Source organism: Puma concolor, chromosome E3 (assembly GCF_028749965.1).
Source record: "Puma concolor isolate L17-30 chromosome E3, mPumCon1.1.hap2, whole genome shotgun sequence".
NCBI lineage: Eukaryota > Metazoa > Chordata > Mammalia > Carnivora > Felidae > Puma > Puma concolor.
In genome coordinates this window covers 19,202,038-19,306,340 of record NC_141682.1, presented here as the reverse complement: position 1 = coordinate 19,306,340, position 104,303 = coordinate 19,202,038, and the positions used below count along the sequence as shown (strand labels likewise).

Below are 104,303 nucleotides of genomic sequence, written 5' to 3'. Positions count from 1 at the left end.
TGGAGAGCATATAACCTCACCTCATCCCTCACCCAGAAGACGTGCAAGCATTTATTCACTCGGCAAACTCACTGGCCAGAACTATTCAGACAACCCTACTCAACCAGAAGTTCTGGGTCCACAGGAAAGGAGATCTAGAATTGTTTTGTCAAACTCGCCAATGACTCCCTAAGTATTTCCCCCGGCTCTGTCATTTCTGTCATTTCACGTCCCTTAAGGAGTAAAAGGAAAAACCAGGAACAAATAAACAGAACAGCTACAACCTAGAAAATGCCGTTGTAGCTTACCCTCTCTGGCATGCACTACAGCCTGGAAAATGCTACAGTAACCTAACCTCTCCCCAGGCCACACGACAGGGAATCAAAGCTCTAGTGTTCTAAGCCAGGGATCTGAAACCCCAATGACCACTTAAGGTCTCCTGGCAACCATGAGTGGAACCAGCCTTAGGACAAGGACATGTAATGGAAGAAACCTGGATCCTTAAGGCCGAGCCACTGTGGGCCTGCACCCCGCTCTACCTCTCCACAGACATTTTGAGAGTTTCCAAATGTCTTTATCGCTTAAACCAAACGGAGTCAGGCTTCTGTTACCTGCTACACCCTGAAGCATCCTAAGTGATATCCTGAGTGTATGAGCTCATTTCCCTGTTTCTTGATGAACAAGCGGAGAGGGGAAGGGGTGAGTGACTGTTACCCAGCTAGAGTCTGAGCTCCCAGAGGCAGATATGATATCTTCTCTTTACGTCCACTGACAAGGCTTACCGCTGCCTTGACTGTGGTCGGTGCTAATCCTGTACAAACCTATCCCCCCCAGTCTCTCTCGTGTCCACGTTCACACATCTGCATACACACACACACACACACATAAGGAAGCACATACTTTTGGTTTCTCGAGGCAGCAAGTCAGCACGGAAATGCACAAAGCACTCATTAAGGGACACGATTTGCTACGGGCCCAGACTGTCCAAGTTTTCCAAGGGTGAACAGGCTCAGCTGTCTAAAACGGTGCTTTTCAAACGATGAATTATGGCCCACCCGTATAATAAAATCAGTGTAGTAGTCTGCAAGTCTCCATCTGTGAAAATGCAGTCGAATAGAGTGAAATAGAAAATATCAGTATGCATTCCACACTGTAAGAGTTAAGACGGTTTTGTGAAGCTTTTGTTGAGGTGGGTGTTTGGGGTAAAATGCAATGAAAAGTCTGTTCTCCAAACAAACAAAATAGACTCTTAAACACAGAGAACAAGGTGGTGGTTGCCAGAGGGGGCGGGGGGATGGACAAAATAGGCAAAGAGGGCTTAAGAGGTACAAACTTCCAGTCATATAAGTAACGCACAAAGATGAAAAGTGGAATATAGGGAATCCAGTCAATACTACTCTTATAACAGTACGGTGACAGATGTGAGGACACGTAACTGTGGTGAGTGCTGAGTAATATGTAGATTTGTCAAATCACTATGTTGCACGCCTGAAATTAATGTGACATTGTATGTCGACTATACTTCAATAAGTAAAAAAAGAGAGAAGATGGTGTTCTCACTGTTGGCGGGTTTGAGGGGCACCGGCCTCAAAGGAATCACCTAGTGCCATCTAGTGGTAAAGGCCGTATCTGCAGTCCAAGAACCACAGACTAGTGATGCGAACATCAAACATGGACCTAAGGGTTGGAGGCGGCCTTGGAACTGACCTGGTCAACCCTGACATCCGATGCCAGAATCCTTCAACAACACCAAGCCACTGCCTGACTATGCACCACAAAGAAGGCACTCACTCCAATGCCCAGCAGCCCTACCTGCTGAAAAGCTGATCGAGTTGCCCCCCTCCACAAGCTCCGCGTTGGACTTACTACCGCCCTCCTCTGGATGACAAGGAGCAGTTTCCCCTCCTCTCAACCGTATTCTCCGTCTAGTTAATACTATTGATTCCATCAAGCCATCTTTGGTGAGGGTCTGCTAAGTGCCAGCCATTGGGGATACAGTAGTGAACCAGACACGAAGATAAGGAAGGGCTTGTGACAGATGAAGGACAACAGCACGGAGGACAGATGGACCTACGTTAGAGAACGTGAGAGGGAAAGCCTCTCTGAAAAGGGAATGGGCTGAGTTGGGTCCTTACACAACTGGAGAAAGCTGTGCAAAAGGGGTTCTAGACAGGAGGAAGAGCAGACAGAAATGCTCTGGACAGGAACCGCCTTGGAATGTTCCAGTAACAGAAAGTCGGTAGGGAGGCTGGAGAACAGCGGAGAATCAGGAGAAACTAGAGAGGCGGGTGGTGGGAGCCAGGGAGAGACCTCTGCAGCCACGTGCAGCGGCCCCAAACCACGGCGAGGTGCACAAACGTAACAGGTGGGGACAGAACACAAACGTATCTGGTCACAAGTCCTTATGACTCCCACTTTCTAATGTTTCCAACATGCGTCTCCTTCTGGTCTCCAGATCTAGAAGACTGCCAGTGGTTTGTGGGAGGAAAAGGGGGGATGTCACTGATCTGCCCTTCAGAGCGGCTAACATGAGAAGATTTACAGAGCACTGCTAAGAAGAGTAAGGGTCAAAGAACTAGCGGGCACTGCTGATGGGGAGTGCCAAAGGGAGATGGGCAACCTGCTTCAGAGCTTAGAATTCTGTCACCCCTGGGAGCCCAGCTGAACATGGTGGATCCACACAAGGAAACACTAACCGGTCATCTCAGACATGAACGAGAAGGATCAGACATGCCAAGATGTTCAAGACACCGTGAAGGGAAAAATGGTAGGCCGAGAACCTATGTAGCCAACGTGCCCGTGAACACGTGTATGTGCGTATCTACAGACAAGGACTAGGGAACTGGCGATTTCTGGTGTGTGTGTCTGTGTGTGTGTGTGTGTGTGTGTGTGTGTGTTTTAATTTATCTCTATGTTTTAAACTTTTTCTCCATGAACTATATGCCATATTTCATCTAAGACATTATCAATTATAAGACTGAAAAAAGAAAGAAGAAACCCTGCCAGCTAGTTAGCTTAATGTTTTTCTTATTGCTTACAATTTTAATTTTGTGCTTGTTGGAAAAAGCCCGTTTACTTGTTTGTTTAATTAGTTTTAAAGTAGGCTCTGTGTGCAACGTGGGGCTTGAACTCACAACCACATCCAGAGTTGCATGCTCTGCTGACTGAGCCGCCAGACGCTCCTGCAAAAGCCCTTTTGTGCTTATTTAAACGGATTGAAAGGGAATGGATGAATGCAGTAAGAGGGCTAAGTCTTCCCTTTTGGGGTATCTGTGAGTTTCCACACGATATTGACCTTCGGGCCGCCAAGGGCATTGGCAAGGCTGCATCCCCAAGAGATCACCATCATCCTCTGCAAGATCTCCTTCCACGCTACCGACCCTCCGGTGCAGGTTTTGTTACTGAGCCTTTCTCGATCTCATCAGGAGGTATCAATGGATGGTTCTCCAACAGCATCAGGATTTGTGCTCCTTCTGCAAATGGCCCTTAAAAGGCACGTGGACAGAAGCACCCAAGAGCTGACGGTGTAGTCCTCCGGCCATGCCGCAAGCAACAATGACCACATCCACTTGCACAGGTAATGACAACTCTAACACGACTTGGCAGTGACCGCGGGACACATCGAGAATAAATCACAGCTGATGGCAAAGACGTGAGAACGTGTGTCACAGCATGGATCAAATACAGTATTGCCTTCACCACATGAGCAACAGTAAGCTTCGATATCATAAGCAAACATAAGAGGCAAATATTAAGCGATGAAAAGTACCTGTGACATCACATAATAACATCCTTAAAACATAAAGAACTTATAAATCAGTAAGGAAAAAATTCCTAATATCCCAAAAGAAAGGCCAAAAATGGGCAGTTCACCAAAGAGCCAAGTGATCACTGAATATGCAAAATAAAGAAACCAAAAAATGCAAAATGAAAGCAGAAACAGCAAGCAGTATATCTGCTATCAAATCAGCAACAAAACCGTTTAATAGAACCCGGCTTTGGTGAGGATGAGAAAGAGGGCACCTGAGCCGCCAGAACTGTAAACTGTCCCTGCCATGCCACGAGGCACTTCGGCTGCTGGTACTCAAAGCTGAAGAGTTATATTTACGCGATGACCAAGCAATTCCACTTCTAGGATTTTACCCTAAGGAAATACTCAAGAATGAACACAAAAAGGTTTCGGTAAGAACACTGAACCTGGGGTTACGCTATCAGGTGAACAAAGCAAGCTACAAAATTCTATGTACAGAATGTTCCCAATTCTGTTAGATGAATGCGTACATTCACGTACACGTGAATATACATACATGTACAGTATACATATCGAGACTTCCCAGAGTAGGCACCAAAAGGTGAACAGTGGTCGCCTCTACACTGAGGCTGTGCACCTAGTGCTGCTGTCTGTCTGTCTGTCTGTCCCCACCACAGTCCTCTGTTGCCCCAACCCAGAAAATAGCCCCTCTCTTTGTGTATCCTGACTTTGTTTAAGACCCAAAGCATCAAAAATCTCAGATTTGGGAAGACCTATTTCGCAGTCTTCGGTCAATCCCTATTGCTTTTGAAATTTTCATGACATTCACATACCACCTGTTCAGTGTAACATTTCTTTAAATCAACTCGCTTTTTTTTAGTACTTGGGTCTGACGTGCTACCTGGGATTTTCTTCTAACACGCTATAATAAATACCTAACTATTAAAATTTCAAACATCTGTGTGCCACCTAGTCATTTCACATTCCTTCCGTGGGAAACACTGATCTGGGCCAACCGCCTACTCACTCGAGAGCATTTACTGACTCTGCCATATAGGCATGAGTACCACCTGCAACAGGAAGGGGGTGACACGCTCTCCGCCAGGGATTTCTTCACCTGAAGGAAAGGGCAGGGGCCCTCCACGCTCTCCCAGCCAGTGAGGCTCAAGGCCAGGTTCATTTTACTTCTGTCAACACTCCTGAGAGCTGACTACAATGCCAGGCATCATTCCAAATGCTTGACCAATAGGAACGGAACGCCTACAACCCTCATAGTGACCCCCCGTGGGAGGCACTGCTTTACAGACTGAGGTGAAGGTCGGTCCCTCAAGCTGCAGAACCCTATAGAAAATTTCATTCTAGGGGTGCCTGGGTGGCTCAGTCGGTTAAGCGGCCGACTTCCGCTCAGGTCATGATCTCACGGTCTGTGAGTTCGAGCCCCACGTCGGGCTCTGTGCTGACAGCTCAGAGCCTGAAGTCTGTTTCAGATTCTGTGTCGCCCTCTCTCTCCTACCCTCCCCTGTTCGTGCTCTGTCTGTCTCTGTCTCAAAAATAAATAAACATTAAAAAAATTAAAAAAAAAAAAGAAAATTTCATTCTATTGCTTTTCAAACCTATTTACCCACCTGGATTTGGATCCCTCCCCCGACACTTCAGTGGCTTAAATGATATCAGTGTGTGTGTGTATGTGTGTGTGTTTACGTGTGCATGTGTGTGTGTATATGTACACACACATTTATACGTACATTAAACACATATGTAACGTATGCACACATACACATACATACAACGTACTTAAATGCAATTGCAAAAATCAATCCGATACTCTTAGCGTCAATTTTTAAGTTTGAAATTTGAACTACATACTGCATACTAGCCTAAGATACTGCTCTACCTCTTATTGTTAATTTTATTGTTCTTTCTTTTAGTCTCTTTTTTTCTTTTTGTTTCTACTTCTTGGTAGTTTTATTCTTGGTTATAAATGGAAGGCAGGAAGCAAAGTCTTAAGGGCAACAGACTTTGTACCTAAACAGACTTTCAGTTTGTTTCCTTTCTTGTGAGCTCTGTTGCTTTCTTAAGTAGATCCATAGGCCTCTGTGCCCCCACCTATAAAATGAAGTCTCTTCCAGGGCAGGCCACACAAACCTTCTCTGTAACTCTTGGTAGAGCCCTAGAAATACTGCTACTATTCATCGGCCATTGCTGGGGGCTCCTGCCCTCTGCCAGTTTTCAAGGCGCACAGATGAAAAAGTACCCAGAGTTTTAGGACACTGGCCAACATAACAGACCTCCCCCGCTCCTCAACATCACCCCGGTGTCAGAGGTGGATGGAGGATTCCACACCCCCCTGCAGGTTACCCAGCCCTTGGTAGCCTCACAGCATGTGGTACCACAGCACGGTCTCCCCAACACCTGGAACGTTGGTGCTTTCTGGCCCACTGGAGAAAGTCCAGTGACCCCGTTAGCCCAGGGCTTGATGTGGCCACAACTGCTCCTGGAGAGACCATGAGGCCTTCAGGAATGGAGCTGTGGACAGGAGCTGGGATAGAGTTAAGGGAAAATAAAGCCATCTGAGCCATCAGATTGGGGTACGTGGTGCCCCTAGTGTCAATCTTAAACACAGGTGCCAGGGTTGGTAAGGCCTGGCACAGATGAGGTCCCCAGGACCCAGGTGGGTAGCAGGTAACCCAGATGGGACCAGGGCCCTTCAGGAGTGAAGGATTGCGGTTTTCAAGCCTCCCGTCACTCTGTTCCCCTGTGTTTTCAGGGCCAATTTCTTGGCCCCTAAGTAACCTCCATCCTTCCTCGTACCTGCCTCTTTCCTATCAGAGGGAGAATGGGCTGGTAAAGCTAGAAGTCCTGGTGGTGACGGTTAACCCTTCTGGGTTTCTATAATCCTTTCCCGAACTTTTCCAGATCCCTCGGGCCAGGAGGGGCACTAGTGACTCAGAGTACTCAAGCTACTTTGCCAGCAGGGCGCATCATCCCCATTGTGCAGGAGAGGCTCAGGGAAGGAACGTCACTTTCAGGGGCCCAGGTTCCAGATTTTCTGATTCTCTCTTTATCACACCCCTGATTGGATCCACCCATTACGTTCACAGAGCTGCCTTGCCAACAACCCTCCCCACTTTAGAGAGCAGCTGAGGCCTGGAGGGAAGTGACTTGCCCAGGGTCACATGGCTTGCAAAGAGATTGAGACCCAAATGGATGGACAGGGATGTCTTATCAGCTGCCTGTCTAACTAGGTAGCTGAAGAAGGGGCGGGGACTGTGGATGAGGCGCTGGGTCCTTGCTGGGCTCCCTGTGTGGTATGAAGAAATCTCTGCTGTGGCCAGGACAGCCATCCCTAATAACCGTGCCCTAGCTTGAGGTCGCCCACTAAGGTGGGCATCAGAAACCCACGTGTAAGCCCCCACTTGATAGGGCCTAACGGGTCTCTTCTGTCCGGGGAGGATCTGCTGGGAACTGGAGAAAGGGGTTGAGAGGCAGCAGCACCGCAGGGAAGGCTGGGGACCAGAAGGAGAGACAGCTCATGCCTCCAGATCTGCCTTCAGCAAGCCCCTCTCTCCTGCTCTGTGCCTCAGTTTCCTCACCTGTAAAACAGGGTTGAGTTCTAAGCTTTTTCCTCACAAAAGATCCCCTGATTTTGCTCGCTCGAGCTTGCAGTTTGAAAGATGTCATGTCAGTGCTGTGTAAGTGTCACGTCAGTTTCAGTTCCCCACCAGCCATACTGATACTGACAGTAAGGTGGCGTGTTGTTGTGGTTGACTAGAAAAGACAAATCCTGAGTAACCGTGGCAAGGGCCTTGAGCGGCTCAGACCTTGCCAGCTCTGCGAAGGAGCTGGAAAAGAGTAGGCTCGCAGCCCACATCAGCATGGGGGCTCCCACCCACCAAGGCCTGTTCCTGTGGTCTAGGGTATTTGGAGGCATTCCCCGGCTCCTGCTATGGGCCAATCTCACAAGGTAACTGAGGGGGAAGCTCAAGGGCAGGTCATTTCAGCAGACCCAGCATTCAGGTGGCCATCAGAGTCTGAGAGGTACCAGAAAATAAAGCCATTTTATTTTTTATCTGCCATCGTGGCCTGGGGAGAAGGGTACGACTGGAAGGGAGGGAGGTGATGCTGTGGCCCCAGCTGAGGCCCTCGGGTCCTCTACTTGGCCTGGACTGTCTCCTCCAGACTCTCCAAGCGCTTCTGTAGCTCCTGCACTGTGGCCTGGAGCTTCTTCATTTCCTCCTCCAGCCGGTGTATGGCGTCCTGGGGGACCCATCGTTGCGTGAGTCCCAGCTCCATCCCGGGCTCCCCTGACCCTGGCAGCCCCCCACCCCCCTACCAAGAGCCCCAGGGCCTGGCCCTTCTGTCTCTCAGCTGGTTGCTGCCCAGACAGCTGCAGGCCAATAAGCTTGAAAACTGTTTTCTGAGGCCTCAGGATCACCCAGTCCCGGCCCCCAAAGGATCCCCAACGTTGTGAGTGTGAGGGGACCCAAACACCAGCCACCTTCCACGGGGACAATGACTCCATCTATCAGTAGCAGCCCCTGCCCTATAGGTCTTCTCGTCCTGCCTCCCAGGTTCCCGTCCACTTCTCACCAAGCTGGGGGTACCACCGGCCTCTGGTGCTGCCTTTCTGCGCCCGGTGTCCAGGCCCCGGTTGACCCTCAGCTCCCGGCTCTTTGGGGGCACATAGCCATCCTTGAGGGAAATGAGGAGGGGCCCGGCATCCTGGCCCTTCAGCCACTCCTCAGCCGTGAGGGCAGCGTCAGGCCCCGCGGTGGGTGGGTAAAGGTCCTCCTGGAACAGGTCCGACTGTGGGCAAGGCCAAGGCTGGGTAAGCGAGTGCTTGGGCCACACCACCACCACCCAGCAAGTGTGTGAGGTCAGTGCCTGGCCCGCAGCCCAGGAAGGGGCATGGGAGCATCACCTTTCTAGGCACTGTCATGGCAATGGGCTCACACCTCCGCTCGTGCAGCTTGTAGAATCTGTGGAAACGAGAAGGTGAGCAGCGCCTGCGGCATGGGGGCGGCTGGAATCCAAGGTCGGCACGGGGTCAGCACAGCCCAGGGAGCACGCTCGGGGCAGGGGCAGGGGTCAGTCACCTGGCAATCTCACACTTGTTCACCTCCAGGCCGCGTTTGGGCATGTAGCCCATGCCCCGCTGGGACTCCTTGGAACTGAACATGGAGAGATAGTGCAGATATGGGGCCTCGGAAGTGATCTCGAAGTACCGGATGGAGCTGTCACCCTGCAGGTGGCACGTGCAAACCCCGAGATCAGCACCGACAGATCCCTCTTGCCTGGTCCTCTCCAAGATCCACCCCCACCCCCACCCCAGACCCCCCTCCTCCCTCCACAAGCCGCTGCCCGACTGGGACACCTTGCCACAGAGGTAGACTATGTTGGTGTCGGGGTCAAAGAAGGGCAGCAGGACGCCACTGCTCGTGTCCAGTTCCTGCAGGGACAGTGGCTCCTCCAGGTGCTTCTGTAGAGATGGGTGAGACAGGGAACAATGAGCTGGTCCAAGTCAGGCCTGTGAAGCCCACCGGGCAGGGACTCGGGGAAGGCCCTCACAGAACAACCAGCGGAAACCTCCATCCCACAGAGGGTAAACTGAGGCCCATGGCTGTGTGGGATCATGCAAGTGGCAGGGCGGGGACTAAGCCTCCAGTCCTGCCTGATCGCCGCTCCCCACCCGGCACTCACCGTGTCCCACAGCGCCACCTGCCGCTCACTCATGCGGCTGAAGCCTGTGGTCAGGATCTTCCCATCAGATACAAACACGGCCCGCACAGGCCGGGTCCCCTCATGGGGACGGTCCTTCTCCTGGAAGGAAAGGGAGGTGGTCAGTCAGTACCCGCACACTCATCCTAATGACCAGACTCCAGGTGAGAGCAAGGGAGGGCAGCATCTAGGGACCCGGCTGGTGGTGTGTGCAAGGGTAAATGTCCTAGGGTCAAGGGGCACGATACATGGCAACTCACAGCTACAACAGTGCCTTTGCGGGGCTCAATGATGCGCACGCGCTTGTCGCGGCAGGAGGTGCAAATGAGCGCGCCATCTCGGCTCCAGTCCACACTGTAGATTGTGTCCGGGTGCACGTCCGAGCCGAGTGTCAGCACAGCCGCCCCGGTGCCCACGTCCCACACCAGGATCACGTTGTCGCAACCTGGGTGATATCCCCACTGTCAGAAGCCACGAGCCTCGCTGTCACGTGACCAGCCCGCCCCTCCTCTTCCCCCAGGCACCTGCACTGAGCAGCACATTCTGGGCTGTGGGGTGCCAGGCCACGATGCCCACGCGCTTGGTGTGGCCCTCCAGGGTGACGACAGGCTCCCTCAGGGGCAGCGTCAGGCCCCCATCAGGGATCTCCCACACCTGCAGAGAGGGGGCAAGTGAGACTTGGGGGCTCCAAATATCAGATCTGGTGCTGGAGCTCTCCCAGCCCCCGTGTCCCCCCCCACCACTCACCATGACTGTGCAATCCTCAGAGCCACTGGCAATGACATTATCATTGTGCGGGCACCAGGCGATGTCCAGCACCGGGGCTGTGTGGCCGCAGACCATGGGCGCGTTCTTGTCCACACGTCCAGTCTAGAGAGCACAGCAGGATTCTGAGGGAGGTGTTTTTGCTCTCCAAACCTGATCCAACCTCCCCAGACCCTTTCAGAGAGGCACAGAGGAAGGCAGTGGGGTCCCCGTCCGGGCAGCTCAGAAGGGCTGGCCACAAGTAGTGCAGGAAGGGGATGCCACACCGGGCCCTGGTCCTGCCTTAGTGTTAGACCCTGGCCAAGGTCCTGACATCTCACCTATACCCTGGGGCTGGCCCCCGCCCCCTTCCCTGAGTGAAGCTTCCAGGGGATGACAGGCCAAGGCTCTAGGGAGGGGAGGTTGCATTAAGATTAGGGTTCCCCAAGGAAGTATGGGGATGGGGATGGAGATGGGTCCTTCCAAAAGGACAGGGACCAGGAAAGGCCGTCATAATTGGCCCCAGGCAGGAGCAGAGGTTTGGAAATGGCCGCTTCCGGGGACGGCTGCTGCCTCGGCAGGGCTTCCTGTGTGAAGAGCGCACCCAGCTCTCACCCCACAACCACTTCCTCTTCTCTCTGCTTCCATCGGCCCTTTTAAGGTAACATCTTAGGGCCGATCTCCCCTTCCTGTCTCACCCCCCAAGAGCACAGGAGTGTGCTGGGGGTGGGGGTCAGCAGAGCGGATGGGGGTGGCTGTGACCAGGACCAGAGGAAAGGCAGGTTTGGGGGAGGAGAGAGGGCCTCTTACACCCTCCCTGCCTGCAGCAGGGGGGGCCAGGGCTCAGGCAGGCCCAGGCCCAGAGCCACCCCTACCCTGAGAGCACCGCTGGGTCTCCCCTCTCCCCACAGAGCCCTCTCTGTGCTCCACAGGGGCATCAGGCTTGGGAGACCAGGCCCTGGGTCTGCAGGACTCGCCGTGTGACCTTTCTGGTGTCATCTGAGCTCCAGTTTCCATGCGACCACTACATGTAGGAGCTGGAGAGGCGTAAGGCTCATGTGGCCCAGCTCAGTTTTACAGATGACAACGCTGCAGCCCGGGGAGGCTTAGCGACAGCCATCAGGACCCCCAAGGGGCCACTAGATGGCCAGAGGCCCCCTCAAGTGGAATACTGCTGCTCCAGGGGCTCACCTTGCCCAGGGACAGCACCAGGAAGGCCCCTCCCCCGCTGGCCTCACAGATCAGGGCAACGAACTTGGGGTTGACAGCACAAAAGCCACTGTCCCAGGTGGTCTGTGAGACGCGCACGTCCTCATAGCACTGGTCGGCCTTGGCTGGCTGTCCAAACACGTGGCGGAACTTGCTGGAGCGGACCACCTGCCGGCTCATCCTGGGGGGCGGGGAACGTGGGGTTTGAGGGCTTTGAAGGGAGCTTCAGGTCAACTCTGACCTTAGAGTGTCCTCTGTGCCCCCCAGAACACCCCTCCGCCTGGCCTTTAAGGTCTCAGCTAATTCATCTCCCTGGGTTCCCTGCCCCCTCCACCATAACTGCCATCCTGTTGCCCTCATACTCGCCTTCCTCACCCCTTCTCACCCCACCCCCCACCCCACCCCCCCCCCCCCGGCTAACCTGCAAGGCCAACCTTCTCTACCCACCCCAGGCCTCACGTCTGTACCCTCAGCCTGTAGGGCAGAGCCCGGTGTGGGGTAGCACCAAGGGTCGATTTGTCGACCGCTGATGGACACAGCCCTTCCTCTCTGAAGCCTCACTCCCACACTCTGGGGGCTTCAGTGTAGACAGCCTGGAGGGTGGGTTCGCTCAGTCACAGCAGCCAGGCCTCACATCCTTCACACCTACATGGGGAGCTTCCTGAAGGCAGGGACAGGGCTGGCCCCCCCATCGCCTGCTGGCACCGGGCTCCGCAGACACAGGGAAGCAGCGTGCGGGCCTGCCTGGGAGGCAGGTCCTTGGGGTCAAGACAGCTTCCCCAACAGGTCTCTGGACACCAGAAACAGGCAGATGGCTTGGGTCCTACTATCTCCTTCCCACACCTCTGCTTCTAGAGTCTGCCTAAGCAGGTGCCCTTAAATACTGTCTCCACCTGCACTGAAACTATCCACAGGGAGAGGCGGCGCTGACTTCTCTGAGGTCCAGTGAAGACGGTTCCCCCACCATGGCTGGGCGGAGAGCGATTAAAGCCAAGGGGACTGCCTCTGGCTCCCCAGGTTCCAGACCCCATCCTGACGCCCACCTGCATCACCTTCCTGCTGAGCCGCAGGGCCACGCTGCCGGCTCAGAGGGTGCCCTGCCAGGCCTCCACTCCACCCGCCCAGCTTCACCCCTTCTCACCCAGGCACCCCTCCCCCCCCCACCCTGGCCTGGCCTGGGAGGTTCCAGGAGGCTCCAGGGCCACCTGCCCAGAGAGCAGGTGAGGAGCATTGTGAGAAGGAGCAGTCTGGAAACAGGGGGATCAGTCCCAGGTGAGAGACCTGGGCCTGGGGAGAGGGGAGCCCCAAAACCGAGGTTGGGGGACAGGAAGCCGGCGCCCCACCCTGCCTCCTCCCCCACCGCAGGTACCAGGCCCAGAAACCGCGGAAAGGGGAACTTGGTCTTTTCTTGTTTTGCTCTCAACCCCTTCCTGTCTCCAGGCTCAGGGCAGCTGCTCGGCGCACCCCACCCTGTCCCCACCCCCACCCCCGATGCCCGTTCCGGGGAGCGTCAGGCCCCCGGCTCCCCCACCTCCATCTTGGCTGCGGTGGTCCCTCACCCTGGCCTGCTCACAGCGCCCTGGGACACGCGGATGGGCCCTCCCACGCACGCCCACCCCCGGGGCCAGTCCCCTCCACGGCGGCGCGGACGGTGGGCTCTCTCCCACCCCCGGGCGGCGCGCGACAGCCCGGCCGCCCCCACAGCCGGCTTCCGCCAAGCTGACGCCGGCCCCACAGGTGGCCCGGGGCAGGGATGCCTAGTCCCTTGCCCGGGGACCCAGGCTTACCTGCCGCTGAGAGATGAGTGACCCACCCCCAAATGGAGGAGGGAGAGGAGGAGGAGGAGGAGGAGGAGGAAGGAGCCAGCGGAGCCAGAGACTGCCCGCTGAGGATGCTCTTGTCAAGACAATGAATGAGAAGCGGCGGCTGCCCGCCTCCTTCGGGGTGGCAGCGCCCCTTTGGGCGGAGCTCTTAAAGGGGATAGCCCTTCTCCGGGCGGAGGCACCGCCCCCCGCCCGCGGCCTCCCTCCCTCCGCCCAGCTCGGCCTCGCCTGCCAATTCCGAACCCAAACAGATGCTGCCGGCCAGTCGCTGACAATCTCATGGGCGCTTCTGTAATGTCAAAATGCAAAAATACCCCGTTCCTTCTTCCCTCCCTCAGTCCGCTCCCAGCCCACTCACCATCCTGTCCCTGGCGTTCGTAGAAGCGCCCATCAGCCCCCCCCACCGCCCACCCCCAGCTAAGGCTGAGCTGCCTTCCGCAACCCCCCCCCACCCCACCCCCGCCCCCGCCAGACAAGGAATGGAGGGGGAGGGGCTCGTCCAAGCTCCTGCACTTACAAACGGTGGCCTCGGGAGGGTCACCACCTCTCACATCTCGTGTCTTCATCCGGGAGCGCCTCCGCCCCGCCTGCCTCGCGGAGAACGAATGAGATACTCTGGCATCACGGAGGCTTCTTCGTGCCCGGGGTTGCAGAGGTGAATGAGTCAGGGAGGGTCAGGTTCCTGCCCCGCAGAGAGCTCTCAGCCTGTTGGAGGGAGGGGAGCGAACGAACGACGGCTCCAAGGATGCTAAGCAGAGGAAGAAGCCCGACTTTCTGCTCAAGAGGAAGGGGGAGTCCACTGTCATCCTTGGACTCAGAGAAGGGATCATGGAGGCTGCAGAGGGTACGAGAGGCCTTCCCCAGAGTCAGACTGCTCTCTGAGTTGGGCTCCTGGCTGCCCCTGCTGAGTGATCCCGGGCAGGCTTATTTCACTTCCTTCAGCCCCAGTTTCTCCCCTCTGTAAGACTCATACCCAGCTCAAGAGGTTATGGGGAAAGCAAAGCCTTATGCACTTCGTCCGGAGAGATACAAGTGCTTAAGAAGTGTGGGCTCTTATCATTTTTACTATTTTCAGGGCACCGGGCTGGGCCTGAGAAGGTGGGAGGGGGGCCAAGAGGCATGACTGGAGGAGGCCTTGTGGGCTGAGGGGCAGCCGAGCAAAGGCCCAGTGATGTGATTCCTCAAGGGACGGGGTCAAATCCCACCTCCACCACGGACTGGCGGCACGATCTCGGGCATGAGGTCTGACCTCTGACAACCTCAGTTTCTCCGTCTGCAAATGGGGGACAAAGACCGTGTGACCTGCCCTCTTCACAAAGGTGTAAGGCTCCAATGAGACAAAACTCGTAAAAGTGTTCTACACATTATTAAATTGTAGAAACCTATGGGTGGTGTTGTACCTGAGAGCCTGCCACTGGACCGGCCTGGACCGGACTGGACGGGGATGCTCGGGGACTGCAACGGGTCGTCTCCACCCGAAGTGATGAGAATAACAGCCAGCATTTACTGTGCGCCTACTGTGTGCCGGGCGCTGTCTCAACACTATAAATATGTTACATCCTTAGCATAGGAAACCCATCCATCCATCCTGAGGAAATCGTTTCATCCCTATAACACAGATACCACCTCCCTTTTACGGAGGACCCAGGCACCCTTTGCCTTCGGCCCTGGAGTGCCCCGCTTCCCGGCAGGAGACAAGTGGACTGGCCAGAGGCCTGAAAACCATGCCCCCCGGAAGCGAGAGCCTGACAGGCCTACAGAGGGACAGGCTGGGAACCGCAGATGCCGCTTGCACATCCCAGCAGGTGTGCGGCGTGTGGTGGGACGGACAGGTATGGGGCTGCTGCAGATGACAGATGTGAGGCCAGTGGCACCGGCTACGGGGAAGCAGGTGTCCGGGGAACGCAAGTCCGAGAGGCAGTCCAGTGGTGGGTGGTGAAGGCCCTGCCGCGAGGCTCCTCGTGTACCTAAGGAGGGGCAGACGGCTCCCTGAGAGGGGCGTTGGGACAGTGTGACTGTGGCGTGCTTCTGGCCCAGCCTCTTAGCGTCCTTTTCCTTCGGGGAACCAACCTTTCCACACTGGCAGTCTCTAAACTTCAAGAGGGGGTCCGAGGTGGGCACAGGGCCACAGCTCCCCAGTCAAACCAATCTTTTCTGATTGGTTCAGGGAGGGCCGCTGGATTCAAGGCCATGTGATCAGAAGCAGACGCGTTGGAGCTGCTGGCAAAAAGAGCCCACTTTCCACTGGGGGTCAGTAAGCCCATAGGCTATAAGCCCGGCACTAGTAGTGACCATCTTGTCACCGTATAGGAAAAGCTGGCCCGAATCAGCCCACACAGACACCTCCAGAAGCAAGATATGAAGACTAACATGTTCTTGGCGTCATTGGAGTACCTGGATCGAGCTGTGCCTGAACCCCTTAACCTTTCTGTCACGTAAGGCATAGGTTCCTTTCTCCACATAAGCCAATAAGTCTGAGTCGGATTTCTGACACTTACAACGGAAAGAGGTCCTGACGGGTACATCCACTCTGAGAGAGACAGGACAGCCCTAAAGAGACTGTAGAGCATGATGGAGTCGGACAGACCTGGAGAACTGTAGCTTTGCATGTCCTGCTGCCCAGGCAGAGTGATAGTTCCTAACCGCTAAAAGGTACACAGCACTGCTCACTTTCTAGAACACGTACCCATCACCCAGCTTTAACAATTATTAACAGGTACCCAGTATTGATTCATTTCTTCTTCCACATTATTGTCTTGTCTATTAAACAAATAGACATATTTGTCTATTAAAACAAATCCAAGACGTCATAGCATTTCAATATTTAAATAAAAACTTAAGTATTTCAGGGGTGCCCGGGTGGCTCAGTCGGTTGAGCGTCCGATTTCGGCTCAGGTCATGATCTTGTGGTTCGTGGGTTCAAGCCCCGCGTCGGGCTCTGTGCTGACAGCTCGGAGCCTGGAGTCTGCTTCGGATTCTGTGTCTCCCTCTCTCTCTCTGCCATAGGTATATAATAGTTTATATTATATAGTATATTATAAGTATAGGTATATTATAGGTGTATTATAGTTTTGTAGCCATTTTGAATGGATTCTTCTTATCCTAGAATGCTTTCTTTCCTTCTAAAATCGCTTTTATTTACAATAAAACACGTCTTTCTTTCCATACAATGAAACACATTCCTTTTAAAAGGCATGATTCAATTAGTTTTGACAAATGTATATACCCAAGTAATAGGCACCATAATCAAGATGTGAAATACTTCCATCTCCCCTAAAAGTTCGCTCATGTCCTTCTACAATTAATCCTCACCCTCAGCCCCAAGGAACCACTGATCTGCTCTTTATCAGTCTGGAGTAGTTTTGCCTGTCCTAGAATGTTCCACGCAAATGCAATCATACAGTATGGGTCTGACTTTTTTCATTGAGCATAATGTGTTGCAATCCATCCACGTTACTGTATGCCAGATAAGGATTTTTACTCTACCTAAGCACAATACCATTATGTAATACATAATTACACCTTTAAAAAGCTAGCAATAATTTCTTAACGCAATCTAATACCCAAGTTATGTTCACGTTTACATGATTACATTAAAAAAAGGACTTCAGCAGTCAATCTTAACCTCACTATTGAATCTACTCGATTCCCTAGATCTAACTGTTAGTTTGTATGAAATACTGGGCGGGGGGGGGGGGGGGGGGATAGAAAACCAGGGTAAATGACACCATGGGGGGTGCAATTACATAAATCTGCATGTGAAAATGTGTGAATCTAGAAATGTGTGAAAACCCTATGGGACAAATAAACCAGGTTATTTGTCATTCAACAAATGAGTGGCATTCAAAGAAAGGGAGGGGAAACGGTATAAGAGACTTTTGAAAACATCAATCAACTGTAATATCTGGGCTGTCCGTGGATCCTGATAGAAACAAATCAACCGCAGAAGGAGATTTTTTATATTCGGTTCTGTCACTTACAACCCAGAGTCCCGACTGCTCCAAGCAGTACTAGGTCCCCCGTGCAGCACTAACATTCTGTCCCTGAGGAGTCTCGGGAACCCTGTCAGGTGTTTTGCTGTCCCTCTTTTCCAAATGATGAAATCGAGGCTCAGAGGAGATAAGTGACCCACCGAAGAGCACACAAAGTGGCATTCAAATCCAACCCCTCAGGGCAGGTGGGTTGACAAACTGGAGTGGAGCTCTTGGCCATGGCTGGAGCCTTGGGGGCTTGGGGTCAAGGGGAAGGTGGTGAAGCTGGGAAGATCCGCAAGAAGCAGATCCGGAGGGTCCTCAACTCATGTCTTCTCGAGGAGTTTGCTCCCAAGACAAAGAGAAGCAGGGCGCCTGGGTGGCTCCGTGGGTTAAGCATCTGACGCTTGATTTCGGCTCAGGTCATGATCTCATGGTTTGTGAGATCGAGCCCCACGTGGGGCTCTGCACCGTCAGCGTGGGGGTCTCTCCCTCTCTCTCTGCCCCTCCCTCTCGCTCTCAAAAGTAAATGAATAAACATTAAAAAAAAAAAAAATGACCAGGGGAAGCGCACACAAGTCTCTAAGCAAAGAAGTGGTGGGGCCTCATTTGCAGGGCGTTACTCCAGTAGCCTGGCCCCTGCCTCTGTGGCCCCCCAGGCCTTCTCTCGGCTGTGGTCCTCCAACTGCCTCCAGGCTCAGCTCTAACCCACATCCGAGAACCAACCCTGACCTTAAGCAGGAGGCTCTAAGGGCGCCGTGGCCACAGGCTCTGGCCTAAGTTAACCTCGCCAGTCGCTTCTTGCCGACCATCTGCCCAGGTGGCCTTCCTCACATTTACGAGATGATCGCGCTCCTATTGTATGGGGAAAAGAGGTGAGAACTCTTCTGAACCCTCCGCTCCCACCAGCGACAGCACCTCCACTTCCTCTGACCAGCCAGACACTGTAATCACACAGACGTCCCACTTGGGCCCAAGGCTGAGTCCTCCTCCTTGGGACGCATTCCTTCCCTTTGCCCTAGTGACCTCACTCTGTCCCTCAACCCCTTTCTCTCGCACAGCCGAGTCCTACTCTCCACCAACCCTCTCTCTTCGCCGTGTACCAACGGGCTTAAGTCCCCCGTGCCTCTGGGGGGAAGCTCTCTCAACTTGGCAACCTCTAAACCACTTCCCTATCTCATTCTTACCCTTCACCATCAAGTTTCTTGACAGAGCTGTTTACACTCACGGCCTCCACTTCCTCATCTCCTACTCTGGCACCTACGTGAGACTGGCTGCTGTTCCCACCACCAGACATCACCTTGCCCTCGCCAAGGCCACCGATGCCCTCCTGATCGTGAAATCAGACGTTTTGGTGGCGAGGCCGCCAAGCTGATGCCACTGACTACTCCCTCCCTCTGGACTCTTGCCTTGGGCTCCCCCTCCTGCTTCTCTGCTTTGTTCTGCAGGTTTCTCTCTCGACCCCCTGCAGAGCGGCTCCCTTTGCTCAACTTGCAAGGTGCTCCCAGGACTTGGCTGCTTCTCCTCGCTCCCAAACTCCCCACCCCATCGCATCCATGTCTGCGGCTTCAACTACAAATGTTGACGCCCCCCCCCTCGCCCCCATCTGTCTTTGTGGCCCAAACTTGCCGCCTGTGCTCCCTGGTTCTGACTGATGACTCCCCGGCTCGACCTGTTAGCACCTCAAGGGACGGCCTCCCAGAGGAGGAAGTCTTGACCTTGAATCTCTCCCTTTCCCTCCGTGCCCAGCACTGTGGCCTGAGTTGTGTTTCTTGGGCCATCGCCCTAGCTCCCTGTCTAGTGACTGTCTGCTCTCTTATGCCATTGCTAGAGTCACCTTCCTGGTCATAATATGCCTACCTTACAAAACGCTACCGTCTCCTCAAGCAAAAAAAGTTGAAACTCTCCCAGCACGATGTACAAAGCCCTTCCTGATCTTCCCCTTCCGGCCTTGCTGTTCATGATGACATGCTGCCTCCCTCCTCCGGTCCGGAGGCTGGACCCTCGGATGTCTACAAGGGGAGGAGAGCAGGTGGCTGGTCCAGTTACCTGTTGCAGGGTAAACTAGTCCCAAACTACAACCACTTCTTTATCTCTCTTTATTCTAAGGTTTTGAGAGGGAGTGTGCCAAGAAAGAGCCCTCCAAGATGGTAAGCCCATGATTGACACGGGGTCCTTCTACTACATTCTACTGGGTGAGCAGTCACACGACCAGTCCAGATTCCAGGGGAGAGGAAATTAATTCCTCCTTTTGGTTCTTTTTTTTTAAATTTTAATCTTTTTTTAATGTTTATTTATTTTTGAGAGACAGAGCGTGAGCAGGGGAGGGGCAGAGAGAGAGGGAGACACAGAATCTGAAGCAGGCTCCAGGCTCCAAGCTATCAGCACAGAGCCCAACGCAGGGCTCAAACTCATGAACTGTGAGATACGACCTGAGCTGAAGTCAGATCCTCAACTGACTGAGCCACCCAGGCATCCCTAACTCATTTTGATGCGGAGAGTGACAAAGAGCTTGCAGTCATCCTTAATCGGATGCAGAGGACTGGGCAGGTAAGATGAATAGTTGATAAGGGCCAGGTGAATTACGATAGGGAATGGAGGGGGTGTGGCTGCACTTGACCTTTCTACCACAAGGGAATTCAGACGCTGAGCTAAACTTCTGGTCTTCCTTCCTTCCTTCCTTATTTATTTATTTATGTATTTATTTATTTAGAGTAAGAAAGATAGAGCGCAAGTGGGGGAGGTGCGGAGAGAGGGAGACACAGAATCTGAAGCAGGCTCTGAGCTGTCATCATAGACCCTGATGCAGGACTCGAACCCATGAGCTGTGAGATCATGACCTGAGCTGAACTTGGATGCTTAACTGAGCTGAACTTGGATGCTGAAGTTAACTGCTTAACTTAACTGGGCACCACCCAGGTGCCCCAAATGTTTATTTTTGAGAGGGGGAGAGGGGCAGAGAGAGAGGGAGACACAGAATCTGAGCCGTCAGCACAGAGCCAGATGCTGGGCTCGAACCCATGAACCGTGAGATCACGACCTGAGCTGAAGTCGGATGCTTACCCGACTGAGCCACCCAAGTGCCCATAAACCTTCTGGTTTTTCAAGACAAGTTAGATTTATGTATTTTTATAGGAAAGCTCCAGATCTTTCAATGTTGGCAACTAATTCAAAAATTTCTAAAAATATTATATGAACAAAACTAAATGTGTCTTTAGTTTGAATGTGGTTTTTCTGGGCAACAATTTTTTTGGACTCTCTTCTTTGCCCTTGGCATAGGCCTGAAATCTCTTATTCCATGTTTCCTACCAAACTCTTATGTGCCTTACTTATCCTTTAAGACTCAGGTTAGGGGAACCTGGGTGGCTCAGTCGGTTAAGCCTCTGACTGCAGCCCAGGTCACGATCTCACAGTTCATGAGTTTGAGCCCCGTGTCGGGCCCTGTGCTGAAAGCTGGGAGCCTGGAGCCTGCTTCGGATTCTGCGTCTCCCTCTCTCTCTGCCCCGCCCTGACTCGCGATCTGTCTCCCCTCTCTCTCTCTCAAAAATAAACATTAAAAAAATTGTTTTTAGGGGCGCCTGGGTGGCGCAGTCGGTTAAGTGTCCGACTTCAGCCAGGTCACGATCTCGCGGTCCGTGGGTTCGAGCCCCACGTCGGGCTCTGGGCTGATGGCTCAGAGCCTGGAGCCTGTTTCCGATTCTGTGTCTCCCTCTCTCTCTGCCCCTCCCCCATTCATGCTCTGTCTCTCTCTGTCCCAAAAATAAATAAACGTTGAAAAAAAAAATTTTTTAATTGTTTTTAAATAAAAAATAAAAGAGACTCAGGTCAAAATTCCCTTGTCTGTGAAGCCTTCCCTAACAACACACAGCCCCTCCCAGAGTGATTTCTTCCCCCACCCCATGCTATTGACCCCTGGTGCATTCCTCTATCATGGCAATTTGTATATTGCATAATAATTGTTTACAGGTCTGACTCTTCCACCAGATTGTTTTATTTCCCCAGCACAGGGCCCAACATGCAGCTGGCATTCAATAAAATCCTCCTTCCTTTCCCAATACTGCTAATCAACCACCAACTCACGCACACTCTACCTTCACCCATTTGATTTCCTGCTCGGTCCATCCTCCATCCGATTGCCATTACCCCAGTTCAACCCCTCCTCGCTTCTGCCCAGAATGATTCCAAGAGCCTGCTAGCAAATCTCAATTCCAGTCTCCTCCATTGCCCCCGATCCCTGTCCCTTAACCAGGCTCCTAATGCACAGATCTGACATGTCAACCCCATTTCAAGATTCCTCCTTTATTCTTCAGAATAGAATCCACTCCATGGGGTGGGTTGGTGGATCTTAGGTTTTGTGCCTGTCCATTATGGCTGGTCCAGTAGACCCAATCAATGTCAGCCTTGGGTCTTTTTCTGGAGCCATTTCTGTCACTATGAGTGGAAAGCCTTCCTGAGAATGAGGCCAACAAAGGAAAACCAAGTGGGAGTGAAGGGTGAGGAAAGAAAAAGATACAGGTTGATTCAATGACCGTGTTGAGCCCCTCAATCTAATTGTGCCTGAAGCTGGGTACATTCCAGGCTCTTCTGTTCTCAGAGTCAAGTGAGATAGACAGCCTGCTAGCTAGGCTCAGGGGCCTGGTTTGACTGATCTGAAAAGCAGAAGTGATATGTACATAAAACAAAGGACATTCAGCAAAGAAGACTCCTGCTTGGTTTATTTCCACCTTGCTGCATTTTCCAAGAACCAGACCCACCACGAATCAACTTCCATTTTGGAATTGACAAACCAAATTCACCGCACATGAGCTCTAGAGAAGGATTTTATCCCAAAGCTTTGTCAGCCCCAGGGAGGATCTCTCCAAGTGATACAGATTCCTCCTGTAGCCTCCCTTAGGGGCTCTGCGATGGAATCTTGGGACACCAACACCGGAAGGGATCTTTGCCCAGCTCCCTCTTTTTATGGGTGACGAAACCAAGACCCAGAGACCAGTTGGACAGAGTCTGAACAAAATTTTTCCCAAAGTAAAATCAGAGCGGAAGAAAGAATAGTCCTTGGCAGGCAAAAACACAGACTAAACTGCATGATTTAGGTGGCTATTGTCAATGAATCATCTACGTTTCTGATGCTATAGGAGTCTCATGGTACATAAATATTAGGGTAAAGAGATTTTGAGTGGTATTTACAAAAGTTGCTCTTATGTTGTTATCAGAGTTGCAGAAAAGCATGTGTGCCTTTTTTTCATTGCTAGAAGGCTATATTGCTATATATATATATATATATATATATATATATATATATATGTATGTATAGCTATGTATATGCTATGTGGAGATATATATATATATATATATATATATATATATATATATATATATTCAGTAGCAGGGCTATTTAAAAGCTAGAAAGAATAATTCCATTTGAAGAAACAGGCCTAAAGAGTGAAGTAATCTGTAAAATCACCCAATAAGTTAGGAGCAGAGTCCAGTATATAAGTTTTTCTCACCACATCCCAGCTGTTTCTGATGGTGCTGTAGACATCTGTTTTTTTGCCTGGTCATCATCCATTCTATACTCCAGTAATAGAAACCAGAATTCCCTTTGGAAGTCTATAGTGGTGCTATGATGGTTGCCTACCTAAACCTCCATTCCACTCCAAACAATGAGTCTAATTCAATCATGGAAATTCTATTCTTCATGCTGAACCTCATTGGTTCAGAAATGATCGTTAGTCTCAAACTGGCCAATGAGACCAGAAGAAGTCATTAGGGGTGGCTTCATGTAAAGACTTCCTTGCTCACAAAAAAGATAGACTGGTGATCCCTACCTTCCAAAACTTGTTATTTTTTTCTTATTTTATTTTATTTTATTTTATTTTATTTTATTTTATTTTTTTGTTTGAGAGAGAGAGAGAGAGAGAGAGCACTTGCATGAGCAAGGGAGGGGAAGAGAGAGAAAAAGAAAGAGAGAATCCCAAGCAGGCTTTGCACTGTCAGCGCAGAGCCCAATGCAGGGCTTGATCCCATGAACCACATGTGATCATGACCTAAGCCAAAATCAAGAGTCAGATGCCAACTGACTGAGCCACCCAGGTGCCCCTAAAACATATTATTATTCAACTTTTTTATTATAACCACCTTAGTAAGTATGAATGGAATCTTATTGTGCTTTTTATGTGCATTTCCCTAATGACTAATGATGTTGAGCACCTTTTCATGTGTTATTGGCCACTTGTAGATTTTCTTTGTAGTAGTGTCTGTTCAGATCTTTTGTCCATTTTCAATTGGGTTGTCTTTTAAATACTGAATTGTAAGTTTTTTATATGTTTTGGATATAAGTCCTATATAAGATGTATGATTGGAAACGTTTTCTATTCTGTGAGTTGTTTTTTCACTTTCTTGATGGTGTCCTTTGAAGAACAAAAATTTTTAATTTTGATGAAGTCCAATTTATTATTTTTTTTATTTTGTTGCTTATGCTTTTGGTGACATATCTAAGAAACCACTGCCAAATTCAAGGCCATGAAGACTTATCCCTATATTTTCCTCCAAGAGTTTTATAGTTTTAGCTTTTACATTTAGGCTTTTGATTGATTTATAGTTAGTTTTTGTATATGGTGTGAGGTAGGGAGCTCAAATTCATTCTTTTGCATGTGTGTCTACAGTTATGCTAGAACCATTTGTTCAATGACAGTATTTTTCCCATTGTATTGTCTTGGCAGCCTTGTGAAAAGTCAATTGACCATAGATATATGGGTTCATTTCTGGACTCTATATTCTATTCCATTGATCCATGTGCCTATCTTTATGCCAGTACTACACTGTCTTGCTTATTGTAACTTGGTAGTGAGTCTTGAAATTGGTAAGTGTGAGTCCTCAAAATTTGTTTTTTTTCAAGATTATTTTGGCTATTCTAGGACTGCTAAGCTCCCATATGAATTTTGGAATGCACCTGCCAATTTCTATTTTAAAAACCCACTGGGGTGGGTGTTAAACACATAGGGATTGTGTTTAATCTGTAAATCGATTTAACAATGTTACGTCTTCTTATCCGTGAGCATGAAGTGTCTTTCCCTTTATTTAGATCTTCTTCAATATCTTTCAACAATTATTTGAAGTTTTGAGAGTATATGTTTTGTATTTCTTCTGTTAAATTTTTTTTCAATTACATTATTCTTTTTTTCCTTTTTTTTTAAATTTCAATTTTAGTTAGTTAACATACAGTGCAATATTGGTTTCAGGAGTAGAATTCAGTGATTCATCACTTACATACAACACCCAGTGCTCATCATAGCAAGTGCCCTCCTTAATACCCATCACTTATCTAGGCCATCTCCCACCCGCCTCCATCCATCAACCCTCAGTTTTTTTTCTCTATCATTAAGAGTCTCCTGTGGTTTGTTTCCCTCTCTCTTTTCCCCCTTCCCATATGTTCATCTGTTTTTTTTCTTCTCGAATTCCACATATGAGTGAAATCATATGGCATTTGTCTTTCTCTGACTTATTTCACTTAGTATTTATACTCTAGCTCCATCCATGTCCTTACAAATGACAAGATTTCATTATTTTTGATGGCTGAGTAATGGTGCTATTATAAATTGATTGTTTCCTTAATTTCCTTTTGGATCATTCATTGCAAGTGACCATATTATAATTGATTTTTACATATTGACCTTGTATCCTACAACTTTGGACCCATTAATTAGTTTTTTAATTTTTATTAATTTTTAACTAAATTTTAATGTTTATTTACTTATTTTGAGAGACAGAAAGAGAGCGCATGTGCACATGTAAGTGGGAGGGGGCAGAAAAGAACGAGAGAGAATCCCAAGCAGGCTCCACACTCAGCACAGAGCCCGACACAGGGCTTGATCCCACAACCACAAGATCATGACCTGAGCTGGTACCAGGAGTCAGGCACTTAACTGACTGAACCACCCAGGCAACCCCCAATTTTTTACAGTAGTGAAAAACATATAACATGAGACCTACTGTCAACAATTTTTAAGTGTATAGTACAGTATTGTTAACTATAAACACAGGGTTGTACCACAAATCTCTTTTTATCTTGCATCACTGAAATTTAATACCCATCTAATAAGAACTCCCTATTTCCTCCTCTCCTCAGCCCTTTTGTTTCTATGAATTTGACTACTTTAGACAGCTCATCTAGTAGAATCATGCAGTATTTGTCTTTTTATGACTGGTTTCACTTTATGTAATGCCCTCAAGGTTCCCCCATGTTGTAGCATATGACAGGATTTTCTTTTTCATGGCTGAATAATATTCCACTGTGTGTATATACCACATTTCCCGCCCCCCCCCCCACCCCGTTTCATCCATCAGTGGACACTCAGGTTGTTTCCAGATCTTGGCTATTGTGAATAATGCTGCAGTGGAGTTGGGTGTGCAAATATCTCTTCAAGTTCCTGATTTAAATTCTTTTTGGATAAATACCCAGAAGTCAGATTGCTAGATCATATAGTCATTCTATTTTTTTCGAGGAACTTTCATACTGTTTTCATAGTGGCTGCACCATTTTACATTCCCCCCAAGAGTGCACAAGGGTTCTAATCTTTCCACACCCTCATCAACACTTGTTATTTCCAGTTTTATTTTATTTTTTTTTTATAATGACCATCCTAACAGGTGTGCAGTGATGCCTCACTGTGGTTTTTATTTGCATTTTCCTGATGATTAGTGGTGTAGTTCTAATTTTTAGTGGATACCTTAGCATTTTCTACATACAAGATAATGTCATCTGCAGATAGAGGTAGTTTTATTACTTCCTTTCCAATCTGTATGCCTTTAATTCATTTTCTTGCCTAATTTCCCTGGCTAGAATATCCAGTACAATATCAAACAGAAGTGGCAAGAGTAGACATCCCCGTCTTGTTCCTGAACGTTCACCATTGAGTATGGTGTTGGTTGTAGGATTTTTGTAGATGTCGTTTATCAGGTAGAGGAAGTTCCCTTTTATCTTTAGTTTGTTGCCTGTTTTTATCATGAGAAGGTATTGGATTTTGGCAAAGGCTTTTTCTGCATACATTAAGATGATTATGTAGGTTTTTTCCTTCATTCTAATAATGTGGTCTATGACATCAATTTATTTTCAGATGTTAAACCAACCTTGCATTGCTGAGATACACCTCACGTGGTCATGGTCTATTATCCTTTTTATACTTGCTGGATTCCGTTTGCTAGTGTTTGTTGGGATTTTCACCTCTAAATTCATAAGCAATATTGATGTACAGTTTTTGGTGTGTTTTTTTGTTTGACGTCTTTGTCTAATTTCAGTAACAGGGTAATACTGGCCTCATAGAAAAAGTTGGCAAGTATTCCCTCATCTTCTATTTTTGGGAAGAGTTTATGAAGAAATGGTATTCATTCCTCTTTAAATGTCTGTTGAAATTCACCAGTGAAGCCATTTGGACCTGAGTTTCTATTTGTATGTGGGAAGTTTTTTGGTTACCAATTCAATTTCTTTACTTGTTATAGATCTATTCAGATTTTCTATTTCTTTTTGAAATTTGCCAGTTTTTGTCTTTTGAGGACTTTATCCATTCCGTCTAAGATATCTAATGTATTGGCATACAGGTGTTCATAATATTCCTGCATAATTCTTTTTATTTCTATAAGATTGGTAGTAGTGACGTCCCCTAGGTGTCTAATAACAAATTGGCTTTAATCAGATAGAAACTGAAATAGATCAGTTGAACCTAAAATAACTTTTTGGGGGTCAGGTACTATGTTTTAAATCCCTTTCATTTTGCTGATAAGAAAAGCCATCTGTAAAAATAGACTCCAGAAATTACTAATCAGGTTTAAAAAACTTCACTTGTGTCTTGTCTGGAATAGGCAAATCTTTAGAGACAAAAATTAGATTCATGGTTTCCAGAGATGCGGGGTGTAAGAAGGAGTCGGGGAATGACTGCGAACGAGTGTGGGGTTTCTCTTGGAGTGACAAAAATCTGGAATTAGGTAGTGGTGATTGATACACAACTTTGTGAATGTAGTGAAGAACAAAACCACTGAACTTTTTAAAGTTTATTTATTTTAAGAGAGAGAGAGAGAGAGAGAGCACATGAGCAGTGGAGGGGCAGAGAGAGAGGGAGAGAGTGAATCTGAAGCAGGCTCCGAGCTCTCAGCACAGGGCCTCGCGCGGGGCTTGATCCACCAACTGTAAGGTCATGACCTTAGCTGAAATCAAGAGTCAGATGCTTAACTGACTGAGTCACCTAGGCGCCTGAACTTTATACTTTTAAATAGTATATAAAGGTAAACTTTATATACTATGTATTGTATTTCAATAAAACTGTTTTTTTTTTTTAAGACTACATGTGGTCTTACTCTGTTCCCCATTTTAAGGAACTAAATGCTGTGTTTTCCTGTCATTCAATAAAAGAGATAAGAGGGGCGCCTGGGTGGCGCAGTCGGTTAAGCGTCCGACTTCAGCCAGGTCACGATCTCGCGGTCCGTGAGTTCGAGCCCCGCGTCGGGCTCTGGGCTGATGGCTCAGAGCCTGGAGCCTGTTTCCGATTCTGTGTCTCCCTCTCTCTCTGCCCCTCCCCTGTTCATGCTCTGTCTCTCTCTGTCCCAAAAATAAATAAAACGTTGAAGAAAAAAAAAAATTAAAAGAGATAAGAGCTCTCTCGCTGTCAATTTATTTTGTTACCACTTAAGTTTTTTTTAACGTTTACTTACTATTGAGAGAGAGACACAGAGCATGAGCAGGGGAGGGGCAGAGAAGGGGGGAGACACAGAATCTGAAGCAGGCTCCAGGCTCCGAGCTGTCAACACAGAGCCCAACGTGGGGCTCGAACCCACAAACCGCGAGATCATGACCTGAGCTGAAGTCGGTTGCTCAACCAACTGAGCCACCCAGGGGCCCCAGAACTTTTCATCTTAAAAGCAATACATGCTCATTGTATATTAAATCCTGAAAAATAAATACAGAAAAAGTTAAGGGTGGCTGGGCAGCTCAGTCAGTTAGGTGTCTGAATCTTGATTTCCACTCAGGTCATGATCTCACGGTTTGTGAGTTCGGGCCCCACATCAGGCACTGCGCTGACAGCACAGAGCTTGCTTGGGATTCTCTCTCTCCCTCTGTCTCTGCTCCTCCCTCACTTGCGTTCTCTCTCAAAATAAATAAATAAACTTAAAAAAAAAACAGAAAAAGTTAATCCTTCCATTGCCAACCCTGCATTCTCATTACCCCGAGGTAACAAATGTCAACAATTTTTTTTGTCTAAAAAAGAGAAAAAAATTATTTCTTTTTATTTTTTAAATTTACATCCAAGGTAGTTAGCATATAGTGCAATAATGACTTCAGGAATAGATTCCAGTGATTCATCATCCCCCATAGATAACACCCACTACTCATCCCAACAAGTGTCTTCCTTAGTGCCCCTTACCCATTTAGCCCATCCCCCCACCCACAACCCCTCCAGCAACCCTCAGTTTGTTCTTAAGAGTCTCTTATGTTTTGTCCCCCTTCCTGTTTTTATATTATTTTTGCTTCCCTTCCCTTGTGTTCATCTGTTTTGTATCTTAAATTCCACATATGAGTGAAGTCATATGATATTTGTCTTTCTCTGACTAATTTTGCTTAGCATAGTACACTCTAGTTCCATCCACATAGTTGCAAATGGCAAGATTTTATTCTTTTTCATTGCCGAGTGATACTCCATTGTATATACATACCACATCTTCTTTATCCATTCATCCATCAATGGACATTTGGGCTCTTTCCATACTTTGGCTATTGTCGATCGTGCTGCTATAAACATGGGGGTGCATGTGTCCCTTCGAAACAGCACACCTGTATCCCTTGGATAAATGCCTAGTAGTTCAATTGCTGGGTGGTAGGGTAGTTCTATTTTTAATTTTTTGAGGAACCTCCATACTGTTTTCCAGAGTGGCTGCACCAGTTTGCATTCCTACCAGCAATGCAAAAGGGTTCCTTTTTCTCCGCATCCTCGCCAACATCTGTTGTTGCCTGAGTTGTTAACGCTAGCCATTCTGACAGGTGTGAGGTGGTATCTCATTGTGGTTTGGATTTGTATTTCTCTGATGATGAGTGATGTTGAACATTTTTTCATGTGTCTGTTCGCCTTCTGGATGTCTTCTTTAGAAAACTGTCTGTTCATGTCTTTTGCCCATTTCTTTACTGGATTATTTGTGTTTTGGATGTTGAGTTTGCTAAGTTCTTTATAGATTTTGGAAAAATTTTTGTTTTTATACTTGACATACAATGTTAGCTTCAAGTGCAATGTCAGCAGCTTAATGTGTATTCCTGCCCACCTGGTAAAGAATATCCTAAGTGTAGGTATTTCCCAGACAGCCAAAAAAGTCCTGGCCAACATAAGCATTCAAGGGAAGATGCGCCTAAGCAAGAGAATAAAAAGAGAAAGCTGATGGACTGGAAAAGGTATGGGAAATCTTTTTGAGGAGATGAAAATGTTCTAAAAGCAGATTGTCATAATGGTCACATGACTCCCATGAATTTGCTAAAAGTCATTAAATTGAACACATAAAATGGGTGGACATAAATTATACCTCAATGAAGCTGATTTTTTGTTTTTGCTTTTTATTTTTTTTAATGTTTTTATTTATTTTTGAGAGAGAGAGAGAGACAGACAGAGCGTGAGTGGGGGAGGGGCAGAGAGAAAGGGAGACACAGAATCTGAAACAAGCTCCAGGCTCTGAGCTGTCAGCACAGAGCCCGACGCGGGGCTTGAATTCCTGACCCTCGAAATCATGACCTGAGCCCAAGTGAGACGCTGAACTGACTGAGCCACCCGGGCACCCCTGTTTTGGTTTTTTAAAGCAGCCAGGGAGATAGGAGGAAAACCAGGTGCTGGGGCACAACATGGGTGTGAGAGAAACTCTGCCCTATAGAAGCCACAGAATAATGCCCCTTCAGGGATGTCCACGTGGACAATGCCCCTTCAGGGAGGTCCACACCTAACCACTGGAACCTGTGAATATGTTATCTTACATAGGTAAAAGGACTTGGCAGATGTAACCAAGTCTGCAGACCTTAAAATAGGGAGATTATCTTGGATTATTCAGGAGAGCCCAATCTAATCATATGAACCCGTAAAAGCAGAGAACTTTCCCAGCTGGCGGCCAGAGAGATGAGGCACAAGGGGAAGTCAGAGGTTCCACATGGTGCTGCAGGCTCTGGGCTGGAGCGCCGTGTGCGAGCGCAGGAGTGAGGTCTCTGGGAGCGGAGGGTGGCCCACAGCAGACAGCAGCCAGGAAACGGGAGCCACGGCCGTACTACAACCACAACGAACCAGATGCCGTCGACTGCCTGAATGAGCAGACTCTTCGCAGAGCCTCCCGAGTCCGGCCGGCCAGTACCTTGATTTCAGCCTGGTGAATCCCAGAGCGGAGAAACCAGTGGAGCCAACCTTGACTGCTGAACGACAGAATTTGCGTGGCAATAAATTCGTGTTAAGTCTCTGAGTTTGTGGTAACTGGTTAGGGCAGCAATAGAAAACGAATACGATACCTAAACAATAAATCTGAAGGCGGACCCCATTTCAAACCTTAATGACCTTTACTGCCTAAAACCAAATAGAGTCTAAACTCCTTAGTGGAGCACCGATGGCCCTCCGCAACCTAACCCCTGAGTCTAAACTCCTTAGTGGAGCACCGATGGCCCTCCGCAACCTAACCCCTGAGTCTAAACTCCTTAGTGGAGCACCGATGGCCCTCCGCAACCTAACCCCTGAGTCACTCAGCCAGAGGTTATATATCCACCTGAAAGCCCTCTGCTACCTCTCACCTCCCTTTTCCCTGGTTTGCCTTTCTCATTCTGTGGGTCTACACTCAAGCATCACCCGTTCCAGGAAGACTCTCCTGTCTGTGTTCCATGGCACCCTCTGGATATTTCCAGCATGATAATACAGTATAATTAATAATAATAATAATATAGTGTATAACTACACTTATAAAGTATTACAATGAACCATTTACATGCATGTATTCCCCACTTAGGGTGTAACTTCCTTTGGGACAGGATCAAGTCTTACCTTTGCTTCCCCAGGTGCCCTGTACACAATGGAGTCTCAATAAATATTATTTACATGTCCCATTTGGAAGAAGAAGTTTTGGTAACTAAGAAGCTCATTAGTCTAGAGGGGCATCTGGGGGGTTCAGTCAGTTAAGCATCCAACTTGCGCTCAGGTCATGATCTCACAGTTCATGAGTTCAAGCCCCACATCCGGCTCTGTGCTGACAGCTCTGTGCCTGAAGCCTGCTTCAGATTCTGTGTCTCCCTCTCTCTCTGTTCCTCCCCTGCTCACTCTCTGTCTCTCTCTCAAAAATAAACATTAAAAAAAAATTTTTTTTTAAAGAAGCTCATTAAACTAGAAATAGGCTAGATCCTGAAGTGCTATTCACATGTCCCTTTATTCGTAAGGAGGTAAGCGGGGGTTGGGCTTGTGTTGCCTAGATACATTTTCATGAAACAGAACTATGCGCTAGTCCTCAAACTCTAAAACAAGCTCCTCTTATCCTCCTTCCAGATGTTTTTTTTTTTTTATGTTTATTTATTTTGAGAAAGAGAAAGCGTGCACTCGTGGGGGAGGGGCAGAGAGAGAATCCCAAGCAGGCTCTGCACACCGTCAGCAAGAAGCCCAACACAGGACTCGATCCCATGAACAGTGAGATCATGACCTCAGTAGAAATCAAGAGCCAGACGTTTCACCACCTGAGCCACCCAGCTGTCCCCTCCTTGCAGATATTTTCTAGAACACTGCTGTTGACATCCGCGGCAGAAGAAAACCTCCTCCCCCTTTATCTCAGTGTCAGAGTGACCTCCTCGCAGCTACACACATCCACTCTTGCCACCTGGATTTGGATTTGGATGCTGTCCGTGTCAGAAGGACCTGGCCTTGGTGGCGTTCGGCCATCACCTTTCCTCTTTTCTTGACGATTAACGTCAATGACACATTTCTGTGGGTTGCATAATGGGATCTTTGTTTTTCGGGACGGACTTCTATTGGGGAGAAATTCATCTCACGTACGCATGACCCCTCACCATTTTCTTACGACTTACAATTATTTGTTGCTACCTGCACACTTTCTACTTCGTCCTTTTAACACTGGTGAGGGATGGCAGGGTTCACAACGTTTGTAAAACGCCTCGAAACCAAGCCCGAACCCAGGAAACACACGAAAGATTAAGGGACAATGCTGACGCTGAGTCATGCTAAAAGGACCCACACAACCATTAATTCCATCTGTTGGTTCAAGCAGAGTTGGCACATGCTTTTTCTCGGGTACAGCTTGCTTTTTCCTGTAAAGATCTGTCCGCTGAGCAAGGGAAGAAAACCTTGTGCTTTGACTTGAAATTAAAATTGTGTTATAATATGACAGCATGCACATTTACAGGCAAATGTTCAAAAGGTTCACCATCAGCCTCCGCTGATTGTTGAGGATGATAAATCCTTTTGTTTTCTACACTTGGTCCCATCTCCTCTTTTCAATAAACGAGCGCCAGATAAGTTCCACCTCGAATCCGTCATGGAACCTAAAGGTGACCGCACGTCTTGGCAAAGGAGTTTCACATTTGCGTCTCCAGCACCGCGGAGCCCTTGGTAACCTTTTCCTCTTCCTTCAAACCCACTTCCAATGCTCCAACATCAGGTATGATCCTGACATCCTGAACCTCTACTTTTTCACCCACACTATACCGCGTGCAATCATATGACATCAGTAACACCAACCGGGGAGCTTATCAGGAAACAGTACAAATGGTCACATTTTGCCTATTTTTGTAAATGCCCTCATCAACATTCAAATGTGTGAATGTTTTCCTGCAACACCCTGAAGCTGAGTAACATGACAGAATACTCTCTCCTGGCAGAAAATCCAATCTTGTTATCCAAGCCTTCGGGATTTCTTCATAATTTGCTCTGTCGATTCTTCAACACACAGCTCTAATTCTTGATCCCTTCACTTCAGGCAAATACACTGTCTTCTGCATTTGGTTTTCTCATCACTTCCTCCTACCTATTCAAACCCCACCCGCATCCCCGAAATCCCGGTTTTTCCATGAAGCTATTTCTCTTCTGAACTCCTAAATAATTTCTTAAGAATCAGACAACTTCCCGCAAACAAACCGGATGTCTATCTTACACTTAAGAAAAGATTTCCTGTTAAAAACTGGAACACTTCAGATTAAAAATGGTGTGTTCGGGGCGCCTGGGTGGCTCGGTCGGTTAGGCGTCCGACTTCGGCTCAGGTCATGATCTCGTGGTCCGTGAGTTCGAGCCCCGCGTCGGGCTCTGGGCTGATGGCTCAGAGCCTGGAGCCTGTTTCCGATTCTGTGTCTCCCTTTCTCTCTGCCCCTCCCCCGTTCATGCTCTATCTCTCTCTGTCTCAAAAATAAATAAAACGTTGAAAAAAAAGAAAAAAAAAGAAAAAAAGAAAAATGGTGTGTTCAACACAGGTATTTACCTCTGCTCTGGCCCGATAATGAACATGGCATAAGAAGATGTTTTCCATGCCAGAAATCTACAGCCACCATGGGATTGGGAGGGAAGGCTGTAGGGACACGATTTTCAAGGCCAGTTAATAGATGGACGTGTGGTAATTGGTTTACTAGAACCCAGAAAGCAGAATCTGGAGCTGGCAGTGGAAAAAAGAAGTCAACGGATTTTCTTTGCAGAAGCCACAAAGGACACACCTTCAGGCAGGAGGACATTGGAAGAGCTTTCGGGAGAGGATCTGGCCAGCTGGGTCCCTGCGATGAAGGCCACGGGAGAAGCCTGCCCACGTGTGTAGAGCTTTCAACTGGCCTTGTAACTGTCCCATGATTAAGAATGAACAGACCCCCAGGATTCACCAGACATTTGAGAAAAGCATCCAATACACAAAGAACAGAGACCAACTGCTTGAGTGGGTAAACAAAATATGATACACACACACACACACACACACACACATAATTATTCTGCCTTATGAAGGAAGGAAATTCCGACACATCCTACAACAATGATGAGCCTCGAGGACCTTATGCTAAGGGAAATAAGCCAGTCACAAAAAGGCAAACACTATGTGACTCACTTATATGAGCAGTCAAATTCAGAGACAGGGAGTTGAATGGTGGCTGCTAGGGGCTGGGGGGGGGACAAGGGAAGGGACAGTTGTTTAATGGGTACAGTTTTGGTTGGGGAAGATGAAAGGAGTTCTGGAGATGGGCTGCCCAACAATGTGAATGTACGTAACACCACTGACCTCTACACTTGGAGATGGCTGAGGTGGTCAATTTTATGTTACGTGTAGTTCATTCTTATAAAGTCCCAAGCAGGTGGAACTAAACTGATTGCTTAGAGATCTATCCATGGGAGGAAAACCTACCAAGAGAAGCAAGAAGATGGTCATCAAAACAGTCATGATGGTCACTAGACCCGCAGGGGAGGGACCCATCTGGGTTTTGAGACTGGGCTTCTGGGGATGCTGGCAATCTTTCATGTCTTGATCTAGGTGATAGGCTTTCTTTCTTACTTTCTTTCTTTCTTTCTTCTTTCTTTTAATGTTTATTTATTTTTAAGAGAGCGAGAGAGAGACAGAGCATGAGCGGGGGAGAGGTAGAGAGAGAGGGAGACACAGAATCCAAAGCAGGCTCCAGGCTCTGTGCAGTCAGCACAGAGCCCGATGCGGGGCTGGAACCCACAGACCTTGAGGTCATGACCTGAGCTGAAATTGGACGCTTAACCGACTGAGCCACCCAGGTGCCCCTAAGTGATAGGCTTTCTTAGTACACATTTCTACTATTAAAAAAAAAAGGAAAAAATATGTAGGAAATGAATTTCCAGACTGGTGGGACCCAACACAGTGAAGGGAAACAGATCCAGACCAAGAAATTTGTTTGTTTGTTTGTTTGTTGTTCGTTCATTTTTTGTTGAGTAATCTTTACACCCATGGTGGGTCTCAAACTCAAGTCCCCGAGATTAAGAGTTGCATGCTTACTGATTGAGCCAGCCAGGTGCCCTGAGACCAGGAAATTTTGAACACTGGCGCTGGAGAAGACCCCCACATGCTTCCAGAGAGACAAAACCATTTTCTAAAAGTCATGAACCAGAATGAAACTGGATTTCTCAAAGCTGACAACAGAAGACATAGCTGGACAGGGGTGCCTGGGTGGCTCAGTCAGTTAAGCATCCAATTTTGGCTCAGGTCATGATCTCGTGGTTTGTGGGTTCAAGCCCGTCAGTCTCTGTGCTGACTGCTCAGAGCCTGGAGCCTGCTTCGGATTCTGTGTCTCCCTCTCTCTCTCTGCTCCTCCCCAACTCACGCGCATGCTCTCTCTCTCTCTTTCTCAAAAATAAATAAGCACTAAAAAAAATTGTTTTTAATGCTAAGGACAAATGATTTCCAATCTTGAATTCTCTACCCAAGCTATTAAGTATGAAAGTAAAATAAAGACATTTTTAGACAACCAAGTCTCCAAAATGCACTCTTACTTATTAAAGTATTAGAGAATGTAGTCACCAAAACAAGGGATGAGGCAAGAAAGGGGAAGATATGGAATCCAGAAAAGCAGGGATCCAACTCAAGAAAACCATGAATGAAGTCCCAGCAGGGGTGATTAGAGTTCTCAAGGACCCGGCTATGCAGCAAGCCTGGAGAATAACCACCCCAGCTGGAAGCAGGTCAGAAGGCTGCGTAGAGGTATTTTTTAGAAAATAAAACCAATAGAAATCTAATGTGCTTGAACGTCATGAGATATTTACACCTCAAAGCAGAATTTAAGATTGAATTAGTGTTGTTGGTACAATGCAAACAAATGATAAGAACAGGACGTAATTATTAACTTAGTGGCAGGGAAAGTTGGGGGGGGCAGACAAGAAGTGCAGGAAAAGAAAAGTAACTACATGGTTCAGTGCTGTGGATAGCATTTACATAGTTACAGTGTTGCAAACTGGGAATATCTATGTAGCCAAAACCGTGTGGGATAGAGTAACATGGGGGGTGGGGGGGATGCTGAAGACAGGAAGTTTAGAAAAGATGAAAGAGTTAAAGTCTCAACTTTCAAAATGATCACCGATAATGCCCAAAACCAAAAAAATCAAGAAGCAGCAAATGAGCACACTACTTAGATATATAAAGAATACAAAGGAATCCGCTAAAGGGGTTGAATGTGGTGCTTCTGGGGAACAGGAAATGAGGGATAGAGGACCCTGGTTTTTATAATAAGCCACACAGCATTCCTAAACAGGTGCATATGTAACTTTGGAAAAAAAAGAAAGAAAGAAACCAAATTGAGATGGAGAATTTTCTCACTTTCCACACGTCTGAGTTTTTATAAGAAGCATACATTTATTTTTTTATGCAAAGATGGCTTCATTGATCAAAAGGATAAATGTTTAAAGTAAATATTTCTGGGGCACCTGGGTGGTGCAGTCGCTTAAGAGTCCAACTCTGGATCTCGGCCCAGGTCATGATCTCACAGTTTGTGAGTTCAAACCTCATTTCAGGCTCTGCTCTGATGGTGTAGACCCTGCTTGGGATTTTGTCCCTCCTTCTCTCTGCCCCTCCCCCGTTTGTGTGCTCTCTCTTTTTCTCTCTCTCAAAATAAATAAATATAAAAAAATTCTTTAAAAAATAATAAAATAAAATAAAATAAAATAAAATAAAATAAAATAAAATAAATATTTCTGGTCACTGGTTTGGCCACCATCCAGCCAGGGACATATACCTGACCTTTATAAATAAGTATTTGTAAAGTTGAAGCATGTTTAAAACTGGGCTATAATTTTTTTTTTTAGTGGCTTAAAGCAATATTGTTTTATTTGGCTTACAATTCTGTGGGTTGGCTGAGCAGTTCTTCTGAGCCATAAATCCTTTGACACTCCTGACACAGGTGTGGCCAAGGTCCTTCCCCTTCCTCTGGGCAGACCGTGACTGCTGCAATAAACAGAGTGTGGTGGAAGAAATGTTATGAGACTTCCAAGGAGACTTTAAAGGCCATGCAGTTTTCACCTTGCTCACTGAAATGCTCGTTCCTGGAGTCCGGAACTCCCGGGGAAGAAGTCCAGCTCCCCTGCCATAACCAGGCTAGTAAGGACAGCCATTGGCACTACAGTTGACAGTCCCTGTCCAGGTGGCAGACAAGTCAAGAAGCCATCTTGGAAGGGGGTCCTCCAGCCGTCGCTCTCCAAACCCTGGCTGTTAGAGTCGCCCCCTGCTGTTCAGGTCAAGGAGCTGAGGCTGGACATTGCGGAACAGAGTCAAGCTTTTCCTGATAAATGCCTTTTCCAAATTCCTGACCCACAGAATCAGTGAGTATTTAAAAAAAGAAGTCATTTTTATGCCACTAAATCCTGTGATGATTTGTTACGCCGTAATAAAGAAACAAAAGCCAAGGGAAAAAGTTGCATGGCTAGTTTATGCATAAGTGCATGAATGAGGCGTCGATGGCTATATTAATGAACAATTACTACATGTACTAAATCTTTTTCTTTATATTCCAATACTAAATTAATATGTGTGGTTTTAATGATCATTTTAAGAATATTCATCTCCCCCAAAGAAAAATAGTCACCCCTTCATCCCTTTTAGATCTTGATGAGGAAGCAGTGAGGGAGCATTTAAAGGGACAAGGGTGGCTGCATAGGAGACTCTATGAGAAAGGACAGAAGAACCATCTACATGGTTCAGCTGTGGATAGCATTTACATAGTTACAGTGATGCCAACTGGGAATATCTATGTAGCCAAAACTGTGTGAGATTCAGTATAACACGGGGGGGGGGGGGGGGGGGAATGAACCGTGTGAATAAACACAGAAGGCTGGTATAAACCTGTAAGACTAGTGTCCGGATGGCCATAACGCAGAATCAGCTGAGGTTGTGAAACATGCTATAGACAACAAAAAAGGGTTTTTATAGCTATATTTGGAGCAAGAAGAAGGAAGAAATGGGCCCATGGCTTAGGGTAGATGGTGTAATATTAACAGATGACCAAGAGAAAGCAGAACTTTTCAACTTTCATTTGGCTTGTCTTTATAAGGAGAGTGATGCTCAATATTAACATTGTCCAAAGTTGTAGTGAGGAGGAAAATGAAGCCCCAAAGAAGCGAAGAATGATAAGAGAACATTAACTCAATTGAAATGTTCAAGACTCAGATTTGGATGCAGTACATCCCCCACGATGCGGAAAGAAAGGTACGGTTTTGGAAACATTGCAGACAAACTCTGAGACCTTTTGGAAAATAGGAAGAGGACTGGGGACAGGCAAATATTCTGACTTTCAAGACATTTTCAAAAGTAATTGATAAGATGGTTCACTGATTATGTTGGTATTAATCACCCTGACAAGGTTCTGGATGCTACATTCTTTCCGATAATTTGTGAACACCAAGTGGCAGGAGCAGTGAGGAGTACTCACTTCCCTTTTTCACAGTGTTACAATAAGGTTACAACATTGTGAGACAGAGGAACCTTTAGGACTTCACTTGCCTTTTTTTTTTTTTTTAATTAACTTTTATTTAAATTCAAGTTAGTTAATATACAACACAGTTTTGTCTTCAGGAGTAAAACCCAGTGATTCGTCTCTTATATATGATACCCAGTGCTCATCCCAACAAGTGCCTTCCTTAATGCCCGTCACCCATGTAACCCCTCCCCCCACCTCCCTCCCCTCCAGCAACCCTCACTTTGTTCTTCATACTTAAGAGTCTCTCAATAGATGCAGAGAAAGCATTTGACAAAATACAGCATCCTTTCTTGATAAAAACCCTCAAGAAAGTAGTGATAGAAGGATCATACCTCAAGATCATAAAAGCCATACATGAAAGACCCATCGCTAATATCATCCTCAGTGGGGAAAAACTGAGAGCTTTCCCCCTAAGGTCAGGAACAAGACAGGGATGTCCACTCTCGCCACGGTTATTCAACATAGTATTGGAAGTCTTAGCCGCAGAAAGCAGACAACACAAAGAAAAGGCATCCAAATCAGCCAGGAGGAGGTCAAACTTTCACTCTTCGCATTTGACATGATACTCTGTATGGAAAACACAAAAGATTCTAGCAAAAAACTGCTAGACCTGATCCTTAAATTCAGCAAAGTTGCAGGATATAAAGCCAATGCACAGTGATCGGTTGCATTCCTATACACCAACAATGAAGCAACAGAAAGAGAAATCAAGGAATCGATCCCATTTACAATTGCACCAAAACCCATAAAATACCTAGGAATAAATCTAACCAAAGAGGTGAAAAATCTATACACTGAAAACTATAGAAAGCTTGTGAAAGAAATTGAAGAAGACACCAAAAAATGGAAAAAAATTCCATGCTCCTGGATAGGAAGGACAAATATTGTTAAAATGTCAATACTACCCAAGGCAATCTACATATCCAATGCAATCCCTATCAAAATAACACCAGTATCTTCACAGAGCTAGAACAAATAATCCTAAAATTTGTATGGAACCAGAAAAGACCCCAAATAGCCAAAGCAATCTTGAAAAGAAAACCAAAGCTGGAGGCATCACAATCCTGGACTTTAAGCTATACTACAAAGCTGTAATCATCAGGACAGTATGGTACTGGCATAAAAACAGATACTCAGATCAATGGAACAGAATTGGACCCAGAAATGGACCCACAAACATATGGCCAACTAATCTTTGACAAAGCAGGAAAGAATAGCCAATGGAATAAAGACAGTCTCTTCAGCAAGTGGTGCCGGGAAAACTGAACAGCGACATGCAGAAGAATGAACCTGGACCACTTTCTTACACCAGACACAAAAATAAACTCAAAATGGATGACAGACCTAAATGTAAGACAGGAAGCCATCAAAATCCTCGAGGAGAAAGCAGGCAAAAACCTCTTTGATCTTGGCCACAGCAACTTCTTACTCACCACGTCTCTGGAGGCAAAGGAAACAAAAGCAAAAATGAATTACTGGGACCTCATCAAAATAAAAAGCTTCTGCACAGCCAAGGAAACAATCAGCAAAACTAAAAGGCAACCGACAGAATGGGAGAAGATATTTGCAAATGACATATCAGTTAAAGGGTTAGTATCCGAAATCTATAAAGAACTTATCAAACTCAACACCCAAAAACCAAATAATCCAGTGAAGAAATGGGCAAAAGACAAGAATAGGCACTTCTCCAAAGAGGACTTCCAGATGGCCAACTGACACATGAAAAAATGCTCAACATCGCTCATCATCAGGGAAATACAAATCAAAACCACAATGAGATACCACTTCACACCTGTCAGAATGGCTAACATTAACAACTCAGGCAACAACAGATGTTGGTGTGGATGCAGAGAACGAGGATCTCTTTTGCATTGTTGGTGGGAATGCAAACTGGTGCAGCCACTCTGGAAAACAGTATGGAGGTTCCTCAAAAAATTAAAAATAGAACTACCTTACCACCCAGCAATTGCACTAGTATGTATTTATCCAAAGGATACAGGGATGCTGTTTCAAAGGGACACATGCACCCCCATGTTTATAACAGCACTATCAACAGCCAAAGTATGGAAAGAGCCCAAATGTCCATTGACGGATGAATGGATAAAGAAGATGTGGTATGTATATACAATGGAGTATTACTTGGCAATCAAAAAGAATGAAATCTTGCCATTTGCAACTACATGGATGGAACTAGAGTGTATTATGCTAAGCGAAATTAGTCAGAGAAAGACAAATGTCATATGACTTCACTCATATGAGGACTTTAAGACACAGAACAGATGAACATAAGGGAAGGAAAGCAAAAATAATATAAAAACAGGGAGAGGGACAAAACAGAAGAGACTCTTAAATATGGAGAACAAAGAGAGGGTTCCTGGAGGGGTTGTGGGAGGGGGGATGGGCTAAATGAGTAAGGGGCATTAAGGAATCTACTCCTAGAATCATTGTTGCATTATAGCTAACTAATTTGCATGTAAATTAAAAAAATTTTAAAAGGGAAAAAAAGGGTCTCTTATGGTTTGCCTCCCTCTCTGTTTTTATCTTATTTTTCCTTCCCTTCCCCTGCGTTCATCTGTTGTGTTTCTTAACTTCCACGTATGAGTGAAATCATGGTATTTGTTATTCTCTGGCTGACATTTCATTCAGCATAATACCTTCCAGTTCTATCCATGTTGCAAATGGCAAGGTTTCATTCTTTTTCATCACTGAGTAGTATTCCAGTGTGTGTGTGTGTGTGTGTGTGTGTGTGTGTGTGTGTGTGTTTATCTATATACCACATCTTCTTTATCCATTCATCAGTCGATGGACATTTGGGCTCTTTCCATAATTTGGTTATTGTTGATAGGGTTGCTATAAACATTGGGATGCCTGTGCTCCTTCGAATTAGCATTTTTGTATCCTTTGATTTTCTGCCTTGATTTCAAGGAATAAACACAATCTTTCAGGACATAGTTGTAGATCAGATAAAGAAACCTGAGCACAAGCACAAGAATTTAGTGAATCTATAGTAGTTTGAACATTAACATTAATTAAATGTTCATCTTGGTGGTGTCATCAAAAATAGCAAAGAAAAGACCTATGCAACCTCACTCCTACCTACATAAAAGCAATGAAAAAGCCCATAAAAATTGCCAGAATCAATTTCTTCAGAACTCTGGAAAGTAACCAAAGGCCTACAGCCACTTGAGGAATGCTCATTAAAGAAAAATGGCTGAATCTTAGTAAGGACAGTGAACTTTGTGACGTTTTAACTTGCCCTAGTCCTATCCCCCACTCTCCAGCTCTGTTACAACCTTGAAAAACAGGCCACATCCCCAATGCAACCTGGCAGTCAATGAAGAAAACAGTACAGAGCCAGACCTCTTTCTGGCTCTTACTCTCAAAGAAATGTCATTATTGGCACTGTCTTGTGGTTCCTTGGAAGATTACACTTAACGAGGCCAGCTATATTTGGAGTTGGAGCTTGCTCAGAATGAAAAAACGTCTCCCTAGGGGTAATTTGCTGAAAGCATTTACAGACAAGTGTTTTACTTTGCAGGTGCCTAAGTTAGTGGACAACTGTTAGGACAAACAATAGGCTCACCAAAAAGCTTAAAAAGAAAACCTGGGAGAGGGGTGCCTGAGTGGCTCAGTTGGTTAAGCGTCCAACTTTGGCTCAGGTCATGATCTCAAGGTTTGTGGGTTTGAATCCCTCATCGGGCTCTGTGCTGACAGCTCAGAGTCTGGAACCTGCTTTGGATCTGTGACTCTCTCTCTCTTTCTCTCTCTCTCTCTCTCTCTCTGCCCCTCCCTTGCTCACACTGTCTCTCTCTCTCAAAAAAAAATTAACATAGAAAAAGAAATAAAACCTGGGGGAGATCAAAGTTTTGAGATGATGTGAGGAGCTCTGTATACCCAGTACCCCCCAAAACAAACAAAGCTGGTTAAAATTACAATTAAATTAAATTAAATTAAATTAAATTAAATTAAATTAAAATCTCTGGAAATTGTCCTAATGACATATAGCCAATGAAGCCCCACTTATTTAAGGAAACCTTACTAAGTTGTAACTTAGTAAGAATAGGGAGAGTCTGCGGCATAGGAGCCACAACCAATTCCCTCCCTGCTTCTCACCCTCTCTCTCCCCAACTCAGCTCGAGGGAAACTCCATTTTGAGTCCGTGTAGTCAAAAAGAGATTCCCAGAGTGCCTGGCAGTTTCAGTTAGTGGGGTATGTGACTCTTGATCTCAGGGTCGTACACACTGGGTGTAGAGATTACTTCAAAATCTTCAAAAAGAGGCGCCTGGGTGGCTCAGTCGGTTGAGCTTCCGACTTTGGCTAGGGTCATGATCTTATGGTCTGTGAGTTCTAGCCCCGCGTCGGGCTCTGTGCTGACAGCTCAGAGCTTGGAGCCTGCTTCGGATTCTGTGTCTCCCTTTCTTTCTGCCCCTCCCCCGCTCATGCTCTGTCTCTCTCTCTCTCTGTCAAAAATAAACAAACATTAAAAAAAAATAAATCTTAAAAAAAAAAAAGATACAGTTCCCTCTCCCGTAAGCTCCCAATCAAGTCTTATCATATCTCACAAGGAGGAGAAAGCTTTCAGCATTTCTCATCCCCTCCTACTCCAAGCTAACTAAGTTCAACTTCCAGTGAGTGTGGCAGAGAGGTAAGGGGCTTCCTTCCTTTATCCAGCCTCTATTCATAGGATGGAGGTTCTGTCCCAGGTGTGACAGTCTAAAAAATATCAGGTTCTGACTGCCCTCATGCCTGCTTTCTCGCAGAGCAGGGATCTCATGCTGGGAGAAGGAAGCCAAGAGGACCAGAGGCTACAGCTCTACCAGGTGCCCAGAGTAGTACCTCAGAGAAGTTGTCCAGGGGACAGGCAGTCCATAAGAAAAGACACATGAGACTTTCTACAAAGGAACTGACTTTATTTGAGACAAGGTATGTGGAAAGTTCAAGCCTAAGGGCACTCTCAAAAACAAAACCAAGCCAATAGCTCCCCACTAGGCTAAACCATAGGCTATTTAATCCTCCAGAGAGAACCTGGGAAAGAGACTGCTAAGAAAAGCCCTCCTGAGGTCAGAACAAACTTCAAAGACCAGCCTCAAGTTTACCCCTCCCCGATTTAATTGGGTCAGAATGCTATGTAATATATGCCCCAGGGCACTGTCACAAACAATAGAGCCATCAGTCAGTAATTAGTGGAGCCTAACTGTTAGTGTGTGATACCACATGAAGAGGACAGCTTAACAGAGAAGTCAGGGAAAGACACCATCAAAGAGAGCCTGCTACAATTAATATCATCCCAAAGTGACTGCGCACTTGCCCAAGGCTATGCCCTCTGAGAAGCAAAACCAAATGTTTCCCACTGGGGGTGGGGAATACGCCTAACCAAAATAGTGGAGTCAAGTCAGAGAACAAACAAACAAGCAAACAACAACAAAAACAATACCCAGGCAGGGAGAAGGGAATCGGTATCCAGAGTTGCTACGATGTACTACCTAAAATGTCCAGTTTTCAACAAAAATTACGAGACATGCAAAGAAAGAGAAAAGCGTGACCCATACACAAGCAAAAGATCAGGTTACAGACACTGACTGAGAGAGGAACCAAATGTCAGATTTAACAGACTTCAGTGTAGCCCTTCTAAAAATGTTCAAAGAACGAAAGAAAGCCATGCTTAAAGAAACAAAGGAAGGCGTGGCGACAATGTCTCATCAAATAGAGAATATCAATAAAGAGGTAGAAAGTATTATTTTTTAACAATAAAAATTCTGGAGTTGAGAAGTACACTAATCAAAAGGGAAAATTCATTACTCAACAGTAGGTCTGGACTGGCAGAAGAATCAGAAGACTTGAAGATAGATAGAGATTATGGAATCTAGAGAACAGAGAGAAAATGAAATGAAGAAAAATGAACGGAGTCTCAGAGAAAAGTGAGACATCTTCAAGAATACCAATATAGGGGCGCCTGGGTGGCTCAGTTGGTTGAGCATCCAACTCTTGATTTCGGCTCAAGTAGTGATCTCCAGTTTGTGAGATTGAGCCCTGTGTTGGGCTCCATGCTGGCAGCTCAGAGCCTGCTTGGGATTCTCTCTCTCCCTCTCACTCTCTCTCAGCCCCTCCCCTGCATGTTCTCTCTCTCTCTCTCTCTGTCTCAAGATACATAAATAAACATCAGAAAGAAAAAAGAATACCAGCATAGATGTAATAAGAGTACCAGAGGACAGGAGAAAAGAATAGAAAAAAAGTTGAAGAAAACTTGGTTAAACACTTTCCAAATTTGCTAAAATATGAAGCTCAATGAACTCCGATGTATGTACCGATAAGTACAAAGAGATCCACACCCAGAAACATTACAGTAAGAGTACTGAAAGCCAAAGAGAAAGTCTTGGAAACATTAAGAGAAAAAAAAAATCATCACATGCAAAGCATCTACAATAAGATTAACAACTGACTTCTTATCCAAAATGATGGAGGCCAGAGGCAGTGGGATGACATATTCAAAGTACAGTTGAGTCCCATTGTTCATGGTAGTTATATTCTATAAAGTCACTGCAAACACTGAGTTAGCAAATACTAAATCGCTGTTCCTAGGAGGAAATACAAGGTTAAGTTCATGCCAGCCTCTGGTCACAATATTTTTGTCAAATGATCAATATAAGGTTGACCCTTGAACAGCACGGATGTTGGGATGCCAATCTCCCATATAGTCAAAAATCTATGTATAACTTTTGACTCCTCCAAAACTTAACTACTGGGAAGCCTACTGTTGACCAGATGCTTTACCAATAATATAAATAACACATATTTTATATGTTACATGTATTATACTATATTCTTACAAAACCTAACTTTTTCTTAATTTTTTGGCATTTCTAGGCTACATGGTTTATCTATGTGTTTTTATTTTTTAATTTTTTTTAACATTTATTTTATTTTTTTGAGAGACCAAGAGAGACAGAGCACTAGCAGGGATGGGGCAGAGACACAGAATCTGAAGATACAGAAGGAGACACAGAATCTGAAGCAGGATCCAGGCTCTGAGCTGTCAGCACAGAGCCCAACACGGGGCTCAAACCCATGAATGCAAGATCATGACCTCAGCTAAAGCCGGACATCTACGAGTTTTCTTAAATTGTAAATTTCAATCTTCAAAAAATTTTCCAATCTATTTATTAAAAAAAAATTCCATGTGCAAATGGACTTGCGTAGTTCAAACTCATGTTTTTCAAAGTTTGTATAACCTTGCTTTATGTGTGTTTCTGCTTAAAGACACCTTATTTAATATATATTATTGATTCACTAACGTTAAACTCATGGCCAACCGCACTATAATTCATGCCTGAATGAACCTCCTTTAGCACGTGTATTTTTCTCCTAAGGCACATTATGGCCTTCTTGCACGTAGGAACATTGGACAGCACTTCAACACTATTTTTGGGAACTATTTAAACAGTGAATACACCAATAAAATGCACAAAAATTCAAAATCATGGCACTAACTAGACCACGACAAGGACACTTGTTTATTATAAGAGCTGAAATAAGAGGGCAGAGCATCACTCTGTTCAACCTCAGCTGGGAGCACGCTCAATAAAATTTAGTAAGTAAGCAATTCGCAAATAGAGAATCTATGAATAATAAGGATCAACTGTACTGAAAGAAAAAGAATCAACCAATAAATCTTATATCCAGCAAAACTATCTTTCACAAATGAAGGTAAAATGGGTGGCTCGATAGTTTAAGCATCTGACTTTGGCTCAGGTCATGGTCTCATGGTTCATGAGTTCAAGCCCTGCATTTGGCTCTGCACTGACAGTGTGGAGCCTGCCCTGGATTCTATCTCTTTGCCTCTCCCCTACTTGCTCTCTCTCTCTCTCTCTCTCAAAATAAATAAAAAACTTTTAAAACGTTTATAAAAATTAAGATATTATCAGATAAACAAAACTGAGAAAATTTGTTAGCAGACCTGCCTTACAAGAAATACTAAGAAATATATCAGGCCGAATGCAAGTAAACCCAGACAGAAATTCAAATCCACACACACAAAAAACAAAAGTACCAATTAAGGTGATTATGTCATTATGTCAGTATGAATGCATATTTTTGTTTTCTTCTCTTAAATGATTTTAAAAACAATAGTATAAAACTATATGCATATAATTGTGTTGTTGGGTCTATAACATATACAAATGTATATATAAAAACACGTAGGGGTGCCTGGGTGGCGCAGTCGGTTAAGCGTCCGACTTCAGCCAGGTCACGATCTCGCGGTCCGTGAGTTCGAGCCCCGCGTCGGGCTCTGGGCTGATGGCTCAGAGCCTGGAGCCTGTTTCCGATTCTGTGTCTCCCTCTCTCTCTGCCCCTCCCCCGTTCATGCTCTGTCTCTCTCTGTCCCAAAAAAATGAATAAACGTTAAAAAAAAAAAATAATAAAAAATAAAAAAAAATAAAAACACGTAAAAATATATTTGACAACAACATCTCAAAGAAGGTGGGTCGGATGAAAGTTGTATCGGTGTAAGTAAATTATGCCAGATGGTAACGCGAACCCACAGAAACAAACTAAGAGAACCAGAAATGGTAGAATAAATATAAGGAATTCTAAATAAAATGGTGCCTGGGTGGCTCAGTTGGTTAAGCACCTTTCTTTTGACCACAGCTCAGGTCTTGATCTCAGGGTCGTGAGTTCAAGCCCTGTATTGAGCTTCCTGCTGGGTGTTGGAGCCTACTTAAAAGAAAAAAAAAAAAGCAAAAGGAAATGCTAAATATATACTTGTTCTTTCTTTTCTCAGCTTTTTAAATGACATAAAATGATAAAAATGTATAACAATGTATTGTCAGGTTTGAAACATGTAGTGATATGTGTTAACACTAACAGCATAAAAATGGGAAGGGAGAATAGAGTGACATAGGAGTAACATTCTATATCCCCATGGAATTAAGTTGGCATAAATTCAAAGTAGATTCTGATTAGTTAATATGCATATGGTAAGCCCTAAAGCAACCATTAGGAAAATAAATGAAAAATCAGTAAAAAAAAAAAAAAAGTATAGAAAAAAATGATATATGACAATATGTACTCAATGCAAAATAAAACAATAAAGGAAATTTAGATTGAAAGATACAAATAGGTTGAGGGCACCTGGGGGGCTCTGACTCAGGTCGTGACCTCTCGGGAGTTCCAGTCCCACTTTGGGTGAGCTCAAGGCCCGCTTCAGGCAAGCTCTGCTTCTCTCTCTCTCTCTCTCTGCCCCTCGTGGGATTCTCTCTCTCTCTCCCTCTCTCTGTCCCTCACTAACTTGTGCCCTCTCTCTAAAACAAACAAACAAACAAAAAACAAATAAAAAAGAAAGATACAAATAAGTTGAAAGTAACTGAATGGAAAAAGATCATGCAAAAAGCAACCCTAAGAGAGATGGAGAGAGAGAATCCCATGAGGGGGCACAGAGACGTGTAACATGGCTATATCCTTTGCGGTTTGGAGACCTGCATATTCAAATATGTCCAAAATATTATTACTGTACCTCCCAGCTTTGTGAAGTAGACAGCATCAATTTTATCATCCCAAATTTGCATTTGATAGAACTAAAGTTTCAAAAAGTTCATACGTAAAAGTGTTTCAGTCTCAGCATCCCTATGAAGTAAGTACTGTATCCTCTTTTCCAGGTGACAAAACTGAGGAAGAAGTTAAACCACTACGTGGTGAGCAGGTTCAAACTCAGGCAGTCTGATTCCAGAATGTGTATTTTTGTTTTGCTTTTCAGGACTTTTTGGATTTGTTCTGTCTCATTTATTCAAGAGAGACAGAGACAGCATGAGTTGAGGAGAGGCAGAGAGCCCACCGTCGGGCTCGAACTCACGAACCGTAAGATCACGACCTGAGCTGAAACCAAGAGTCAGATGCCTAACTGACTGAGCCACCCAGGCGCTCCTTGCTTTGGTTCAGATTAAAAGAAAGCAAAATGACATGGGCCACGCAATATGCATTTGTGAGCTGAATATGGCCTTGGGCCACCATTTGAAGCCTCCATCCTGGAGTCAGAGGGACACGGGTTTGAGTCCCAGGCCTGACACTTATCACATGTGTGGTCTTGAGCAAAAGGTCGACATCTACCTCACAAGGTTCGTGCGAGCCCCTCGGGAGGCACGCAGGTTCCCCCTCCAATGTAGCCATTGCCCCCTGGCACAAAGGAACTCAATAAAAGTGTGTTGAAATAATAGAATTCAAGCTTCTGGAGCTAACCTCATTTCTCCACAGTTCTGGGAAGTAAATTCGCAGAAGCAGGAAGAAAAGGAACCTTGCAGCCCCCACACTTACAATCATTGCCCTCCGTCACCTCGCAAAGGGATCGGCAAGAACAAATTGTGATAAGTTCCACGCAAGAAAAGAACACCGTGAGGGAGGCTTATAAACAGCATATATTTCAGACTGGGGGTTCAGGGAGAGTCACTGTGTGGAGGTAGATAAAATATTGGTCCAATGCAAGGGAAGCAATACTCCTACGGCACTCCCACTGGTCAGGCTACATATAGAAAATGGTATTCTATTTTGGATGCTGCATTTTAACAGGAACAGAGTCAACGCTGCACTCATCCAGAAAAGCGCTATCCCAGCTGATGAAAGGTTTAATATGCACCATAAATATTCAGGTCCCTCATCCAACAAATATCTATTGAGTACAAAACACTACTTGATACTAGAGAGAGTTTAAAAATAAAGACACCAGGGGTGCCTGGGTGGCCCAGTCGGTTAGGTGTCAGACTTCGGCTCGGGTCATGGTCTCATGGCTGGTGGGTTCGAGCCCTGCGTGGGGCTCTGTGCTGACAGCTCAGAGCCCGGAGCCTGCTTTGGATTCTGTGTCTCCCTCTCTCTCTCTGTCCCTCCTCCACCACCTCTATCTCTCTCTCTCTCAAAAATAAATAAACATTAAAAAAAATTGTTTAATGTAAACATTTAAAATAAAAATAGGGACACCAGCATTGTGGCCTTCTGGAAATTTTACAACTTAGTAGGGAGGGCAGGGTGAGTACATAAGGAAATAGAATGCAAAGTTGACGTTTGCCCCAAGACATAAGAAGTATAGATACAGCACGTACAGGTGTGGCAGGTGCAGCATCTCATAAAAGGGTGGTATTTGAGCTAATTCTGGAACTGGAAAGGATTCCTTTTACTGAAAAACCCATGCCACCTAAGGAGAATCCAAAATAGCAAGCATGAGCGGAGGTACAGAAGCAGGGATGTATGCCAGTGAGAAGTCCAGTTTGGCCAGAGCAAAAGGTTCATCTAGGAAGTGAGTCCGGAAAAATAGATTTGGATCAAAGTAAGTAGGGCCTTGGATGTTGGTAAAGGAATTTGGACGTTATTTGGTAGTTAATGGGAGGAATTAAGAATTTCTAATGAGGAACATTGTAATGAACACTGCTGTTCTGCCTGGTCAGCACTTTCTGGGGCTAGGGCCCCAATTTTCTTTTTTATTAAATGTTCTTAAACATTTATTATTGAGGGAGAGAGAGAGAGTATGAGCAGGAGAGGGGCAGAGAGAGAAGGAGACACAGAATCCAAAGCAGGCTCCAGGCGCTGAGCTGTCAGCATAGAGCCCGACACAGGGCTCGAACCCACGGACCACGAGATCATGACCTGAGCCAAAGTTGGACGCTTAACCGACTGAGCCACCCAGGCACCCCTAGGACCCCAGTTTGCTGTGGGAAACCCATCCCTTCCCCAGCCTAGTTCAGGTGACACAAGTAGAGATAGCTAAACCCTCAGTTCCACACTGATTGGTTCAGGGATTTTTTTTTTTTAACATTTATATATTTTTGAGAGACAGAGCATGAGCAGGGGAGGGGCAGAGAGAGGGAGACACAGAATCAGAAGCAGGCTCCAGGCTCCAAGTTGTCAGCACAGAACCCGACATGGGGCTCAAACCCACAAACCATAAGATCATGACCTGAGCTGAAGTCGGAGGCTTAATTGACTGAGCCACCCAGGCGCCCCTTGGTTCAGGGATTTGTACAGGCTCCAAGCAGAACCAATAACCAATGGGAGTCAAATCTGAAGTTTTTGGTACAAGGAGACAGAGAGAGGTCACCTTTCCCTCTGCTGGAGTTACTGGGGGAAAAAAATCAGACATAAATCTAGAACTGCTGGCATTCTTGATGCCATGAGAGGAACCACCTGAGACAGGAATCAATTCAGAAGAAAGCAGAGCTTAGGGCTGGGACCCAAATCTGAATGATATTGAGTCCCTGAGCCAAATGCACCTTAATATCTACCTTTAAACTTTTCAGTAAGCTAATAAATTCCCTCTCCTGTTTAAGTTGGTTTGAGCTGGGTCTTTGACCTCTTGTTACTGAAAGATTCCTGCATCGGGTGCCTGGGTGGCTCAGTCGGTTAAGCCTCTAAGTCTTGATTTTGGCTCAGGTCATGATCTTATGGTTCATGGGTTCGAGCTCCGAGTTGGGTTCTGTGCTGACAGTGCAGAGTCTGCTTGGGATTCTCTCTTCCTCTCCCCCACCATGCCCACTCTTTCTTTTCTTTTCAATGTTTTTATTACATTTGTTTATTTTTTTTATTACATTTATTTATTTTTGAGAGACAGAGTGAGACAAAGTGAGAGTGGGGGAGGGACAGGGAGAGAGGGAGACACAGAATCCGAAGCCGGCTCCGGGCTCTGAGCTGTCAGCCCAGAGCCCAACGCGGGGCTCGAACCCACCAACCTTGAGATCATGACCTGAGCCGAAGTCGGACGCTTAACCGACTGAGCCACCCAGGCGCCCCTCACTCTTTCAAAAAAAAAAAAGCATGGAAGATTCCTGCTTGATACAAACCTTATAAGGGCTGAAGAAAGGAGACTAAATCAATACAATAGTAATAGGACAATACAATAGTAAAGACTAAGGAACTGGGAGCGCCTGGGTGGCTCAGTCAGTTAAGCTTCCCACTCTTGATTTCAGCTCAGGTCATGATCTCGAGGTTCGTGAGTTCAAGCCCTGCGTCAGGCTCTGTACTGACAGTTTGGAACCTGCTTAGGATTCTCTCTCTCTCTGCTCCTCCTCCGCTCACACTTTCTCTCCCCCACAATAAATAAATAAACGTAAAACAAAACAAAAGGCTAAGGATCTGTTAGATTAAAGGAAATGAAGGAGTCATAACAACTAAATGCAACATGTGATCCTAAATTGGATCCTGAACCAGAAAACGGAGGTTAGTGGGACAATTGGAAAAATCTGAAAAAAAATAAAATAAATCTATAGGTTAACTCTACTGATGTCAATATCTTGATTTTAATAATTGGATTGTGTTAAAAAAATAATCGTATTGTGTTTATTGACACTCTTAACATTTGCAGAGCGTTGATGAAGGGTATGCGGAAATTCTTCGAACTATTTTTGCAGCTTTTTGGTAAATTCTGAAAACATCTAAAAAGTTAAAAAGTAAAAAAATTAAAATATGAAATTTGGGTTTGATCAACAGTAGAGGCGATGGCCTTGGGAACGCCGATGGTAATAAATTGGCAAGGACTTGGCTGGATACGGAGAGGAGTGGAAAAAGGAGACAATATCTGGGTTCAACGCTGAGAGCATTGTGGCCCTACTCACCGCCACAAGCACAATCTGGAAGACAAGCAGGTTTGAAGTAGAAAGGGCACATTTCACAGGATGTGCTGAATTTTAAGTACCAGCAAGCCTCCAGGTGAAGTCGTCCAGCAAACGCTGAAACTTTGCAACTGGGATTAAGGGCAAAGACGATGCTAAGGACAGACGTTTCCATAAAGCAGAAAGTTGACAGCACAAGAGTATGATGTGACCAAGGGTGACACTGTCGAGGAAGGAGCCCAGTGGGGCAGGCAGTGCTGACCACAAAGATTTCAGAGAAGGGATAATCATCTGCAGAATGCTTATGCCAGAGGAGGGATGTTTGAGTACAGTTCATCTCGGAGATATGAAGAAGTGTCGAAACAAACAAGAAAACTCTATCAGAGGTTTTGGGGGTTAAAAAAAAACCCTAGTTCTTAAATCTTCATAAATTATTAAATGTGTTTTGACTCCTATTCCTGAACACTGGCTGCCTTCTTGGATTGTGCTGACTGGTTGAGTTGGTAGAAATGGGAACATTCACTGGTGCTCTTCAAATGTTACTCCCTCGCAAATTACCCACTGGCCTCTCTTGGGACCTTAACAACACAAATAAGGACTGGTTTAACATTTAATCTGGGTAGGGGCGCCGGGTGGCTCATTCGGTTAAGTTTCTAACTCTCGGTTTTAGCTCAGGTCATGATCTTATGGTTCATGAGTCTGAGCCCCACATCGGGCTCTCTGCTGTCAATGCAGAGTCCTCTTCGGATCCTCAGTCTCCCTCTCTCTCTGTCCCTCTCCCCAGCTTGCACTCTCTCACTCTCTCAAAATAAATAAATAAACTTAAAAAAAAAGACCTGGTCTGGGTAGATTCAGAGGCTAGAACTAAGCCATATATGCGGCAGTCGTTAGAAAACCTCTAACAGTGCAGTGAGCTGTGAGGTAATGAACTGTCTGATGGAGAAAATTATTCCTAAAGCTCCTTCCAGATCAGTAGTTCAGTAAGCTTCTGGGTTTGTGTTCCTGTTAAATGTTCAGAGTATCTGCTTCATACGGCTTCTGTGAGGAGGACAGAAGATAAAGTACATTAAAGTGCCTGGAGCAGAATAGCTGTTCAGTCTTTATTAGTCAGATACCAATCTATGAAATAGACCAAGAAATCCCAAGGAAGTACCAACCTCGGCCACTAGAGGGGGATTTCAGTCACCCTCCTTTAAAAGACACTCTCCGATACCGCTTGATGGGGCAGACACCCCTCCCGATGCACCAGCCTTTCCTCTGCCGGGAAAGCCAGTCCCACTCAGGAAACCTGGCTCCACGCTGAACTCCATGGTGTTTTCTCTGAGTCATTATATTCTCCCACAGTTGCAAAATGATCTGGCAAAAGTCCCTCAAAGGCTTTTACTGCTTACTGAGTAACATCCAAACTCCCTGCCTGAATCCAAAGCCTTCCTCAGTCTGGCCCCAACCTACCTCTCCAGCCTGAACTCCCTTCAGTCCTTTATACTGCGGCCACACTGGACAAATCAGCTCCTGCCTATATGTCGGGGCACATGCAGCTCCTTCTTGACGCCTTCCCTCTATCCTGACCTTCTGAAACCGTACTTCTTTTTCAGGAATGTAAATGTACCTCCCCCTTAACTCCCTTCTTACTTCTCTAGAAAAGAGTGATCTCTCCCACCGTTGAGCTCCCACACCATATATTATATCCATCTATCTTGTATTTCACTGATTTATGTATGTGCATCTTTTCTCTTCAATAGATTAGGAACTCTTTGGGTAGAGAAGCCAGGGAGTAATCTGCCCAGGATCACACAGCGAGTAAAGACGGGATTCTAACCCAGGAAATCCAGAGAGCTCTTGCTCTTAACCACGAATTCACAGCTATATAGTAACCTTTCATCAACCACAGTGCCTAGCTCAGAGCTTTGCACACAGTGCTATGCAATAGCTTATCAAATGTATAACTAAAAAACAAAAAACAAAAACCTCCCCCAAACATTGATCTAATTAGTATCTCTTAAACCTTCACCGACTCCTGGGCTATTGGGAACCAGCAACTGAGTCTCATTAATCTGCACTACAGTGCCTGGCTGTAGATCTAATTATGAGCCATTTCAGAAGCATAATTACTGTTCCATTTGGTCTCTTGATCTGTAATGCATATAAGGATCTACTCCCAGCTTCTAAGGGATTAAAAAAAAAAAACGTGATTACTTTCTGAGGCCTGAGAGATGTGTTTTGTGAAGTTTCAGCTCACATCTTTTCTGTGAAGTGAGGGGGGTGGCCATGGTGGTCCTTTCTTTGGTTTTAAGTCTATGATTCTGGGAGATAGGAAGGAATAAAAAAGAGCCTCTGCTTCTGCCGTCAGAAGATACCATTTTGAGTCTCAACTCCCCAACTCAGATTCCCCATCTGTAAAATTTGATTCATCCGGTCCAAAAGCTTTGAATATCTGAGTGCCCCGCAAGGGAGGGGCAGTAAAGAGCAAGGCAGAAGTGGTCCCTGCTCATCCTGCTAAGAAACTCGGTGGACACCTATAGTGTGGGGTTGTCCTGTGGAAGAAACTCAAGTGGTCAAAGTATGGTGTAAACTACAAAGTCTGGTACCAAATCAAAAGCTGATGATCTTGACAGGATCCCGGTTTTGTCAAGTCCAACGACAACAAAGCTTATCTCTTTTGCTGTTTTGGGGAAAAGCCTGATAGTGTGTTTTAACCAAACCTAATCAACACCGCACGCAGCTTTTGTGACTTTCTGCGGCAGTTCCACGTAAAGGTGGGCTGAGGTTATCTGTCCTCACTTCCGGCACTGGCCGGTTGCTGGGAGAGGCCAAGTTCCTAGCCCACTCCCGCAGGCCTCGGTCAGTACGCCGCCGTCAGGCTGGGAGCCTGGGCCCCTGGGTTCTCCAGCGGTCAGTCGTCTGACTGACCCCCAGTGACCAGACCCGGCTCAGGCGTCATTCAATGACCTCGTCTGTGAAAGGCAGGCCACATCCGTGAAGAAGCCTGGCTCGGGGAGGCCACCCTCCAGAGCTCTGGGGAGGGTTCCCTTAAGGTTCTATCTCGAGCCCCAGGCTGCAGCAGAGCTGGCAGGGCCAGGCGACTCTGTCCCGGTCCCCGGGCCCGCGTACACTCGCAGGGTGGCTCTGGGGAAGGTCACCGGGCGGACCTGCCGGCTGCTCCGCGTTCGACGGGAGGCCTCGGACCGTGTCCAGACGGCCCCCGGGAGCCCCTAGACTGCCTGGAGCAGCCGGAGCGGCGGGGGTCGCTGGACCAACGCGGAGCAGGGGGTAAGCCGGGCGCGCTCGGGCGCAGGTCACGTGGCGGGCGCGGGGGCGCGCGGGGGCGGGGCCTGGGGCGCGCGGCTCCGCGGGTGGCAGGGCGGGCGGGAAGGGGCGGGGCCTCGGGCGGGGCCGCCGGGGGGAGGCGGGCGGGCCGGCGGGAGGGGAGGAGTGGAGATGGCGGCGGCGGCGGCTCAGGGGGGCGGGGGCGGGGAGCCCGGGGGAGCTGATGGGGTCGGCCCGGGGGTCTCGGGGGAGGTGGAGGTAGTGAAGGGGCAGCCGTTCGACGTGGGCCCGCGCTACACGCAGCTGCAGTACATCGGCGAGGGCGCGTACGGCATGGTCAGGTGAGGGGGCGTTCCGGGGGGAGGGGGCTCCTGAGGATGGGGGACCGGGAGGGATGCCGAGGGCCTTCTGGGCCGGGGAGACTCCCAGGGTCCTGAGGAGGCGGGGGCTTTCGGGAGGCTGGGGGGAGTCCCACGGAGGGGGCCTTGGGCTGCTTTCTGGGGGAGCGGCGCTGCGTACGTTCTAATGGGAGGGGGCTTGGAGGCCGCAGAAGCGCCCATTCCGTTGTGAGAGGAGGGGCATCTGAGTGTACGTGGGGGAGCTGTGGGGCCCTCGGGGACCCTACGGACTCGGGGAGAGGCGGAGAAACTAAGTATTCTTGGGGAGGTGATATCGTCAGCGAAGAGCGAGCGAAGGACCCTACTCTGGGGAGAGGATGCCTTGGATTCTCCCAGTAAGGCCTGCCAAAGAGTTTGGGAGAGAAGAGCGGAGCTCAGGGCTGGACAGGGTGGGGCAGGCCTTTGGGCCTGGGGCCAGGGGCCCAGTGAGCCATGAGGGGTCCAGGAGTGCCCGCTTGCAACTTTTAGGAGGGATCTGTGAGCTCTCTCATCCCCACTGTGTGCTCTGGGCCTTTGTTCATCTGGGAAGAGCTCTCCTGCCCAGGTGCCTCGCCCTAACACCCGTGTCTGTCTCAGCCCTTCTTTCCGGTCTCTCCTATGACTCCCTCCTTCTCACTGTGTGTGCCTCACTGTACATCCTCCACTCACGTCCCACCCCCTGGACCTGTCTTGGGTTGAGGGAGCCCATCCTGGATAGGGGAGGATGAGAGGTCAGGGCACCTAGAATGGACAGGATTGAGGCAAGGGGAAGTCAGTGAGCGGTCAGTCTCTTCCTCTGTTTGTGAAGTCACTGAAGGGCTGCCTGGCTGGTCCCCAGCTTTCTCCCTGGAGATCCCAGGCCTTCACAGCAGGAAGGAACCAGCATTGTTTACGACTTGGCCAGAATCCTCTTTTGCTCCCTCCCCTCCCTGCTCAGGCCTGGGTGGGGCCCCCAGGCCTGTACTCCCCCTATGTAAGGCCACACCGACAGCATCTCTCTGGCCCCCTCAGCTCAGCTTATGACCACGTGCGCAAGACTCGCGTGGCCATCAAGAAAATCAGCCCCTTCGAGCATCAGACCTATTGCCAGCGCACACTGCGGGAGATCCAGATCTTGCTGCGCTTCCGCCATGAGAACGTCATTGGCATCCGGGACATTCTGCGGGCGCCCACCCTGGAAGCCATGAGGGATGTGTATCCTTCACCTTGGCCAGATGGCTGGCCCGGCATGGCCTCAGAGCTGGGCTGGGAGAACGTTGGCTTTCTTTCTGTTTCCTTCTTCCCTGCCACACTCCAAAACAAACCCAGTAAATGAAACTTTCCAGCAGAAAAGAGGCCACAGAGTGTAAGACGACTCGGAGGCCCGAGGTGGATCCTGGCCTGCGGCAGACAGGCTGTGTGGCCTTGGGCAAGTCTGTTCTCCATGCTCTGCCTCATTTGGAGGGGAGGGAGGGGAGGGCTGGGCTCTATGGGAGCTTTGTCTTTTGACATCTGCAGTTCTGTGACGTGATCCAGCCTCTGCCCACAGTCAGTTCTTGTTTAACAGACGATGATTCTTTTCTCTCTGGGTCCTCAGACGGGAAGGAAGGCAGGAAGGAAGAGAACTGCCCCTTTTTTGAGGGCCTACTATGAGTCAAGTGCAGTGCATACCCAGTACTTTGACATTTCTGGTTCTACCTCCCAACTGCTGTATGAGATGGGTCATCAGCTCCATTTCAAAGATGAGGAAACTGAGCCTCAGAAAGCCTAAAATCAAGTGCTACCCTTGCTGCCTCCTACCCTCCCCCAGATGAGAACTGTCCTTCTTTCTCTGGGACTTCCTGCTCAGAGCCTCACCCCAGTCACCTGTGGACTTGCACTTTGCCCAGGGAGGGACAGCCTTGCCTTTGTTGCCCTTCCCCCCACCCCCACATTGCTTTCCTAGCTCGCTGTCCACTTCCTGCCAGGCTCTGTTGTTAGCAGCTTGTAGCACCCATCACCTCTCCCCACCCAACCCACCCCCGGTTAGTCCCAGTTCCCCACTCAAATGTGGGGATTTGCGCTGCACTGTCTGCAGCCCCCACCACAAGCTGTGGGCAGGAAACCTCCACAGTCACCCCCAGCTTGCTGTGTGACCTTAAATCAGGCACTGCATCTTGCTGGGCCTCTTTGTCTCTTAAAACAGCAGGATTGATCCACATGTTTTCAGAAGGCCCTTTTGAGGCTGATTCTAAAAGACAGTCCTGAGGGTCATCTCGCTGAATCTTCATAACTACTCTCTGAAGAACCGTTCTTTCCCCTATTTTACAGATAAGGAATTAGAGGTGCAGCCAGGTTGAGGTCATAAGGCCAATGAGCAGTGGCATGGGGGTTTCAGACACCGGCAGGACAACTCCAGAGCATTGCTCTTGACTGTGAAGCTCTCCCGCCTCCTGCAGTTTATTATCCCCGTTTTCCCAGGAGGGAAACTGAGGCTACAGAATTGAAATACTTCTGCTCAGCGCTCCCAGCTGAGATGCGGCAGGGGGCCCGAGCCCAACTGCTGAGTCTGGGCCTTGTCCAGCTCGTGATAAGGGCTGGCAGATCTTTCGAGTCCTAGCTGGAAGGGGACGTAGAGCCTAGTCACCAGAGCCTGTTCTTCTTAACCAAATATCTCCTGCTGCCCCCACGTGGGGGGTCTCCGGTGCCATCTTCAGCTACATTGTGCAGGACCTGATGGAGACAGACCTGTACAAGTTGCTCAAAAGCCAGCAGCTGAGCAACGACCACATTTGCTACTTCCTCTACCAGATCCTGCGGGGCCTCAAGTATATCCACTCAGCCAACGTGCTCCACCGGGATTTAAAGCCCTCTAACCTGCTCATCAACACCACCTGCGACCTTAAGGTCAGAGGATTAGGTACCTGTCCCTTCTTCCCATGGGTCTGGGGCTTCCAGGCGGCCATTCCGGCCCGCTTGAGTAGAACATCGCAAGCAGAGGGAACATTGTGGGCAGAGGCGTGGTGAGGTGACCGCTTGGGCCTTGGAGGCCTTAGGCACCGAGCTTAGCAGCCTGGGTTGGCTTCCAGATCTGTGATTTTGGCCTGGCCCGGATTGCCGATCCTGAGCATGACCACACTGGCTTCCTGACAGAATATGTGGCCACACGCTGGTACCGGGCTCCAGAAATCATGCTTAACTCCAAGGTAAAGGGGCCACCCGTGCCTGAGGGAAAGGGACCAGGTTCCAGAGAGCTCTAGAGCCACCTCTGAGCCAGGCATGACCCCTAGATACAGGAAGTCTGCCCCCAGGCCTAGTCACATGACTCTGGTGCTTAGGCTCTGGAAAGAAGCTGAGCATTAACTCCTCCAGGCCTGTGCCCTCTGCCTCCGTGGCTGGTATTAAGTCTAGACTGGAGTCGTGGCTTGGCCCAAATAGCAGGGCCCTGCTGAAGCTGGCCTAGGAGCCCACTACTTTCTCCTCCTCCCCAGGGCTACACCAAGTCCATCGACATCTGGTCTGTGGGCTGCATTCTGGCTGAGATGCTCTCCAACAGGCCCATCTTCCCTGGCAAGCACTACCTGGACCAGCTCAACCACATTCTGGGTGAGGGGGGCCTGGCCAGCTGAGTGGGGGTGGGGGGAGATTAGTGGGAGGTGAGATTTCTTTATAGTTCAGGTACCACCACATGTGGAGCCCCTACAGCATCTCACAGTATTTCGATGAGATACAGGTACTATCCCCATTCGATAGATGGGAAAAGCAAGGCTACAGCCCACACTTAGGAAGTGCTAACATCAGAATTTGAACATAACGACTGCCCAAATCCAGATCCCTTGCCCTTCATCACCATAGTATTGGCTGAGAGATTAACTGTCAGGGCCTAGAGCTCGATGGTGGGGACTCTAGTTTCTCTAGTTTCTGTTCCCAGAAGGGAGAGGAGAACTCTCAAAAAGGCACCTGCCTTACCCACAGGGATCCTGGGCTCCCCATCCCAGGAGGACTTGAATTGTATCATCAACATGAAGGCCCGAAACTACCTACAGTCTCTGCCCTCCAAGACCAAGGTGGCCTGGGCCAAGCTTTTTCCCAAGTCAGATGCCAAAGGTGAGAGAGACATGGGGGTCGGTATGGGGTAAAAACACAGTGCAGAGGAGGGAACATGAGCCAAGCTCCTGGCTGAGTAGACAGAAACCTGGGTATGAGAAGCAAAGCAATGCTTCTGGGAACTCTTCCAGCCTCCCTTTTGACCCCTGACTCTTGCCCTTATCTAGCCCTTGATCTGCTAGACCGGATGTTGACCTTTAACCCCAACAAACGGATCACAGTGGAGGAAGCACTGGCTCACCCCTACCTGGAGCAGTACTACGACCCCACGGATGAGGTGGGCCAGCCACCAGCAACAGGGCTGGTGGGTGGATGGATGGGTAGGCGACCCTCAGTACCCAGCCTGAGCCTGACTTCTTTACTACCCCAGCCAGTGGCCGAGGAGCCTTTCACCTTTGACATGGAGCTGGATGATCTACCCAAGGAGCGGCTGAAGGAGCTCATCTTCCAGGAGACAGCCCGCTTCCAGCCTGGGGCACTGGAGGCCCCCTAAACTGGACAGACACCTCTGCAGTTTGAGGCCTGGTGAGTGCTCCCCACAGCCCACGCACAGATTCAGCCTACGCCAGTGCTCCCGGCACGCCTCCATATAGTCACAAGCTTGTTCACGCCAATGAGGCATGTGCATGGTGGCCACAGAAAGGCTAGAGCCTGCCCGGGCCACAGACCTGGGGGCCACAGGTTCTTTACATCCATCTTCCTTTCCCCTAGTCCCAAAGTCTCCCCCCTGGGCAACACCCTGCACCCTCCAGCCCCCTCAGGGACCTCAGGCCCCTCTCTCCCATCTGAGGGACAGCCAGAGCTCGGCTCTCCTGGTATGGGCAGAGAGGCAGGTGGGGCAGTAATTGCTTTGGGAGGAGCCAGCACCCGGCCTGACCCAGATGCCAGGCTTCCTCACACCTGGTGCCCGGGTCAGCGGTTTGCACACCCACCCACGCAGGGCTCCTTCCTCGAGTCTCCTTTCCACCTTTCCTGCGAGCCGCAGCTTGATGGAAGGAAGGCACACACACCTGGGCTCAGATTCCAGCCCTGCCCCTTAGTAAGAGCAGTGTGATGTTGTGCAAGATACCTCACTTGTCGGTGCCTCAGTTTCCTGGGGAGAGCCCTGATGATGAGAGCAAACATAGGGCACTAATCATTGGTCCGAGAGGCTTATGTGTATTAACGCATTCAGCCCTCCAGCTGTCCCTTGAGATAGGCACCGATGTTATCCTCATTCGCAGTCAAGGAAAACAAGACACATCCCAGTCAGCCGTGAGGAACAAATGAGGGGACTTGAGGTCAGGGCTCTGGCAGGTCATCTGGTGGGTGCTAATGGCTCCTTTCCTGCCTGCCTTTCTGTTTAGGCCCTGCCTCCTGCCTGCCCCTCCCCTGCTGGACTGTTAGAAAATGGACACTGTGCCCCGCCCAGACCCCCCCCCGGCAGACCGGGTCAGGGCGGAGGGCGGGCCTGGCCACCTTCCCTGATTTTGCTCTGGCCTCCTGCTTCAGGCAGGCCAAGGTTCCCTCCGCCCCACCCCCCTGTCCCTCCCAGGACCTGAGGGGCTTAGGTGGCCCCCCACGCAAACTACCCTCTGCAGCTTGCCTTTGTCTACCCCGGCTATCCCAGTCTCTGGTAGTTCTGGAATGGAAGGGCTCTGGCTGTCCCAGGACCTCCTGAAGGGCAGTGAGGGGATGGGGGACGCTGAGTAAGGGACTCAGGGCAAGCCCTGACCCACTAAAACCCCGCCCCATTTTCCCCGAAGGAATATTCCTGAGGCTCAAGGGCTAGTATCCCTGAGGAGCAGGGCCCAGGCCGAAACCCCCTCCCCCAAAGCTGCCACATCTAACACCCCCTGCTGCCTGTGTGTGTGGGCGAACAGAAGTGGGGCTGGGGGCACGAGGAGAGCCTGGTGCCCCTGCCCACCCCTGTGCCTGTATCTAATATATAAAGATAGAAACGTGTATATGATGGCCCTGGCTCTGTCTGTATCCGCCGATGCCCTACCCTAACCATTACTTTGAGGACTGACTCGCCTGCCCAGCCCCTTCCCAGCGGGGTGGCTTTCCCCAGTCCTGGTGCTCCTTGGCTCCCCGGGTGGCCAGGGTTGAAGATGGGAGTGTAAGGAGCGCCAGACTCCTGGACAGAGTGGGGTCAATTTTCCCCTTAGTCACTGTTCTCTCCCCTCCCAAATGGCCTCCCATCTCGCTGGCTGGGGTGATTCGGGGGTGACTCAGGGACATCCTACACACCCCTGGATTCTCTGGAAATGGCAAGGGGTGGTGTGCTGTATACCCCGGCCACCAGCACCCATGGGAGGGGGGAAGGTTGTAGCAGACCCAGCGCTTGGGGTGGGGGTGGGGGTTGTTTCCCCAGCATGGCCGAGGAGAGAGGGGTGCTGGGGTCCGTGGAGGATCTAGAGGCGTGAGAGCCAGAGCTGCCGGGCACCTCTCCTGCCTGTACCCCCTCCCCGGCTGAGCCCTGCAGCCTGGCCCCAGGCCAAGAGCCGGCTCAGCAGGTCCCAGGGGTGTGGTGGCTACCAGCGGTGGAGCCAGCCTACGCTGGCCAGGCAATCAGCAGAGGCAGCACAGTCCATCAGGAGCAGCCGAGTGTGTGGCAGCGGGAGCCCAGAGAGGCAGCGTGACCATGAGCTCTCTGCTCTCCTACGCCCTGCCCGCCCTGGGCAGCTATGCCATGCTGTCCATCTTCTTCCTGCGCCGGCCTCGCCTGCTGCACACACCCTGGGCTCCAGTCTTCCTGCCACGCCTGGGGGCCCACCGAGCAGGTACGCTGGGCGGCGGTTGGGCGGGAGGATGGTGATGGTGACTGCTGAGGGTGGAGTAAGGACAGCAAGGTGCCAGCAAGGGTGGACGGCAGTGGGGGAGGTCCAAGCAGCGGGCTGTCAGGAAGAGGGCAGAGCCTGAGGTAGGAGAGCGGGATGGCAGGGAAGGACGTGGAAGGGGGAAGAAGAGGCAGGGGTGAGGGGAGAGGAGGGAGGCCAGGCTCCTGGGACCCACCCAGCTGCCCCACACAGGATCTGGAGAACTACTGGAGAACACCATGGAGGCCATGGAGAAGTGAGTGCACCTGCCAGCTGTGAGCTGCGAGACACCAGGAGGCGCCACTCACTTCCTAGTCTGAGTGACCGGGGCCCTCTGGAGGTGTGCAGTGCACAGCCTGCCCATCCTGCCGTGAACTCTGGCCCACGCTCCCCTAAACCTCCCCGCTGTCCTGTGGTTTGTCCTGTTCCTTCCCCCGGGCCTCTCCGCACTGACCTTCACTCCCACAGCTCCCTGGCCCAGCGATCAGACTTCCTGGAGCTTGACTGCCAGTTGACACGAGATGGCGTGGTGGTGGTATCTCACGACAAGAACCTGTCCCGCCAGTCAGGGGTGAATAGGGACGTGAGCAGCCTGGACTTTGAGGTGGGCCTTGCCCCAGCACCCCCCTCACTCTACCCAGAGAGCCACGGTGCCTCCACGCGTGCCCCCTGGTGACGTGCTCCCTCTTCTCCCCAGGAGCTGCCCCTCTACAAGGAGGAGCTGGAGGTCTACTTCTCACCAGGTGAGAGTGTGACCTCACAAGTGGGGTCCTGGCCTCAACCTCCTGCCCTCCCTTCTCCTCTGGGACTGGTCCCCCTCCCCCTGGGCTCCCACCCCGCCCATCCCCCTCTGATCCCTCTTGCCACAACACACCCAGGTCGCTTTGCACACGGGTCGGACCGGCACATGGTGAGTCTGGAGGACGTGTTCCAGAGGTTCCCTCGGATGCCCATGAGCGTGGAGGTCAAAGAGGAAAACGAAGAGCTCATTAACAAGGTGGTGCTGCTGCGGGGCTGGGGTGGGAAGGGACCCGGGGCTGGAGAGAGGCCTGACTCCCCTTCACCTCTTCCTTCTCCTCCTCCCAGATAGCAGGCCTGGTGAGGCACTTTGACCGAAATGAAATCACTGTCTGGGCCACGGAGAAGAGCTCGGTCATGAAGAAGTGCAGGGCTGCTGTGAGTCCCTGCTCCCTCCCTGCTCCAGCGACCCCTTCTCCCAGGCGCTGGAGGCTCCAGGGGCCTAGGCTGGACAGGTGTGGGGTGTTGTGGAGGAACCAGCCCTGAGCAGAGTCTCAAAGGGTAGGATGCCGAGAGGAGAGGGGTGGGGACAGGGGGAGCACAGGCATTGCTGCTGGAGACCCAGAGGGTGCGGTCAGGCCTGAACGCTGGGCCGACATACAGCTCCGATCCCGCAGGTGGTGGACCTTCCTGAATGTCCAGCGCTGTTTCCCCTGCAGCCTAAGTCCCCTTTCTGCTTTCCTGGGAGCAGACTGACCCTCTTCTCCCTTCCCCTTGCCTCCCAGAACCCCGAGATGCCGTTCTCCTTCACCATCGGCCGAGCTATCTGGTTGTTACTGCTCTATTACCTGGGGTTGCTGCCCTTTGCATCCATCCCGGAGAGGTTTTTCTTCTGCTTCCTGCCCACCATCATCAATAGGTACCTGCAAGGTCCCTGCCTGCCTTCTACATCCTCCCCCAGGCCCCCAGATGCTTTTGTCCTCAAATAAACTCCCCCCACTTCAAGCCCCACTACATGGGGTCCCCAGCTCCCTGGCCACCCTCAAGGATCCCCCCAGGGTCCCCTGAAGAGAAGGATTTTCAGGAGCATTTATGAATACTGAGGAGCCAGGAGGCTTCCTCTTCGAACCCTTTGAAATTCTATGCAAATGTGTGTTGATGTGGATGGGTTTGAGGACAGAGTATTCATGTATTCATCCATTTCATCCAACAAATATTTATTGAATGTCTCCTCTGTTCTGGGCACAGTGACACTAGTAAATAAACCCAGTGTGAGTGGACTAAGGCCCTCGGTGAGCTTATAGTCTGGCTGGGAGACAGATATCAATCAATTATAGTATTCTCTGATTCTCAAAAGGAAAAGCAAGTTTTTTCCTGCTGGGAGAGTGGGATTAACAAAGCAACAGCTGGGTAAAGTATCAGAAATGTGGATACTTCACCAGCTCTGAAGCCTGGCCCCTCCCTTCCCTTTCTGAGAACTCTGTGGCAGCTCCTAGGCTTCCTTCTCCCCTATGTTATCCTGAGGGAAGCTCTCAGCCAGCCCCCACAATCTCTTGCTACAAAGACATCATTAGACTACTGAACTTTGTGTACAGACCTTCTCATACAGTGTTTGCAAAGTGTTTTCACATCCTTTGGTTGGTTAGAGCTTTATCTGTGCAACCCAGAAGGTACTAGAATCATGACACCGCCCCCTCAGTACCCATGGAGAATCTGAGGCTCAGAGAGGTTCTGTAATTTGCTCAAGGCCACACAGCTAGAAGCGCAGGGCCTGGGTTTGTCTGGGTCTGACCCCAAAACCTGTGCTGGGACATTGTAAAGGGCCTCTAAAGTCATCCCCGAAGCGGGCCAATCATGGGCAAGTAGCCGACTCACTGGAGTATTGTCTGGTCACAAGAAGCTGGTCGGGCCCAACCAGGGGACCTTTAGATTGTGCATCTAGCTTGAGAATCAAGCTGGGTTCTGGTCTTGGCCCTGACCCCACCACAGATTTGCTGCGACACCTTGGGCAAGTCACTTTAGCTCTCCAAAACTGAGTTACCTCCTCTGTACAACAGCGAGGGAGGGCACACTCTCAAAGTATGGAGGCACAGATGTGCACATAGAAGAATCTCACTAAACAACAGGTGACTTTTTCATACGGGCTTCTAGAGGCGCCAGGGTAACACCGGTCAGGGGTCACTACCACCCCACTCCTGTGACAGAGTGAGACGCAGGGGGCTGATCATGATTCCACCTCTCTGCAGGACCTACTTCCCATTTTCCTGCTCTGGGCTGAACCAGCTGGCAGCCGTGATTTCCAAATGGTGAGGGGGTGAGGATGCTGGATGGCGTGTCCCCGTGGAGACCTGCCGCTGCCCTTCTTAGTCCCCTCTCATCGTGGCCTTTGCCACCCTCTCCCCACTAGGTTAATCATGAGGAAAAGTCTGATCCACCATCTGGAGCAGCGAGGAGTGCAGGTGAGGCTTGACCACCACGCCCTCAGCAAGTGGGTGATTCACAGTGTGGGCCTAGCACAGCGTTCCAGTGAACAGCTCTGCTACCGATTAACCGGGTCCCCTGGGCAGGTCACCTTCGGAGTCTCAGTCTCTTGATTTGTGAAATGGGGGTGATGGTACATTTAACTGGTACCTAGTAATGGCTTGACAAGTGTAGCCATTATCATTGAACCTACTGTCCTGATTCCTGAGGAGGGGGTGAGTGGGGCTGGGGAAAAAAACCGGCCCGGCCCCTCCCCTCCCCTGAGCATCCACTTTGATCATTTAATTAGCAAACCTTTGTTGAGAATGGACTACCTTCCAGGCACTGTGGTACCAGGGGCGGAGCAGGGAGTCAAATCAGGGGCAGAGGAAGGAAACGGGCACTCACAGGCACCAAGTGGACAGAGAGGAAACAGCGCCGTGGTCTGTGGGGTCACAGGAGGCCCTCTGGAAGAAATGAGGAGCTGGCTCGCACGGAGGGGGAAAGGAGAGCATCTCAGGCAGGCTCAGCCTGTGGGAAAGCTGCGGGGAGCAAGAGGCCACGGCGGAAGGAGGAGGAGCTGAGAGAGGTGCCACCAGGCCGCGGTGTGTGGCGAGGGGAGCTGGAGGAGGCGGCCTGGGCTGAGGCAGGCGGCCTGTGAACCTCAGTAAGGAACCTGGACTTCAGCCTGGAGGAGGGGAAGCTTTGGAGGGCCTGAAGCAGGGCAGAGACCCGATCCAGTGGAGTCTGGGATTAAGGGTCACTCTGGCCACCGATGCGGAGAAGCGATCATGGGCGCCAGTGTAGGAGCAGAGAATCCCGGGAGGCAGATGCCGTCGCTGACTGGTCCTGGGCTGAGGCGTCAGCAGTGGGATGGGTGGACCAGCTGGCTGACGGGCCAGCAGCACTCCACAGCGCCGAGGTGGGGGTGAGTGAGGCATGGGGAGGACGCGCCTCTTTCAGATTAGCACCTCCACAGCGCCTCCACTCTGTGGGCCTTCACCACGACTCTGGAGGTTGGCCCATCGTTCCCATTTGTCACGTTAAGAAACCGAAAGGTCCGGTGACTTGCCCAGGGTACAGACACCATCTCTACCTACCGCCACGCCCACGAGAGAGGATTCAGGCGGCAGGACAGACACAGAGCAGCAGCAGATTCAGGCAGGCCTGGAGACCTCACAGCCGGCTTTCCAGGGGAGGGGGAACAAAATGCTCTGATTTGAGCAATAGACGATTTATTTCCCTGGTTGTGCATCCTCTCACCTTGTCCGATTTCAGGCCACCAACGTGAAGTCACTGAGCACAGAGTTGGGTAGTATTTCCACCTTACACATTCAGCAGATGCGAACAACCGCCAGAGCGTAGGTAACAGTAAAATGTAGTAAAATCATTAGGAAGTGATGAGTTTTGAGTATTTATTACCTTCGTTTTTAAAGTAATTTATTGAATTACACGTTTATATAATTTAATATTTAATAATGGCTGTGTTTAATAACCAGTTTGCAAAAAAATCCGGACTAACAATCCACTCCAGCATCCCACTGCTGGGAGGTCTCCGCAGAGGAGGAGAGCTCCCACCATCTGGATTCAAGGGGAAACTCCAGGTAAAGTTGTTTGAAACTATGAGCCCCTCCCTCCCCACGCAGGTGGTCTTTTGGTGCCTTAATGAAGAGTCGGATTTTGAAGTGGCCTATGGCCTGGGGGCCAGTGGCGTCATGACAGATTACCCCACAGCCCTGAGGAGCTACCTGGACAACCATGGAGGAGCTGCCCAGGCCTCCTAACAGCCCGCAGGCCCTCACCCTCTCCTCTATTTCTCTTCTTCAATAAATATTTTCTTTTCAGTCATGTGGTGGTGTTTGGGGGGCATGGGTGGGAGGAGGTCCTAGCAGACTGCAGAGGGCAACTTAGGGCAGAAGAGGCCAGCCTAGGGCCAGAGTCTGGGGCCCTAACCACCTTGACCCACTGGTTCCACCACATTCCAGGCCCAGTAATGCCACACCCTGTGCCAACCTGGCCTCCACTCTCCTCAGGAATGTCCCTTGCAGGAAGGAGCAAGGCTCCTGCCCCTTCAGGGCCACAGGTTCCATTCTCTTGAGGCTATGAAGAGCCTTAAGACACAGGCACAGGACAAGGGACTTCATCCGCTCTTGGCGCCGCAGATGGTGGACATGGCCTCAGAGGCTGAGTTTAGGGTTTGCTCATCTGCTGCTTCAGCCTTTCCAACCTTCACTTCCAGATCTACTCCAGAAGTTCCCCAAACTCCTCAACCCTCTCCAACCCTAGAACCTTATGCATTGAACGAATCACATGGTTCACAAACCTTTGTTGACTACTCTAGGCCAGGCTAGGTACTGGGGCCACTGCAGGGAACAAGACAAAGTCTCCTAGGGCAGACGCACACATTTTCCCCTTCAGAGACATGTGAGAAGCCCACAGCAGACCCCTAACTCAGCCTGCAGAGGCAGGGGCATCAGAGGAGGCTGCCTGGAAGAGGTGATGCTCAGCAGTAGGAACTGGCTTGTTCCCAGGCTCCGGCTCCCAGAGATCTAACACAGACGGACGGGCACCGTTAGCTCTTCCGTTCCAAGAGCCTGTCCCGGGTGCTATGGCAAAGACGGTGGAATCGGACCAAAGTGAGAATTCCAACTTTGCCTCTTCCCGGCTGGATAACCTCGGGAGCGTAGCTAGACCTCTTTGACCTCTGTTCCCTGTAAAATGGGGAACAAAAGCTGCCTCATAGGATTGCTGCGGGGATTAAGAGAGTGGGGCACCGGGTGGTTAAATGCAGATAATTATGGCTATTATCTCCCCGGGGACGTGCGTCCAGACACCTAACCCCGAGCCCGGTCTGGCACCGCAGATCCTCGCCCCTTCAAGGACCGCGGGAGGCCAGAAGGGCGACGAGACCCGGGCCGCGGGGCTGTCTGGCTGGCTTGCGGGCCGCAGCCGCATTTCCGGGCCGGCCGGAGCCCGGAGCAGGGGGAAGGGCAGCTGAGGCCTGCGCTGGCCGCGGTGTGACGCGCCCCCTCATTTGCATGCGGCGCGCCGATTGGCCACGGCGGCCGCCGGGACCAGAGGCCGGCCCCCTCCCCCTCCCGCCGCAGCGGCGGCAGCAGCTGGTCTCGGTGTAAACAAGTCGCGGCGGCTGCGAACCCGGGCCGGGGGGGACGGCGCCCACCAGGAGCGCCCCCCACTCCCAGGCCAGGCCACCTCGGCGGACCGGGCCCCCGCGCGCCCAGGCGAGGTGAGGCCCGCATCGTCAGGGCTGCGTGTCGCCCCGAGCCCCCGCCCCGCCAGCGAGGACTGCCCCCTTCCCCCGGCGTCCGCCCCCCACCCCCGCGCCCCAGGTGAGCCCCGGGGTCTCAGGTAAGGCTCCGCGATGCAGGTAAGAGCCCCTCGGCATAGACAGGGCCTCTGCGCCCCCCACCCCCCCGCCCCAGGTAAGAGCCCCTCCCCTCCTAGGTGACCCTCCACCTTCAGTGAGGGCCTCTGCCTCTTCCAGGTGAGGGACCCTCTCCCCAGGTGAACTCCCTTGTACCTCAAGTGGAGCTGCTAACCCCCCACCCCGCCCCGCCCCGCCCTTGGCAGTTCAGGTGAGGTCCTAAGGACCCTCCAGCTCCTAACCCCTCCATACTCCCCCTAAATGAGAACTGACAGCTCATCCAAGCCAGAGCCCCTTCCTCCAGCTTCAACTGCCAGGTCCGCAGGGGTGAGGCCGGAATTAGATGCGTGACTCACCTCAGGCTTCTCCAAGCCTCAGTTTCCCCGTGATGCAACTTGAGGCCTCCTCAGTGAGTCAAAACTGAGCCGGTTCCGGCCCCTGGAGAAGCTGCTGCCTCTGGGGAGAGGAGACAGCAGCCAAGTGTGACGGAGAGAGTCCCCATGGCCCTGGGTGTGCCCGCGTATGTGTGGCCCTGGTCCTGACAGCCCACTCCCTCCCCGGCAGGCACTGGGCTCCCTCTGCTCCCCGTGGGCCGCTCCCCGGGTGGGGCCACTGCCCCCGGCCCCCGCCATGGTGCGTATTTCAAAGCCCAAGACGTTTCAGGCCTACTTGGATGATTGTCACCGGAGGTATAGCTGTGCCCACTGCCGCGCTCACCTGGCCAACCACGACGACCTCATCTCCAAGGTAACCAGGTCCCAGTTGGAGGCGAGAGGGGCTACCTGGCAGCTCTCCCACCAATGGCCCTGACTCCCTTCCTTTCTCCCTCCACCCTTTAGTCCTTCCAGGGCAGTCAGGGGCGTGCCTACCTCTTCAACTCTGTGTGAGTATTTGGTCCCCCTTCTTTCTTTCCCTGACCTCTGTTGTGACCTGTGACCCCTGGCATCGTGCTGAGACTCCCAGAGTCCCCTGATTCAGGTTGGAAGCTGATGTGATCGCCCTTCTCTTGGATGCTAAGAACAGACACAGTTGGATACAAGCTAGCGGGGGGCTTTGTGATGGCGGGACCCTCCCTGGGACTGCCCCCATGTCCCTGCAGGGTGAACGTGGGCTGCGGGCCAGCCGAGGAACGGGTACTGCTGACAGGCCTCCATGCTGTGGCTGACATCCACTGCGAGAACTGCAAGACGACTTTGGGCTGGAAATATGTGAGTCCGTGACCCCTGACCCCAGGCAAGCCTTTGACCCAACCTCACTTCACCTCCTCCTCACAAGCAGTCATCTGGTAACCTTCCGGAGTGTACAGGCCCAGCTCACTCAAGTCAGACTGTCTTTTCATCCCCTGACCATGCCCTCTTCTGTCACATCTTGCAAGGGCTTTTAGAATTTTTCTCTCCCATCCCTCACGTGCACATGCGTCCCATTTTAGAGATGAGGCGATCAGCAGAATGACCATTTATTGAATGCTTACGTGCCACGCGTTGTTATGTGCTTGGCATATATTATCTCATTTCATTGTTACAACAATCCTGTGGGTAGAGTCTGTAATTATCTCCACTTTACAGAAGAAAGGAAGGCCCAGAGATGGTAGGTAACTTTCCCAAGGTCACACCACGGGTAAGGAACAGAACAGGTACCAGAGTCCTGGTTGCGTGTTTTGTTGTCTGTCTGTTTTTAACTCCAGATCCTCGGCCACCGGCTTCCATTGTCATTCAGAGGTTCAGAGAAGTTGCCCCAGACCCCACAGTGACATGGAACTTGGGTCCATGAACTTCCTTTTCACTGCCCTCATGGCCACAGCTGCTATCCGGGGTCTGATTTCACTACCTGAGTCTCATTTCCTTATCTGGCTGTGGAGGATGAAGCCACCACCTGGCACCCAAAATTGTCATGGGGATCAGATTAGATGCAGCAAAAAAAGATGCTCTTGGGAAACTGTAGGGGACATGGTTGGTTCCTCAGGCTTCACTTGGAGTTTTGGTGCCTCTGAGAGGTGGATGCCCCCAGCAGAGGCAGGCATCCTGCCCTCATGTGAGTTCACCCCTGGCCTTGCCACAGATTTGTGCTTTGTGTCCCCGGACAGGTGGCTCAGCCTCTCTGGACCTCTGTAAAATAAAGAGATGGCTGGGGCGCCTGGGTGGCGCAGTCGGTTGGGCGTCCGACTTCAGCCAGGTCACGATCTCGCGGTCCGTGAGTTCGAGCCCCGCGTCGGGCTCTGGGCTGATGGCTCGGAGCCTGGAGCCTGTTTCCGATTCTGTGTCTCCCTCTCTCTCTGCCCCTCCCCCGTTCATGCTCTGTCTCTCTCTGTCCCCAAAATAAATAAACGTTGAAAAAAAAAAATTTAAAAAAAAAAAAAAAAAAAAGAGATGGCCTAATCCAGATGTCAAAAACTCAAGGGTTTGCAGGGCCAAGCGCATACTGTGGCTCTGCAAAAGAGGCACCATAGATCTGGGGTAGTGGGGGAGGAGGGTCTGTAGCAAACTGGTGTAAGCATGGCCTGCCTATATCCTAGTATTTTTAAGTTATTTTTACTAAACTCTCTGATGGCCAAATAAAACACCTGCATAGGCCAAAATTGCCCTTCAGGCTACCAGTTTGTAATCCCCGGATCTTTTAGAAACTTCCATATCCTCTCTGTTGGAGCCAACATTAGTACTTAAAAAGTACCGGTGATTCAGAGAGCTCTGTCTGTCCCATTAGTGAGAAACCTGGCTCTGTCATTTACCAGCTGTGTGTCTTGTGGGCAGGTGGTTTGGCTTCTCTGCATGACAGTTTCCTTATATGTAAAATGGGGCCAGTCATATCTATTCCCCAACCCGATCCCTTTTGGTAAAGCCCTTGCTCCAGAGATGCCGTCCTCTCCCCTCTTTTCAGGAACAGGCCTTCGAGAGCAGCCAGAAGTACAAAGAGGGGAAGTACATCATTGAACTCAACCACATGATCAAAGACAACGGCTGGGACTGACCCCTGCTCCTGCCGCATGTGGCTCGAGCCCGGCCTGACCGCCAGGGGGCGCCACTGGCTTCCCTCCACGAGAAGGGAGCTCTGGACCCTCAGGGCTCCTGCAGAGGACGGATCCAGCTCCTGTACATATATTTTATTGCATGCACTGTGACCTTGGGGGGAGCTCAGAAGGAGGACGACACCCCCGCACTTCCCTGCGATCTGGCTGGCTTGGATCTCGTTTTTAACCCCTTCCTGCCCCGCCTGCCCTATAGATATGGCCTGTGTGCTGCTCTCCTGCCCCCAGTGCACCGTCTGCCCTGTGAACTTCTCCCACCGGGCCCCTTTTACCCCACGCGTGTCTGCTCCCCTTGTTCTGTAGCGTTTGTACATAATAAAACAATGGAGTGGAGACAGCCCCAGGCTCACGTGGAATCCGGGAAAGGGGGACTCAAATGCAGATTCCTTCCTCCGTCGACCTGTTCTTTTCTGGGCCCCCACACGGCATGAAGTAGGCACTGCGGTCAAAGCTGGGAGTCTGCCCTCCGGAGACTCAGCCATCTGAGACCCGGGACCGATCTCACTGTCCGTGCAGATTCCCGAGCCCACTCTGGCTCCCTAGGCCTTGACCTCGGCTGATCTGCGCCTTCTCAGCTTTAGCGTTTTGCCGCCGCCTAGGGGCGAGCTCTCCTGGGAGGCAACCGCGCAGCCGGCTTCACCGCCCCTCTCGCCGCCACTACAACTTCCAGCGGCCCCAGCCGCGTCCATCCGTCTCCTCCGCACCGAGTCTCGGCGCTGCGCCTGCTGGGAAGCGTAGTTCCGAGGGTTCCCCAGCGCGGGACCTTCTGGGAAACCCAGGCGCCAGCCGTCAGTGGCTGTCGAGCGGTGGGTGCTTCGGCACCTCGGAGACTCGGCGGAGGGTGGAGGTTTTTCAGAATGGGAACCAGGAAGGACTACAGGGTTCAGGCCTCGGCTGCGGAGTCCTCGAGGTCCCCAGTGCCCCGCGTAACAATAAGCTCAGGCCGCGTCCCTCCAGCCCTGCTCTTTCCCTCAGGTCATGCTTCATCCCTTCCAAGCTCTGGCCTCCAAGTGAAGGGGGATGGGGGGGGGGGGGTCACCTGCTAGAAAAGTGTGGGGCGCCAAGGTCTGCCCCGGGACTCTATGGACTCCATCCCAGGGTCCAGGCCCCGCCCCTCAGTAGCTTATCCCTAGCCGGGGCTCCCCCCGTGGGAACGGGGACCAGCTGGCCGGAAGCGCCAAACTGCGTCCCTGTCGAGCCCCGGGGATCAATCAGGCCGAGGAGTTAATTATGTAATGAGGGGGCAGGGGGTCGGGGCTAATGAAGCCTGGGGTGGGGGGAGAGAAGGGGAGGGTACCCAGGTATCCGGCCCCCTCTTGGACCCCTTCCAGGCCCCAGGGGTCTCCACCCAGCCCAACTCCAGGGCCCCAAATAGGGGAGGGGCTGTGATCCTGGGTCTGGAAGGGGCTGAGCTGTGAGCTATAAAGGGGGCATCTCTCAGCACCCGGGGACTCTAGGCAGCGTGACCTGAGGCCAGACAGGACTACTCCATGTACCATCCACGAGAGTTGTACCCCTCCCTGGGGACAGGCTACCGCCTTGGGCCCCCCCAGCCGGGAGCAGATTCCAGCTTCCCTCCTGCTCTGGCAGAGGGCTACCGCTACCCTGGTGAGCATGGGAGCCATCTCCGGTGTAGAGGCCGTGGGGGGCTGTGGCCCTCTGCTGGCTCTCATTCCTCCCCCATCTCCAGATCTGGACACTCCCAAATTGGATTGCTTCCTCTCCGGGATTGAGGCTGCTCCCTGCACCTTGGCCGCTCCCCCACCCCTGCCCCCGCTGCCCCCAGCCCTGGGCACTGAGCCGGCCCCCCCAGCCCCAGACGCCCTTCATTCGCTCCCTGGAGTCAGCCTGAGCCTGGAGAACCGGGAGCTGTGGAAAGAGTTCAATTCCGTGGGAACAGAGATGATCATCACCAAAGCTGGGAGGTGAGGGGCTGGGCCAGGGTCAAAGGGCCCAGTGTGCTCCTGGTGGGGGTCTTTTGGGAAAGGCAGAGTTCCTGGTGAAGGGGCTAGGTTTGGGGGTTCCTAGAGGGTCTAGAGCGCTGCCTAAGTTCAGGGTGTGATTGTGGCCTGGGTCACAGGTTACTCTACGGCGGGATCAGGGGTCATTCTGTGGCAAAGGTCAAGGGTCAGTCTGTGGAATCTGTAGCTGGTTTAAGGACCAACCTACGGCAAGGGTCCTAGGTCAGTCTGGGCCTGGGTCAGAAAGTCTGGCTGGGTTATAGTATAATTCATATGTGGCCCAGATCAGGGGTCAGTCTGTGACTGGAGCCAGGGTTCAGACTACGATTGGGGTCAAGGGCCAGCCAGTGACCAGCATTCAGAGAAATCTGGCCAGGATCAGGGTCAGTATGTGACTAGGTCTGGGGTTGCCCTGGAGGCATGGCGTGTGGCCTGTGAGCCAGGAGCTCGGGCCTGAGCCTGGTAAGTCCTCGGTCCCACTGAAGGCAGGACACTGTTTTCCTGAAGCAGGTGTGTCCAGCAGTGTAGACTGTGGTGCTGGAGACTAGGTGAGGAGACCAGAGTGGGGAGCGGTAGGCTCTTGGCAAGACTTTAGGGACAGAAGCGTGTCACCACTGCTTCTGCAGATGGAGTTTGAGGGCTTAGGAGTCCAGAGTCTGGCTCTGCTCCTAATCTGTGTGACCCTGGTCAGATCACCTGTCTGTCCCGTCACTTCCGGCTCAAAGACCCTGCCCTCTGGATTCTAATTCCACCTCTCTCAACGTTTCTCTGACGAAACTGGGTGAGCGCCGGTGGTGGCTGCGCCCACCCCTGGCCGGCGGGTCGCGCCAGGCCTCTCCCATCCCCTCCCCTGTCCAGGCGCATGTTCCCTGCTTGCCGAATATCAGTCACTGGGCTGGACCCCGAGGCCCGCTACCTGTTTCTCCTGGATGTGGTTCCAGTGGATGGGGCTCGCTACCGCTGGCAGGGCCGGCGCTGGGAGCCCAGTGGCAAGGCCGAGCCCCGCCTGCCTGACCGCGTCTACATTCACCCTGACTCTCCTGCCACCGGTGCCCACTGGATGCGGCAGCCCGTGTCTTTCCATCGTGTCAAGCTCACCAACAGCACGCTGGACCCCCATGGCCATGTGAGGCCCTGGCTGGGACAGGCTGGGGGTTGGGGGTGGGACCCCGGGCGGGGAGTCATCTCGTTTCTTCCCTCTCAGCTGATCTTGCACTCCATGCACAAGTACCAGCCCCGCATACACCTGGTGCGGGCAGCCCAGCTTTGCAGCCAACACTGGGGGGGCGTTGCCTCCTTCCGCTTCCCCGAGACCACATTCATCTCTGTGACAGCCTATCAGAACCCCCGGGTAAGTGACCCTGCTGGAGGGGGTGGGGGGCCCCACCCAGGCCGTGGGAGCTCTGACTCCGCATGTGTGTCCCCAGATCACACAACTGAAGATCGCAGCCAATCCCTTTGCCAAGGGCTTCCGGGAGAATGGCAGAAACTGTAAGAGGTGGGCATTGCTCATTCATTCACTCCTTCCTTCAGCAAACGTCTATGGACGGCCCACTGTGTGTCTGGCACTGTGCTGGAAGCCAGGAACACAACAGTAAGGAAAAACACTTATTCGCTCGATGATCCCACAGATACTTGTCTTAGCACCTGCTGTGTGCCGGGCACAGTTCCAGGCACTGGAGATCCATCATGAAGAAAAGAAATGAAGCCCCTGCCCTTATGGGACTGACACTCTAGTGGGCAGAGTAGACAAGTAAACACGAGAAATAAATAAAATATAATGTGTTAGGGATAAGTTCTGAAGAGGAAAGAAAGAAAGGAAAACAGGAAAGACTGGAGTGGGGTATTTATTAGATTAGAAGCCTGTTCCGGGTCCTGAAGGAAGTATGGGAGGAAAAAGTCCTGAAGGAAGTGGATATCTGAGGAACAGCGTGCCAAGAAGTGGGAACAGCATGGGCAAGGGTCCTGAGGTAGGAGCACACCTGCGGTGCGGCTGGAATGGAAGAGGCGAAGAGGCAAGTGAGAGGCAAAGAGGAGCCAGGCTTTGTTGGACAGTGAAGGTTTATTTAGGACTTTGGCTTCTGTTCTGAGTGGAGCTCTCTCAGTCGAGCTGTTCTTTGCCCTCAAGGGGTGTACAGTCAGGCAGAAGAGACAGCCGTTAATCAAAGGGTCACCCTAACAAATATACAGCAGAACAGTTGACAGATGCTATGAGGGTGGTGGTGTAGTGCCGTGGGAAGTCGGAGGACTTCCTTGAGGACGTGAGACAAGAGCGTGAACTGAGCCAGGGATGAGCTGAACAGGTGAGCAGGGGCAGATGAGAGGATTCCAGAGGATGGCTGCCAGGCAGCCGGTGATGGGGAGGTGGCCTCAGCCCATGCCCTGGCCTTCTAGCTTGGGAAGGAGTTTCCCAAATGCAATGAAGGCAATAGGAAACCACTGGAAAGGTTTAAGTGGAAGATACTTTGCCCTTTCTAGTCCCTTAATTCTCTGGCCTTGAGTTCCTTCATCTGTAAAATGGGTATAATAATGGCACCTCCCTAACAAGGTCCCTGGGAGGGTGAAAGGCCTGGCACCTGGTAAGTGCCATTATTACCATCATCATCATCATCACTATCATCATCATCATCATTGTCACTGTCCTCTAGGGAGCGAGATGCCCGTGTGAAGAGGAAACTGAGGGGCCCAGAGCCAGTGGCCACAGAGACCTATGGGAGTGGAGGTGAGCGTAGTCTCAATAGTGATGGGGGCCAGTCCTCAGATGCTGTTCCTCCTTAGCCCGACCTCTCTCTTCTGCCTTCCCCAGATGCACCAGGGGGCCCCTGTGATTCCACACTGGGGGGGGATGTCCGTGAGTCAGATCCCGAGCAGGCCCCAGCCCCCCGCGAAGCGGCCCAGGCCCCGGCTCCTCCGTGTGGCGGCTCCAGTGCTGAAGCCTACCTTCTGCACCCTGCCGCTTTCCACGGGGCTCCCAGTCACCTTCCAACCAGGCGAGTGGGACGAGGGCGGAGTTGGGCTGTTTCAGGTCGGGGAGCCCTGCATCCTGTCCTGACACCTCCTCTTTACTTCAGGAACCCCAGCTTCCCTGAGGCTGCGGACTCAGGGCGCCCGGCCCCCTACTCGGCCGCATTCCTGGAGCTGCAGCCTGGGCCCGGGGGCTCAGGATACCCAGCAGCTGCACCCCCAGCCCCCTTCGCCTCGCACTTCCTCCAGGGGGGCCCCTTCCCCCTTCCCTACCCCGGCCCTGGGGCTTACCTGGACGTGGGCTCCAAACCTATGTACTGAGCTGTTGCTGGGCCCCTCTGCCTCCCTCCCTGTCCTCGGTCCCAGACCTCCGCTGCCCTTCCCCCAGGCCTGCAGCCCCATCACTTCCACTGGCCCCATCCCCCACACCAAATGGCGGCCCGGGGGGCCTCCCCCACCCCACTTCACACTTTGATTTCACTCCCACCCACCCTGGCTTCAAAGCTCTGGCTAAGCTGCTGGGAGTCCAGCTGGGGCCAGCTTCCCCTTCCAGGCTCTCACCTCGGTGTGAATGGAGGGAGGCTCTGCCTGGCCAAATGGGGCCACTGCCCAGCACCCCCTCCTCCTGGGCCTCAGCCTTGGGCTCTGCAAGTTCTACCCCCTCGCCCCAGGACAACCCACACCAGTTTGTTCTCAGGACCAGAGTATTTTTGTTAATAAAACTCAAAAGACCTCAGTGCTCTGGAAACATTGGCTAATGGTGTTTAGCCCTGGGCAGGGCTGGGTGAGCAAAGGTTTTGTGGGGAGACCCGAGCCCCAATTTACACTTGCCAGTTTCCAGCTGCATGACCTCATGCATGTAAATCAACCGGCTTTGGTGCTGTTTCCTCTTCAGGGAAGTGGGGAAACGTGAATGTCCTGACCCTGTTTTGAGAATTAAATAAGGCTGCTTCTGAGAACCCAGCCCTCTGCCTGGCACGGCGGAAGCCTTCCCGGAAGTCACTGTCACTGAATGCAGACCAGGAGGCTCTGGGGCAGTCAAGGTCCTCAGGTCTACCCCAGGCCCCAAGGCCGGCATCGCTGCTCAATACCAATCGAGTCTGACACAAACCCAAAGACCATTTTTCTCCTTTTATTAGAATTTTTCTTTCTCTCAAAATTTTTTTATCTAAAAACAAACAAAAAAAAAAGGAAAAAAGAAAAACAAAAAATTATTGGAAACATCATGGTTCAAGTGGGGAGAAAGGAGAGGAGCATGGAGCGGAAGCTCCAAGCGTCTCCAGAGAAAGTCCTCACCCTCGAAGTGCCCTCTCTGGGGGGAGAGCAGAGCCGAGACAACCCCCCAACGCCCGGCCTCCGTCTGGAGAAGAGGGCAGAGTCACAGTGGTCCGAGGGCCAGAGGGGCTGGAGGGATCACAGGAAGTAATCGGCCACGGGTTTCTTGGAGGGGATGCCCCGGGTCTCTTGGGGCGCAGCCTCGAAGATGATGAAATCTTTCTGGAGATGCTCATCTAGCTCCAAGATGGCTGCCACATTCCCACAGCTAGAAGCGGAGGGCAGTGGTGTGAGAGGAGTGGGTCAGCCCGGGCCCCCACCCCCACCCCCTGGCCCAGGCAGCTCACCGGTAGCAGTAGTTGGGAGCCGACCACACAGTGAGCACAGTCTCATTGAAGTGCCACTTATAACCTTCCATCACCAGTTGGTGGGCGCGACAGATCATGTCAATATCGTTGGCTGCATTAAACTGGGCCACCACGTCACTGCCAAACAGGTAGCCAGCCCCACGGGGGCTCACGCCCCAGCCTGTTGTGTCTGAGGCAAAGGAAGGTAGGGATGGGGGGAGAGGGTGTCCTCGAGGTTTCTCTGGTGCCCACCGCCCTTCAAAAGAGACCATCCTGTCCCCCTCTCTCAAGCCCCACGGGGCCAGAGCACACGGCCTGTGTTCTGGGGGATCCTGGAGACAGGACAGCAAATGCTGGAGAAAATCAGCTCCAAAGGAGAAAGAATTTTCTGACGGTTGGAGCTATCCCATAACCAGAGTGACCATGTGACTTACAGGCCAAAGAGGTGCACACAAAAGCGAGAGAAGACACTTATAATGACCACATTGGTCCAGCAGGTGACAACAAGGGCTGTCCTGGCCGCCCTGGGAGCAGTGGCCAGGCAGGCGGGCACGGCAGTGAGGGGGCGGAGGCTGTGCGTGTTACAGCAGGAGCTCTGGACTGGTACTTGGGAGACTCGGCGTTCAGTCTTGGCTCTGCTCTGTACCAGCTGGGGAACCCCACAAAATGAGGGACGTTCGTGGGGCTGTCGTTCTCGGAGTGTGAACTCTGCAGAAGCCCCTTCAGGTTCAGGGGGCCAATGATTTCGTCCCAAACAAGCCTCTGAGCGATGAAATACACACCCATCCCCTCTCCGAGCTCACGAGCACCAGCTGCCCACACTCCTCCTCCTCTTTGAGGGTGCCAGGGGGCAAGCCGGCCAAGTGCAGACACCAGTGAAGACCAGCTCCACTCTGCTCTTCCCTAAGCCCGCCTGGCCTGTCTCTTCAAGGCGCTTGCTTTAGCTACAAGACCCCCTCAGTCTCCTGCCACACTAAGGGTAGAGCCACCCTGCCCTGCCTGCCTGCCCTCACCTTCAGGGTCAGACCAGAGCAGGTCACACATGGGCCCGTCATGGGGCACTTCTTGCTTTCGGTCAATCGTCCGGATCTGGTCCAGGGTCTGGATAGAGGGGGAGAGGCCCCCATGCACGCAGAAGATCTACAGGGGGACAAGAAAGGAGTGAAGGCCGGCTGAGCCCAGTGCCTCTTCCCCCGCGAGTCCGATCCCCGCGGGACCCGGTAGCCGGCCCACCTTGCCATCGATGATGGCCGACAGGCTGAGGTAGTCAAAGATCTCAGTGCAGTAGCGCCACACGGTCACCGAGCCATATTTGCGCAGACACTCGTCGTAGAAGCCGTAGACCTGGGTGATCTGGCGGCTTTCGTGGTTGCCCCGGATCAGGGTGATTCGGTCAGGATAGCGAACCTGAAGGGGGCCACCGATCCAGGGCTGGGGGCTGGGCTCTGTCCCTCCCTCACAGCCCCACCGGCCCTTCCCAGATCTCCTCATACTTGCCCGCCCTGTCACCTCACCACTACCCCAGCCCAGAGTCATGCCATCTCTTGCCAACCTCACAGGCCCCGGTCCCTCCTCTAGGGGATTTGAGGCTGACCCCTCCCCATCAACTACAACGTATCGGTTCCCCTTTCACCACTAAGTCCTTACCGAGACCCTCAGGTGCTCTGTCATCTGGACTACCGATGGATACCGCACCCAGGTGAACCCAACACCCTGCCACTTTCCGAGCACGGGGAGCCTCTATTCCCTCCCCTCCAATGGCGCAGCTCCGCCTTCTCCTCCAGGAACCCCATCAGATGCCCCCGAGCCAAGGAAAGCTGCTCTGCCCATCCCTGGGCAAGCTGAACACCAGCAGGACGGCTCAGAGCTGGGGGTGGATGGAGAAGGAGACGAGGGCAGGAAGGACACAGGTCAGGCCGGAGGCGGCCCGGGTGTGGGCACCGGAAGCCCAGGTTCCCACCTTAAGTGCCAGCAGCAGGAGGAACGTTTCGACGCTGTAGAAACCACGATCCACAAAGTCCCCCATGAAGAGGTAGTTGGTCTCAGGGACGTCGCCACCCACCTGGGGAGGGAGGAGTGGGGGGAGAAGGGTTTGCTTGATCCTCACCTGTCCCCCGCCGTGGCAGCCCATGTGCCGGTCAAGTTGAGGCCCTTCTTTCACAGAGGGCCCACCAAACAGGAGGCCTCTCACTCACCCAAGTCAAAGCTTCCACTCTCAATTAAAGGGGTCTTCCAGTCACCCCCCAGGTCACCTGTCCCAGAGTCTCCCCACACTCACTCTGAACAGCTCCTTGAGGTCATAGAATTGCCCGTGGATGTCGCCGCATACCTAGGAAGTGAGGAGAGCTGGGTCGGAACTCGCACAGCCGGAGAGCCTCCGCCTCCAGGGGCTGCCCTTCAGAACACCCGCCGCTTTAGTAGCTCCTTATCGCTCCCAGCTAAACCTCAACCTCTCAGGGCCACCAATCTACTCTCCTACCCGGACTTCGTCTGCTCTGGAATCACCCCGCATCCCGCACTGAGTGCCAGCTGTTCTGTGGGCAAGAGCTAAAACTAGGTCTCTCGAGCTAGGCCTGTAGCTTCTGGAGCACCTGGCCCCTTCCTCTCCGTGTTTCCCTCAAGGAACCCGGAATAAAGCTACTAATGACACAGAATACACAGAAATGTGTGGGGTAGAATCACTCACCAGATTCAGAGTCCTTCTGCCCTGACCAAGAGTATCCCCCCATCAGCTCAAAAGACCCTTCCTGTAACATCCATTTCGTATAGCAAAGCTCCCTTGAAGATGGGAGAGGGACACACGGGACTTTCCGGGCTCTCAGGGATGAGGGGCAGACCTCTGTAGCCCACAAGATTAAGGGGAACGGCCATGTGCCTAGGCTCTGGGAGGACACGCGGTACTCACTGTGACTGGCGAGTCCACCCTCTGTACGTTGCTCTCCTCTACCAAGATCTCTCTGGGGATGGGAGAAGACCAGGGTCACCACAGCCAGGCCAGCCCAGCTCAGCCCAGCCCATTTCCTCATCTTTTGGAAGGGAGGATCTGAGGTGGGCCTTGAACCTCTAGGGGGCAGGAGTGAGGTGTGCAATATCCCCAGGATGGGCTGACCGCAGGCCTCCCCAAGGCCAAGAGGCCAGAGCCCAAACTCTTGCTGCGGCATTCAAAGCCTTTCCAAGGAGACAGTGGCCTTTCAAGCCCTGACCCCCCCTGTTGCCCTCTTTCCCACATCCAGTGCTCGTTCCAGAGAACAGACCCGCTCTCCACGCAGAGCTCTCTGCTCATGCTGCTCCCTTGGCCTGGAGCGCTCCGAGACCGTGTCCCCGGCTGAGCCTCCTCTCCGCCCGTCACGGAGGCTTTCCCCAGACTGTCCAAAGGCACCCAGTGATCAACACACCATCAAAGTGATGCGCTTTTGCCTTATTTAGAGGGAGTGACAACTTTGTTCTTTCGTTCCTCCCTGCAGTGGAGTCTACTACTACTCGAGAGCGCGTGACGTGAAACCACTCTGTCAGCTACACACACACAGCGAAGTAAGCGGTGCCACGTTTCCAGATTTCACCCTTGGTGATGATGGCAGCAGTGACCACTCCAGTTCACGCCACACCCCAGGACCGTAGTAAGAGCTTGGTGTCGATGACACAAACCCAACGGCCACCCCCCAAGGCGGGCACTGTGGTGACACCCACTGCTCAGGGGAATAAACTGGCCACGGTCATACAGGTGGGATTTAATTCAGGCAGCCTGGCGCTGCCACCTAGCTACTCTGGTGTGGGGGGCGCCCAGGCACTGGCCTTTTTCTGCCAGCCTCCTCCTAGGAGACAAGCAGCTCCCTGAGCTCCGAGAACGGATGCTTTCACCTATGGCCCTGAAGATGCTCTCTATGAAAAAGGTGGCTTGAGGGAAGTGCGTTTGCTTGGCTTTCTGGGAATGGGGGGACGTTCGGGGGAAGGCACTGGCAGTGATCGAGCGGCCATCCAACAACCAGGCCCTCCCGCTAGGAACGCACCTGGCGTGAAACACTGTTCCACATCAACTGCTTATGATGACCTCCCCAATGGACTCAGGGAGGTTCTTTTCCTCCTCGACAGAAAAACCAAGGCTTAGAGAAAAAAGGGGGCAGGATCACGGTCACGAAGCTGGAGAGTGAATGAACTGAACTCAGGAGCCCAATCTCCTATGAATCTGTGCCGGCCTCATCCACAGATTCCGGGCCCAGCCTCCAAGCCCAGCTCTGTCACTCACAGCACATCATCCGCCCTCTCAGGGGTCACACCCGCCCACCTTTACTTCCACAACGAATGCTACCTTTAGAAAATGCCTGCCAAAGTGCCAGCCCCTGTCCCTACAGATGCAGAATCTCATCTGAGCTCCGTAAGGACTTCAAAGACTTGGAGAGATGGAGAGACTTGACCAGGATTACATTGTTTATAGGTGACGAAGCTGGGACTCATATTGAAAACCACCGGATTCAAACCCTCTGCTCTTTTCCTGTACTGGTATTTTTAGTAGGACTGAGTTCAGTCCACACACTTCAGGCCTCTCTAGTTCCAAGGGTTTGAGACTATGTACCCTGTGAGCAAAGGGAGGTTCCTAACACTTTCAGCCTTGGCTGGGCCCCTGGTGGGTCTCCAGGAGGCCATGGCCAGGTGCAAGAGTTGTTCCCCCTTCAGAATGGGCCCAAGATAATACTGGCCAACTTGGGCCTCAGCCCAGTACCTCCCAGGCCCTTCTCAGTTTCGGCTGGATGGGACTCTCCCACTCCTCAGTCCTCTATAGCTCCCCAGTGCTTTGTACACAGTTTAAGTGTCTCTGCTTGGCTGTCAATGAGCATGGAGTACAGTGAAAGATCTGGATCCAAAATGAACCTCCCCTCCAACGAGCTGTGAAACTGCAGGCAAGACATTATCTTTTCAGAGACTCAGTTTCCTCTTCTGTGAAACACTCACGCTTGACCTCACGAAGCCACAGGGCTGCTGCCAAGAGCAATGGAGACGGAATAAATTACCTCTCTGTTATTCTGAAAACTCCACCGTGCTATTCGAGCATTAGCTATCCTCACCACCGAATCAATTCAGGCCCTCTGGGCAAGATGAGTCTAACAGGAAAAAGAACAGTGCCAGGCAACAGTTGGTTTAAGTTCCTAAAAATGCCACTCAAGACAGAGAGAACAGGGATGACTAAAAACATCTTGGGGCTCTTCCAGTCAGGGAAATTTTCTTCAAACGGCAAAACACAGTCAAGACAAAAAAGGGCCTTGCCTGTTCACCAAACAGGCCTCGTCTCACTGCTATGAGTCTGTCTGTGTGAAGTAAAACCAAGCAAGAGTCTGAGAGCCACAAGTTCAGAACCTAGCTCCGCCACGTTCTCTCTGGGTGACCTCAGTCAAGTCATCAGGCCTCCAGGAGTCACGTTAAATGGAGCAAATAGTCCTGACCTCACAAAACTGCTGTGAGGAAGACGGAAGTTCCTTGCCAGTACGAGGCCTGTTGTGGAACCGTGGGCCTGCTGTTCAACAAACGTACGGTGGTTCTCCTGGCTCTTTCCCTACAATTCTCCGGCACGGTGCAAGCTGCAAACAGTACCTTAGGGGAGGCAGGTTTAAGTGGTCTCCTTGCTGGTGCCCACACATCTCGGGGCCTCCACTCCTGCCCTCATCCTACTACAAATGTCCTTCCTCCCTGGCCCTGCTCCCATCAGCCAGCCAAATGATTTTCATCCTTCCAGGCCACCTTCTCTTAGAAGCCTTCCCTGATGACTTCAGTCCATATCAGCAATGCCCTCTTCCTACACGGTAACAACAGTAACACCTAAGGATTAGTGAGCACTTACGTTGTACCAAGGAACTATGCTAAGCCCACCCCACGTACCAACTTACTGACCCGTCACAGCCATCATAGTAAGTACTATTATCCCCAGTCTACAAATGAAGAAACTGTCAGGGACCTCAAGATCACCAACACAGCCAGTAAGTGGCAGAGCTCACCTCCCAACCTAGAACCATCACATTCCAAAGCCTGAGCTCCTAACCACTACATCATCCTACTTCCCACAGAACTCAAGGGTTGGGCTTATCCCCAAAGTTCAGTTCCTCCAAGAAACATCTGTTCCTCCGGCAGGTAAAGTTGTTTCCGTGAGCTTCCTAAGTATCTTATGACTCTCTAACGCCACTGAAAACGCGTCACTTCATACTTTCGGTGTCTTTATCCAGGTCTGTCTTCTCCCAACAGGCTGGTTGCTCGAGGGAAGTGGCCCTATTCTGCTCCTCTCTGGGAAAGATGCCAGGATGATCCAGGCCCCAAGTTCTCACTGGCTTTGCCCCAGACCGGAACCCCCTTGGGCAGCGGGGCCACCAGGCTCACCTGGCCTTAGCGCACAGGGCCTTGACTTCGCTCTCTTTGATGAGCTCGCAGCGCCGCAGTTGCTCGATCTGCCGGTCCAGGTCGCTGATCTCCGCCATGGCCCACCACCCGCCCCCGGCGCGGGTCAGAGCCGGGGCCGCCGCCCCCTCCGCACCGCACAGGGGTCTCCTGAGGAACGAGAAGACGAGTCCGTGGATCAGAGCGTCCGTAGGGGGAGCGGGGGGGTGGGGGTGGGGAGGCAACTAAATTCTGGAGCTGGCCCGGCCCCCCCCCCTCCCCGCCTCCCCTCACATCGGCCCCGGGACCCCCAGCGTCCCACGGTCCTGGCCGCTCCCCGCTAACTCCCGCCGAACCCCGCGATCCCGCGCTCGGGACGGTGGCCTAGAGGGGTCTCAGCCTATTACCGCCGCCGCGACTCCGGCCCCGGCTCCCGGACTCCCTGCCTGCCTTCCTCCTTCCCTCCGCTTTGGGCCGCCGCCACCGCCGCTTCTACTTCCGGCCCCGCCGCGGAAGCAAAGGGAGACCAGTTCCGTCGCGCGCCGGATGTGGCGTCATACACACCTTCCCCCTCGCGCGCCGCGCCCTTACCCCCACCTCTCGGAGCAGAGGAGTAGGGATGAGCCGAAGGAAGCGGATGTGGGCAGCGTGCGGGCGGAGGTCACCGGGGGCCCGGCGGAACCGCCTCTTGCGAGCTGATGGACACCTCAGTCCGCCCCACTCCCATCTCCGTTAGGGAAGCAAGCTGAGCCGCGGGGCCGCCGTGTAATTTTGTGACACGCTTTTATTTACCTGTTTGAGTCGGCCTACCCATCCCTGAGGGTCACCCTTGCAGCCCTGGTGCTTAGAACGAGGCCTGGCACAGTAGGCATACCTAAACATTTGTTCAGTGGCTGGAAGAATCCTGTCCAAATCTCTTTCCGTGGCCCCAGAGAAATCTCTGCCGTAGAGGACCTCCGAAGTTAGAGGCAGAAAGGAGTCCACCTTGCCCACACCGAGTCTGGGCCTCAGTCAAAATGACCTCCCCAATTCCAGAACAGTACCCCCCGACACCCTTCAGTTGCTTCCTGTTGCCTGCAAGTTTTATTCCTTTTTTTTTTTTTTTTTTTTTTTAAAGGAATCAGTTCTAGTATCTCCACCTATCACACGTTCTGGAATTTGGATTTCACCGTTAGTATAAAAAGCCCACCCCCACCCCCACCACTGGTATTTGGGGAAGTGACTGGTCTGTGAGCATACTTGGTGTCTGAGACTTTGCACATGCTGCTCCCTTTTGAAAACTCCTTTTTGCTATCTTCTGTTGACCTTCAATTTTTATTTGCTTTCCTTAAGACTTTGTTTCAGAGAATTGAGTGAGGCTAGGCACAGAAGCGAGGCCAAAGTTTAGAGAGGCACTGGGAGTGGGGTTGGTTTTGTATGTAGGTAATAGATGCAGATGTGCACTGAAGGAAATGACCAAGTTCTTAAACTCCTAAAAAGTCCTAGGTTAAGTCAGTTCTATGCACATCACTACAGGAATTCAGTAGGTCCAGAGAGATCACAAAAGTCAAGGTTATTTTTTTCCCTCCAGAAGGGAGCTCAGACAGTAAAGGGCCCAGAGGGAAATTCAGGAAGTGGCAGGACTCACTAAGATCCCTGGTTAGAGCTAGGGCCTTTAACAGCTCAAGAGACCTGATGCAGTTACTGCTACAGCCCAACCTGGGTGACTGGGAAAGGGTTCAAGGTGTGGCAGAGGCATTAAGTACGGGGCCTTCATTCTGGCTTCACGGAACGCAGCAGCTACTTTGGCCCAGTTCTTAACCTGGAACCTGCGCCCTGTGTTGTTGAGGGGGCTGAACAATCTGTGTTGTTGAGGGGGGTTGTTGGAATAAATTCCAGGTTCTTCAGGCGGTTCCATGGTCCAAGGAAGATTAATTAAGAAACCAGTTCTAATCCCATCTCCTGTTGAGATGGGAAAACAGACAAGCTCAACAGTACAGATTAAGGACATAGGCATTAATAATCTTGTCTTCATCAAAAAAGTGCAACCTCAGGCAGCACGGACTTAAGCGGGAGATGGGAATAACAACACCCACTCATACAGATCACTTGCGTGGTGTCGTGTCGTTGTCACCTGGCTCATACCACTCAGGAAATGTTGGCTTAGGTTAGTGGCTGTTTTTGTCACAGGGGCCTTGTGCACCTGTGAGTTCTGGGTCTAAAAGTGAGATGAGCCTAACACATACTCCCCCCAACTGTGAGCCTTATCAGGTGCTGCTGGTAAAAGCAGATGGGGAGCTTGATGGTAGGGAGAAAATTTCACGAGCTCTCCTCTTGAAGCCCTGGGCAAGCATAAAACAAAGCAGGAAGGTCCTCTCCCAACCCATTCACCTTTCTCCTGCCCAGGAAGGAAGAACAGGAAACAAGGGATCTTTCTTCTTCTAGGCTCTGCCACCTCCCCTGGCCCTCCCCGGTCCTGAACACCAGACACGGACGGCACACTCCCCCTTAAATAGATGTTTATTGGCAGTGGGCTGGAAAGAGCAGTGGAGTTAGCATATACAGACAACACCACACACCAATGTCACATGGGAGGCAAAAGTGATGGGAAAGAGCAGCCTGGAGCCCTGGGTGAAGTCCCCTCCTCCAGAGTGAGTGTGGGAGGGGACGGGGCCTGGAGTGTTGAGGGGGCAGCCTTAGGACATCTCCGCTTAGTAGGCATGGTTAGAGATGAAGAGAGACTCGCTGGCTGCAGCCCCAGCCTGACCACTTGGGGTGTACTTTCCTTGGCAAGCGAGGCTGTTGGCCTAAGAGGGGAGAGGAGCCAGAGTGAGGTCTCATCAGAATCCCGTCCGCCCCGGCACCCCGCCCGCCTCTTGCCCCCATCCTTACCAGGGCTCGCTTGACATACTCCTCCTGGGCAGCCTTCAGGTTCTCCTTCTTTCCACCCCAGGCCTTCAGGGCAGAAGCCTGCAGGGCTCGGCCATAGGAGAAGGTCAGGGCCCACGGCTTCAGCAGGGGGCATTTGTTGATGGCGTTGAGGTTGATGGATGCCTCCTCCTCACTCTGGCCTCCAGACAGGAAGGTGATCCCTGTAGAACAAGGGGTGAAGGGGGGGAAGCAGATATAGTCAGAGACTCAGGGCTTGGTAGGAGCCCCTAGAAGCTGAGCTGGAAGTCAGACCAAATGGGCGTAAAGATTGTGGGCACAGTTCATCTACCTCCCAGAGGTCAAGATGAGGATGTGGGTCTCACCAGTGACAGCGGGGGGCACCGTGCGGCGCAGAGCTGTGACAGTTGCCATGGCAATCTCCTCATGAGAGTATTTATGGGTGCAGGCGTGGCCTGGGGTTACCATATTGGGCTTCAGCAAAGTGCCTTCCAGGTAGATGTGGTGGTCACTCAGAGCCTTGTAGACAGCAGCCAGCACCTAGAGCAGAGCAGGGCCAAAGTCGGTTGCGATCGAGGCGGGGGGAACAGGGGTCAGTCCTACAGCCCTTGGCCCAGTCGCCTATCCACCACACTGCCCAGGCAGGCAGGGAACTTACCTTCTCGGTTACGTACTGACAGCGCTTCAAGTCATGGTCCCCATCAGGGAGGATCTCGGGCTCCACGATGGGCACGATGCCATTCTGTGGGGTGAGGGACAGGGTGGCCATGAGGCCTTCTAAGCTGAAGCCCACCCATAGCTCTCCACAGCTATCAGCCAAGATCTTATCTCCATGATGACAGAGACTCATGGCCTCACGGCCCTCAGCAGACTGTAGGGAACAGGCATCTCCTCCAAGACACCCACACAATCCCTATTCTGCTCCTCTGCTCACAGAACCCCCGAGTGTCCTCCACAGGCCTGAGCCTGATGCTTGGGGAAGATCCAGAACAACTGCGCTGGGGGAGGTACGTATACTGGCAGATGGGTGGCAGGCTAGCTGACACTCTGGAACCAAATGAGGTAGGAGGTGGCCTGCTGGGGAACTGGAGGCCCACCTGCTGGCAGATGCTGGCATAACGGGCCAGCACGTTGGCGTTTTCCATGATGGCAAGGGCTGAGGGGGTGTGTTCCCCAATCTTCAGCACACAGCGCCACTTGGCAAAGTCGGCTCCGTCCTTCTTGTACTGGGCACAGCGCTCAGACAGCCCATCCAGCCCTGGAGAGGGAACAGAATCGTCAGAGCACAGCAGAGGAGGGGGCAGGCGGCTCCCCACTCAACCTCGGCACCCAGAGGGCTGGTGGCCTGGGTGAGTCAGTCTGTAGGGCAGGCAACGGTTCTCACCTTGGGTGGTAGTCTCGCCGTTCGTTCCTGCCAGGGGTACCACACCCTTGTCCACCTGTTGGGGTGGGGGGGGCAGCAACAACATAAGATAGGAGGAGTGACCTCTAGTACTCCACTCTGCCCCTCACTTTACTTAATCTTTTTAAAAATTTTTTTTTTTTCAACGTTTTTTATTTATTTTTGGGACAGAGAGAGACAGAGCATGAACGGGGGAGGGGCAGAGAGAGGGGGAGGGGCAGAGAGAGAGGGAGACACAGAATCGGAAACAGGCTCCAGGCTCCGAGCCATCAGCCCAGAGCCTGACACGGGGCTCGAACTCACGGACCGCGAGATCGTGACCTGGCTGAAGTCGGACGCTTAACTGACTGCGCCACCCAGGCGCCCCTCACTTTACTTAATCTTAAGTGATACCTCACGGTTTGCAAATGTTTTCAGTTAGTTACAATACCTGGGCCTAGGAAGGAAGATACACAGGGAGGTTACTGGACAAAACCTGGACTGCCACCACTTACTAACTCTGCGAGCCAAACACTTCACTGCCTTGAGCTTCTGGGTCTTAGTCTGTACAAGGGGAACGCCTTGCTCTTGGAGTTACGAGGATGAAAAGTGCCAGGCAGGGGTACCTGTCTGGCTCAGTCGGGGGAGCATGTGACTCTCGATCTTGGGGTTGTGAGTTCGAGCCCCACACCGGGTATAGAGATTACTTAACTAAAATATTAAAAAAAGAAAAGAAAAAGAAGCCAAGCAGTTCCCATACGTTTCTGGCTTTTCTCACACATGCTTCGGAGGTGGCCTGGGGCAGACTCCACTCACGTCTCCAGGCTCCCAACCCAATGTCCACCCCCACCCCGGCCGGCCACTCTGATTTCTTTCCCCGAGATCCATCTCATATCCTGAGACCCAGCCCCCTCACCTTGATGCCCACAACACCGCCCTTGGATTTGATGACTTGGGGGAAGGGGCGGCCATCGTCCGTCTTCTGGTACAGTGTCTCATGGAAGAGGATGACACCCCCAATGCAGGGATTCACACGGTCGTCGGCAGTCAGCAGCAGCTGGCGGTAGAAGCGCCGGTTCTCCTCCGTGTTCTCGGTGCCGATGGACTGCAGCCGCTTGGCAATGCTCCCTAGGAGGGGATATCGTATAAAAATAAGAGGATCAGCCTGTCACCCTCAACCCTGGGCCCTCCTCCCACTGTGTCCTGCCCGTACCAGTGGACTCATCTGCAGCCAGGATGCCCTTGCCCGGAGCCACAATGCGGTGAGCGATGTCAGAGAGCTCCTTCTTCTGCTCTGGGGTCAGCGCTGGGTATTGGTAGGGCATGGTGCCGGTCAGTTCCTGGCCAAAGGAGGCAGACAGGGGAGGAATGGTTAGCTGGGTCTTCCCATGGTCTCCCCACAAGCAGGGCCCCTTGCCTGGAGGTCAGGACAAAGGTTCCCTACCTCCCCTAGTCCACACTGGGCAGGTCTTGGGGCACTTCCTGTGCCCAAGCCTCCCCTACACCCAACTTCCCTGTACTAGGCCTGCCTCCTGTACCTTCCCTAACTTTGTTTGTTGCTAGGTGTTTCCCACCTTAGGGTGGGGTTGCGTACTGGCATCTGTGGTAAAGCAATAGGCCAGAGACATGGAAAGACAGGTCATGTAGAAGCTGGACCCTTCTGGCTTGCGCTCTGCCATGGGGTCACCTTGCCTAGAAGCAGAACCGAACCGGAGTATTTTAGAATTTAGAGGTCGCACATCAGGCAGAGGGCCCAACAGAAGGACCCAGAGAAGGGAAAGCTCTGGGCTTCAAGTCCCACAGAAACCAAGGGCCAGAGCTGAGACTAGAACCCAGATCTTCTGACTGCTGTACGGGATCCACCCAAGATTCCAGGGCCAGCCCAGGCTCCAAAGCCTCAAGGACATCCCAAGGTCAAGCTTCTCCTCCCAGGGTTGGGGGAGGGCCTTAGGAAAAGGGTGTTAGAAAAAAGGGCAGGAGGGTAACGGGAAGCCCAGGAAAGGGCAGCAGAGGAAGCCCAGCCCAAGGGGGAGGAACGGGGTAAGGTTTACCGATCTCATTGCTCATACAGGGTAAGAGAATTGTAGAGAGGCGAGCGGCCCCACCCCTTCCCCTGAAAATGCTCCTGTCTGCCCGCACAGCTGCAGCTGTTCCAGGCTCACAATCAAGGTCACCAGATAAGTAAAGGCACGGAAAGTGTTAACTGAGCAGCACGCGCTTCCAAGGGGTTTCCCCTCCTCGCCAGGGGGGGTCCCACCTCCCAGGGCAGGGACCAACACGCTTTCGGAAACCCTGAGAGTATACGGGCTGGCCCCCACCCCCTCGCTGCCTCTTAGGATCACCGCAGAGGCAAAGGGGCCGTAATCCTTTGCACCTGGGATCCCAGCAAGAAAAGGAGAAAAGGAATGGCTCTTCATCTCGTCCTGCTTCCTCCTCCGCCATGACTCAGCGCGCGTAGTCGCTGCATTGCGCAGCAAACCAAGGAAACTCAAGCTGAAGAGGGTTGAGGAGTCCGGGCTGGGAGCATGTATGTGGGAGGTAGTGGGGCGGGGGGAGATGCTGGGACGGGGGAATGGGGGTGGGCTCCGACCCGACCGGCCACTGCCCCCAGGATCCTTCTCCAGGGTCCCTGACCTTCGCACACGGCGAGGGGAGCTCACCTGGCACGGGAGGGGGCGGGTTTGCGGGGTGCGGCGGTGGAGGGCGACGGGCCGGCGAGCGGACTGAGGGAGCGAACGCGGCAGTCGTCACCAGCACCCTGGTTCTGCGGCGCGTTCCAAGCGGAACGCAGCCTACTCAGCTCCGGAGGGGGCGGCGCAGGGGGCGGGAAGCAAGGAGGTGGCGCCGGGCTTATAAAGGCACCGCGCCAGCCTCCGCCGGGTTTTTTCCCTTGAAGGGGGCCGGGAGAGCGCTGGCGTCCAATTGCAGGAGAGGAACGGTGGAGAGGCCGCCCCCGAAAGGCGAAGCCCGGAGGCGGCGCTTGGGCGGGGCCAGCGCTACGAGAACACGATCCTTGCCCCTCCCCCCTCACCCCCCGGCCCCCTAGGACGTGACTCGGGCCACATCCTTCGGGTTGCCTGGGCTCTCCACCCCCCCACCCGCCGTCTCCCTTCTCCCCCCAGTTGGCGCGTTCTGGGGAGCCGTGACTCAGCCGATTAGGGGCCCCGGAGGAGATGGGAAGGGAGGTGGGGGCAAGTGGGTGCAAGAGCCTGAAAGGACGGAGGCTCAGCCTCCCGGTCTAGGCCCAGCCGCGCGGCCGCGGGGCAGCCCCAGCTTCCGGCCTGCGCTGATGCAGCGTGTGTCACACTGTGACAGAACCCGGAGGTTGGGCGTCTGCCGGCCTCGCCTGCAGGCTCGACTTGCGGGCTCTGGCGCGCGGGGCCGCCCCTCCCTGGGTCACCAGCCCAGGCGGAAGAGCGGCGGGGGGGAAAGGGCGGCGAGTGGCTGCCCCGGGAGGAACACGACAGGGCGGCGGCACGGCGGGGGGGGGGGGGGGGGGGCGGAGGCCGGGCGGCAGCTGTTCCGGGTGGCCCGCCCGCGCCGGTGTAGGCGCCCCAGCTGCCCGGGTCGGGCTCGCGGCCGCGGGGGACCGGCCTCGCCGTGCGTGCGCACGCCCTCTCCGCCCGGGCCGGCGCGGACCCGCCTGCGGCCCCCGCCGCCATCCACAGCCAGACTGCGGCGGAACCGGCCGGCCGCCGCTCGCCCCAGCGAGTCTGGAGATGCAGCGCCAGAGTCCCCGCGCAAACGTCTCCCTGGGACCTGACTTCCCCCTCCAGACTCAAACCTGTCCCTAGCCGGTCAGCCCCCAGATACATTCCGAGTCCCTCATCCTACCAGCCAAGCCTCCCCTCTTAATCTGGACCCCTTAGGCCCAACCCCAACCCTGCAGCGTCCTGCTGGCGCCCACCTGCGAGGAGGTTGAAGGAGCGGGCAGAGCCTGGTCAGCAGCGAGTGAGCCAGGCCGCTCCTGGGCTGGGTTATAAGGCAGCTCCTGCCCTCCCCCCAGCCAATGTCCCCAACCTTCTCCGGTGACCCCTGCCCTTTCCTTGCCACGGATCCCCTGGCAGGGTCCTATATTTAGGGAAACCTGAAGCCCCTGACATTCAGGCCAGCGTGGGGCCTAAAGTGAGAGAAGGGGGAGGAAGCTCTGGGCCTGCCCTAGTTGGGGGGCAGGGGGAGGGCCCCTGCCCACTCACCCGTCCATCTGAGGAAATTTCTTCCTTGGAAATCCAGCCTGAGGCCCTCAAAGGTTGTCAAGAGAAATCAATCTTTGCCAGGGATCTGTGGGGAGGGAAGGAGAGGAAAGGGGACTCAGATCTGTGGCCCTCTCTGCCTCCTTCTCAACCCCCTCCCCTCTGGGCCCTGATGATGGCTGTTGTGATTCTCAGGAGACCAAGCTTTTGGCGGGAGAGCAGCTGCAGGCACTACACTCACCTCAAAATAACCAAGAGTCCGTGGACAAGGTGTGGTTGTGGTACCCCTATATCCTGACGCTCAAGGCTCAAGTTTGTCCCATAATGTGGTCTGTGGTGAGCAGTGTCTCCCACCCTCACCTTCAATTTTAACAGTTTATGTGGGGAGGAGGAGAGGCGGGGAGGGGCACCTGCCAGAGCACTAGCCCCTCTCCCTCCTGGCCCCCCAAAGGGGTTGCAGTCCAGCGGGCCAAGGGCTCTCTGAGTCCTGCTCTGCAGGAAGCCAGGCTCTCCACAGCTGGTTCCCGGGCTGATGAGCTGGGCAGGCCATTTGTGGTTCCAGTGGCCTAGAGAAAGGTGTCCAGTGGCCCCTCAGGGAAAGGGACATGTGGGCCCAGGAGGTTGGTCGCTCCCCAAAGGGCAAGGACTCCGGGTCCTCATCGGAGCTTGATCTCAAAGCAGAGACAGTTGAGGCTCTGGCAGTCAGGAAGTTGGCACGCACAGGCACAGTCGCAGAGTGGGCAGCAGCGAGGGCAGCGAGAGGCCCAACCCTGAGGGAGAGGAGAAAGGGGTGAGGGCGGTGGGCAGGAGGAAGGGTGACCAGTGCCCTACGCTGTTTCCCTCTCAGGGGAGAAGGGAACAGAGAGGCCTGGAGAGTCCCATTTGCCCAGTAGAACAGAGGGTACCGTCTACCATTCTTGGGAACAAATCAATTCCCTGTGCTATTAAATCAGCAAGGAGGCAGTGTTCCAAACAACTGAGTTCAGGCGGTTCTTTCCTTCTTCCTATTTAATAGACAAGGAGACTGAGGACCAAATAATCCTGTTTGATTAAGTCCCAATGTTCAGCTCCAAGATGATTCTACTATATCCTTGTGGCCTCATTCAATTCCAAGCCAGGAGACCGGGGAAAGCACACATTTTCTGTCCATGATGAAAATGACTTGGTTTTGTGAATTTCTTCCTTGGCATGAGACCAGATTGCAGGATCTCGTTCATCATTTCTGAGCGCCTACTCCATGCAAGGCACAGACTGTATTCATGAATGACTTTTAAAAAATCTCAATTGTCTTTGAGAATGGTAATGTACAGATCTAAGAAAATTTTTTAGTGTTTCACACAGAGTCACCTCTCTTTTATGTACCAGAACCTTGCACAGGGGGCCTCTTTACAAAAGAGGCAATGGAGGCTTAGAGAGGGGGATACCCCTCAACACCAATGCCAGGAATACCAGCTTCCTTCTGGGTCTGCTGGGACAGGGACAGTTTATCTCATGTCACCACTGGCCTAGCACGGGTACTCGTGCTCAGTAGGTATGCGAGAAACAAATGAATGTTGAATGAGTGGATAAATCAAATCATTTCCCCCTCTTTGGGCAAAGAAGAAAGAAGAGGGCTTCAAGGAAATCAGAAGGGTCTGTCTCTTGGGAACTAGGAACAGCATGTCCTTGGTGACAAGAACGGAGAACTGTCCTATGTCTCCCTTCCTGCCCTGTGACAAGGGTGATCTGTGACTGCTTCATGCATGGACTGGAGTCAGGCCAAGTGGCTGGGGTGGGACACACCCAGGATGTGACAGGAGATTGGCTCCTGGAGGCCTGAGGCAGAGCTAGTGACAGTCACAGTTGCACAGCTCAATCAGACACCAGGCCAAGCCAGGAATAGGGGAATGACCTTTCAAACAGCTGAGGTTTGGGGGTGCGGTGTCAGATGACTGGTGAGATCAGATATCAGTAGGGGCTGCGGTGAGGGGAGGGGATCTGCCCGCTGCAAGGACAGGGGTCTGAACTGGGCTGGTGTAGTGCCAGCAGAATTGTCTCTCAAGAAGAAGGCTAGAGGTGTCATGGTGGAAGGGAGATTGAAGTGGTTCCCTTGTGTTTGATGCTGGGGTGGTTTGGGGCCTCCCTGGGGAGTCCCAGTCTGGGCATGAAGCGGGCTCTGTGGGTTTTTGGAGGACCACACCGTCACTCCCTACACAGGACCGGTGGCTGAGAGACGCTCCGTTGCCATCAGCTCAGAGGAGAGGGTATGAAAAGTATTTCTGGGCTCTGTCCACTGGAAGGGTTTACAGCTAGTCATTTATAACTGTCTAATGGATTTCTCGACTCTCACAAGCAGCCATGTGGCTTCTCGAAGGAATCTGCTACTTCAGTACATTAAGCAAGAATGCCACAAGACCATTAACCCTTGTGTGTTAGGCTCTTTCCGCTTCTATTTCTCTCACTTTGATTTTGGGAAGGCCAGCCATCTTTAGTGGTTAGAGCTCAGGCCCGGATGTGAATCGAATTCAGGCCCAGGTTTGGCTAATTCATGATTCGAGCCTCAGTTTTCTCATCCAAATGTGCCTCCTTCATAGGCTCATGGCGGCAAGGACAATGCCTGGTACACAGTGAACACTCAATGGCAGGCAGATATTCTTGTCCCCGATCTCTCCCCCAGGTTTTTATTTTTTTTTTTTTAAATTTTTTTTTTCAACGTTTTTTATTTTATTTTTTGGGACAGAGAGAGACAGAGCATGAACGGGGGAGGGGCAGAGAGAGAGGGAGACACAGAATCGGAAACAGGCTCCAGGCTCTGAGCCATCAGCCCAGAGCCCGACGCGGGGCTCGAACTCACGGACCGCGAGATCGTGACCTGGCTGAAGTCGGACGCTTAACCGACTGCGCCACCCAGGCGCCCCTCCCCCAGGTTTTTAAATAGGCTCCGTGCGCAGCATGGAGGCAAACCGGGGGCGGGGGTGGGGGGAGGCGGGCGTGCCGACTTTGCCGCAGGTCGTGATCTCCTGGTCTGAGAGTTCGAGCCCCGTGTTGGGCTCTGTGCCTATAGTTCGGAGCCCGGAGCCTGCTTCGGCTTCTGTGTCTCCCTCTATCTCTGGCTCTCCTCCACTCGAATTCTGTCTCTCTCTCTCTCAAAAATAAATAAAAATTTAAAAAAATAAATAAAATAAACATTAAAAAAAAAAAAAAAAGAACTGAACGGAGATCAAGAGTCGGCCGCCCAACAGACTGAGCCACCCAGGCACTGCCCTGAACAACAGTTCTTAACCCTGATGTGCCCCAGGGTTTGTTTAATTAATTAATTAATTAGTTAAAAATGCACGAAATCCAGGGCACTTGGGTGGTTCAATCGGTTGAGCAGTCTGACTTTGGCTCAGGTCATGATCTCACGGTTCATGTGTTCGAGCCTCACGTCGGGCTCTCTGCTGTCAGCGCAGAGCCTGCTTCACATCATCTGTCCCTCTCTCTGCCCCTCCCCTGTTCGCACTCTCTCTCTCTCTCTCTCTCAAAAATAAATAAACATTTAAAAAAATTTTTTTTAATTCACAAACTCCAATCCCATCCCAGACCTACTGACTGTGGGGCCTGGACGCGTGGTTTTCTATGTCTCATATGTGCCTCTGATCACACACAGGGCTGAGAACCAACCATTGCGCTGTATGACTTCATTTCTCATGGTCTAGCATAACTGCCTACTTTTTCTTCTCTGCCCTTCATTCGAATAGAAGCCCTGTGCGGCCGGGACCGTGTCCAGCTTGTTTTGCTGAGCCCCTAGGGCCTGGCACAGGGCTTCAACAGTGACTCCATAAATCTTTGGTAGGTGAATACATAAGTGAATGAATAAATGAATGAGTGAATGAATGAGATCCTTGCCACATGCTTGTGAAAGAAGCAGAGCAGGCAGGTTTGTCCCAGAAAGGAAAAGACACCTGGGTTTGTGTCCTGGCCTAGGCCTCAGGTGACTCACTCAAGCCTCTGTAAGCCTCAGTTTCGGACAGCTATAAAGTAGGCAAGAGCTTTGTAATATTTGTGGTCCTTGTTACTATAAGGAAACTGAAGAACAGACACTTTACTATACTCCGTACAGAGACGGCTCAAGGACAGAATGATCCCGCCCTGCTCTGTGTCATTCTAGAATCCTTCCTTCCTGGCTCTGGCTGAAGCCGGAAAGATCAGGCCCTGAGGTCTCCAGGTCCAGAATTCCTCACTCCATCCTCACGGGTCTGACCAGGGAGGAAAGGCCCAGACTGACAGAAGGGGCAAAGGGCAACCTCCCTCCCCCGCCAGTCCTTGGCTCCTCTCCCGGCTACCCCTCAGAAACCAAAAGCAGATTATTTGAAGGAGAGCCCCTTGCCTCATAATTTATTTCAAAACTCACAACTTCTCCCAGGAATTTAACCAACTAAGGTCCGCACAAGTTGGGAGTTTGCTGGGTCTTTTATCCTCCCTCTTTCCTCCTGGGGAAGGTCACCACTTCAAAGGCAAGAGCTTTGCTGTCTAAATCTGAGCCCCAAATAGGAAGGTGGTCAGTTACATTTAACATCGTAAAACCCACAAAGACAAAAATGGCCTGGCCTCTGGGAGCAAGGCTCCTCCCTGAGGATTCTGTTTCAACACACAATGGAGCGATTTGCTCTGCAAGACTCTGACCGAACCTCCCGGAGGCAACTTGTCCCCCTGCAAAAACAGGATAAAAATACTTAACTATCTACACACACAGGCATAGCTAGGGGGTCAAGGTGTGATTTCCAGGTAAAAAGGGCAAGTAGCAGTTGTGATGAAACAGTTTGTGTGGTATGACCCCATCTTTACCAAATAATGGCATGATATAGCAGGAATAGTACTGCATATTAGTATATGAGGGACGTACACAAAATGTAGCAACCTTGGTTATGGAGCTGGTTTATAAAGTGACTTGTACTTTCTATGTTTTTCGACACGCACACTGTAATCAATGCTTTTCATAATCAGTACTATATAGCTTTTTAAAAATACCCAGCGCTAGGGGCGCCTGGGTGGCGCAGTCGGTTGGGCGTCCGACTTCAGCCAGGTCACGATCTCGCGGTCCGTGAGTTCGAGCCCCGCGTCGGGCTCTGGGCTGATGGCTCGGAGCCTGGAGCCTGTTTCCGATTCTGTGTCTCCCTCTCTCTCTGCCCCTCCCCCGTTCATGCTCTGTCTCTCTCTGTCCCAAAAATAAATAAACGTTGAAAAAAAAAAAAAAAATTTAAAAAAAAAATACCCAGCGCTCTTGGGGCACCTGGGTGGCTTAGTCGTTTAAGCGTCTGACTCTTGATTTCAGCTAAGTCATGATTTCATGATTCATGAGATCGAGCCCCACGTCAGGGTCTGTGCTGACAATGCAGAGCCTGCTTGGGATTCTCTCTCTCTCTCTCTCTCTCTCTCTCTCTCTCTCAAAATAAATAAACATTAAAAATAATACCCAGGGGCGCCTGGGTGGCTCAGTTGAGCGTCTCACTTCGGCTCAGGTCATGATTTTGCAGTCCGTGAGTTCGAGCCCCATGTCGGGCTCTGTGCTGACAGCTTGGATCCTGGAGCCTGCTTCGGATTCTGTGTCTCCGGCTCTTTCTGCCCCTCCCCTACTCGTTCTCTCTCTCTCTCTCTCTCTCTCTCTCTCAAAAATAAATAAATGTTTAAAAAATACCCAGCTCTCAGGGTTGCTGAGAAAATAATAATGCCAGTAAAAGTGGCACACTGTCTGGAATGTAGTGCTCACTCAGTGAACAGAAGGAGCAGTGAGAGGGGTCGTTTATAGTTCCGTTTTCGGAAGCCATTGTGTGCCCTACATGGTACTCACCTTTCTCCGGCTGCCACCCTGTTTTCTTCTCTCAAAGTAGTTTTCAGCACCAGAAAAGTATGTGATGTGCTGTTTATGGTGTCTTGGGCTGTCTCCCACTGAGCCAGGACCCTGAACGGGGCCTGGCCTAGAGCAGGTGCTCAGCAATCAACGTTGTTGAACAACAACAACACAAAAACGCACAGAGCGCGCCCAGGTCGGGGCTCGGGGAGCCAGGGACAGGACAAGAACTCACAGCTTCGGTGGGCTGGGGGCAGCAGGCATCCAGGCAGCGGGCAGGGCTGGGCAGAGGGAAGTCGCAGGCTTCCGCACAGGTCCAGCAACAGTCCTGGGGCCGGGAAGCACCTTGCTTCCTGCAGGGGGAGCTGCAGTCCGTGCAGCAGCCCTGGGCCTAGGAGATGGAAAGGGCTCAGGATCCGGGCCAGGTGGCATGCGGGGGGGACAGGAAAGGAGGGACCGTGATAGGTACAGATGCGGGGACTAAATGGCAAAGGAGCCTCAGAGTAAGGGCCTGCAGATGAGGGCACCGACTGACCGCCTCCTCTTCCCCAGAGCCCACCCTTCAGCCTCCACCAGGCCCCTCACCAGCAGGCAGTGTCTCATCAGCAGCACTACACCGAGCAGCAACAAATAGATGCCCACAGCGATGAAGACGACGGCGGGGATGGGGAGCAGCAGGGAGGGACTGCTGACGGGAGCCGGGGTTGGGTTCCACGGGCTAGAGGAGGCCTGGACAAGCACAGGAGGAAGGGGTGACAAGGAGGTGGGAGGGGCTGCAGGAAGGCAAAAATACCAGGAGGGACACCGGAGGTGGCTGGGAAGAGGGGAGGAACAGCCATCAGATGCTGGGGAGAGAGTCATTGGGACTACACTGTCCTGTTCCCCAAATGTGACCTTCCTCTGTCGCCCCCGTTTCAGCACCATCGGTACTTGTTGATCATTCTAGAATGTTCCAAGATGTGTTGCTCTTCCTCTCAGAATGCCTCTCCATAACATATCTATTGTCTCTGATTCCTCTGTACTACTTTACTGTCCCTTAGGCCACATTACTGGCCGCTGACTGTCTTCCAACCCGCAATTCTGCCCCTTCCCATCCCAGCTGTGTTGTGTATCTGTCCTTTCCTTCCAGTCCTTCAATGGCTCCCAGTGACTCAGTCCAAACTTCTTATCTCGGTGACAAAGCCCTGAGCTAGCCCTGCCCACCTCAGCCTCCCTCCTCCTCCTCTCCACTCCAGCCATACTGAAGTCCCAGCAGCTCCCCAAACGCCTACCCTCTCTCCCACCCCCGAGGCTCTGCCCGAGCTGCTCCCCCAGCCTGGGATGCCTCTTCTCCTTGATTACTTGGCAAGCATCTCATCTTGCCAAGAAGCGCGGGAATGTGCGCTCCGTGGGAAGTCTATTCCCGGCACTGTCTCACAGCTCTCCTCCGGAGCTCGAAGGGTCTACGTTGGGTACAGAGCCCCCTGTCCAGTCCGGGCTCGAAGGCAGGCAAAAAGTCAGGGCGAGTTTAAGGCACTTAGGGGGTCCCTCCGGGAAAGGGTAAGGGGCCTAGGACTCACGTCCATGGGGCAGGACAGCGCCGGTCAGTCCAGGAGCTGCAGAGGAGAGAAAGTCCTGGGTCTCAGAGGCTGAGAGGGGCCATTGGACTGGGGTGCCCGATACCCCCCGCCCAGTTTGGAGAAACTGAGGCCGAACGATGGCTACTGGTCGGGACAGTGGGGTCGGGGGTCCGGGGGATTCGGGGCGGCGCCCCCCTCGCAGGCCCCAGCCTGGCCCTGGCCACACCCTTGACTGTCCCCACACCCCGGCCCCCTCCGTCCGCAGGTCCCCAGCACCTGCACCCGCGGGGCCGCGGGCGTTTCACGGATTCCGCGCCGCTCTCATCCAATCCGCCGCGGCGGCAGCACCGCCCAGAAGCTCCCGCTGCTTCTTGCCGTTGCCATGGGGATCCGAGCGCCGCTCCTACGGCGGCCGCCGAGACCCAAATTCCTTCTCCCAGCCGTTCTTCTCCGGTCAGATCCTCTGCGGTCACCAGCTCCTCGTAGCCATGGTCGACCAGGTTTTCCCGCCGTTACTGAACGGAAGTGGCGATTTCCCGCTGCCACCTGCCGCAGTCGGACCCCCATCTTGTGCGGCGTCCGGCGGCGCTGCAAAGAAAAGACTGACACCCGGGGCTACACCAGCAGCGTGCTGTGTGACTTCGGCCAAGTCACTGAGCCTCGCTGAGTCTGTAAAACCGGGAAACGCCTGCCTTACGGGGATGTTGTAAAAATCAAAGCTACTTGTTAACTGTATACCGCTATTCTTTTTTTTTTTTTCCCCAACTTGGCCGCACCCATTTCTATTGACAGTGTCCTAATTTAAGACTTCAGCGGGTCTCTTTAAACTTCACATAATTGTCAGAGTGATTTCCTCCCACCCACATCAGATCTTGTCCCTTTTCCGGGGGGCTGGGGGGCTCAGTTGGTTAAGCGTCAGGCTTCGGCCCAGGTCATGATCTCATGGCTCTGGGTTCGAGCCTCCAGTCGGGCTCTCTCCTGACAGCTTGGAGCCTGCTTTGGGTTCTGTCTCAGGGTCTCTTTCTCTCTCTGCCCCTCCCCTGCCTGTGCTCTCTCTCTCTCTCTCTCTCTCTCAAATATAAAAATAAACATTAAAAAATAAAAAAAGGTCTTTTGTCTCTTTTTTAAAGTTTATTTATTCTGAGAAAGAGGGAGAGAGAGAATGGGTGGAGGAGGGACAAAGAGAGAGGGGACAGGATCCCAGCCGGGCTCCGTGCTAACAACAGAGAGCCTGATGCGTGGCTCAAACTCATGAGCGGTGAGATCTTGACCTGCAGGGAAATCAAGAGTTGGACGCTTAACTGACTGAGACACCCAGGCACCCCAGACCATGTCCCTTTTCTATTTTAAACCTCCGGAGGCTCCCCAGCCGACTCCAGGATAAAGCCCAAGTGCTTAGCTGACAACATCATCCACTCTGGGCCCCTTTTGTCTTCCGTTTGTTCATTCACAGCATATCTAGGCTCTGGGACTCTAGCAGAGAATAAAGCTGACAAATTTCCTGCCCTCATGTTGCTTACATTCTACTAGGGGAGGGGAATCAGATAATCTGTAAAACCATAACTAAATAACAATATGTAATCATTCTTCCAAATTTCTACCATAGGACCTGTTCAAGCTTCCTGAACCAGTGCAGAGGGTCTCACAGCTCCACACATTTGCAGATGCTGTTCCCTCTGCCTAGAACACCCTTCCCCTGTTTCCCTCTGAAGAGTTCCCTCATCCTTCCAGCCTCTGCCTCAGGGAGGTCTTCCTGCCAACCTCACGGGGAGGTGGCTGCTTATGGCACCATATATGCACCGCTGTCCCAGCACTGATGACAAGCTATTTGAATTCTCCACTTTGCTCCCCGGTTAGATGGCGAGTGCCTGGGTCTGATTCATCCCCATATCCCAAGCCCTGGCAGTTCCTGTGGTCTTGGGGGCCTCGAGTGAGTACTCACTGATTCTGTGAATGAATCAAATCCAATGCCATCCACCAATGAAGTGTTGTTATCCAGATGCCCTACCTCCTTTGGCTCTCAAGCCACTCGGGCCTCCCACTTTTCATTCCTGACCTTTCTGGTTCTACGCAAACAATGCTTGCGCTCGTGCACACTCACGGAAGCACGCCTCCCCCATGGAGGCCACAGACTTCCTCCATGATTACTGTATCTGGGCATGTTCCCCTGAAAGCAGTGGCACCGTGTTCCTACTTTTGTCCATGTTGTCCACCCTGAAGTACCTTGCCACACTGCTGCCCCTGGGGATCTCCTGCACCACAAGGCAGCCACAGAAATCACCAGGGTCTGTGTCCCTGGTTCCCAAATCTCCCTTCTCACCTTCAACCACACTGACAGAGTCCCGCCCAGCACCGCCCCCCCCCCCCGCCCTCCCCAGCCCTCTCAGTGGGAGCTTCAAGCCCAGAAGACAGGGGGCTAGCTGTCCCCAGTGTCACATTGCTGATTCTAAGTCAGGGGCAGATTGCCTTCTTGGGACTGTCTTCTTGTCTGCCCCATCTTCTTTGCAAAACCCCAAGGCCCAAGATGAGGCCAGTCCCCACCCCAGCCCCAGGAAAGGTCTCAGGTGACACCCACTCCCGCCCTCTGTTCATTTCCTGCCAAGAGAGACGTCAGCCTTGGCAAGGCCTCTGGACACGTCCGTGGCCTGCAGTGGTCAGACTCACTGCCGATGGTATTCTGTTCCTACCGGGGGCTCATACATTATGCAGGATGGTGGACAGTGCACTGGGCCTGCTCGCCGTAAGACCACCAATAAGATGGGTGATGTAGGCACCCCACTCTGCCAAGGCCACCTCTGCCCTCCCTATTGGAGGCAGGGAGAAAATGACTTCAGAAAAGTCAAATAGCCATAAGGTCTCCTTCTCCCTGAAGTTCAAAGCTGGGGGTGTCAGATATGATCGCATGGAGTTTTGCTCTGCCCCTGGGAAGGAGACAAAAAGATGATGTACTCTCAGTCGTCATGGGCTGGGCGGGAGACCTGAGACCCACTGAACACCCCGGAGATGAAGGAAGCCTGGGCGGGCCTGGGCTCGGGCGTGGGAACGGAATCTGGCAGCTCCGATTTTGATCTTGGACTTTCAGCCCCTCCTATGGACATCAGACAATATTGCCTCGCAGAGACTAAGAGGAGGTCCTCAGCCTCCTTCTCAGGAAAATTGAAGGCCTTTGCTCAAGTAGTTACCCTGGGGGAATAAGAAGTTGAGGTAACCAGAGCGAGAGCAGCCATTAGTCAAGGCCTCTTCCC

At 51.4% G+C, this 104,303-nt stretch overlaps 8 protein-coding genes across 17 annotated transcripts; 4 read left to right on the top strand and 4 right to left on the bottom strand.

Moving 5' to 3' along the window:
- Positions 1–7,769: 7,769 nt before the first annotated feature.
- CORO1A (coronin 1A) lies at positions 7,770–13,354 on the bottom strand. The gene is made up of 11 exons (XM_086692472.1): positions 13,189–13,354; positions 11,384–11,582; positions 10,196–10,318; positions 9,973–10,102; positions 9,709–9,893; positions 9,431–9,550; positions 9,105–9,209; positions 8,827–8,972; positions 8,652–8,709; positions 8,321–8,536; positions 7,770–7,987 (listed from the first exon to the last, which is right to left on the bottom strand). The coding sequence occupies exons 2-11, from the start codon at positions 11,579–11,581 to the stop codon at positions 7,883–7,885; spliced, it is 1,386 nt and encodes a 461-aa protein (XP_086548598.1). The 5' UTR covers position 11,582; positions 13,189–13,354; the 3' UTR covers positions 7,770–7,882.
- A 42,313-nt stretch (positions 13,355–55,667) lies between these two features.
- On the top strand, positions 55,668–61,884 carry MAPK3 (mitogen-activated protein kinase 3). 2 transcript variants are annotated; one of them, XM_086692471.1, is made up of 9 exons: positions 55,668–55,837; positions 56,885–57,067; positions 58,549–58,738; positions 58,921–59,037; positions 59,323–59,437; positions 59,807–59,938; positions 60,106–60,215; positions 60,309–60,463; positions 61,285–61,884. In XM_086692471.1, the coding sequence occupies exons 1-8, from the start codon at positions 55,668–55,670 to the stop codon at positions 60,429–60,431; spliced, it is 1,140 nt and encodes a 379-aa protein (XP_086548597.1). In that variant the 3' UTR covers positions 60,432–60,463; positions 61,285–61,884. The 2 variants fall into 2 exon arrangements, with proteins under 2 accessions (XP_086548597.1, XP_086548596.1); XM_086692470.1 differs by having other exon boundaries at positions 60,106–60,463.
- Positions 61,885–62,023: 139 nt separating this feature from the next.
- On the top strand, positions 62,024–67,781 carry GDPD3 (glycerophosphodiester phosphodiesterase domain containing 3). 3 transcript variants are annotated; one of them, XM_025920496.2, is made up of 10 exons: positions 62,488–62,703; positions 62,953–62,995; positions 63,208–63,343; positions 63,437–63,482; positions 63,618–63,736; positions 63,826–63,915; positions 64,263–64,396; positions 65,724–65,783; positions 65,885–65,936; positions 67,584–67,781. In XM_025920496.2, exons 1-10 carry the CDS (start codon positions 62,565–62,567, stop codon positions 67,719–67,721), a joined length of 957 nt encoding a protein of 318 aa, XP_025776281.1. In that variant the 5' UTR covers positions 62,488–62,564; the 3' UTR covers positions 67,722–67,781. The 3 variants fall into 3 exon arrangements, with proteins under 3 accessions (XP_086548594.1, XP_086548595.1, XP_025776281.1); XM_086692468.1 differs by lacking the exon at positions 65,724–65,783 and having other exon boundaries at positions 62,024–62,703; XM_086692469.1 differs by lacking the exons at positions 65,724–65,783; positions 65,885–65,936 and having other exon boundaries at positions 62,024–62,703.
- A 1,247-nt stretch (positions 67,782–69,028) lies between these two features.
- On the top strand, positions 69,029–72,681 carry YPEL3 (yippee like 3). Its single transcript, XM_025919958.2, has 5 exons — positions 69,029–69,184; positions 69,887–70,069; positions 70,162–70,205; positions 70,422–70,530; positions 72,197–72,681. Exons 2-5 carry the CDS (start codon positions 69,953–69,955, stop codon positions 72,284–72,286), a joined length of 360 nt encoding a protein of 119 aa, XP_025775743.2. The 5' UTR covers positions 69,029–69,184; positions 69,887–69,952; the 3' UTR covers positions 72,287–72,681.
- A 112-nt stretch (positions 72,682–72,793) lies between these two features.
- On the top strand, positions 72,794–78,005 carry TBX6 (T-box transcription factor 6). Of its 2 annotated transcripts, XM_025920508.2 has the most exons (8): positions 72,794–73,952; positions 74,035–74,269; positions 75,164–75,431; positions 75,510–75,656; positions 75,733–75,803; positions 76,954–77,027; positions 77,112–77,295; positions 77,377–78,005. In XM_025920508.2, exons 1-8 carry the CDS (start codon positions 73,835–73,837, stop codon positions 77,588–77,590), a joined length of 1,311 nt encoding a protein of 436 aa, XP_025776293.1. In that variant the 5' UTR covers positions 72,794–73,834; the 3' UTR covers positions 77,591–78,005. The 2 variants fall into 2 exon arrangements, with proteins under 2 accessions (XP_025776293.1, XP_086548592.1); XM_086692466.1 differs by having other exon boundaries at positions 75,164–75,656.
- Positions 78,006–78,387: 382 nt separating this feature from the next.
- Positions 78,388–85,774, bottom strand: PPP4C (protein phosphatase 4 catalytic subunit). The gene is made up of 9 exons (XM_025920122.2): positions 85,656–85,774; positions 85,252–85,419; positions 81,797–81,848; positions 81,170–81,220; positions 80,852–80,953; positions 80,125–80,298; positions 79,905–80,031; positions 78,892–79,081; positions 78,388–78,812 (listed from the first exon to the last, which is right to left on the bottom strand). The coding sequence occupies exons 2-9, from the start codon at positions 85,347–85,349 to the stop codon at positions 78,683–78,685; spliced, it is 924 nt and encodes a 307-aa protein (XP_025775907.1). The 5' UTR covers positions 85,350–85,419; positions 85,656–85,774; the 3' UTR covers positions 78,388–78,682.
- A 1,955-nt stretch (positions 85,775–87,729) lies between these two features.
- ALDOA (aldolase, fructose-bisphosphate A) lies at positions 87,730–93,561 on the bottom strand. 2 transcript variants are annotated; one of them, XM_086692458.1, is made up of 9 exons: positions 93,405–93,561; positions 90,711–90,837; positions 90,414–90,625; positions 89,501–89,555; positions 89,214–89,374; positions 88,775–88,858; positions 88,482–88,656; positions 88,120–88,319; positions 87,730–88,034 (listed from the first exon to the last, which is right to left on the bottom strand). In XM_086692458.1, exons 2-9 carry the CDS (start codon positions 90,820–90,822, stop codon positions 87,939–87,941), a joined length of 1,095 nt encoding a protein of 364 aa, XP_086548584.1. In that variant the 5' UTR covers positions 90,823–90,837; positions 93,405–93,561; the 3' UTR covers positions 87,730–87,938. The 2 variants fall into 2 exon arrangements, with proteins under 2 accessions (XP_086548584.1, XP_086548585.1); XM_086692459.1 differs by lacking the exon at positions 93,405–93,561 and adding an exon at positions 92,158–92,317.
- A 131-nt stretch (positions 93,562–93,692) lies between these two features.
- On the bottom strand, positions 93,693–101,544 carry LOC147573017 (uncharacterized). Of its 5 annotated transcripts, none has more exons than XM_086692465.1 (6): positions 101,335–101,544; positions 101,059–101,094; positions 100,085–100,313; positions 99,735–99,890; positions 93,932–94,460; positions 93,693–93,778 (listed from the first exon to the last, which is right to left on the bottom strand). In XM_086692465.1, exons 3-5 carry the CDS (start codon positions 100,100–100,102, stop codon positions 94,347–94,349), a joined length of 288 nt encoding a protein of 95 aa, XP_086548591.1. In that variant the 5' UTR covers positions 100,103–100,313; positions 101,059–101,094; positions 101,335–101,544; the 3' UTR covers positions 93,693–93,778; positions 93,932–94,346. The 5 variants fall into 5 exon arrangements, with proteins under 5 accessions (XP_086548591.1, XP_086548590.1, XP_086548587.1 ...); XM_086692464.1 differs by having other exon boundaries at positions 100,085–100,228; positions 101,335–101,411; XM_086692461.1 differs by having other exon boundaries at positions 100,085–101,094; positions 101,335–101,439.
- Between the last annotated feature and the right edge of the window lie 2,759 nt (positions 101,545–104,303).

Bases quoted from the DNA above. Each gene is read 5' to 3' on its own strand.
- CORO1A (XM_086692472.1), bottom strand. From the start codon at position 11,581: ATGAGCCGGCAGGTGGTCCGCTCCAGCAAGTTCCGCCACGTGTTTGGA. The intron at 9,210-9,430 runs GTGAGTGCCGGG...CCATCTCTACAG, and splicing joins AGGTGGCGCTGTGGGACACG to AAGCACCTGGAGGAGCCACT. The intron at 8,710-8,826 runs GTGACTGACCCC...TCGTTTCCACAG, and splicing joins AACAAGTGTGAGATTGCCAG to ATTCTACAAGCTGCACGAGC.
- MAPK3 (XM_086692470.1), top strand. From the start codon at position 55,668: ATGGCGGCGGCGGCGGCTCAGGGGGGCGGGGGCGGGGAGCCCGGGGGA. The intron at 55,838-56,884 runs GTGAGGGGGCGT...TGGCCCCCTCAG, and splicing joins GGCGCGTACGGCATGGTCAG to CTCAGCTTATGACCACGTGC. The intron at 59,438-59,806 runs GTGAGGGGGGCC...CCTTACCCACAG, and splicing joins CCAGCTCAACCACATTCTGG to GGATCCTGGGCTCCCCATCC.
- GDPD3 (XM_025920496.2), top strand. From the start codon at position 62,565: ATGAGCTCTCTGCTCTCCTACGCCCTGCCCGCCCTGGGCAGCTATGCC. The intron at 63,483-63,617 runs GTGAGAGTGTGA...CAACACACCCAG, and splicing joins GGAGGTCTACTTCTCACCAG to GTCGCTTTGCACACGGGTCG. The intron at 63,916-64,262 runs GTGAGTCCCTGC...CTTGCCTCCCAG, and splicing joins TGAAGAAGTGCAGGGCTGCT to AACCCCGAGATGCCGTTCTC.
- YPEL3 (XM_025919958.2), top strand. From the start codon at position 69,953: ATGGTGCGTATTTCAAAGCCCAAGACGTTTCAGGCCTACTTGGATGAT. The intron at 70,070-70,161 runs GTAACCAGGTCC...TCCACCCTTTAG, and splicing joins ACGACGACCTCATCTCCAAG to TCCTTCCAGGGCAGTCAGGG. The intron at 70,206-70,421 runs GTGAGTATTTGG...ATGTCCCTGCAG, and splicing joins GCCTACCTCTTCAACTCTGT to GGTGAACGTGGGCTGCGGGC.
- TBX6 (XM_086692466.1), top strand. From the start codon at position 73,835: ATGTACCATCCACGAGAGTTGTACCCCTCCCTGGGGACAGGCTACCGC. The intron at 75,657-75,732 runs GTAAGTGACCCT...GTGTGTCCCCAG, and splicing joins CAGCCTATCAGAACCCCCGG to ATCACACAACTGAAGATCGC. The intron at 77,028-77,111 runs GTGAGCGTAGTC...TGCCTTCCCCAG, and splicing joins AGAGACCTATGGGAGTGGAG to ATGCACCAGGGGGCCCCTGT.
- PPP4C (XM_025920122.2), bottom strand. From the start codon at position 85,349: ATGGCGGAGATCAGCGACCTGGACCGGCAGATCGAGCAACTGCGGCGC. The intron at 81,849-85,251 runs GTGAGCCTGGTG...TCCCATCCCCAG, and splicing joins GCCCTGTGCGCTAAGGCCAG to AGAGATCTTGGTAGAGGAGA. The intron at 78,813-78,891 runs GTGAGCTGCCTG...CTCCGCTTCTAG, and splicing joins GCTCCCAACTACTGCTACCG to CTGTGGGAATGTGGCAGCCA.
- ALDOA (XM_086692458.1), bottom strand. From the start codon at position 90,822: ATGCCCTACCAATACCCAGCGCTGACCCCAGAGCAGAAGAAGGAGCTC. The intron at 89,375-89,500 runs GTGAGAACCGTT...TTCCCTCTCCAG, and splicing joins CGGCGAGACTACCACCCAAG to GGCTGGATGGGCTGTCTGAG. The intron at 88,859-89,213 runs GTGGGCCTCCAG...CTCACCCCACAG, and splicing joins ATGCCAGCATCTGCCAGCAG to AATGGCATCGTGCCCATCGT.
- LOC147573017 (XM_086692461.1), bottom strand. From the start codon at position 100,423: ATGGTGCTGAAACGGGGGCGACAGAGGAAGGTCACATTTGGGGAACAG. The intron at 99,891-100,084 runs GTGAGGGGCCTG...TCCATCTCCTAG, and splicing joins TGATGAGACACTGCCTGCTG to GCCCAGGGCTGCTGCACGGA. The intron at 94,461-99,734 runs GTGAGTTCTTGT...CCTCTCCCTCAG, and splicing joins GCCCCCAGCCCACCGAAGCT to GGTTGGGCCTCTCGCTGCCC.